Source organism: Sinohyriopsis cumingii, chromosome 14, assembly GCF_028554795.1.
Source record: "Sinohyriopsis cumingii isolate HCF-2022 chromosome 14, ASM2855479v2, whole genome shotgun sequence".
NCBI lineage: Eukaryota > Metazoa > Mollusca > Bivalvia > Unionida > Unionidae > Sinohyriopsis > Sinohyriopsis cumingii.
Genome location: NC_142974.1, coordinates 89,959,984 through 90,068,290, shown reverse-complemented (window position 1 = coordinate 90,068,290; position 108,307 = coordinate 89,959,984). Strand labels below are relative to the sequence as shown.

General features: G+C 36.3%; 2 protein-coding genes across 2 annotated transcripts; one reads left to right on the top strand and one right to left on the bottom strand.

The window, feature by feature from the left end:
* Positions 1 to 6,414: 6,414 nt before the first annotated feature.
* LOC149784347 (isocitrate dehydrogenase [NADP], mitochondrial-like) lies at positions 6,415 to 44,585 on the bottom strand. Its single transcript, XM_089932394.1, has 11 exons — positions 44,443 to 44,585; positions 34,613 to 34,707; positions 29,514 to 29,679; positions 28,286 to 28,446; positions 21,640 to 21,783; positions 20,884 to 21,020; positions 18,872 to 19,023; positions 14,692 to 14,804; positions 12,441 to 12,538; positions 10,223 to 10,315; positions 6,415 to 7,462 (listed from the first exon to the last, which is right to left on the bottom strand). Exons 1-11 carry the CDS (start codon positions 44,546 to 44,548, stop codon positions 7,387 to 7,389), a joined length of 1,341 nt encoding a protein of 446 aa, XP_089788520.1. The 5' UTR covers positions 44,549 to 44,585; the 3' UTR covers positions 6,415 to 7,386.
* Positions 44,586 to 44,850: 265 nt separating this feature from the next.
* LOC149784346 (NAD(P) transhydrogenase, mitochondrial-like) lies at positions 44,851 to 97,242 on the top strand. The gene is made up of 16 exons (XM_089932393.1): positions 44,851 to 44,937; positions 48,656 to 49,312; positions 51,275 to 51,462; positions 58,845 to 59,009; positions 64,928 to 65,132; positions 67,383 to 67,450; positions 69,167 to 69,392; positions 71,732 to 71,962; positions 72,305 to 72,484; positions 73,741 to 73,848; positions 75,438 to 75,683; positions 82,437 to 82,625; positions 84,909 to 85,060; positions 88,326 to 88,590; positions 90,831 to 91,042; positions 96,439 to 97,242. Exons 2-16 carry the CDS (start codon positions 48,691 to 48,693, stop codon positions 96,589 to 96,591), a joined length of 3,210 nt encoding a protein of 1,069 aa, XP_089788519.1. The 5' UTR covers positions 44,851 to 44,937; positions 48,656 to 48,690; the 3' UTR covers positions 96,592 to 97,242.
* Positions 97,243 to 108,307: the final 11,065 nt, after the last annotated feature.

Sequence of the window (108,307 nt, the reverse complement as noted above, 5' to 3'; positions counted from 1 at the left end):
ATGTTATAATACAAAATACCTAATCAGAAGAAAACGCTTGGCATATGCCGTCTGATGGTAGTTACTTTCTACCGATACTGAAACTCTCATATATTGAGCTTTGGAACATTCGTCTCTGTAATGCCATCTCTAGCTCTAAAATTAATGTTGGATAATGGTAAGATTATTTCTGCATATAAGATATTTTATGGTTGGTTGTTGTTGTTGTTGTGGGGTTTAACGCCATTTTTCAGCACACGATAGGCTATGTATGGCGGCCAGTATTAATGGTGGAGGAAGAACGCGGAAAACTCCCCGGGAGAACCACCGACCCACGAGAAGCTACTGGCAAGCTTTCTCACATATCACACTGGCCGAATCCTAGACTCGAAGTATTTCAAACATGAAAAATAGCTCACATTGATTGATTTCCATATGGTTGAGCAACACCTTTAAAAATATATTCATGTACCAATTTTGATGAGTGAAATTGCAATTTAATCCTACATACTAATAATGGAACATGAAAAATGAACAAACCAACAAACTGGCAAAATACGACATCCTCTCTTTTGGCAAGGGATTAACAAGCCTTGAACAAGTAGAGACATAATCTCTATCCAAGAGTTTTGTTCAGAGCACTTTTGTATTTCTAAGGGAAACAATAACTTGAATTCTATAATTTGAAGAAAAATAAAATTCAGCCCAAACTGGTCACAACATAATACAGCTTAACGTTTCAAATGTTTTAAGTCTAACTCACTATCCTTTATAAATAAAACATTAGCTATATGACTAAGACGCAAAACAGACTCCCACATGAGGGTCAAACGTTCATCCTTCTGGAAAAAATAGAAGTTTGTTACCAATTAGCACATAATAAAATATTACGTAGTCCAGGTATGACATTGACTCTACTTAATGTTTCTTACTCTGAGAGAGATAAAAAATGAAAAAAGTTGTTTACCAACAATGTCACTGATTTTGGAACATGGTCAGCAACTAGATGCAATGTTTCATTTCCCTTTGAGGGTAATGAAGCTATTATAGTTGTTTGCATCAATGAAAACAATAAAAATAAAAAGTCAATCAGGTCAAACAGAACTGAACTCAATTCTGAACAAGGTCAAGTCCAGTAAATAATGTTACATTACAATAACATGTAATGGAATAAAAAGAATTAAAACTAACAATTTAAATTTAAGACTGACGGAAGGAGAGATCACTCCGTATCAAGGAGTTGGTCTCTCCTTCATAATGAGTTGGGCAGGGCATTGAGATTGCCTGGGATGTGTCAGACTTGAATGTTTATCTGATATAGGGTAAAAGAATGATGGAATTACCATGCTAGAAAACAAAAGCCTATTGATTGGTTTCGTTCCTAAAGCCTTCCCCCACCCCGAGTTCAAAGATGTACGTCATTACCGAATTGTCCAACATCATCAAAACCGTCTTTCTTTGGATGTGTTCCACCCAGCTGTGGGAGACGTTGATAAGGGCCTTCAGTTTCAAGAGGTTTGATATATAGCGCAATCTCTTGCAGCATCCAATTGCTACTGACCCTAACAGAGTCCATTTGCATGTGTGCTCCCCAACCTGATGTGTCTGAATAGATTGTAATTTCCAGTTGTGATGTTTCTAAGGCTATTCTTGCTGCTAGCCACTCCGTCTTCTAACAGAAGAAGGGATTGTTTAAAATTGTAATACAGCGATAAGATGAACGAGATCAGAGACCACTGTGCCAGAAGAGTCGTCTGCTGTAGGCCCATGTAAAGGCAGCCGAGGTAATAACACGTCTTCTGCCATATCGAATACGTTGAGTAGTCGTAGAAACTCTGTCGCTAAAAAAAAGTCTTGTTTGACGCTTTCTCCTACGTCGTGTCATTTCCTAATGATTGTAAGCATGCTTGATTTTTCTTGGCCCTTGAACTGCCGTTGGACCAGTTTCTTGTCCAAAATAAACACGATACATGTATGTGAAGACGAGCACTTGGTGTAGGACCAACAGGTCTTGTGATTGTGTACGTGTTTTGACGTACTATACACCCGAAAATAAATGTTAGCTAGAATTAAGTAAATATTTCAATGGATTTACTAATTAGAGTTGTAAACGAAAGTTGAACCTGGTTAAATCCAGGATAACAATTTGTTTCCGTAAACAATGTTCCTCTAAAATACTTATCGGATAACATTAATACTGTATCACGGCTATAAGCCTACTACCTCTTGAATCCAGGCCTTCTAAAACGAAGAAAGCCTACTACCTCTTGAATCCAGGCCTTCTAAAACGAAGCCTACTACCTCTTGAATCCAGGCCTTCTAAAACGAAGAAAGCCTACTACCTCTTGAATCCAGGCCTTCTAAAACGAAGAAATTTGTACATTTTCTTCAATATTATATATACATTAAATAATAGCTCTTACCCATTACCTCCTCTTGGTGCCAACGGGTGTCGCTAGATTTGAAGGTTGCATGGTGGGGTAGCTGGGAAGGTGTTAGGTAACGTAATCGGGTAGGTATTCTTGGAGAAACATAATTTACTGGGAAAATGTGCTTTCTCCTTTGGATACATTCCCTGACGATACTAACATTAGAAGAATATGCAATAGGATGAAAGAATGTTATCATCCTACCTATACTTTGGGTATCCTTCTAGGGAAAAAGCTTAGGTTGACTGAAAACATTGTGACTCGCTGACCCAGCATGCTGAAGCTAAATATATCAGGAAAGATCTTTTGCAGGACAGTAGCTTCTTCGGGGTTCGTTTTAAACATTGGAATTTATCCCGAGTTTTGTAAACACCCAGGACAATACTCCATTTTTGAAACAGGGTAAGAGATTTTTGTCAATCCAAATCAAGCTTGACTATTAGGTCTGATAAACGTTTATCATGGCTGATATCTATCTCCTGCCATGATGTCTGAATATGTCAGAAATCATGCAGCGGTAGCATTTGGTTGCAATTGGAGCCAACTTATTCTCATTTGGAGCAAGACAACAAAAAAAAAAGGTGATGGATCGTGCACTAAAACGGATGATTTTATTGATTTGGCACCAGTGATTGAAAATATGCCACTTTTCCTCATAAACTTTCAGAGTGGAGCACCTTCATGCTTGCAAAATTCTTTCCACAATCAAAGGTCAAACTTCTTTCTTTCACAAGGATATAATGAGAACAATAAGTTGTGGTGAAGATGTTACATGGGCATATCTACTGCTAGATCTAGTAGATCGATGACCCATCTCAGAGGAGTTCGTAGAATCAAATACAGAAACTGCAAAACTAGCTTGTATAGGTTGTATGGTTTGGTGCCTCACTGTCGGACGAAGTAGATCATCACAACAGAGTTGTCCAGCACAACCAGGAGTTTTTCTGGAGAGTTGGTCGTTCCAGAACTTCCCTTTGTCGATGAGTGACTTTCTTTCCTGTTTTAGAATATCATTCTTCTCTTGGTTGGATGGTACATCTATTAGAAGGAAAGAGGAAGAGAGGTGGAAGATGGATAAATAAATTCTGATGCCCCTCTGAATTTACATGAATCACCCATTCGTTTTGAGGAAATAGGTTGCAACTGCAGGAGTCTGGCACCCACCCATAGGCTTTCCGCGGGTGTTAGTGTTTGTAGGTTAGGGTTGAGAGTCAGGAGGCTTGGAAACACGGATTCCTGCCACCTGAATTAGTTAGGTTGTTGCCTCTTGGCATTTGATAAGAATCTGAACTGAACCTATAATGCGCGCATATGTGTGTGTGATTTAGATTTTTTAAGTAGCTTTAGCAGTTGTTCAGTCATATCACTACGATGTATGCAGTGTGGCAGTTTTATAATCATGTCTAGCACTGGGGCATCATGCCGCAGATATTATCACCATGTCCCGCCCAATAACATTATCTTGACACCAGGCCGACCAGTCATAACACTAACCTCTTAATGCTGAGCGCCAAGCGAGGCAGCTGTTAGTACAATTTTTAAAAATCTTTGGTATGACTTGACCAAGGTTTGACCTCATGACCATGAACTTGTAACGTAAAAGATTCCTTTCATTTGCTTGTTATTACCACTCAGCTGTCTCAGGGCTGGTGTGGTCTTAAATCACTGTTTGGTGTCAGAGACAGGTTAAGGGGAAGATCCTGAACTGCCTGCTTCTGAACTTCATTTTGCCACCAAAGAGTAATGGCAAGTAAAACGGCATCATCCATAAAGCCTGGGGATGCTGTGGCTTGAACAAGGTGTAACAAATATGATTCACGTTGCATCAGGTCGAGCTTCGCAGAGGCAGTTAGTACACCCAAGGCCTTGAACTTAGTGGCATTAGAAGGTAGAGGACATTCTGAAGTCGACAACACCTAGTATCTCTTCAACGTCAGCCTTAAAGCTTAACTCAGTCCACTAATTGTTTTTGTCTGAGTAAAGCAGGAGGATCTTCGTTCTCCCTGTATGTAGCACCCTGTTCAAGTTCTGTCTCTATATCCAAATAAACCATCCCTGGTAGAATAGCGATTGCAATATCATCATCTCTATACAAGTCACAGTAACTTCCCAGTGGATAAGCTGTGATCATATGGTAAACCTGCTCTACTGACGAATCTGTCATACCACTAGTACAGACAGCTGGTTCACAAGAAGCATGGTTGACATAGCTGCCAGCCGTGCAGAGGGTGGTCTGGTCATTGCCAGCCGTGCAGAGGGTGGTCTGGTCATTGCCAGTACTGGCAGTACTGTCATAGTTGGTATGTGTAGTTGCAAGCCTGGTGAGATGGGCAGATCTATCTAGTTGTGGTGAATGGAAGCTGTATGTATATGGTTAGATGGATGGAGCTATCAGTAAGATTCCCAAACTGACTGCAAGATGGCTCTGGAGGGCAATACCATAGTACGGGATTGATCCAATGCATCCATTTAAAACCCCATGCACTCTGACTGACAGGCCTGAAGGGCATGCACTCACTTCTCTGCCTTTAATTGGGCTGATGCTCCTCCTCCTAGGTGTCAAAATTACTCGTGGAAGTAAAAGTGGGTCAGAAGGGCAAAATCTGCCCAAAATTTATTGTCAACTCATGAACCAGTGATCATAGCATAAATTGTGTCATTTAAATGCACACAGACTACTCCTTTAGCATAAATGTTTCACTTCAGAAAAAAAATACAGCATCTTGAAGTCAATCCTATGTATAATTAAACAGAAAAATTTAAAGACATGGCTGTCATTTAATCAGTTCATAAAAAGTTGACAAGACACTTGTGTTGACAAAGTGCCTTTCATCAACTTCATTGCATTTGACTTCATGGATGGAAATCAAAGGGTGATCTGCTCATGAGTATCTGTGCCGAGCAAACACACTGTAATATCATTTAAAGCACTGTTAATTAATCAAGACATACAGACCTGCCACCTTGAGTGGAATGAAAATCAGAGTGTCAAAGGTGAAGAAAAAATCAGGATTAGTGTTTGCAACCATATATTTACAAATTAAGCTTTACAAAGGAATTAATATATCCACTCTCTTATGCTATTTACTTAATGTGAAAAATATATGCTACAGTCATAACATGAAAATCTATAATTTTGCCATTTTCATCTTGTGTGCTGATACTTGTTAATTCAATTGACAAATACCAGCATACAAAATGAAAATGAAAATATGAATTATTTTCATGGTATGACTTGTGTATTCCTCTCAGAATTTCTGCATCACTTTTGCTTTTGCTGAATGAGGCACAGCCATCCTGAATCAAAATGTATCTATATTTTGTCATTTATAAAAACTGGAATTTGGGTCTAAGAAGTAAGAAAATCAGAAGTTTTGGGATTTAAAAAAAAATATGGGATGATCCCATGTAAATCAGGATAAGTGGTAGGTGTGGAGATGTTTGTTTACAGTGTTTTGACTGGGTGATAATTTGGTCACTTGGCCCAAAATAGTCATGCAGTAATAGAACTCGCACATGTGACAGTTATTGATGACCACTTGCTGTAAATGAATAAAAGGAGGTAAACTGAAGCATTTAGTGTTCCCAGAGGGCAGAAATGGACAGATAAAGTGTTATCAAGTCTGAATTTTAGCACGTGCCCAATTTGGAAAAGAGCACTTATTCTGGACAAGCAGTTAGTCCAACTTCTCAAATGTATTGTCTTGGATAATGGGCTATGGGATTTGATCAACTATGTTACTAGTGCAATAAGTCCACAAACTCTTGGGTCCTTGTCTGTGATATTGTGCAGAAATACGTTTCTTACTTTTACTATGTGACAGTGGCCATCAAACTTTTGATAGGTAAAATTCTTCCCTATCACGAGGATAAGCCATCCATAAAGTTTGGAAACTGTAGATGGTCAAGTTGAGTTATTATCTGTAAAATATACTGGTAACAGATGGATAACTGGATGAATATCATAACGTCCCTTATGGAGGGTGTATAAAAAAAGAACAAGCAGTTCAGTTTTATAATTTCTTTTTTGTTTAATGTGGGGGTTCAAACAGTTCTAATAACACACACACAGAATTAATAGCATGCAGTTCACAAACCACAGCAAGTCTCCTGTTTGATTTTCATCTGAACTAGCATTACATCAAATAAACAGTTCTAATAACAAACACACAGAACTACTAGCATGCAGTTCACAAACCACAGCAAGTCTCCTGTTTGATTTTCATATGAACTGGAATTAATGTGCATAGCACATGGATGCAATTTCCTTGCTGCCTCATGGAAAGTTGAATGTTGCTAATTAAGCTGGCCTGCAGACATATGTAAGATATTTACATCAAAATGTTTCATATTTTTGAAAATGGATGAACATACAAATGTGATATTTCTGCCAAAGAGATATAGCAATAATTTTGAATATTTTACCCAATGACCATCTTGTAGGTTGTTTCTGTATATATTAAAAAGCATATGTATGTAATTTAATTCAAAATAACCTCAACAAAATCACGTATCTGAAATTTTAAATTGATTTTGGTTTAAAGTAGTTTTGCAATTATATTACTGTCGCAGACCAAACAAGTCTCTGACCTACAAAATATTTGCCAGCTAGGATTGTATATTTGCCTCTGAAATTTTGTACAATTCAATAAAACTGACATGTGAACTTGTAAGGCACTAAAATGTTACACCTGACACCCTTTAAAATTTAAAGAGTCGTAGTGCTGAAAAATGTTGCATGTGCATAGCATGACCTAACTACTAACTGAAGATGCACAATCTTCCCAACAACATTTCCTAAGAGACAGACTAGACTAATTAATCATTTCCCTGTAATGAATTATAATACTGGTTCCCTGATTCTAAAGCTGCTTTCTGATTATTATTGTTAGTATTAAGTCTACAAAAATATTTGTTACAGTCAATAATTTAATGTGGCAGATGTAAGTCAGAAGGGGTTCCTATGGAGGAACCAACATCAAAGGCTACGCTCCAGCTGTTCACGTATAGCTTCCAAGAAGTCCAATGTGTATAAATACTGGTCAGATTTCACACTGAAAATACATGAAAAATCAGAAATTAAACGTTATACACAACACGCAAACTGAAATAAAGTGTACGTAGCAAGAGTTATGTGCACGTGTGTTTATTGATTACTTGCATTCCTTCATAAGCTAAAATATGCACATCTTCACATGCTAAATGCAGAGAAAAACTGAAAGATTGTGCTATGTTAACCATGTTTATGCCATGGTGACAACTATACTGATGGAAAATGTAGGTTGGAACCCAAATGTAGAAACTAACAAGTATAAAAGGTTAACATCTAGGGAGCTAACCTCTACTTAGTTGGATGTTTTTTGGGCTCAACTGAGGACAACAAAAACAATATCTGGACTTGTGCACCATTTCAATGTAATAAGATCAATTAATGTAATTTCCTTTCTGAGCAATGGCATTGAATCTCATTAGAAACAGCATGATCTGAATGACAAATCTATACACAATGATAAACATATTACTACTGGCATGCATGACAGAGATGTTAATATTACTTAACACCATGTCATTTATATCCTGGATAAACTATTCAGGCTATGTAATTCAAACAATAAAGCTGTGCAAGGTGTTAAATGCAACAAGAGAAACAACATTTATGGTTTTCAAATTTTTAAATAATAAATCTGATCTGCTACCAGTCCAGTGATTGTACTAGTATTTTTATGCTGACTAAATGCATACAATAAATGTATTGTATGGACCACTAGAATATGTAACATTTCAATAAATGTATTGTATGGACCACTAGAATATGTAACATTTCAATAAATGTATTGTATGGACCACTAGAATATGTAACATTTCAATAAATGTATTGTATGGACCACTAGAATATGTAACATTTCAATAAATGTATTCTATGGACCACTAGAATATGTAACATTTCAACAAATGTATTGTATGGACCACTAGAATATGTAACATTTCAATAAATGTATTGTATGCACCACTAGAATATGTAACATTTCAATAAATGTATTCTATGGACCACTAGAATATGTAACATTTCAATAAATGTATTGTATGCACCACTAGAATATGTCACATTTCAATAAATGTATTCTATGGACCACTAGAATATGTAACATTTCAATAAATGTATTGTATGGACCACTAGAATATGTAACATTTCAATAAATGTATTGTATACTCCACTAGAATATGTAACATTTCAACAAATGTATTGTATGGACCACTAGAATATGTAACATTTCAATAAATGTATTGTATACTCCACTAGAATATGTAACATTTCAATAAATGTATTCTATGGACCACTAGAATATGTAACATTTCAAAAAATGTATTCTATGGACCACTAGAATATGTAACAATACAATAAATGTATTGTATACTCCACTAGAATATGTAACATTTCAATAAATGTATTCTATGGACCACTAGAATATGTAACATTTCAATAAATGTATTCTATGGACCACTAGAATATGTAACATTTCAATAAATGTATTGTATACTCCACTAGAATATGTAACATTTCAATAAATGTATTCTATGGACCACTAGAATATGTAACATTTCAATAAATGTATTGTATGGACCACTAGAATATGTAACATTTCAATAAATGTATTGTATGGACCACTAGAATATGTAACATTTCAATAAATGTATTGTATGGACCACTAGAATATGTAACATTTCAATAAATGTATTGTATGGACCACTAGAATATGTAACATTTCAATAAATGTATTCTATGGACCACTAGAATATGTAACATTTCAATAAATGTATTGTATGGACCACTAGAATATGTAACATTTCAATAAATGTATTGTATGGACCACTAGAATATGTAACATTTCAATAAATGTATTGTATGGACCACTAGAATATGTAACATTTCAATAAATGTATTGTATGGACCACTAGAATATGTAACATTTCAGCTTTGTTCAATTGATTTGGCTTTTTTAACAATGATTCCCATGAACATGTATTGAAAGTTTTTTGTATTAACCTTCTTGTCCATGAATTACTGGAATACATTTGCAATAAGATTCCTGTATAAAACTGCATGTTCTGTGGAAATAATATATCTTCTGTAACTTAAGGAATCCACTGTTGTATTTAATTTTTAAATAGGCATTTGTCTATCCCATCAGTCCATTTCTCCTTCTCCTGTCTTGTATATACTCTCGTTAAGTATAGACAGTCTACAATCAAATTTTTTGAACTGTTTCATCTGAATAAATTTGATGTCAAAAATTAGTTTTCATGACTATTAAAGGTTGTTTGGGTTTCCTGCAACAAGTATCAATTCTTGTTCAAAGGGAATCATATAGCCAAGAAGCTACAGGAATCTCAACCACTTGGAAAGTTCATTCTTTCACTCCCTTTTACATTAGTATGGTGTTGGTTTTACTAACTATACTTGCCTATGAGGCGAACTGAACTGCAAACAAACAGACCCTGTTCTGCTTTGGTATAATGCACTGGCAGATCTGGGTCAGTGCATTTTTCAGCAGGACTCTTCTTATAATTGAGGATACAACCAAGACAATGAAATGCCAATTACTAAATACAGCTGAGACAACCATTATAAGTATCAGTATAAAATAATCAAGTCAATTTACTAAGGCAGAATAATGCAGCATGGTGTGCAAATTACTGATGCTACAGACAAGTTAAAGCTTAGATTACATGTTGTCATGGAAGCCCCCCCCACCACCACCACCACCACTGATGAATTTGTATGTAACAGTCTTGGCATGTCAAGTTCTACTTACTTTTTAAGCCCATAGATACATGCAGCCAGATCTTTGGTCATCTTGCCACTATCAACACAGTCCACACATGCCTTCTCAAGAGCCTGGCAGAACCTGCACATAAAGGTATTCACATTAAAAAGGAGTCTTCCATATGCTTTGTCACATATTAGCAATGCTAGTCTAGTCAAATCAATAATGGCTTTAATTCAAAAAGCAAAATTGGTCATGTTCTTTAAAATCAGTAACCTAACTGCTGTGAACATACATTTGTTCTGAAATAGTCAAGCTAAACTGAGAAGACTGCTAAAAAAGGATGATCTTGACCCATTGTTCAAAAAGGTATAAATTTGTAAACCAAATTACTGTTCAGAGGAAACTTGAGCTCAGCATAGAAACTATATGCTATTGAGTTTTGTGCAAAGATAAACATTACCGGACAAAGATCTCAGAAGATGCAAAAAAAATTCAAAATTCAATTTCTCCATAAGACAAGGTCATTATTATAATCCAAACATTTTCAGGTTTTAAAGTTATGCATGCTTTGCTTTTCATAATTGTCTAACATCATATAAAGAGTAGACACTTGGTGTGTTTTTGTCAATTTGACAAGTCATAAACTTTAACCTTTTCCTTGGTCTAAGAGAATCACACAAAGCTGCATAATTAGATGAAATAATTCTGATTAGGCTTCAACTTACTTCCACAATTCATTGCCAGCAAACTTTCCTAAATCATAGCACAAACGGGTATACAACACAGCATAATAAACATTCATACGAAAAAACAGAATGTGAACATGCAATACAAAAGAGTATGACTATGTAAACATAATGACTGGTTTGGTTGAGTTTTGTTTTGTGAGATTTTTACACTATTTTCTGCACATGACAGGCTATACATGGTGGTCAGTGTATATGGTGGAAAAAGAACCAAGGAAAACCCTGATCTATGGGCAAGCTTCCGCACATAACACAAACTGGTTCATCTGAGACTATAATCCACATGCACCAAGGTAGCTTTTGAGTGATCTGTAAAGGCATGCACCTTTGACAACTTGACCAAATGGAGACCCTAACAACACAGTATGAGCATACATACAATACTACAGAATGAGCATACATACAATGCCATAGTGTGAGCATAAATACAACACAACAGTATGAGAATGCATACAACACAACAGTATGAGAATGCATACAACACTACAGTATGAGAATGCATGCAACACTACAGTATGAGAATGCATGCAACACTACAGTATGAGCAAGCATACAACACAACAGTATGAGAATGCATGCAACACAACAATATGAGAATGCATGTAACACTACAGTATGAGCATGCATGCAACACTACAGTATGAGCAAGCATACAACACTACAGTGTGAGAATGCATGCAGCACTACAGTATGAGAATGCATGCAACACTACAATTGAGCATGTATACAACACAACAATATGAGAATGCATGCAACACTACAGTATGAGCATGCATGCAACACTACAGTATGAGCATGCATGCAACACTACAGTATGAGCAAGCATGCAACACAACAGTATGAGAATGCATGCAACACTACAGTATGAGCATGCATGCAACACTACAGTATGAGCAAGCATACAACACAACAGCATGAGAATGCATGCAACACTACAGTATGAGAATGCATGCAACACTACAGTATGAGCATGCATACAACACAACAGTATGAGAATGCATGCAACACTACAGTATGAGCATGCATACAACACTACAATTGAGCATGCATACAACACTACAATTGAGCATGTATACAACAGTACAGTAGGAGTATATAAACAACAGTGTGAGCATCAATACAACAGTACAGCATGAGCATATATACAATAGTATATATTCATACAATGTATACTTTAATATACATTAAAGTAAGGATACTGAGACTTATGGACACAATGTGGAGAATCCTGGGAGGTCAAATATAACCATGTTTCTGTGTATAGTACCTCCAGTTTTAAGCGGAAGAAGTGACGATACAGATTCAATTTAGTTTCATACAAAACCATTGGAAGGTATGTTAAAAAACCTGGTTACTTTTCTGTCACTGGAATGACTATCTAAATCATTGTGACATGGATACTAAGAAGATAAAATGGAAAGAACAAAAAATAACAAACAAAAATATAAACAATACCATGCATGTTATGTTTCACAAATATTAACAGTAGCATGCTACTGAAAATTACAAGTACAAACTTTATTAGTTCCTTGTTGCCATCCAGCTTGCCTCTGTGTTCCAGACCACGAGTCCAGGCATAGATACTGGCTATGGGGTTTGTGCTAGTGGGATTACCCTGGAGGGGAAGAGAAATGGCAATGACAAATGCACCATAAGAAAACCTGGTTGTACTTTTCAAGAGGTAAATAAACATAACACTATTTTGGGACATGCAGGTCTTGAAGAGGAAAAGCCATTTGAAATATGATATTCATGATGTACTTAAAATATTCCTTTTAGTAGGAAAAGATGCATCATGTAAATTATGAAATTTAAATCATTTGACAATAGTTGTGCTCATGAAGCTAACATTGATAAATTTAACCATAGGCATGTTTATTTAAACTAACTCCAGCCACTTCTTCAATCAAAAATGCACAAAGAAATTTCTGAAAACCTGAAGATCAATCCCTCAGTAATTACATTAAAATAATGATGGCTTGCTCAGAGTGCTTCAAAAAACTCTTACTGTCAAGAAACATTAATGAAACATTTGAACCCACAGCATGTGAACCAGTCAACCAACATCATTACAAATTTTAAAACATACAGACTTGTTGAAAACCATTTTCTTTATATTATAGAGAGATTATATTTAACCAAGGCATCAATATTTATCATAAAGAAGATACACATGTAAATCAAGGTGCTAAATTTCACAAGAAATATTCAATACTTCTTCAATATTTTGCTTCACTGTGAAAAGGGTGTGGGTGAAATCAATGCACACTAAAATTTATTTGTATAGGAAATCATGCTTTTAGAGATCAGAGAATACTGGGACCATACATGTGATGCAATGTGTGGGACGTTTTTACAAGATGGACTCTTCATTCAGGAATGAGTGACTGCAGGTCAGCTCTGGCTGCTTCAACTCCCCTTTCATTGTCCATAATACCAATGCATCTATTCAACTCCCCTTTCATTACCCTTAATACCAATGTAACTATTCACCCCCCCCTTCATTGCCCTTAATACCAATGTAACTATTCACCTCCCCTTTCTTTGCCCTTAATACCAATGTAACTATTCACCTCCCCTTTCATTATCCTTAATACCAATGTATCTATTCAACTCCCAATTCATTACCCTTAATACCAATGTAACTATCCACCTCCCTTTTCATTACCCTTAACACCAATGTAACTATTCACCTCCCCATTCATTGCCCTTAATACCGATATATCTATTCAACTCCCCTTTCATTACCCTTAACACCAATGTAACTATCCACCTCCCCTTTCATTACCCTTAATATCAATGTAACTATTCACCTCCCCTTTCAATGCCCTTAATACCAATGTATCTATTTTACTCCTCTTTCATTGCCCTTAATACCAATGTATCTATTCAACTCCCCTTTCATTGCCCTTAATACCAATGTATCTATTCAACTCCCCTTTCATTGCCCTTAATACCAATGTAACCATTCACCTCCCCTTTCATTGCACTTAATACCAATATAACTATACTATTCACGTCCCCTTTCATTGCCCTTAATACCAATGTAACTATCCACCTCCCCATTCATTGCCCTTAATACCAATGTAACTATTCAACTCCCCTTTCATTGCCCTTAATACCAACTTAACTAGGCAGCAAACAGCACCAAATACTTTTTCAAGATTTTAGAAGCCAATTATGTTTCTTTAAGATCTGGGAACTTTTGGGTTATCAAATTTAAAGTTTGTCAAGCTTTTAGTGTGGAATTGAAATCTGAAATGATGATTATATATATATATATATATATATATATATATATATATATATATATATATATATATGTTTTGACACAGTTCAATGATATGGTTTGAATGTAATTTCGATGGCAAAATGGTGTGTGGCAAACGAGCAGAACAAGTTGATTATTCATGAATCTTTGTGCTAGAGTCTGATGATTCACAAATATGCAAGTTAGAATTTTTTTAACCAAATCCACAAAAGTGTAATACAGATTTGGTGCATCCTACGTGACAGGGCTTTTTCTAAACTCCGTATCCAACAACAACCAAGCATGTTATCTCCTTTCATGATAAACATGTGCAGATAGTCATATGACAAACACCTGCTGTTTGATGGGAGATAATCCAATATACATGATACTGCAACTACAATAAACTTGTGCAAATTTTGTTGCACACAAGGAAATTAATGTTGCCAAGATTACTGTCAATGAGCAGCTTCTAATCAGTCAATCAGACACTATATAAATCTATGAACATTGCATACCTTTTGATGTTCTCGATAGTGTCGGGTGACAGTGCCATGTGCAGCCTCTGCCTCAATAGTCTTCCCATCAGGACAAACAAGTACACTGGTCATCAGACCCAGGGAACCATAGCCTGTAAAATGCAGTCTTTTATTAGTTATAGTCTTGGGTAGCTGTTTTCAATGACCCTCAAAACCAATGCACTGTATACAAATGCTGTTTTCAATGACCCTCAAAACCAATGCACTGTATACAAATGCTGTTTTCAATGACCCTCAAAATCAATGCACTGTATACAAATGCTGTTTTCAATGACCCTCAAAACCAATGCACTGTATACAAATGCTGTTTTCAATGACCCTCAAAACCAATACACTGTATACAAATGCTGTTTTCAATGACCCTCAAAACCAATGCACTGTATACAAATGCTGTTTTCAATGACCCTCAAAACCAATGCACTGTATACAAATGCTGTTTTCAATGACCCTCAAAATCAATGCACTGTATACAAATGCTTCACACTGAACTCTTACATGGTATGTGGTGTCTTACCTGGATTTGCTGTGAAATACCTTTACTGTAACTAATATGTACAAACTCAAACACAGAACATCAATATGGATGATGCTGACTTTGTTCCCCAAAATGTAATAGCGTCATCAATATGTGTACAAATCATAATTTTCCTTTAAAGTCCCTGATAGATCAACATAAATTCTGTGGAACGCTATATCTCTCCTGCCTCACTATATAATTACCTCTAAACCTTGAGAAGTTGCTAGAATGTGAAAACTGTGTGTGTGTGTGTGTGTGTGTGTATATATTTAGTCTCAAGCTGGACATAATTATTTAACCAATGTCAGTACAGTATAATATATATGTCATAGAGACTTCCTAAAAGTAATGCATCAAATTATAACGATTCATGATTTGAATATCAACATCAACCTATAAAATAAATTTTAAACTAAAAAATGTCACCAAAATTCACTGAAACATGTAACACTCATTTAACAAAAAGGGTAAAGTACTTATCAAAAGGCAACCACTCTATGAGTTTCAGGACTCCAAGATGAATAGTATGCATATAAAGTACTTGTCAAAAGGCAACCCCTCTATGAGTTTCAGGTCTCCAAGATGAATAGCATGCATACAAAGTACTTGTCAAAAGGCAACCCCTCTATGAGTTTCAGGACTCCAAGATGAATAGTATGCATATAAAGTACTTGTCAAAAGGCAACCATCTATGAGTTTCAGGTCTCCAAGATGAAAAATATGGATATAAATTACTTATCAAAAGGCAACCATCTATGAGTTTCAGGACTCCAAGATGAATAGTATGCATATAAAGTACTTGTCAAAAGGCAACCATCTTTGAGTTTCAGGACTCCAAGATGAATAGTATGCATATAAAGTACTTATCAAAGGCAACCCCTCTATGAGTTTCAGGACTCCAAGATGAATAGTATGCATATAAAGTACTTATCAAAAGGCAACCCCTCTATGAGTTTCAGGACTCAAGATGAATTGTATGCATATAAAGTAAGTCAAAAGCTCATGCGATCATGAGCTAAAATACAGCAGCTTATGCAAAGCTAGTAAAAGATGAAACATGCGTCACAGCCTTCTTGTTATCTCTTTGAAGCAGCTGGCTCAAAATTAAAGGCCAAGTCAAGGCTATAACATACAAAAAAATGTTACTGTTTTGTAATGGTAGGTGGTACTGCTGGAAAAGTAGAGAATACTTCAGCTGGCAGTCTGGAAATAATGAGAAGGCTGTGCTGACAATAAGTATTCTGTGTTGTATGGGTGTAGCACTGACCTACTGAGGAAATGGGTAGTGATATTAAGATGCATCCCATCAACATATTTTGATTTTCTTTTGTTATAAGGGTGCAATACTAAAAGAGATGCATATAATCTAGCATAAGCAGCACTTGAGACGGAGCTCAGGACTGATAGGTGTGAAATACAGGTCATGTTGACCTATTTCTGTGATGAGGCTGTAGTACTCATCAAGCTGCATTCTCTTGCCAAGTTTCATGAATCAAGGTACAACAGTATACTTACATGGTGCAAAATACAAAAGTTAAATGAAAAAATTTAATGCAAGCCATTAAATGTAAAATGTTGGACAGAGACCTTTTGCTGTAAGGGTGTGGTACTAGCAGAGATGTATGCAATCTAGTTTGATGATTCTAGTATAAAAAGAGCTGAGAAATAGCCTTAAAACACTAAATTTAATCATGACATATGGATGCCAGTGACCGACACTGCAAGGACAGTAATCAAAAATATCGATCTGTGCCAAGTTTTAAGAATCCAGGTGAATGGGAAGAAAACAAAAATGCATCAACTTTACTGAGAATATATAATAAATGTGGATGTACAAAGTTAGCTCTATAAGCATCTCCCACCCCCAGGGCAAGTCCTACAAATCCAATGAAATTGACTCCAAACTGCTGCCTAGGACATAGGAGTGAGGCTGTATGTGAGTACATTTTTTATGCATGGATGCTGATGCCAGTGAAAGTGCAATGTCCCTCCTCAACTTTGGTAGTGGTCTGAAAATCCAAAATATGCCTGCCATATTTCGCATATTTATGAGTATTTTTTGCTTAGTTTGTGCTAATGAGCTTTCTCTGGATGGATGGACTACCAAATCAACATGTCCCCTGTGAAAGCATAAAAATCGTACCAACCTACATTGTGATGACATCTCTGAAGAACAAACTGATGAGCCTGACAAATGGGCATAAATCACTTGAATGTGAATACTTCAAGATAATTTATCTTACAAGTACTGAGAAAATAATGTTATGGTTTACTCTTAAATTTCACTTGTCCCTCCATAAAATTAAGACTCTTATTTTGTATAGACTATAGAGACATATTAGAGGTATTAAAGTATGCTATGGTACTTTTTGTCTGTGGTATTACCATGGTACCATTTCAATGTACGTCAGTAGTTTCTGTCAGTAAGGAATAAACGGAAATGCCTGGGTAATTTTACTGTCAATTTATTGATACTAACAGGATGTTTTCTTTTCTGATGACAAAACATTTCACCTTTTCTTTTTTACAAAATGGATGGTATTTGTCACAAATTAATTTTGAATGTTACAAATATAATTATAATTAGGATCTTTTAATCATGTGTTTGACATCAAATATGCCAACACAGTGACCAAAGGACATGTGAAATATATATGGGCAAAATCCAAATTCTGAATTAGAAAAACAAAAAAAAAAAAGTAAACTTTAAGTTATTGAAGTTAAAGACTGCAAATAATCCTGAAATTTTCTGGAGACTGGATGTTTTGTGCTTGAATGATACATACTTTCTCAAATCAATTAAATAGTTTCTTATTTGTTGTGTGTGTTTTATGTTACTAGCTCTCTCTCTTAAATATGTTGACCAAGTGTGGTCAACACACTCAAAGTTTCCCCTGTCTGTTATATCAATAGTACACCATGCAAATTCAGCATATACACTTCCTGTTTTATCAACAAGCTCTCTAATGTGATCACAACATCATTCACAGGGTGTCAGCTATAACAAATGTTTAATCAGCCCACTTTAGTCACATTTTTTAGATTACAACTATTAAGATATACACAGGAAATTCATCTACTACAATGGACTGACAATTTAATTTGAGGTGGGTTTGTAGTAGCTGATTTTTATTTTGAGCTGAGATAATTTGATTTCTTTTATCTCAAGGTAATCATTTTTTGCCAATAATATGACAAATAAAAATATGGTTCTATTTTGCTATAAATCAAATAGATATTTTTTAAGCTATTGACAGATGGAAAGTAAAAAAAAAAGTACAGGCCTCTGTCCCAGAACATTAAATTGTAGATCCCTAATATGGTATACTATGGTATGTATCAGTGTATGTTCAGATATACTGCAGTATACTGAGGTACAAAATGTGTACCCAATTAAAATGCACATACGTACATACAAAGAAGAAACAGATGAATATGCCTGTTCCAAAGTCTTTTTTTTCTTCCAACTTTGTTGGGAATACAAAGGAGTAATCCAAATATCACTTTACCCTGACAGTTTAAATAGATGGCATGCTGCTGTTTAAAAATTACATTTGAATTTTGATATAAAAGCAGTCTTAGAAATCAATGCTACAAACCAATTTCAAGTAGTACAAGAAAGTAGTTTTTCATGATTCCTACCCTGAGCCACAATATCCGACTGTACATCACCGTCATAATTTTTGCAGGCCCACACAAATCCTCCACTGGACTTAAGTGACTGGGCAACCATGTCGTCAATCAGCCGATGCTCATACCAGATTTTGGCATCATCAAACTTCTTCTTGTAATCTCTAATAATTGAAATTGAAAATACAAATTAAGAGGAATCAATAACAGGGAAATGTTGCCTTGATATAGATTTCAAGGTATACAATGATGTTGAAAATGCCTTGATACAGATTTCCATGAATACAATGTTAAATGTAGCCTTGATATAGATTTCAAGGAATACAATGATGTTAAATGTTGCCTTAATACAGATTTCCATGAATACAATGATGTTAAATGTTGCCCTTAATACAGATTTCTAGGAATACAATAATGTTAAATGTAGCCTTGATATAGATTTCCATGAATACAATGATGTTAAATGTTGCCTTGCTATAGATTTAAAGGAATACAATAATGTGAAATGTTGCCTTGATACAGATTTCTAGGAATACAATAATGTTCAATGTTGCCTTAACACATTAACCCCTGGAGCTTTTTGCCATTTTTGCCTGAAAATCAAGTAGGAAACACATTTTGAAAGCTATTTCTGAATAGACTTGAAAACTCCAAATCCACGGTCATCTTTCAATAACATACTGCATAGTTGTGTTAGAAACATCATTTTTCATTGGCTATTTGACTCGCGCATGAGCAAAATGGTAAAAGTTGGACTTTTTTTTATTTTTTTGCTAAACAGAGCCATTATTTTTGTATGGAGACCACTCTTTATTCCAAATGCCCATCTTATCCTACTTTTTGCAAAGGCTCATCTGTCTGTTTGCAGTTCATACCGGTTTGCCTTAGATCTGAGACCAAAAAGTCTAAAATCCGGACACAAAATGGGATTCCGACCATGGACGAATTTTGCGTTAAAAAAAGTTGTGTCCAGAAAATGAGGTTTTTCTGTCTGTATTTTGTAGTGCAACTAGATATTCCAGATTATTTTGTATCATTGTAGAGCTACATCTGTCTACCTTTCTATAATACCACCCACTTTAGTGTATCATGCATGACCATGATGCTACAGAGCTCAGCAGTAGGCTACTACCTCCTGCCCTGTAAAGTCGTCGCTAGGGGTTAATGTGTTAATACAGATTTCTTGGAATACAATAATGTTAAATGTTACCTTGATACAGATTTCTTGGAATACAATAATGTTACATTGATGAAGATGATTACTAGTAACTGAAAACATTTTTTAAAACATTTTTTAATAACATAGTCTATGAAATGAAAAAAAAAAATTGTGTAAATTGTACAACATATACATAACAGAATTCTCAAGTCTTGAAAGACAATGTTGACAGCAATGAGAACAATGTTGATATCTGATGGCTGTTCAGCACAACATCTGGCAACAGTATGCCAAGGAATGCCTTTCCCAAGGACAAACCACTTGGTCTCATCTGGGCATTTAACACAACCCTATGAAAATGAGGTTGATGCCAATGCTAAACTCTTACCTTTGCTTTTGTCATTAAAATTAAAATCCTACACTGTTATATCCTGTCATCAGGGTTGCTTTTAAGAGACAATAACTTGGGATTATCCTGTCTTTAAAAATCAGAGACGGGGGATTTCCCCAGTGAGTCTCGAGCTGACCTATGACTTCGTATTAATTACATCATTTAATTATTGATTATTTTTAATGTAATCATCTATTTTCTTATGAAAAACTAACATAGAGAAGATAAAGTAAACCCCTGCTATCCCAATTATTATTTCATTTGCACTTGGAGAGACATCTTTACAATATAGAGTAACATACCACATGTGAGTCTTGGCTAATGTGGGTACTTGAGAAAGCTTGTCAGTAGCTTCTCGTGGATTGGTGGTTCTTCCTCCACTAGTTATACTGGCTGCCATGTATAGCCTATCTTGTGCTGAAAAATGGTGTTAAACCCTACAACAACAACTACCACATGTGAATTTTGACTTACGCTTCATAGATTTCATTGAATATGTCCTTGAATCTGCCATCATAGCGCTTCAAGATGGTATTTTTTGTGCTCATATACAATGGCCATTTCTTCATCAAAGCATACTGGAAACAGGCGTGTGCAAAACCACGGATTGACTGAAAGTATGAACAGAGAAAACTGAAGGTCACAAGTGCTAACTAGAGAGAAATGTTAAGCAGATCTTAAACTAAAAAGAAAATCCAAATGTAAAGAACCTAGGACATGTTTCTTGTTACCTAAAGCATTCATAGGAACATCAATATATTTATTAGTTTACTGGGGGGGACAAGTAGTCAGATTAATGGTGTATGATTGAAAAATGAGATTTTAAATCTATCTGGAAAAGACTCATTTCTTTTTAAACAATAAATGCCTGAAAGTTTAGTCACTGTATTTCCCTTTCTGTCTTTTAAATAACCTATCTGGACCACTAGTACAATACACATATCCAAGCAAAATGCATATCTGGACCACTAGTCCAATACACATATCAAAGCAAAATGCATATATGGACCACTTGTCCAATATACACATCAAGTTTACCAGATACACTAAAGAGTTTGAAAGCTGTGCATTGACAATGGAAATGTTTATGGGTAGACAGACATAAAAATTGCTGCTTTACATTGTAATAGATAATGGGTGTGTGTGTGTGATAAGAAAACAGACAGGGTGTTAAATTCCACTAATTACGAGGAGAATAACTTTATAATCCAAATGACACGTCAAATATACCTCATCCGTGTTGTACATGGCCATTCCACAACCACCACCCTTTTTAAAATTGAAGACCTCATATCTCTGCTCCTTGCCTGCCTCAGGAGTGTACACCAGCTCCAGCTTCCCATTCCCTTGGATAACTATATCTGTGGCTTTGTACTGAAATCACATTTTAATAAGAAAGTCTAAAAGCAGAACAGAGTTATCTGAACTTGAAACAAAAGAAGAGATCTGCACATTATAAACATAAGTGACTAGTCACATAAACTTAAAATATCAGTCATACTGACCTACTTTTGCACAAATAACATCAGGGCTGAGCAATTATTTTTTAAACCACTAGTCCAGGAAAAAGTGGTTTCAGAAAATTCACTAGTCCCACCTTTCTCTTCACTAGTCCGACCTCACTCTTCATTAGTCCCACCTTACTTTTCACTGGTCCCAAAATGGTAATCAATTGCTGAGATTTGATGAGACGTATGTACTTAATCCATATATAATAAAAAAAACGAAATAATATACAACCTAATTATTTCTTAAAAGAATTTAATTTTTAAAAACATTGGTTGTTATACATTTGGCCTCTTCAGGTTCATGTATATGTTTTAGCTCATGGATTTGAAAATATGTCCATGTATATGTCTGCCACCTTCTGAGTCATATATTCAAGACAGGGATAACAAGCACACTCAGTATCCATCTTACGTTTTATCCCTCCATTTTCAAACAAATTTGCCTTCTCCAAATTGCCGTTATTACCTTCCTTGCGAAAATAATTTAGCAAACTCATTTTATCCGCAGAGTAACTATCAGCTTGCTTGACAACTACTTCTAAAGTGATGATAAGATCAAATTTCTCTTTTAAATACGAACTGAAACAGCTCATTAATTAGCGTAATTGTTTCACTTCAAACACAATATCGCACGTGGAAGTTAATCATCTGTATAATCAATTATAAATTAAAGAATTATTACTGTCATTTAATCAATTCATAAAGGAAACCAACACTGATGTCGGTAAAGTACTTTCATTAATTTAATTACACTGACTCACTGGATTAAAATCATAGTGAGCCGCTGGTTATGATCTAGATTGAGTAAACTCATTGCAACAAAACCGCTTACAACACTGCTAATTGATCATACTGGCTATCTTTTGTTTGACATGTTTTAATTTGCCGATAATTTGGTCGCTTAGCCCAATATGCAGTCAAGCGGTAACAGGATGTAAATGTATACACGAAGAGGAGTAGAATCAAGTATTCAGTACGCCCGGAGGACATGATTGGCCAAATAAAGGTAGATATAGTGATTAAAGCACTAAAATACGGACTAGCCCCGACTTTTTTAAAAAGCACTTGTCCAGGACTAGCGACTTGGAAAATTTTACTTGCCCGACTTCAAAAATGACTAGTCCGGGACGTCAGGCTATGGGATTTGCTCAGCCCTGAACATTAAAAAAAATGAATATATATATGCCAAGTTTTCTAACAGCACTGGTCAGAGTGTTATAATAATTTTGGGGGTGTTCAACATCAGCACTCCAGCACTTTTATGTAGGCAAGATAAAAAACTTAAGGCAAACTTTGATCAATGACAACCATCATACTGGATTCATCAATTTTCAAAAACTAACGTCATCTACAGTGAAAATGCAGAAACCTTCTGTCGGAAGATTATATGTAAAACAGTACACACCACAATTTGTGTAATTTTTCATATCCTTTAATTTTTGTAAAGTCAATCAATATTGCTGAAATGGACATGTCAATCTGAAATTTTTATTAAAATATTCATTGTATTGTGTATATATGAAAATCTACTCTTCATGCACCTTGAAAGATGGTACTCCTTTGAGTTGGCCCCTTGTGATATGTAGTCATTTACTTAGTACATATACACTATCACATTATGCTTGCAACCTGACAACAGCCAACCACATAATGCTACTGGGGCCCCGAGTGGCCGAGTTGTCTAAAGCGCTCTCTGTTACGGATCACTGCCCTCTCACCTCTGTCTGTGTGGGTTCGAGTCTAGGATTCGGCCAATGTGGGTATGTGAGAAAGCTTGCCAGTAGCTTCTCGTGGGTCAGTGGTTCTTCCCGGTGTTTTCCCGGGTTCTTCCTCCACCATTAATACTGGCCGCCATGTATAGCCTATCATGGGCTGAAAAATGGCGTTAAACAACATATCAACATCAACATCAACATAATGCTACTCGAGAGTATTTTAAATTGTGTTCCCTTGACAGAAAATAGGCACAATGCAAACTTATGATAACCACCATTGATGTCTTACTGCTATGACCAGCACTAAAACATCGAGAAAAAATCGGAACTTTGTTCATTATTTGAAAATTTAAAGTTGTTCAGTAGCTTCAGTGGACAACAAATAAATTGACTAAGCTTTTCCTGTCCACAGTATTTCTCTAGCAATAATGTAAAAACAAGGGAGAGTTCTAAATGTAATGCTTGGTTTTGATAAATAAAGCCTTCATATCCAAGTCTTCTGGATGTATGTTGCCAAAATATGTATATTTAGAATTACTACAATGACTAGTCATTTTAAAATTTTATTTAGATTCGTGTTGCTATTTTTAATTACTTCAGTGTTAATACCAATTTATAAAATATTTAAAACTGATGATTAAACAGGCCTTCTGAATGTTAAGAGTGATGATTAAACAGGCCTTCTGAATGTTAAGAGTGATGATTAAACAGGCCTTCTGAATGTTAAGAGTGATGATTAAACAGGCCTTCTGAATGTTAAGACTGACGATTAAATAGGCCTTAAGAATGTTAAGAGCATTGTAGACCAAAAAAATCTGTCCAGCTTTCACAGAACATCTTTAACTTGAGTACATACTCATCTTGATCTGCAATTCAGCCATCATTTGTAAACTGTAACAAAGATACTGAAAAAGTGGATAGTCTTCAAAACAACTGTCCATGCATGTGTAGGTCATACAGTGGAGATAGCTAATTTGGAGTCGAGTTTACAGACTCAAATCGCGAAAGAATGTTTGGTGTAAGTGGGGACAGGTTGAAATAGATTTCATATGTTAGGTAGGAAACATTTTGAGAATATTTCTCAAATAGTTCTATCAAACTTTCTTCCATTTTCATTGGCAGTTGCTAATTATGGTTCTGCACTACAGTTTCATACATTGCACAGGGTTTGATTTGTACAGAAGAAGAATTTCCAATGATTTCATCTCTGGTTATCCTGGTTATTTAAAATGGATCCTTTTACATTTTAGGTATTGTTAAATAACTTTAAATTACCTTGAGTTTGGTGTATGACTGATGGGTGTAATTTGGGTTACTAAACACAGAGACTTATTTCAGATGTGAATCTTTGACCAGGCTGCTAGATGGGATTCAAATTTTTCCCTCTTTTTTACTTTCTGAACTTGAGAGGTAATTTGGAAAAAAAACTAGCCTACAACTTTTTAAAACTTTATTTTTTACATTTTATAAATCATTTTCAGAATTTAGCACTGTCTACTCTGGTAAAATTCAAAATTGTAATAATTGCTGAAGTGTATTCTGGACTAGTTCAAACTCCTCCCTTAAGTACAAGGGAGCTGAAATTTCAGTCAGATGTCAACAAATTTAAAGAACATCCAATTTACACTTAATTACCATAGCTGCCAACCTTCCAGGCTCACAATTAGTGAAAATAGGGATAAAAAGTCATGAATTTAGACACGAATTCGTGAAAAATACTATGACAATAACTCCATCCACTCTGACTACTCCAACCGTCAATACTACACTATATCAAGTTCACAAAATAAAAATAAAACACTACATATATGCAGAAATATTTATTTATCAAGACATGATACTGTGGCAGACTTGAACTTCTTCAACTGCTTGAACGTAAATTTGTCTTCTAAACAGTTCCGACTTCTTGCCTGCTGGTTGATCTTGGGGACTAAAATTGCTGACAAATTTTCTGCAGCTAAGGAGGCCCTAAAGTCTGTCTTATTTTTTCCTCACTAAAGAAAATACTCTTTCACTGTCACTGTTGCTGTGAGGAATGCACAGGAGCTGCAGCATTTTTGGTTCTTCCACAGGAAAATTTGGAAGCGATTTTCAAGTCCGGGAACATATGTCAGAACAAATGTTTAGCATGGTCTCCAGCTGATAAAGGTAGATTGTGTTCAACACAAGAAAACTCACAAATAATGCTTAAGCGCCAATGGTTTAAAATATTCCAGAGCTGAAATCTGCAAATTCTTAATTTTCCCAACTTCTACGTGTATTTTGCAACCGACATTCTTCCTCACATCGTCTCTGCAATGGCACACTGAGTGCAAAAAGCATGAATGAATATCAATGTTTAATGGCAGAATGCACGGCCAATATTCCAAATTAAACTTCACTTTTTGAGTAATGCATTTCTTTTTCCTTGGTGGTGAAGACATTTTCAAAATCTTACATGCGATGCTGAACAGTAACTCGAAACAGTGTTTTGATGCATGCGCGGAGCAAATTTCCAGTTAGGCCCCAGTTTCTCTCAAAAGCACTTGTAAAACTACTCTCATACATATAGATTAAAATAGGCTAAAATGCTTGCGACCGGGCCAACTCTGCTAATCGGCTGTAGATCTACTAATATCGTGACCAGTGGTACCGGACTGTTTCGGCAACTGCGAATATCAAGACTAGCGCTTAACAGGAAATTGGTTATTTTATTAAAGATTTAAAATAATTGAGGATCGGAAAATTTGTGAAATTTTGTCTTACGGCATGAATCCATGAATCGCTGAAAAAGTCGTGAAATTCACACCAAATTCGTGAGGGTTGGCAGCTATGAATTACATATTTTTCTGTCATCAAGGGGTGGCTGAAAATTAAGTTTTTCCCGTGACTGAGATCAATATTTGAATAATTGAAGAGTTTTTCTCAGTCAGGAACATATCTATTATCATTCCAGAATTTTCCCAAATTCGGGTCACCTGGCATCTCAGTAGTTTAGACGTAACAATGATAATAAACTTGTGCTACTGGACTGACAATGGATTATAGACCACTGTATATGCTCTTCTGGTCAGTACATCTGAATTCAATAATAACGTATAATTTCTACCCAGGCATGAGCAGGGTTTGGCTGACTTAATAGATTACTGACCAATCAGTCTCTATGAATGAACTTTTGGTCGAGTCATGCTGTGTTGAAAAAAAAAGTACTGAGCAAAAGTCGTTTCCAGTTTCCCAAAATCAATGGGCTTCCATTTTATGCAATATACGAGTCAACCACCAACTTTGGCGAAGGTACATGGTCAAGAACTGAAACTTTTGCAAAGAAACCAATTTTCTTTTATCAGTTATACTGACCTTGACCTGTGATCCCAACTATTAATGGCATCTTCCTTATCCTACATGCAAGCCATCTAAAGTTTGATCATGGTATAAAATGTAGAATTATTGTACATGTGCACACAAACAACACTTCTTTCCATCAGTGACTTTGACCTTTTCCCCCAAGTCAATAGTCTTTCTTACATCAGATGCAAATAATCCATAAAGGTTGGTCAATAAAAGCAATGTTATCGTGCACAAATTATTATCCTTTTTCTATCACAGCAGACCTTGACCATGTGACCCCAAAGTCAACAGGCTTATTCTGTACCCAAAATGCAAGCCATCCGACAAAGTTTGGTAGCTGCAGGATGGTGGAGAAATTACTGTGCAGAAATAAAATATGGAATAGATGCAGACCTGCCAACCCTGATGAGTCCGTCTCAGTATGGCAGTTGATTTTTCCCCAGTAAGATTGATCAGTTTTCAGTAAGGTGTAATAAAATATCATAAAGTGCTATTGCAAAGCTGGAAAACATAATCAGAAGTTTGATGCATCAACAATAAACATTATGTTCAACTGAAAAGTTTATTTAACCACTAGCAAACTCTAGCTCCAAGCTCTATGCAGCTCAATGGCTTGTTGCTATCTCTCAACTTGACAATTCTAGGAAATTCTTTCCATTTCACATGACGACGGCAACTGTATCTCCCGCCATGAGACATACTCATATTGGCATGTGATGTCCAATAAACGTAATTGTGTCCTTTCCAGCTTTTATTCACAAGAATCTGAATAGTCAATTTTATTCTTCTGTGTTGATTGTTAGAACTTTTCTTGAAGCTTATTTTCCCTTTTGTCTTAAACTTGCATCACTTTCTAGACACCATTTAAAAAAATTCTATAATCAACAGTTTGATCATGCAGATGCTTTGCATTAACAAATAGGTGCAGTTTAAAGCATCTGGGGTGCTGCTGTAAAGTTAGTCTGGTTCCCTGACTAATTTCACTAACTCTTAGATGAAACCCGGATCCAAATAAAACACATGAACCAATTATCCAGATTTGATGGCAAGAATCATTTTTCCGTAGTTTTTTATGCCGTAAGTCCATATTTTAAGGGTAATTTTCATAAGATTTACAGCAAAATCGTAAGAGTTGACAGGTCACCATAAAATAATATGCTTTGACCTGCATGTACAAAATGTAGCGATAATAGGAATTTGTTCACAGAAAGTATAGAAAGAAAAAAATACAGGTCATTAAAAAAGGGTAGGAAAAAGTAGACAAAGTCAGCCAGAGAAAGACAGCATTATTGTTTCCAAATTAAAATAAAGTGGGTAATGAGATACCTGATCACCATGAGCATGACGGCCTATGATGATTGCTTTTGTCCAGCCAGGTACAAGGCGTGGGATCTTCTGGCAGATTATGGGCTCTCGGAACACTGTGCCACCAAGGATGTTTCTGATTGTACCATTTGGACTGAGCCACATCTTCTTCAGCTTAAATTCTGCAAGAGATAGCCAAATTTTCAGTAAACTATATTTCTCCCAAATACTTATTCCTTTCACATTGTTAGGAAATAAACTTGCTACCCCCTGAATCCAGTCCTCCCAAAAGATGAAACTTGTCTTTACATCTGTATCATACTGATGAAGGGCAGTAGCTCCTGCCCATTACCTCCCTTTGACTGTGCCTGTCGGCCAACTGCTTCTGTAATGTCCTGCATCCAACTGTTACATTTAAAAACAAGGCTTGTTGCTATCAATATTTACAGGAACTGAAATCTTCAGAACTTTAAAGCAAATAGTCATGCTTACAGCCACAAAATTCTTGTCTAAGGCTGTTAAGCTTTCTGAAAGGTATCCAAGTGAGTCATGTACCTGAGAGATCAAAATTCGACTATAACTGGCTTTCTGAGATGAAATCCTTAGAATTTCTTGGATCATAAATCTTGCTGGGCAGATGGTCTGTAATTTTTTTAAGAGTGAAGAACATGAAAGGGAAGATTCTTGTCCTTCTCATCTAAGTCTATCAAAGCCTTGATCTTACAGCTCACATGTATTTTCAGAACCTCATGCATCACAGCGGAGGACTTAATCCCCTCAACTTTCACTCTGCAATAATGCTCTGCAACGGAGGAATAAGATACTTACAAATTACCACATTATCTGAAGTGTGCTAACAGTTTTCCAACAGGAAATTATATTGGGCTGCTCATCTCAGATACTGAAGTATGTTAATATTTTCACAAGCTTTTTGAGCATGACAAAACTTTTAATTTAAATATTCAAGGAAAATGATAGTATAGTGCAAACCACAAAATTAAGATGGAAAATTTGTTGAGGCAAATAAGCTTACCTGATTTTTATAACACTCTCACTGAATTGCTAACTATTTTTCTTTGTCCATATAAAATGTTGCATGTCCCCCAACTATGGAAGGTGGGCGACAGTGTGCCCAGATCTTTTAGTCCTCTTTACAAATCATGTATGCATCTATGTGTAACCAGATGTACTGACTGGAACTGGTATATCTAGCCAACAAGACAACACAAATATCAGATTCTTTCCCTACCTTGTACTCTCTCCTCATCTGGAGTAATAGTAGCACATTTAATTCCCACGTTATACTTCCTAATAGCTTCTGCAGCATCAATGGTAACCTGGTCATTGGTTGCATCTCTGTATGGCAGTCCCAGATCATAGTACTTGCAGTCCACATCCAGATAAGGGAAGATCAACTGAAACAGAATTTTTTTAGTGTGAAGCATACAGAATGTGTGACTATTTCATGATAGAAATTCCAATAACTACTGCCTTGCTGGGAGTGGTGACATTAGAACTGAATGCACTTACCTCTGCTATAGGGGAGTGGTGACATTAGAAACTGAATGCACTTACCTCTGCTATAGGGGAGTGGTGACATTAGAAACTGAATGCACTTACCTCTGCTATAGGGAAGTGGTGACATTAGAAACTGAATGAACTTACCTCTGCTATAGGGGAGTGGTGACATTAGAAACTGAATGCACTTATCTCTGCTATAGGGGAGTGGTGACATTAGAAACTGAATGCCCTTACCTCTGCTAGTCAGGACCTTGCTAAATGAAGTTGCTACATTGTGAGTGGTGTCAATAGAAAATATAGACCAGTGGGTGCATTTTTAAATTTTCCTCTGATAGGGCACAGTTCAATGAATTTGCCACATTGGGAGTGGTGTCATTAGAAACCAGTTACCAGAAACCAAGATATGCAGTGCATTATTTTGCACATTAGGGTCTTGCTCAATGAAGTTCCTTCATTTGAATTCGTGTCATAAGAAACCAAGGACATGTGTACATAACCTGCTCAACAAAGTTGCCAGAAGGCAGGGGTAAACTTAGTAATGAATTTTAGGGAGAAATGACTTCTCCTTTTGGACAGAATAGGGAGAAGTAAGAGCTGAAAAGAAATGTGTGTGTTTGTGTGTGTTCCAAGTATAAAAAAATCTGAGTTCTATCTATATTATAAACACATCTGGTGCATGTTTAAAAACTCATTCATATTCAGTGTATTTTGGCAATATGTCTTAAAAAGAGAACAACAAAAGCTATACATTGTAATGAATTTTAACTGAGTAACTAGATTACAGTATTGTAATTGCAAGTTAGTACAAATGCTTAATCAACTAAATTTAATCAAGAATTTATTTTTTTTACTTTCTAGTTCATTATAAAAAGGCATTTGAAAAGATTTCTAGACTAGTTTGAAACAACCCCAGTACCATATACATAAGAGTAAATGCACACATCTTTAATATCATATTGTTCGTCCTAATTTCTTTGTTGCCGATAAAATTTTACTGTAACTGTTCATTGACAACACAATGAAGAGATAAAGTCAGTATATGAATGAACTAAACCTTTTTTTTCCAACCGAATGTAGACCACCAACATGCAAGTGCATCTATTTTTAGAAAGAGGTTTTCTTAATGTAACCACTCACTTTATAGCTTTGTAGCACTATTACAATGAATAATAGGATTGCAATTGTAAGACTTCATAATTTGTCTACTTGGTGTAACATTATGCATTGGTTAAATATTATCTGCTTTGCTGTTTCTTTGTTTTTCTTCGTATTTTCACAAAAATGAGTAAACTCAGACTAAAACCTTATCTTTACAGCATCTCTTGAATTCCGCAACATAGCATTGTCCCGTATATTTATGACCTACAAAATTCCATTTTAAAGCTAAGTATTTAATAACATAATATTCAGACTGCTTTCTATCAACTGTATATTTTCCTGACTATATTTGCTAAATTGTTTGCAAAGAGACAATCTAATAAAACAGTACTTCCCAGAACAGTGATGTTCACTATTATTTCCCCATGACAGGTTCACTTATGGTTCCAAACTGATTTTTATCAAGAAAATAATGTACATGCAGCAGTTAAAAAATCCTTGTTACCAATTTTATTCTTAAAACTCAAAGTGCTATTTACATAAGTTTAAGTTTCAAAAGACAAGTTTGTATGTTTTTATCACCAAAGGAAATGGTTAATGGTCAATCAGCTATCAAAACACATGCCTGTGAACGTGCAAGAGTTTGTCTGCATAACTGATAAACACCAACTATTTGATGGCTTGAAGCCTACATTTCACCTTGAGCTATGTATTATAACCCAACACTGGAACTAACCTGAACAAGGCGAGGGAGCATCTAAATAAAAAGGACAGTCATTCAATGTTCCTTAAAAATAAATCACATGTCCAAGTTGTTTTTGCTTTCCTAACAGAAGAAGGTAAAGTTTAAATTTTTTAGGTGATGCAGTTGTCCACTTCACCTGAGAAGGGTTTTACAAAGTTGCAGGACTTACCAAGTGCTTAAGTAATGCAAAAAAACATTTAAATTTTGGAATATATGGTTTAGCTTAAAAGTATTAAGCATGGCTTTCCTTATCAGCTGGGAGATTTATGTCGCTAGTTTTACTTTACATCAGGCTACTTTAAAAAAACAACTATCCCCATTAGGAAGGTCTACCAAACCCCCCACCAACTTTTGCGAACTCATCCTACAACTTTAAATCTAATGGAAGGCCCTGATTATGATATGGAATTTTCTGTCCTGATCTTTCACTCATTTAACTCATTTACTGAATGCCAAATTGTGTATTTTATCTAGTGGTTCATCACAGAAATTGAGACCCTTCCGTGATTAATCCAACCTCTAAAAAAACATACTAGCAACCATCAGTGACTGCACTGCAATGAAAGATTACTAAATTGTCTGAATATTTTAACTGACAAAAATGTTGGTTTCACAATGGAAATTAACTGTCATCTTGAGAAGTTGTTAGCACCTTTTGTGAGTGCTAGAGCCACAATAGATACAGTATTTACCATATATACTGGGACACGATAAAATAATTATTTTTCTGTCCCAGAACTAAGGGTGAAACTTTTTTCACCCAGGTCATATGTCCCAAGACTTAAGAAACAAAATAAATTTGTATTTAATCTGTGCCCCGCCCACACTGCAATAAAATAGACAAGAAAGGCTCATTTGATAATAAAGGAAAGAAACTAACCTTGTATTACTATAATTTATTCCTTTTTTTTTCATCACGAGTATTAAAGAAAAAAATATATTCACAAATTCCATCTATGCACTAATGTAGTGTAGGCATCCATTCTGTAGCGTATATTGCTTGTCTCAGATAACACGAGACATTGTTCACTGACAATAATGAAGTGGGTGACTAAGCTGCCTAAAAACTGTAAACTTCACCTTCTTCTGTTAGGAAAGCGAAAACGACTTTGCCCTGTGATTTTTTTTAGAGGTACAGAGACTGGCCATGCTTTTTTAGATGCCCCCTCGCCTTAGCCAGGTTAGTCCTAGTATTGTGTTGTAGCGAAATGTATTCATCAAGCCATCAGTAACTAGGCCTAGTTTTGATATCAATTATGCTGACAAACTCTTACACATTCACAGGCATGTGTTTTGATAGCTGACTGACCATTAACCCTTTCCAGAGTAAGTTACCAACTATCACTGCCCAATTTCTGCATGTTATCCTTCAATGATAAAACATACAAACTTATGTTTCAAAGCATTAACAATAGCATGTAAATAGTAATTTGTGTTTTAACCCTTTACCTCATGCAAGCACCTTTGGATGCCTCTATGCCATTCTCATGGAATGCCTTTTGACAGCCCTACCTGATTTGCATGGAAGCCACTTTCAGGTAAAGCACTCTCTCTGATACAACATTCATTGGTGTGAATGACCATTGTGTCAGATCACATGGTCACTGTTTACGATCTGGCTGAGATCTCCATTTAAGGTAACTAGGTAGTATTCTCCACTCACCAAAATGGAGGCCACAGATTTCGTTCTGTACTTATCTGAGTTTTCACGGTAAGAATCACAACTATGAAAGTTTCAATAACTTAAGTAAAGGGCCTGATACTGATGTTAGCAGCAATTAGTTTTTATAAAGTATCAAATTCAAATGATTTAGTTATGCAGAGGCAAAGAACTTGTGAATTTTGAATATGAGAAATAGCAGCCAGGGTTGGTCATGTGACTTCACTGAATTGACGATGAACGAGTTCTCTCAAAATTTTAAAGCACATCAAAAAATTCTTCCTTGAAAAATAATTATACAGCTATAATGATCGCATTTTACTCTTAAATCTTTCTATACATAATATATGTGTACAAAAAATGTAAAATGGTTAAAATTAACATTAGCAGGCCTATGTGTAAGGAGTTGAATAAGTAAAAGGTGTTCTATTTATAGCACACTGTACTGGGTAACTTTGCTAAATGTATATCGAAGGGCTAAAAAGCCGAACACTCTATGAGGTAAGGGGCTGAGATCAGACTCAGTGGTCTGGCTATTTTATCTGCCTCTTGTACATTATTTCGTCATAAAATTAGTGTGAAACAGTAAGTGAACCATTAAAGGGGAAATAATGGCAGACATCGATATGTCTGGGAAATACCAGTTAATTTGACTGTTTGCTTTTGTAAATCATTGGGCAAATATATTCAGAAAAGCATACAATTCATAGAAAGCAGAGCCTAGGTATTATGTTAAGATTTAACTTTAAAACGCAATTATGTTGGTCAGAAATGTATGGGACAAAGTGATGTTGTGGAATTCATGAGAAGCGTTATATGGTCAAAGTTTTCTGATTTGACTCATATTTGTGAAAATACAGAAAAAAGAAGCATGTGTGTTTATATGCATGTGTGTGATTCGGATTTTTAATGTAGCTTTAACAATTTTTCAGTCATTTCGCTATGATGTCTGCAGTGTGGCAGTTTATAGTGATGTCTAGCACTTGGGCATCATGCTGTGGACATGTAGCATGATGTCCCATCCAGTCATATTACCCTGACACCATTTTACAAAACCTGTTGGTTTTCACCCTTTTCTGTTATTTAGTGTAAGACCAAAGAGTTGTAACAATAGATGTGCACTTCAGAAAGCCTGTATACTGATCTTTACTTTGCCATTAATCAGGAGGAACAAGGGAGTAAAGATTTGGGGAAAGTAAGACAAAATCTTGTGGGAAAATAAGCAATTATATACTTAAGTTATATATAACACCAGTATGATAATTTCAAATTTCAAAAACACTGGCTGGTCAGAAAAAATAGAATGGGGTCTATCCACACTAACCTTTTCTTTGATCTTTTCCCAGATGATTCTGGTCATTTCATCTCCATCCAGCTCAACAACTGGGTTTGCAACCTTCACTCGCTTCTTTGTGCTCACTAAAAGAAACCATAACATGTAAGAATGACAATTACTGTAATATATTCTTCAAATGAATGAAACATACATCATTGTGCACTTACATGTAGTCCAATTTAATAAAGGTTGTACAATTAATCACAAATTTAAGCTGAAAGGGCACAGATAATTATATAAAGTAAAAAAGCTGTTTCACATCTGTTTAATTAAATTTTGCCATCATTCAGTGATGGCACTAACAAATAATGTTCTACACATTTTCTCAGCAAATCAACACTTGTTTACTTTACCACAGACCTCCTGTATTCATTCAGACAAAGCAGGTGATGATGCATTCTGAAACCAACAGCTTAACAAACATACTTAAGATTCATGGTTTGGTCATCTGACAAGTTACATTTAAAGAGATGAAAAAGCACAATCACTTCAATATTTTCCGTAGTAGATAAACTTTTCTATATTATTTTCAATTAATGCATATGCAATTTATTTGGTACGGTATGCTCCATCAATCAATGGACTGAATACTGCAATTTATTTGGTACAGTATGCTCTGTCAATCCACGGACTGAATTCTGCAAACTGTACCAAATTGTCAATCAGCTTAGTTACTAATTTGTTACATTTTGACCAAAGTATCTTGTCAAGAAGCTTACATATTAAACATTCCATCACCAAAAAACAATGATCCAAATTTGTATTTATACAGGATTTAGCAGTTAGGTCAATAACTTCAAATTTCTTAAATTATCCCCACAACCAAAATGGCACTTAATCTTTGGGAACCTAAACTAACCTTAAAGTTACATGAACAAAGTTTGGACTAGTACAATTAAAAGCAATAATAATAGAACATTAATTGCATGAAAATACACATGTACACAGTACAAAAAAAAGGTTGGGGTCAGTCTGGATGTGCAGCTGTGGAGGGGGGGAGGGGAATTTTTTCCCCGCATGATGTCATCATTCATCATCATTGGCGACTCGGTCTCGAAAGACCATGCGAATAGCGCCCTTGGGGTGTTGCCTGTCTCTGTTGGCAACGTCTGCTGTGGCTGTGCAGGCCTATACGTGAGTGACAGTCCCTACTGCAGTTGGTGCAGACATACTGGGAAGTCTGCATTACTGTGGTTGCTGTTGCGTTCTTCTTTCTCTTACGTTTCTCTGCCATCAACTGGCCTCTCCTTGCATCAGCGACTGATATGCCATTGTTTACCATCAGTCTCCAGGTGCCTCGGTCCTCAGCCAGCTCTTCCCAGCCATCGGGTGAAATGTTGCATGCCTTCATGTCCCTCTTGCACACATCTTTGAAACGGAGTGAGGGGCGTCCGACTCTTCTCATGCCAGTGGCCAGCTGTCCATATAAGATGTCCTTTGGCAGCCTTCCATCCTCCATGCGTCGGACGTGACCCAGCCATCGAAGGCGGCGTTTAATTAGCAGGGAGTACATGCTGGGGGTTCTTGCACGCTGCAGGATCTCGCTGTGTGGAACACGGTCTTGCCAGCTGATTTTCAGGATGCGTTTTAGGCACCGTATATGGAAGGAGTTGAGCCGGCATTCTTGCCTCATGTAGGTACTCCACGTCTCACTTCCATATAGAAGGGTGCTGAGAACGCAGGCCTGGTAGACTTGGACCTTGGTGTGCTCTGTCAGCGCGTTGTTTTCCCAAACCCTCTTTGTTAATCGAGCCATGATGGTGTTTGCCTTTCCAAGCCTTCTGTCCAGCTCCATATCAATCGAGAGAGTGTTGCTGATGGTTGACCCTAGGTAGGTAAAGTTGTTGACTGCTTCCAGGGTGACACCGTTGATTTTGATTGAAGGGGCAATGGTGGTATCTTGCACGCTGACATTTGTTTTTTCCAAGCTGATTGTGAGACCAAAGTGCGTGCAGGCAACAGCAAAACGGTCTCCCAGTCTCTGGAGGGCTTCCTCGGTGTGGGCCACAAGAGCTGCGTCATCTGCAAAAAGCATCTCCCTGATGAGCACAGCTCTCACTTTGGTCTTTGAGCGCAGTCGTGCCAGGTTGAACAGGCTCCCATCAGACCTGGTGTGTAGATATATGCCATCCGTGGATGTGTCGAAGGCGTAGGACAGGAGCAGGGAGAAGAAGATCCCAAAAAGTGTTGGTGCCAGCACGCAGCCCTGCTTCACACCACTGTTAATTGGGAAGGAAGTTGAGGATGATCCATCATACATGACTGTTCCCTTCATATCTGCATGGAAAGAGATTATCATGCTGAGGAGTTTTGGGGGGCAACCGATCTTACTCAGAAGTTCAAAAAGGCCCTTCCTGCTGACCAAGTCAAAGACCTTGGTGAGGTCGATGAACATCATGTAGAGTGGTTGACCTTGCTCTCTGCTCTTCTCTTGGAGTTGTCGTAGGGAGAAGATCATGTCTGTCGTCGACCTGCCTGCTCTGAAGCCGCACTGTGATTCCGGGTACACACGGTCTGCCAGCAACTGCAGCCTGTTGAGTATGATGCGGGCGTACACTTTACCAACAATACTCAAGAGCGAGATCCCTCTGTAATTATTACAGTCACTGCGGTCGCCCTTGTTTTTGTAAAGGGTCACAATTGTGGCATCACGCATGTCTTGGGGGACTACTCCTTCCTCCCAGCAGCGGCAAAGTAGCTCGTGCAGTGGTTTAATCAATGCTGGTTTTCCACGTTTGATAGCTTCGGGTGGGATGCTGTCACTACCTGGTGCTTTGTCGTTTGGAAGGCAGTCGATTGCTTTGCTGAGCTCCTCTAAGGTTGGCACTTTGTCGAGCTCTTCCATGGTGGGCAGATTCTTTATGCTGCTGAGGGCTGCATCAGTGACTGACGTTTCTCGGGAGTATAGTTCTGAGTAGTGCTCCACCCATCTGGCCATCTGTTGCCCACAGTCTGTGATCTTCTCTCCCGTCAGGGATTTCAGGGGAGCGACCCCTTTCACTGTAGGGCCTAGAGCCTTCTTGATGCCACTGTACATGCCTTGGATGTGTCCGGACTCGGCACTTCGCTGGATCCCTTCACACAGTTGTTGCCAGTACTCGTTCGCACACTGTCTAGCAATGCGTTGGGTGTTACTTCGGGCACTTCTGAGAGCAGCAAGCGTCCGTTCATTAGGGCATTTTTTGTAAGCTATGAAGGCTTTTCGTTTCTCCTCGATTTGTGGTTCCATCCTTGATAGGTGTGCATTGAACCAGTCCTGGCTGGGTCGTTCCTTCTTGCCAAACGTTGACATAGCTGTACTGTAGATGGCACCCTTCATGGCGTTCCACTTGGCTGTAGCGTCATACTCAGGCAGGTCCTGGAGAGCCTTGTTCAGGGCAGACACATACTCCTCCACCTTGGCAGGGACTGACATCTGTGCAGTGTTTATGCGAGGACATCCTTTTGGTTTTGTGCGGTGTAGCACATGTGGCTGTAATCGCACTCTGCTGCTCACAAGGGCATGGTCGGAGTCACAGTCTGCACTGTGGTAGGTTCTGGTGGAGAGGACGCTGTTAAGGGCAGAGCGCCTGGTGATGACCAAGTCGAGTTGGTGCCAGTGATGAGATCTGGGGTGTTTCCATGACACTTTGTGTTGTGGCTTACACTTGAAGAAGGTGTTTGTGATGCACAGGCCATGGTAGGTGCATAGCTCCAGCAGTCTCTGGCCGTTTTCGTTGGTCTTTCCAGTGCCATGATATCCGAGGCAGGTAGGCCAGGACTCGTGGTCCGCACCTACTCTGGCATTAAAGTCGCCGAGGAGGAATAGTGGTTCATTTTTGGGGCATCCTTTGATCTGTTCGTCCAGCTGCCCATAGAACTGATCCTTCACGTCTTCTGATGACGTGAGGGTTGGGGCGTAGACACTGATGATGTTGACAGGACCTGAAGTAGTGGTGAGGCGGATGGACAAGAGATGCTCAGTGCCCCCTGTTGGAGGTTCAACCGAGGCCAGGAGATTGTTTTTGATGGCAAAGCCCACTCCGTGCTGACGGGGCTCCTCAGGTTCTCGACCCTTCCAGAAGAAGGTGTAGTTTTCCTCTCTGAGGGAGCCACTAGAGGCGAGCCTGGTTTCCTGGAGGGCAGCTATGCTGATATTTAGTCTGGTGAGTTCTCTATCGATGATGGCCGTCTTTCTGGTGTCGTCCACTTCTCTGAGGTCGTCGGAGATGCCTGTACACATGGTGCGCACATTCCAGCTTGCAAATCGAAGAGCTGGAGTCTTCTTTATTGGTTTCTTGTTTCTTTTGTCTGGTGTGGAATTACCGTCTGCTTGTCATGCTGAACAACACACTGAGCTCCAGACACCCACTGGAGCAGGCAGACGATGGCGGGTCAACACCTTATTGACCGGGGGCTGCCCGGCTTGAGGCGGGCGATAGTTGGCCAGTGGGACACGATGATCCCTCCCACCGTCAAAGCTGACCCGTGGCGCCCCTTCCCTACGCCAATCGGGTGGGACTTATAACCCGTAAACTGTCAGCTTCCGTGTTGTTTCCTCACTCAGTAGCGAGACTGGAGTGTCCTCTCCAGGGCGCAAGCCTGGGCGTGGAATATGGAGATCCTGGGCTGCCCAGACGTCAGGATCCCCCTCTCGTCCTTGCTGGTGGGGTCCAAAGGAATGCTGAGCATGACATTTGGCACCAGTTTGGATGCAGGAGCTGCCGGAAGGAGGTCGTAGTCGACCCCCAGCCGCCTTAGGGGCTCCACTCCTGATTTTCTGTCTGGGTTTACTCCCGTAGCCTTTCCTTCTCCCGAAGATATCCACAAGGCAGTGGAGCCATAATCCAATGGATGGGACTTGGTTGGTTTTGAATCAGAGTTTCCTTCTCCTAGATGAACTGCCTGACAAGGCTAACGAGCTTCATCTGCCCGGGTTTGGGGTCAGAGTTTCCCTTCTCTTAGACTGGTTGCCTGCCAAGGCTAATGAGCCCAGTCTGCCCACCCAGTTATACCGCATGATGTAGTAACTGTTAATTTCTCCTGGGCATCCCTCATATCATCAGCATCTTTTGCAATTCAATCAAAATTATGCAAACTTAGTTTTGAAATGGGTATGTGTGGCATATACAATTTTAAATATTGTACAATAAAAATAGCCTCTGGTTTTGGCTTGAAATTGATCTAAATGGAATTTCTTCTTGTTCTTGTTCCCACACCTCATGTACTGTATTATGAATAAGATGAATACATATCTACTTATAATGCCTTTGTATATTACAGGAAATGGCTATGCTATGTGTTTGGCAAAGCAATAAATTATATTTTTAACTGCACTGATCACCATTAATATGTAACATTTTTTTTTTCATGGCTTGAAACAGGTATCCATCATAGAACTTTGTTAATTCCCGTATATACTCACATATAACCTGAATATTTTAGGCAAATTTTAAAGGTTTAGAAGGGGGGGGGGTGGCTTATCCACGGGCCAGTGTCTAAACTTGACAGTGTTTAAGTGTTTTTGTTGGCTACTGTAAAGGCTGTAAATCTTGGGACATGTAAAAAATCATTTTGGTGACCTGATACTTATTTAAATGTGATTGATTTTGTTATTATTTTGCATTTGCATATTTTCTGATTTCTCCAACATGAAAGTAAATAAAGGTTAATACAGACTGAAATTCGCAGGCCCGTTTGAGTTTACCTGGGAGACCAGGTTGAACTCTAATGTACAGTACTTACACAGTGTAAAGCGTGCACAGTGTCACTTAAATCCATCCCAAACACAGATGCAGATTTTGCTTTAATCATTGTTTTGATCAAATTGCATTCTTAGAGATAACATTTCAGCAAGTCCTTAATAGCTGTTTCAATTAAGCTGAATCACCTGCACACGAGTTACCCATTTTCAATGATATAAGTGATCCTACAAAATGAGGTAACATTTATAAAAAGGTACGCACGTTTAATTGTACAAGGCACATAACCAGCATAACTTACATGCAAATGAAGAGTGGTAATAATAACGGCTAAAATTCTCATTATAGATCAACTAATATCATCATCAGTCTATGTTAGTTTTGTGTTTTGGCTGAACAACATCAAACTTTCCACACAATTTAAAGCTTGATAGTTGGTGGATTTGTCTTTCATTTTCGGACAGCATTACAGGTTAGTTAATCACTAAAACCCCATAATGAACTTGTATTAATAGGGAATTTTGACCGGCAACTGTACCAGTATATTGATGAGTAATTGCCTAAAATCAGGAACTTTTTTCCGTGTCATTTTTAAAGCCTTGTTTTCACTAAATATTGATCCATCTTCCAAGTCTAAGAAATTTGCAAAGAATGCACGGTTTCTCCCTGTGACATGCCTTATTTTCCCCTCATGATGTGCCCTTTTTTTCATATTCTGGTCAGCTGTTGCCATACTGCACAATAGGTTGTTGTTTTTGTAGGGTTAAACGCCATTTTTCAGCACAAGATAGGCTATATATGGCAGCCAATATTAATGGTGGAGGAAGAACCCAGGAAATGCCCGGAAAGAACCACCGACCCTCGAGAAGCTACTGGCAAGCATTCTCACATACCCAATCTGAGACTCGAACCCATGCAGACAGAGGTGAAATGGCAGTGATCCATAACGGAGAGCACTTTAGACCACTCGGCCACTCGGGGCACCTGCACAATACGTAAAGGTTAGTCTAAAATAAACAAGCAAGAAAGCCAGTGCAACTAATTAAAAGCAATCCGTATTGATGCAACTATTTTGTGAAAATGACTGGCCCTCCATCATGATTCAAAGAAACCATGTTCTACACTACTTTGTGTTACGTAAGCACTAACAGTTGATTGAGAAAAAAAGGATTACCAATTTTGTTGAACTAAAGTTACCTAAATAGGCAGCCTCCCGGTACCATACATGCGGCAACTATTTTCCCCTCATTGTATATCTGACCTTATTCCCTTATTGTCAACTCACAAGGCATTTAGTATTGTCTACTATAAAACATGTGTATTTTGAATAAAGTTTTTGAGGACATATATGCTGCATGGTATGTATTTTCATTCCTTCTTTTAATTTAAAGATGGTAATTAACGTTCATCTATATAGTATGAAAATGCCAGGTGCTCACTTGTGTAAGTTTCTTTGGTGGGAATGAAGCTACAGCATTCACAGTGATCATTCTTGGACTGAAATTAACTGCCAACAATTTTATTGTTGTGGTTTATTTTTTGTTCTGGCTTATTTTCTGACTTTTGTATTGTTAGTAAAAACGAAATCATAAATTTACGTGAATAATGTTGAAACTTTACATCCTACATAGCAAAGAAGCGAATTCTTTCTAGTAAAATAATTATTTCATCATGATAATATTCACAGTAGTCCTACACGTAAGACCTCGGCGCTGATATTTATGTTTTGGGCGTCAGGGTCATAGCACTAAAACATAAATAACATGTGATACATCTTACATGTAGGACTATATTTACAGGTGATACACCAGAACATGCCTTTAATGGACTGCATATATCTATTTATGTAGAACTTTTCTTTTTTAGGAGAAATTAAAATCGAAGACATGATGTAATAATCAAGAATTCTCTGCAAAAATCTGGAAATATTATGAAATCGATTGATAGCAGACCTGCCAACCTTGACAAGTCTGTCTCAGTAAGGCAGTTGATTTTTTTTCCGTAAGATTGACCAATTTTCAGTAAGGTGTAACAAAATATCAACAACTGCTATCTCTCAACTTGACATAATTCTTGGAAATTCTTTTTCCACTTCACATGACGACGGCAATCATATCTCCCGCCATGAGACATACTCAAATTGACATGTAATGTCCAATAAATGTAACTGTTTCCTGTCCAGCCATTTGTTTTACACACAAGCACCAGGCTGGTGACTTAAAAAAACTCACAAGCCCTGACTGAAATTCTAAAAGCCTTGACCCCAATTTCCACATGCACAAAAATTTCCCCTTTTTTTAATACTGTCACACAATATTGCAATATCTGTAATTTGAATATAAATTCAATAGCGTTCAAATGAGTTTGAAAGTAATAATAATAATAAGGACTTTGAATAGCACCTAATCTTTAGAAGCTCTAAGCACTTTACAACATTAGACAACAACTGTAACATAAAAAACAATGATAAAATTACAAAAAACAAACACCATGAAATTAGAAAACATAAAAAACATGCTGAAAATATTTAAGGTAGGAAACATTATTAGGTCTTTGTGTCTCAGTTCAGTGGGCAATTCATTCCACGTTACTGGGCCCTGGTATGCAAAAGAACATTGTCCATATGACTTCGATTTCAGATTATAGAGGTCCATGGCAAAAAGTCATCTTAGGTTGGAACCCTTTCGTATATAAATCTGCAATGTCACATCATGCTTATACCTGCTCTATTTTTTCCAAATAAAATGCATCTAATGATTTGAAGAGCAGAGCAAAAGGAACATAAAACATTTCTTTTTGGTTAAGTACAGAAGTGGAGTTGATCAAATGGAAATGTTGAAAATTTTATAGATTTATTAAGTTATTAACACATTAACCCCTAGTGGTGACTTTACGGGGGCAGGAGGTAGTAGCCTACCGCCGAGCTCTGTAGCGTCATGGTCATGCATGATACACTAAAGTGGATGGTATTATAGAAAGGTAGACAGATGTAGCTCTACAATGATACTAAATAATCTGGAATATCTAGTTGCACTACAAAATATAGATAGAAAAACCTCATTTTTTGGACACGACTTTTCTTAACACAAAATTCGCCCGTGGTCAGAATCCCATTTCGTGTCCAGATTTTAGACTTTTTGGTCTCAGATCTAAGGCAAACCGGTATGAACTGCAAACAAACAGAGGAGCCTTTGCAAAAAGTAGGATAAGATGGGCATTTGGAATAAAGAATGGTCTCCATACAAAAATAATGGCTCCATTTAGCAAAAAAAACCAAACAAGTCCAACTTGTACCCTTCTGCTCATGCACGAGTCAAATAGCCAACGAAAAACGATGTTTCTAACACAACTAGGCAGTATGTTACTGAAAGATGACTGGGGATTTGGTGTTTGCGAGTCTATTCAGAAAATGCTTTCAAGATGCGTTTCCTACTCGATTTTCTGGCAAAAATGGCAAAAACCTCCAGGGGCAAAAATGGCAAAAACCTCCAGGGGTTAATGTGTTAAGTTGAAGAAAAACAACAATACATAATGCCTAAACAACCATGGGGCGATATCTCAGAATTAGTATATATGATCCTTGGGGTGACTTCTCCAGGTGCAGCTGGGTGACTTCTCCAATCACCATGGGGCAACTTCTCCTGACTAATGGGATGAGTTCTCCCAGGGCGAGTTCTCCATAATTCCTAACCTGTAACAATATAACACACGGGAAGAAACGAGTCCTCACCCCTCAAGTAGTTCCAACCCTGCTAGTTTATCCTAAATCCATCTGCTAATTTACAAGTTAAGTCAGCTGCAATCAAAAATTGTTCAATTTTCAATCCCACGTCCCTTGATTCATGGACGGATACTCGTAATTTACTTTGTAACGAAACCATGTGCCCGAGGGTATCAAATTCAAAGAGTGGAATCACATTAGCCAAACCGATCACTCTGAGTGGAAATAGATATATTTTAAATTGAAAATACAAAATTTTTTAACAGAAATTTACAAGTTGCATGCAAATTTTGTCTTACTGCTTTTATTTAGACGTAGACGTGGGAACAATCCAGTTTGGAGGTCGCATCAAGGTGCGTTATTAAATACTTTAGCAGTTAGTATCAATGGAATAAATAAATCGTTTAACGACTTACAGTTACATCTCTGGTGTGTATTTACAGCCAATGGTGATGTAAAGTTTTGCAGAGAATTGCCAATCCGGCTAATATTTCTTGCAATCGAAGTCAAGGTGGTTGCCATTCTTTCTCGCACTTGTAAAGAGACCGGCACCGGAAATATGCATGGACATTTTGATGTTGGAGGGGTTGTATCTTTCACTCTATAAAAAATAACTTTGATATTATCAATATTATTATTCTATACTATTTTAATTGTGACCATGAATGTATTAAAATGTAGATTTTTATTCACTGATTACATAATTACAAGATGATTTTATGCTTTACATTTGATCATATCATTAGTGAACTTCCCTAACATTAAATAGGTGTAACCAAGTCGTCATGTGACGTAATTAAGTTTCTTCAATGATTGGTCAATTAAGCATATCCGTTCGAGTCGGCAGCCATTATTGCCGTGGAAGAGGTACCAGGTGTGGTAATTATATGACTGTGGCACATTTGATTGCTGTAAGTTGTGTATGCAAATGATTATTAGTTTGATGTTTACATGCAGATGCTGAAGTGTATTCGATCTGTTAATTGATTATCATTCTGTATAATTATGCATGCACTAAAACCATATGGTTCAGTTAGTAACATTATGACCTTCATCTATTCATAAAGTGACTTTGGCTGTTTTATTGGGGGGGGGGGGGGGTTACACATCATTTAGCTTGCAATATTGCTTTCGTTTAGCTGATTTGATAGTTTAAATATGTTTCTAAAAATACATATTCATCCTTTAACAATGCCAAAGACTTAAAGTCATTTGGAAGAATAAAAATAATGTCGTGAGGATAATACTTTTAACATTTAGAAGCAGAATATCAATGAGTGAAAATTTATATGTGTGTGTGTAAGGCAGGTTTAGCAAACTGGTCTCTTAGTGGGTAGTGTTGTAATTAGTAAGATATCGACCCTGATATTTATGTTTTGGGGTCAAGGTCTAAACTATGGCAATATGTTAAGATGTTGACTAACATCGTAATGAGAAGTCAGATTGTTAGGAATATCTCACCTGATGGCCTGGTTAGGTCGTCTGCCTCGGATGTGGGATGTTGTGGGTTCGATCCCCAGCTGAGTCATACCAATGACTAATAAAAATGGTACTGACAGCTGCTTCGCTTGGCGTTCAGTATTAAGAGGTTAGTGTTAGGACTGGTCGGCCTGGTGTCATGATAATGTGACTGAGTGGGACAACATGCTAAGTGTCTGCATTGATGCCTCAGTGTTAGACATCACTATAAACTGTCATGCTGCAGACATCATAGCAGTATCGTAGCAATATGATTGAAAAATTGTTAAAGCTACGTTTAAAATCCAAATCACACATACACCTGATATCCTACATTTACACTTTTCTGCAAATTAAAGTCATAATGTTTTAGTCAGACTTTACTTATCCTGCCTTTTTGCTGATAAATTCAAATTCTCACAAGCAAAAGGACCAGTTTTCTAGATCTGTTGGCATACATTTCAGTTCCCTGGAATGCAATGGAAGCCAGGAATGCCAAAATTGGATTAAGTTGAAGTATGTTTCTTGGACAGAGCCAGTTCAAAGTATTTTAATATTGAACAAAGTTCAAGAGTCTTATCTTCCTTTTAGCTGACTCAGTATTCCATACTATTATCACATTACAGCCAACTGAAATGTAGGCCAACGGAACTCAGGGTAAGCAGGGTTTCCATACTATCGGGAAATAGGGAAAAAGTTTGGAGACATGATAAAAAATTTCCTGACCGTGAAAAGTCCTTGAATTTTGCAAACATTGACGAAAGTCGGGGAAAACCCTGGGAATTTTCCTCCACAACATGACGACTGAAACAATTACATAATTAAATCATAACTGAACTGATTGTGAGTTTAATTTATCAGTTTCTAACCAGAATATTAGGAGGTTGCAGTATGGATCATTTGGGTGCTTGCCATGAATATATTTGTTCAGATTGCTTATGTGAAAAACACACCTGCTTGATATTCATTTGCACACAATATTTAAGTCCAGATTGCTCATGTGTAAAACACACATGAGAAAATTCATCTTAGAGCATGGGTCAAGTCAGAATCAAATTAGTCATGTGGGATGTTCAAACTTGGTTTCAAGCATAGGCAGATGTAATGGAAACTGTTTTCTAAGTTATACTTTAATCAAATTCTGATGTGAGCAAAATCTGCAAGTGAAAATTTGGCTACTTTTTTGCTAACAAAGCTGCACACATGAACCTGGTAAATCTACCCAATTTGAACACCTTTCTGATGACTTCAGTGACCTAAGTGGTTAGAGCATCCACCTTGGATGTGGGAGATTGTGTGTTTGAACCCCAGCCAAGTTATACCAGACTTGTAAAAATGTTACTAGCAGCTGTCTCACTTGGTACGTAGCATTAAAAGGTTAGTGTTATGACTGCTTGGCATGGTGCCAAGATAATGTGACTGGGTGGGACATGATGCTGCATGTTTGTGGCATGATGCCCCAGTGCTAGACATCATTATTAACTGCCACACTGCAGATATTGTAGCAATATGACTGAATTTTTTTTAAAGCTATGTTAAAAATCCAAAATAACATACACACATTTAAAGGTTCTTATGTGCAGCTTATGTGAAGCTGAAAATTAGTGAGATTTTTCAGTATGAGCATACCGGTGCAAAAAAATGACAAAAATCTAAAGAAATATTTTAAATAAATTTTGAAGTCCTATTTATTTTTTTCATTTAAATCAAGATATTAATCGATTCTTGCAAACAATTTATAATAGCAACTCCATAATTATTTTGCTATTCAGCTGGATTAAATTTTCAGTTGCACTGCTGAAATAATTGGAGTGATTATAAAACCAGTAAATAAAAACAGCTGAATTGCTGCAAAATAACTGACATTTCTTCTTACAAGACCCAATTTTCTGCAATATTTATATAAAAAAAAGCTTTAAAAACGTTTTCTAAAAACTGCTTTCACTATTAACTGGAAACTAGAGTCTCAAGGCAGAAAAGCCCCTAAATATTTAATCAGTTTTGTTTGCTAAGAGGCTGTAGTAAACTAAAACTTAAGGTAAAATCCACATATGTAAACAGCTAACAAATATCATATCTAGAACATTCTGTAAACAGATGCATGTTGGTGCTTATTTATAGCTATGGTTGTTTAAGAGAAATGTTTAATTAACATCAAGCCTCAACTGATGAACAGCACATTGCATATTTTCAGATTTTTAGTTGTATCACAGTAGTTACCCAATACCAAGTGACTTCAGCAAGCATTAATACACTTGTACAATGCTTTAGTTGTATCACACTGGTATCCCAAAACCAAGTGACTTCAGCATGCATCAATACATTTGTACTATACTTTAGTTGTACCACACTAGTATCCCAAAACTTAGTGACTTTTGCATCAATACACCACACTAGTATCCCCAAACCAGGTGACTTGTTCAGCATGCATCAATACACTTGTACAATACTTTAGTTACACCACACTAGTATCCCAATACCAAGTGACTTTAGCATGCATCAGTACACTTGTACAATACTTTAGTTGTATCACACTAGTATCCCAAAACCAGGTGACTTCTTCAGCATGCATCAATACACTTGTACAATACTTTAATTGTATCACACTAGTATCCCAAAACCAAGTGACTTCAGCATGCATCAATACACTTGTACAATACTTTTAAGATGTCTTAGGTTTAAAAATGCCTTTGATTCAATTTATAGGAACAAATTAGTCTGACAGGCTAGTGCTACTTGCATATGACCAGTCCCTTGATAAAATGAATCTGTCCCACGTTTGAGACCACCAGAATTATCAGGCCCTGAATAATGTCTGTAGATTATGTTTATCATATGATGTGGGTTTTTTTAAATGCAGATTTCTGAAGAATCCCTAATATTACAACTAGGTCCTCAATGGCAGGGGAAACGGTAGAGTATGATCCACATGTAATATAAATCTTTACATCAATGGGAACATACTCTTTGTAGTACAGTGACTGCCCAGTGATTGCAACTGTTCTGCTATCAAAATGTTTGTCAATTCAAGCAGAGTCTGTCAAAATAGGCAAAATTAATGCAGGGATATGAGAATGAATAGTGTGACCAACATTACATGACTAATGCCTTATAAACCATCTCCCCAGTGCATATTTGATTTTTTTATATTCACCTGTCTTGTTGCTTCAGGTTGAGGTGCAGCAGTCTGTCTACATTTTGTAGCCATGTTGCCACGGTTACAGCAGGTCTCAGCCCTAGCAGACCTGGGATGCAGTGTACAGAAGCTGTCGCTACGATGCAGTCGTGGTTTCAAGAATGTAGCACGCAGTTACTGTCCAAAAGTGGACCAGGCTACCTCTATCCCGGGGATACCATACAAGAAACTAACCATTGGTGTTCCTAAAGAAATTTTTCAGAATGAGAAGAGGGTTTCTATTGTCCCTGCCACAGTCCAGGCTTTGACAAAGAAAGGGTTCACAGTGAATGTGGAGGAGAATGCAGGAGTTGAGGCCAAGTTTCCAAACGATGCTTATGTCCAGGCTGGTGCCAAGATTAAATCATCTAAAGATGTATTTGAGTCAGACATTGTTCTGAAAGTCAGAGCACCATCAGAGTCAGAAGTTGGGCATTTTAGGGACAATGGAACCTTGATTAGCTTCCTTTATCCAGTTCAGAACAAACCACTTTTAGAGAAATTAAATGCTAAGAAAATGACTGTGTTTGCTATGGACATGATCCCTCGTATCAGTAGGGCACAGACCTTTGATGCGCTGAGTTCCATGGCCAATATTGCAGGTTACAAAGCAGTAATAGAGGCAGCCAATAATTTTGGTAGATTCTTCACAGGTAAGCAGCATTATCCTTGGAAGGTATGTCATACCATGTTTTCGGTATCTCTTTGTTGGGAGTCTGAAAAGAACATGAGATTGTTGTATTTACAGCTTTATGCTTTTAAATGTATTTATTCAAATGGGATATATATTAAGTTTTCCTTTAACCAGAAAATTGCATTTTGAATCAGTCTACAAGTTCTTAAAAGTGGAAATGCTAGATGAGAATATAAGTAGTTGTAAATGCTTTTAGTATCAAAATGTGCTCCGTCAAAAACTACCTGTCTGCAGAAGCCACTGACAAGCTTTCTTACATAACCACATTGGTTGAGCCTGGGGACTCGGACCAACACAGACAGAGGTATAATGCTGGTGATCTGTAGAGGCAGGCACCCGAGACCACTCATTCACCTGTTGCCCCCTCAAATGATAAGTAAAATTGGTTGTTTGTTCAGTACTGTCATTGAAATGGTTAGCAAGTTGGTATATGTGCTTAATACTGTCATATGATTAGTAGGCTTGATTGCATGCTTGGTACTCTTGTCAATCTATTGTGAATTTGATTGTTGCTTTGTACTATATTGGTCAGATGATTTGTGAACTTGGTTGTATGCATAGTATTTGTCCAGACCTACCAACTCTTACAATTTTGCCAGAAGTCTTACCAAAATTACCCTTAAAATATGGACTTTCTGCATACAAGCAAAAACTACGGAAAAATGATCATTGTGAAAAATCTGGATAATTGTTTCATCCGTGTTTGATTTGGATCCGGTTTTCATATTTGAATTAGTAAAATTAGTCAGGGCACCAGACTAACCTGACTGCAGCACCCCAGACGCTTTAAACTGCACCTATTTGTTCATGCAAAGCATCTGCATGATGAAACTTTTGTTTTAGAATTTTGTAAAAATGTTGTTCAGAAAACGATGCATGTTAGGACAAAATGGGAAAATAAGCCTCTAAAAAAAGTGTCAATAATCAACACAGAAGAATAAAAAGGATTATTCAGATTCTTTTGAATAAAAGCAAGAAAGGATACAATTTTTTATGTTTATTGGACATCACATGCCAATTTGAGTATGTTTTGTGGTGCGAGATACGATAGCCATTGTCATGTGAAGTGGAAAAAGAATTTCCAAGAATTACGTCATGTTGAGAGATAGCAATAAGCCATTGAGTTGCATGGGAACTAAAGTTTGTGCAGCTGAACTAGTGATAAATAAAGTCTATGCATCCTTTACAAACTTCAGTTGAACATAATGTTTATCAGTGCTGCATCAAACTTTTAATTACATTTTCCAACTTTACAGTAGTTATAGTTATATATATTTGTTACACCTTTCTGAAAAATGTTAGTCTTACGGAGAAAATTCAACTGCCTTACTGAGACAGACACAGGGTTGGAAGGTCTGCTTGTCAGTCAAATGATAGTTTGGTATATGTGTTTAATACTTTGTCAGTCAAAGGATTAATGGGTTTGGTCATGTGCTTATTACTCAGTCAATCCTCTTAATACTGAATTTGATTTTGTGCTTAGTACTCTATCAGTCCTATGAATACTGTGTTTGGCTGTGTGCTTACTACTTTATCAGTGATATGAAAATTGGATTTGGTTTTGTGCTTAGTACTCTGTCAGTCATGATTTTGGGGTTTGTTGTATATGTGGTATTCTTAAGTCAAATGATTGAGTTTTGGTGAATGTACTTTTTGTTGAGCCTGTCTTGAGGTTCGTTATAGCAGTCACTTTGGTGTGTGGTCTGTCCACACCCTAAATTAACCTGTGTTTTTTTTTTGTCTTAACTAATTAAAATGGGGGTTTCTGAAGTTTTGCTAGGACTTCTTTTGTATTGAGTTTACAAATAAAGGACCCAAGTATTAACTATGAATCTGGAAAAATCTGATTTTCATTACTTTGCATGCATGGAGCCATTTATCAATTCCTATACCTTACTGAGATGCAGCTCTTGTTATTTAGGTCAGATTACTGCTGCTGGAAAAGTGCCACCAGCAAAAGTTTTCATCATCGGTGGTGGTGTGGCAGGTCTTGCTGCAATTGGGACAGCAAAGAACATGGGTGCGATTGTGCGCAACTTTGATGTACGGCCTGCTGTAAAGGAGCAAGCAGAATCACTCGGAGCAGAATTTTTAGAAGTCACTGTGAAGGTACAGAAGTCACATATTCAGGACCAATATTATTTGAACTGGCCAAAAAGGTTACCATATTTTCCAGCCTCTAAGGTTGTGCAGAGTACAAGTTTTAAATTATTCATCCTTTCTCCATATGCAAGTTGATTTGGAGTATAGGACATGACCAGATTAATAACTTGGCTTTGTATTTTACTCTGGTACCGTCCAGTTTCAAGAATATTAATGGTATCACTATGAAATTCCATATTACTGGCAATCGTGAAATTGCATCACCAATGCTAACTTGCTTGTGATTTTACTCCTGTACAAGGTGTTGCTATATTATCAACTGACACAGCTGAATAAACAGCTCATGCTTGTTTTAATTGATATCCATTGCAACAAGAGCCACATGGTTATGCATGCTTTGTACATGTTAATTAAAGGTCTAAAGCTTTACCCTGATGATTCCATTTGAAACCATTCTTGAGTGCAAGATTCAACAGATGAGATAAACTCAGTGAGGCTGACAATTTTTATTGTACTTTAACATATCTGTGAAATGTATCAAATTTACACAAATGAACAGTTTTATAATACATATTATTTAACAGCTCAACTGTTCTGCTTGGAATGTCAAATGTTAACAGCACTTTGTCATGTCTATCACATTAGTCATTTCCACATTGTAAGTTTTAATCTTGTTTTCTATGTACTTATGGAAATTGTTAAATTCTTCCAGAAAGTCTACTGGTAGTTTGTGTGCCATTGTAGTGTGTTGTCGTATACTAAGTCCCCTTTTTTGCATGAACCTATAACACCATGACACACTTCCACTGAAACTTTCAATTCCTAATTCATTTGCGATTTCTTTGCTTTGAGTCTGAAATCAACAGAGTCATTCCACGAGACGTGGCACATTGTGTCATATTCTTGTAATTCATCCTCAATATTAATCCATCTTGCTTTGCAGCCACGATTTTCTTTTTCTTTTCTTTTTTTGTTTATTTTTTTTGTAGTGCATAATGCAACCTTAGCTTTATGCCAATTCTGGACACATTTATCACTTACACCATATTTCCTGTGAACAGCCATATTCTCCCCTATCTCTTCCACGGATTTGACAACTTACAGCTTAAAAGCCTCTGTGTAGGACCTGCGTCATTGAATGGGAGGCATTGTGAGATAAGTTGTATGATTTGTACCAGGATATTTATATGAATGATTAAGACTGAAAAGATTGATCAAAACATACCTAATTCATTAAAATGTGCCAGTACTATAGCAATGAAAACAATGCCCATGGCTAAATTCATTATTTACATCCTGAGAAGGGAGTGGGCATCATTTCCTGTGATTCTTAATCCACTTGATATTAAAAACTGGTATTCAAATTGATGCGGATTAATGATAAAGAACAATGGGGTACTGGCAATACAGTAACTAGTATCGGTAACCAAAGCCAATATCAGGGTTTAAACAATTGCAGCAGCTGACTTTGATTGTTTTTAGAAACCAAAGACGAATTTATCAACTACCAGTATAATCATAGAGAGATGCTGCAACAACCACTGGTTAAGAATGAATATAGGTGATGTGTTGACATTACAGTTTGCTTTAAACTGAAATGTGAATCTAAAACTGGATCATTGATGATCTATAAGTACAGTAGTCCATCCATATATCTGATTTTAGTTTAGTTTAAACCATATTTATTTGAGAAAGTTTGTCAGATACAATTATGAAGATATGGTTTGGGTGATTCAGTAGAAAGCATAATCTATGGTATTTTATAAATAATCATAGAATGCTAGAGTTAATATGGATTACTTCCCTTTGTATGATCAATTAGATCACTGAAAAAGCTATACTGGTAATCATTCATGTGTGTGTGTAACAGTATACTGGAAAATCTAATATCAATGGACCAGTTGCTAGAATTTGATCATGAAGAATAAGGTATGGTTAAAAACAATGAATAAAACAAGATTATTTCATATCTATTTTAGGAACAAACAATATGCATTGAATTAGTATAGTACACTATAGAGTATTCCATAAGTGTGCAATGTGGCTCGGTGAATTTTTTCCAATAATTGTTTTGTTTTATTTCATGCTTGAGAAATAAGAAAATACATGCAGAATGCAAACTAAATAATGACAAAACTTATAAAAATAAATGCAGTCATATTAGTTTGCAACAATTTATTGACATAGTAATTTAACAAGAATTTATACTTCTATGTGACCTGTTTTTGATTATGCCGATTATAGAGCAATTTTAATAGCATACTGGTTACCGTAATCCATATATAAGTTGATGCAATTTCAATGATGTAATCCATATATAGGCAAAGACCTGACTTTCAGGTAAAAATGTATTGACCTACATGCAGGAAAATACAGTAATTGAGCTTGTGATATGGTCTTTCATGCATCATGTGTACTCCATTTACAGTTGCAGCATACAACTTCATTTCAGAAACTTCTTGACCAATTTGTACATGATTTCACATGGGTGGATGGGGAGGGGAGGGTAGCATTAAGGACATTCAGATTTGTTTACTGGATTCCAATCCATCATCAAATATGGCCATCTTCAGTAAAAATAGGCTAACCATCTCAAAAACTGCTCTGCAGAATTTTGACCATTTTTGACACATAGCAGCTTTGCATGAAGGTCAAATTTGTCAAAACGATTCTTATGTCATCAGATATGGCCATCATAATTACACATTTAGAAACCTTTAAATGTCTTCTCAAAACCTTGATAAGTATAAATCATTGTGATGACTTGTAGAAATAATATTTATCTGATATCAGATATGGCCACTGTAACAAAAGGTCTTTAAACCATGTCCTCTCAATTGGTGCTCTTCACAGTTTAACTAAATTTGACAGAAAACATCCTGGCATAGATGGCTTTCAGTTTAATACAGACAATGCAGAGCTTCAACCAGACATTGGCCACTCTTCCTCAAAATATGAAAATCTTGAAAGATTTCTGAAAACCCACTCTGACAGCAGAATTTGTTCAAATTTAAGGCCTTTACGGTTTATGCTGATCTGCCGTGAAATATTGGCACTGTTACTTAAAATTTTAAATTACGTTGCAGAATCTGGAAAACATTACATATTTTCAGATTTATACATACAGTGTGACCCCACTATAACACGGTAGTTGGGAGCCATAAAACCCGACCGCGTTATATACCGAACAGTGTTATATGCAACCAAGTCAGTTAACTTTTAAGTTTTTATAAATAATGCAAGTCTTTTAAAATATAGGCACAATTACTAATATAGGAAAAAGAACTCTCCGTGATTATTGTAAAAAAACTACTGTATTGAATCTGGCTAAAATTCGCCAGAATGATCCACATCATAAATGGTTTTACATTTTATGCACATGCTGTCTATTACCATAAAAATATGGCTGCAATTAGTAAAAACAGAAGACCTTTTAGTGCATGAAGCAACCATTAGGGACATGCTCTTCACAGACGATGGTGCTCTAGCCACTTGCACAGAAGCTGAGCAACAGCACCTGATGGACCACTTTGCTAAAGCATACGATGAGTTTGGGTTGACCATCAGCCTAAAGAAAACAAACGTGATGGCTCATGATGCTGACTCCTGAAGCATCATCATCAACAACTAAGAACTTGAGGTAGTCAGTCAGTTCACGTACCTCAGCTCTACCATCACCAACAACCTCTCCAGGTTGTCACAGAGTGTGGAACAACAGGATGCTGACCCTGAACACTAAGATCTCCGTGTACCGTGCCTGCATTCTAAGCACTTTCCTGTACGCCAGGGAAACTGGGACTCTTTACGCCTCATAAGAGAAAAGACTGGGCGCCTTTCATATGTGATGCTTCTGATGCATACTCAGAATCACCTGGAGTGATCAAGTAACAACGAGATGCTTGAACATGCCAAGATTTCCAGCATTGTAACACTCCTCCACCAACGTTCATCACATGGCTGCACCTTCTTAATTCGAAACTTGCCTCTGGCAAAAGGTTGATCGGAAATACCACATCTCCACTTCAAAGATGTCTGCAAGCATGACATGAAAGCCCTTGACATCAATGTCAGCACATGGGAAGAGCTTGCTCTAGACAGATCCAGCTGGCGCCATACTCTGATAACTTGTCTGAAAGCCGGTGTGGACAAGCTATGCTTGCACACCGATGAAAATGTTGGGATCCTTAGCCACAGCAGATGCACAACCACCAACCAGGGCATCTCTTATGGGCGCACTTCCATCGTTTTAAAGCAGAATTCCACTTTTCTCCTGACTTGAATCCAATTTTTCTTAATGTAGTCTATTTTTTTTAATATCTCCAATCCGGTTTGTTATAAACGGTCTGTTCGGTCCCATTCCACAACGACCCTTGTAACGTATTCATTCCATATATTAGATGGCCTAGAACTCTCATAAAGAGTATTCTGATTGGTCAAAAGTTTAAATTCATCCAATGAATCTTCATGTAATGGAAGCTGATGACAATAAAAAGAAGCATGTTTGCAAAAAATGGCATCCCGAGTATTTTGAGAGAGACTATGATACAAGTAGTTCACATAAAGGTTTTTTAAAAAGACATGGAAATGGGAATGGTTGGAGCGAAAAGTTGACGTCGGTTTATAAGAAAACTGAAGGCTAGAGGACTGGCATTTTGTGACCTCTGCTCTACATTAATTGCGGTTGGAAGAGTTAGGAACGGCACCTACAAAAAAAGCTGCATGTGGAAAAATTGAAGCTCAGAAGGCATGTAGAAAAAGTGCAGTTAATTACTATAAGAAGTAAGCTTTCTTGCATGAGAGAACAGATGTAGCTCTCTGTCAGAATACGTGCACTGCATGTCACCAATACAAGCACCAGATTGGAAGGAAAAGAAATGATTGCACATTGAGCCCTAAAAGGAAGGCTAAACAAATCTTTGCCAAAGCCACACAAAGAGCTCGACTGGAATATCAACAGGATGTGTCCATTGGAGAAAAAGACCAGTGAATTTATGGGATTAGTTGTATATAGTTGGGTGTTTATTTTACAGATTTGTTATGAAAAGAGAGAAGTATAATCTATTTGCTGCAAGAATTGAGTGATTTTTATGACCTAATTATGATGTGAACACTGACATGCACATGAAATTACTTAAGCACAATTATTATTGGAAAACAAATTCATGTGACAATAAATATTGTGAAATTATTCACGTCAAGTTGAAACTTTTTGGTAAGTTTGTTAGTTTTTCAAATGATTTTTTTTGTTATATATTATGATCATAAGTTGCACCAGGAGCAGTTTTTTATGATTGTAAAATGCACTTTTGGCCAGGTCCTTTTGTTCCACTGGACCTCCAGATCGGGGGCGCTGCCCCTAGAGACCCTGATGGTGGAGGACCCCCAAACCCCACTTTCAAATTTTCAGCCGTTTTTGTGGAATACCAAAATCATGTTTGAAACCATGGGCATATAATTGTCAGTGCTATTTTTCCAGATGATATCCACATAGCTATTGGCTTATAGTTCTCTAGTAACATTGTTATATAAAAATGATTTGTTTTTAATATGACACAGGGATTTTTCTATCATCATCTCTTTTGTCTCATAAGCTTTTAGTATAATTTAAAGAGAAAGGGTGGGGATGATTTATTTTGTGTCCAGTTTCTTTCTTTCTTTCTTTTTCGAGTGCATAATATTTTGTGTTTCAAATTTGACGATTTTATGATGATTGTCTGTGTCCCGTCTTTTTTGCACATGACATTTCTCCCTGGTCAGTATTGATGTCAAGGACATCCAGTGTATAGTTTAATGTTTTCCTCACACATTCTGACTGCTCTGGTGGCCTAGTGGTTAGAGTGTCCACCTCGGATGCGGGAGGTCGTGGGGTCGATCACCGGCAGAGTCATACCAAAGACTTACAAAAATGGTACTAACAGCTGCTTTACTTGGCGCTCAGCATTAAGAGGTTAGTTTTTAGGACTGGTTGGCTAGATGTCAGGATAATGTGACTGGGTGGGACATCATGCTACATGTCGGTGGCATGATTCCCCAGTGCAGACATCATAGCGATGTGACTGAAAAATTGTTAATCCTAGGTTTTAAAAAATTCAAATCACACTCATTCCATTTTCCATGATCTTTGGTCATGTTAAGACCATGAAATTTTAGACTGATTTTTTTTTTTTTTTTAAGGGTCTGAAACTTCCTTTTCATGTCTGAAATTCTCTTTTCATGTTTTTTAGTCCTCCCTAAAATGCATGCATTTTATTGAGCAGGCTGAAAATTCAGTGACCACACTTGTGTAGTTATGGTTCAGTGATTTTATTTCTTGCAGTGTTTTATTGAGAACAGCTATATCTTCTTTGCTGCAATCCAGACATCATTATTACAGTCCCTGTCAGTAGCAAAAGTTATATTTCCATAAGTATTAGCATAAGTTCCTCTAGTTTTACTTGGTTTAGATGTGCGCTTTGTTTTTGGATAGTGTTTCTTGACATTTATTTCAATAACCATCATTATGAGAAGAGCAAACACAAATAAAAAAGTGCAAATGTATTAGTTGAAACAAAATCAGCACAAACACTTACATCAAAATATCAGTAGAAACTAGATCAATATAGTAATAAAACAAGGTAGACAAATCAATATACACATTTTAACTAAGGGGACATAACTGATTGCATCTCCTATAAGTTATCTCCCAAACAAAGCCTGATGTGCAGCCTACCTTCTAGCAGCTGTTTGCAGGCTGAACCCAGGCTGCCAGAATGAGAGCTACTCTGGTAATGCTGTCTGCATTTTCAATATCAAAGTGTCAGTTGTCAAAATAAGCCTGATCCTTTGTCTTGAATCTAATCATTAATGTCGATGTCATTTGCAAAGTCACCACTTTCAGATCCTTTAGAACTTTTGTTGGAATCATCTGAATACATGAATGTTACCATTTTCTGTCATGTTCATAACTGTGCTTGTTTTCAGTGGAAATTCCAACCTATAAGCTGTAAAACTACTAATGGAACACTTTCATACTTTTACATCACGACTACTGTAATTGGCTAAATATTGTTAAAAAGACCAGATGTTTGCAATTTCATCCAATGCAAAGCTTTCATATGAGAGGTTTATATGCATCTGGGTGGCAGAGAGTATTGAAATACAAAAACCTTATTAAGCCAAAACCCCACAAAACCAAACCTTTTAGTGGGTTCCATGGGATTTCAGTCCTCCAAGGTTACTCAGTTTCATCCTACACCAGCTTGGTCAATCCAATGTGCATGTATTGTATTTCATGACACATTCATACAGTGGTCAATATCAAATTTGCTACATCGTCTAGTTCATGTTGTAGTTTTTGTATATTAACCAACTTGACAGTTATCACTCCTTTGTTACATGTATTCTTTCAGGAATCTGGTGCTGCAGCAGGAGGGTATGCCAAGAGTATGGACCAGATGTCACAGGAATTCCAGAATGCTGTTAAGGAACTGTATGCCAAACAGTGCAAAGAATGTGACATTGTCATCACTACAGCACTTGTACCTGGCAAGAGGGCACCAATTCTCATCACAAAGGTGATAATTTAGAATGTTAAAAAATCTGTGGTTTCTCAGAAACCTTCAGGGAGAACAGGGTAGAGTGAAAGACCTTCAGGAAAACATGGTAAAATCAACATCATAAATTATAGCAGTAGTGTGTTGTGGTGTTACAGTCCTACCCATTTATGTTGACATCCTCGGGCCCGAGGAAATATTATCAACATAGGCAGATGTCGAGATAAGTGTTGAGGGGGTCTGAAAAAAAAGATACAAGTTAAATTTGTCAGTAAGGGGTGACCTGTCATCAGTGAGTAGCATTTACACTTTGAGAAAACAAATAATGGAAATTTTGAGTACATGAACACAAAACCAGTGTGAAATACACTTGTATGTTGACAAATTACATTTTGGTCACCTTTGTTTAATAAAATCCACAATAAAATATTGCATCTGTCACATCCTGATTTGAAAAACATTCGCTACGATATTCAATGTCAGCATGTATTTACATGCTTCAAGTACATGTACTCAAATTGGCCTAGATTTTGGTCAGTCTGTTCCCATCTTATTGAGGCTACCATGGGGATGGGGCCATTCACAGGGAAATGAAAACCTGTCAACAAGTTGCTTTAAACAATACATGTATTTAGTTACAGAAGTCAGTGTGAAAAGTACATAAAAGTGAACAAGAGATATGTGGCTGATATGATTAATGAAGGCATAATATTGTATACATTGACACATGCTAATTATTGTTTTTCTAGGGTTTAATGCCATTTTTCAGCACAAGATAGGCTATATGTGGTGGCCAGTATTAATGGTGGAGGAAGAGCCCTGGAAAACCCAGGGAAGAACCACCGACCCACGAGAAGCTACTGGCAGGCTTTCCCACATACCCACACTAGCCGAGCCTTGGACTCGAACCCACGCAGACAGAGGTGAGATGGCAGTGATCCAGAACGGAGAGTGCTTTAGACCACTCGGCCACTCGGGGCCCCCGACACATGCTTAATAAAGTTAAAAAAGAAACTTTTACAGCACAGTAAACTTGTTTTAATCACCAATCACTTTGGAATATGCAAGAATCGATCAGATTTCATTGCTTTTATTTAAGTCGCCGTGTGAGGCCAACTTTATAGGACCAAACAAATGCCTGTTTTTTTTTATCCGACTGCAACGTTAAAGCCTGGCAGCAAGATCGACTAATTGTTGAATAAAGTACAGGTCGGAACTGGCCGCTTGCTGACATAAATGATTAGGCGGGAAAATTAAAGCCTGGCGGCAAGATCAGCTAATTGTTGAACAAAGTATGGGTCGGAACTGGCATCTTGTCAACGTAAATGATTAGAAAACAAAGGATTTGTTCAATCTGGGAACAAGGGTTTCTGTCAACATGTACATGTGCTATTTATACAATTTTGGTAGTAATAGTAGACCAAGGGACCATGCTTTTTTTGTCAAAATAGGCAGCTTGTTGACATAAGTGATGTCAGTATAAGTGGGTTGGACTATAATAGTAATGATAATAATGCCTAAAAGAAAAGTTAACAAACTGACCATGTCAACACATTTTTCCAAGTGTTAAGTGTTTAGGCTCGAATAAACAGTAACAAAAGAAAGAGTGAAAACAACAAGCTTTGAAAAAATTAACAAATTATACATTTCCCTGGAAAAACTGTGTAAAAGTATAAAAAAATAACTAACGGTTTTAAGAATCAAATCCAAGAATAATCCACAAATTAAATTTTAGAAGTTCTAATAATGAAATGTTCTAATGAATTCAAATTCAAGCCCCAACGAAGAATCTAAGATGGAAGGTGTTGAGATATACTGTATCCTTTATGGTGTTGTAAGGTCTACAGTTCTGTGTTATTCACAAACAGTAATCCGGTGTTTGAATTTCCCAATAAAATTTAATGAAATGTCTTTGTCCAAGAATTCTGTATGAGCATTTAGATATTTCCAGGAAAATGAATTAATCCTTTTGAATCCAAATAATTTGAATAAAAATTATAACTTCAACTGACACAGTATAAAGTAAAAGCTCTGACAGAAATATCTCTAAAAAAAGTGATTATACATTAACTCGCAATGCAAAACAAATTCCTGGATGAGGGTCAACTTTCCACAACCTTTGAGAAGTAGTTACGTATAAAAGCACTTAGCCCCAGTATGACTTTGACAAGAACTGATCATTTTACTCTAAGAATAAGATAAAAATAAAAAGTTGGTTATTTCTCTTGCTGATTTCTGAACTAAGGTCAGGAACTAAGTCATCTTTAGGTGTTTACAAATGAACAGTCAAGGTCAAACTTTTCATTATTTTAACAAAATTAAAAATATAAAGTTTTAATCCTTACAAACAATTAAATTAGATCAAATATACCTAACACCAAGCATAAAAAATTAGATTAATAAAAAAGAACATTATGGATTTTCAAACTGTTTATTGTGATTGGGCCAGTTTTCATTGAAAAGAAAAGTAGCTGATAAAAGTTAACAAACTGACCCTATTTTTTGTCTGTCAACACTTAACATTTTTTGGACCAGAAAATAATTAGATTTATGAAGTGGTTTGGACCACAAAACATGAATCTATAATGCTAATTTTGGACCCTGTGCATTAATTGCATTTTCCTTAAAATATACAGCAAATGTTTTTGAAAGCAATTTTTGAGGAAATTATATAAAGAGTGAATATCTGTTGTATGGCATTGTGTTCTTGAGTCATAATTACAAGGTTTCTCTTTAAGCTGTTGTATGGCATGGTGTTCTTGAGTCATGATGACAAGGTTTCTCTTTAAGCTGTTGTATGGCATGGTGTTCTTGAATCATACAAGGTTTCTCATTAAGCTGTTGTACGGCATTGTGTTCTTGAGTCATAATTACAAGGTTTCTCTTTAAGCTATTGCATGGCATGGTGTTCTTGAGTCATGATGACAAGGTTTCTCTTTAAGCTGTTGTATAGCATGGTGTTCTTGAGTCATGATGACAAGGTTTCTCTTTAAACTGTTGTACGGCATTGTGTTCTTGAGTCATAATTACAAGGTTTCTCATTAAGCTGTTGTATGGCATGGTGTTCTTGAGTCATGATGACAATATTTCTCTTTAAGCTATTGCATGGCATTGTGTTTTTGAGTCGTAATTACAAGGTTTCTCTTTAAGCTGTTGTATGGCATGGTGTTCTTGAGTCATAATGACAAGATTTCTCTTTAAGCTGTTGTATGGCATTGTGTTCTTGAGCCATAATGACAAGGTTTCTCTTTAAGCTGTTGTATGGCATGGTGTTCTTGAGTCATAATGACAAGGTTTCTCTTTAAGGAATAAAAACAGTCTGTAACCATAGTTCAATTTAGGTAAATTGAAATGAATAAAGCGGTTAATAGACAGACTTATAAGGAATGTTTGCACATCAATTCGCATGATATTCCTTTATCTAAAAAAAATGCCTTCCTCATGAAGTAAAAATGCAATTCACATAGACTGAGTGGTCAATGAAGAAAGGTGCCATTGTTCAGTTAGAAAATACTTGGCCACTGTCAGGAAGACAGGTCACCATTACATGACACTCATATAGATTTGCCCAGTGGAGAGGTGGGGGAATAAAATTACCATTGTGAACAGGTTATAACAGTCGTATTAACTTTCCATTTGACAAACATTCAGCTGGTCAATAGACAAGACACACTCGTTAGTTTCACATTCAGTGACAAACAGGCCTTAGTTATGGGCCAGCAAGGGCATTAACAAGCATTCAGTCCTCCTCACAAAGTGAATTTCAGACGTTGATTACATGTAGCAGATAACTAGTAGCTTAGGGATGGCTATGTCAGAGCACCTGCATATCAGCCCATGTGAAAAACAGTGGTATTCTCCTGCAGAAAATGAATTAATTATCATATTTGGTGAAATGTCATCTGTTATTGATACCTCCATATTTCCAATTCAACCTTGTAATTTGTTCATTGTCAGTGTTTTTCCATTATAAGCAACAGTGTCACTAGAGAAAAAAAGCTGTCATGTTGTTTAAATTGATAATTGCTGTTGACAACTTTCATGGCAAAATGAACCTGTTGTAGTGTTTCATTGTAACAGTGACTCGTGATTATTTGGGTAGAAGTAATAAGTAAGTGGCTATTGAAAAACAAATGGCTCAGTTCTATTTTGTTTCTAAATATATCAGACTATTGCAGTATATTATTGCTAAATAAAAAAAATAGTTACCTGATCTTCCGTTGAAGACCATGAATTGTTGCTACATTTCAGTACAATATTTACATTGATCAGTGTTATTGAGATGCTTTAATCTGCTGCCAACATTCATGGAAACAAATACTATTAGTAATTGTTCACTGTGTTTTGGGTATATCATGTTTGTGGAAATGAGCAGCTTGTAACTTTTATCCAAAGATGTTAAACAGGCCTGTTTTGATTCATTCATAAGTAACAAGCAAACTGTCTCCTTTCCCATTTCAGGTAAAAATGAAAATAACCTTCCAGGTGCAGTGAGTTAAATGATGTTTAAAATGAATCAAATGTAAGGTTTTGTCTTCTGCCAGATTTCCAGTTGTAGGCTTGGTATCAACATGGAGTGTTGTCAAAGTGTTCACTGCATTATTATGCCCCTCCCAAACCTGCCATTCTTATGATTTTGCCATAAGACTTGAGGAAATGACACTTAAAGTAAGGACTTAAAGAATTACAACACAAATTACAGAAATAAAATTGTGTGAGGTACAATCCGGATACTGGCTTGTCTGTGTTTGATTTGGATATGGGGTTTTAGATTAGGTGGAATTAATCAGGCTACCATACTAATTTTATGGGAGTACCTCTGATGCTTTGACACTTCAGACTGTATTTTGTGAGGCAAAATATTTGAATGGTTCAAGCAATTTTTTTAATGGCATCCAACAAGTAATATGTCAAAATGGGATCAAAAAAGCTCTGAAAATGTGTTAATAGTACAGCAGAGTAAAAGGGAATATTCAGATTCTTGAGGAGCTAAGCATGAAGGGCGACAGTTATGTTAGTGGATATTGTGTTGATTTGAGTCTGTCACATGGCTGGAAATATGACTGCCGTTGCCATGGTCCACATGAATTTATTTTTTAAGGATTACAAGAGGAATCAAGAGCCATTAGGCTCCATAGTGTTTGGAACTGCTGCTTGTGAAACTGTACTACAAGATATTAAGGTTGCAGTAAACTTTACAGACTTTTTAGTTGAATATTTTTACCATTGCTGTCTTGAATTACATGTTTAGATTTTGAAATGCATGTTTTTCAGCTTGACAATAGCAGTACATGGTATTTTGTTGCATCTTACTGAAATTTGGTCCAACTTATAGAAAAATTTAAATTGCCTTTCTGAGAAGGTGGGTTGACAGGTCTGCCCTCCTGCAGCATGCCTGAGGGAAACTAGGTCAAATTGACCTACTTTCTTGCATGAATGACTTTGTTGTTTTTAGCTAATTCCAAGCATCAGACAACAGTGCACAAACAAGCTTTGTTGTCTCTGTTAATTTTTATTGCATTACATTTTAAGCATCTGAATATTATTCATTGTTATCAGAGAATTTTTGTAGTATTGATTATGAGACTTTGTTATGGTCATCTTCATTGTAAAAAAGGTATGTTTCCTATGTTTTAATTATTTTTAAACAGTCATTTGCAGATTCATTATATAAAGAGGTCTTGTTTGTTATTGAAAATAAGACAACTGATTTAAATAAGACATTCGTAATTTAAATTTAAACATGTTCTGAATTGATTTAATTCTTCATCATATTCCTCATCTGGTTCTTTTTCCCATCCCCAAAAATTTTGTATATATTGTCATATTACAATATCATTAATATTTTAAGTTTCTTTGAGAAAGGGTTACAGGAAAGTTTAACATGCAATCTTCTATTTACAAAAATATTTCAGAAATGTGATCTATCCCTGTTTCAGGAAATGGTAGATATGATGAGGCCTGGATCAGTCATTGTAGACCTTGCTGCAGAAGCAGGTGGTAATGTGGAGACTACAAAGCCTGGAGAGTTGTACAGGTACAAGGATATCACTCATGTTGGCTACACCGACCTACCCAGCCGACTACCCACACAGTCCAGTACCCTGTATTCCAACAATATCTCCAAATTCTTATTGTCAATTGGTATGATTTATATATACTCTATTTTCTAGATGTTCCTAATTAATTGAACCTCAATGTATTGTTGAAATTAATAATACGGTGGAAAATTTTCAAATCTTAGATGCCCATGCTCAGAGATTTTAATTCCCAACCAATGTACGGCATTCAGCTTGGATATATCTATGTGTATTCAATTATTTGTTCAATCTTGTAAGGGAAAAGTATAAAAACTATTCTTATCATCATAGAAAAAGTAGTTGTATGGAAAGGATGTGTCAATAACGTAATCATAATAAATTGATCTAATTATTATAATTATTTCGATGGAAATTTAAATTATGTAGTTTCCTGTTTGTGACTGTTGGAGCGCTTGGGTAACGAGCACAAAAAAAGGAACCTTAAACAAAAAAAACGTGCAAACTAATTTCTTTGAATAGTTTTTGCCATGTTCTTTTGTGGTGGTATACCACTTTGTAGCTTGTTACTGTGGTCGAGTGAATAAAGTGTGATACCACATCATTTTTTCATTTAATTCGTTATCAGATTAATTAGGATCAGTTACCAAACTTCGTTGTTAATGACGGGACCATAATTTGTGCTGTTAAGTGAAATGCACAAAATCGGATGGATTCTTGTTATAGAAACTCACCTTTCCGAGGCTGAAATTGAATTCATCTTCTCATGCTAATATTTTATGACTGTTTACAATGGCCACTGCTTTGATTTTACAGAACATCTGCTAAGTCAAGTCTTTATTAGGGAATGGCATAAACAAACACTGACTATTGATAACTGAAACCTATTTGCCCATCGGACTATTAACATTATGAAAGTTTCTAGACCGACAGGAAATCTGCTAGCCTCGGGCTAATGGACTACCGCTGATTTCGAGCCCTATATAGTAAAAAATGAAATATCAAAATTTGTGATTTAAGATCCATGTCTGTTTTCCAAAGAAAAATAAATAATTTGCAGATTTGATGGATTAACTTTATTTTTAAATTTCACAATGTATCAATGTTGCCCGTGTGTACTATTTTGCACTGCTTTAAAGTATTAATGACAGCAGATGAACAAGATTTTGAATTCTCTTGTGTATATCTGGTTGAATAACAGAGAACAAGTGTGGGTGTGTGTGATTTAGATTTTTAACATAGCTTTAACAATTTTCCAATCATATCGCTACGATGCAGTGTAGCAGTTTATAGTGATGACTCGGCCAGGATTTCGACCTCCCACATCCAGAGCGGACGCTCTAACCACTTGGCCACAAAGCAAAAGCTATGCAGTGATGTGAATAAGTAATCAAAGAACAAGACCACTTAAGCAGTATTTATTTCATAAATAAGGCTTGTAACAGTGTAGATACAATGCAGTGAATTCAGTATTTCATAAGGTATGAATGTGATGTGTATGGATCTTTAATGCCATAATCCTTTCCTAAGATCAACCTGAAAAAATAAAAAATAAAAATGTCTACCTTAAAGCTTCCTGGGGAAAAGAAACCATTAAAAATTATATATATATATATATATATATATATATATATATATATATATATATATAGTAAAATATTTGGTAATAGTGGGGATGGACTTGATTGCATCCTTTTTTAACCTTTGGGTGTTAACCTTTCTCTTTCTTATTATTAAAACATAAATGTCTTTACAGGATTCATTTATCTATGTTGGTTTTTGTTTTGTTTTATTCTTGCCCCATCTTCACCCCTTCAAGCCATTTTTTGCTGCTTCAGTGGTCTAGTGGTTACAGCTTCCACCTCAGATGCAGGAGGTTGCATATTAAAAGCCTGGAGAAGTCATACCAAAGACTTATAAAAAAAGAATGGTACTAATAGCTACCTAACTAGGAATTCAGTATTAAGAGGTCAGTATTAGAGCTGGTTGGCCTGGTGTCAGGATAATGTGACTGGGTGGGACATCATGCATGTTGGCGGCATGATGTCTCAGTGCTGGAAATAACTCTAAACTGCAATACTGTAGACATCATTGTGATGTGACTTAAGCATTGTCAAAGCTATGTAAAAAAAAAAAAATCACACACACCAGCCATTTTATGATGAGACTGTTGAAAGTTACTCATTCATAGAGGGGATACAACAATTTCAAATCTGCTTGTATATCAAAGTAGTTTATTTTGCTCAAACATCAGATGTGTGTGAACATTATTGGGCTGTGTGATGATGGTACATTCCCACCATAAACTGCTCTTTTTCTTCAAATTAATTTTCTTCACTTCATATATTTCTTTCAGGAAATAAAGATCATTTTCATATAAATCTAGATGATGAGGTTGTCAGAGGATCCATTGTTTGCCAGAATGTAAGTAGTCATGTGCTTTCTATTTTTATAATCTCTTATTTTTAACTTGATCTTCTGTTACACTCTTAGGAACAATAAGTATTTGATTATGTAATTTGTGTTTAAAAGAAATATGTAAAGTAAAAAATACAAATGATTTTAGCCATGCTATGGACCTGAAATGGTTAACTTCATCAGTGAAACAGAAGTGAAATAAAACAACTTTAATCTTGGTTGCTGGTTCTTTCTGCATGATAATTTGGAATTCTTTACAATGACAGGCAGTTGTGCTCCCAGTAAGTGTGAACTTTGACCTGAGTGCATATCCTGCCAGTGTCCACTGTCAGTGGAATGCATTCTTGTTGAGTGTGTCAGCTTCCACCATTTTTTATGTGGATTCAGTGAAGAACCTAATTCACTTCATACAACATATTTTGGCCATATATTTTTAGGATTTGATTTTTTTCTTCCATTTCTTACAGGGCACAGTGTACATGTCCATGGACAAGTAACCTTGCAAAAGTTGCTCGTCTGTAAGAACAAATTTCTTAAAAGTTGAAACTTAAGAACAGACATGAAATTTTGGTTGTGCATTTGTAAACATAATTTAGTCACAAATGTATTTTTTTGAAAACTTACGAACAAGTTACCACATAGGAACATGATATCATTCAGTGGTTTTTCCGATTTATGTTTAGATCATGGAAACTTGAAATATGTTTTTCAATGAAATAACCTCTTAACACAGTTCTAGATCCAGGAATACATTATTACTTAGATATGAATTTGGCAGTAATGATTACTTACCTAATCACAATGCATTTTACTCCATATGGAATATCTGAATGATCTCACTGGTCATATCCTTTGTTGTTTAGTGCATTTTTTAGCACAAAATGTTGTACATATTTGTAATTGAAAAGTGTAAAAAGTGTATTTCATTTTCTAGTTCCCCCTTTATAATCCTGAATGCCTCCTATAGGTCAACCAGATGACTATTTTCATTTGCTTATTTTGAATTCTTAGATGTAAAGGAGATTATTTTTTAACTTGGAGCACTGCATTTAGATCTGAATTTTGGATCTGCAGTGTTGGAATGTGTTTTACAAGCACGTGAAGTTGGTGTTGTGGTTATATTTTTTTCTATTTTGCTAAAACACTAAAAAATGATACAAGATACAAAGTCAACAGTTTTCTCCCTTCAACTCACAGGAAACAGGATTTCATAACTTTATCAGAAAATGAGGTTGAGTATTTTTTGACTGTACAAGATGACATTAGGTAGTGATATTTATAGCATAGTGTGAATAAGTGGACTTAGGTTTCTACACATTTAATACAATTTACCTTTGATCTTGTACTCGATAACTTAAATTTAGGATCGATGGGTACCTAGCGGAAGTTTTTTAATATTTTAACAATTTAAGTTTTGTTCAGAATGAATGAAAATGGAAGGAAATAATGTTGGGCATTGATAAATACAAAAAACTATGTTAACAAAGTAGAAACAGAACTCAGATGGAAGGAATTGTGAATGCATTTCAAATGCAGATGCCCATTTCAGGCTCTGTGAGTGAAATTTGTCATGTGATAGACATTAGGTTTCTTTCAGTTTTCAATACAATCAGTAGTTGTGGAAATATATACTCTCTGCTTTTACAATCTGCTACTTGTAGCTATGAACAGAGTTAAAATGGTTGTTAAAAATAGGTTTATGCCAGTGCTTTGTATATTTAGGGAGGAATCCTTCCCCCAGCTCCACCACCAAAGCTTGATGCTGTGGCCCCTCCCAAACCAGCCAAAGTTGCCAAGGAAGAGAAACCAAAGGACCTGTTTATGCCTACATTTAAGGACTCCTTGATGTACACAGCAGGCCTAACAGGTGCCTTGGGTTTAGGGATGGTCTCACCAAACCAGGATTTCACCTCCATGGTCACCGTTTTTGGCCTGGCAGGGATTGTGGGTATGTTCTATAAATTATTTTTACATAAAATTTGGATAAACACTTGTGTGCAAATCATTGCTCTTTAAAAAAAAAAGTGCCAGAATTCCATGATCTAAATTCCAGTATTCAGCTCACCTGGTACTCTTTTGGTATGACCTTTGCCCATCATCAGTCCATTGTCAAGTCTCTTGTTATCACATTGGAGTCTTCATTTCTGATCCATTTTGGAATGTGGACTTGTATCATCAAAATCTTGGAGAACATCGATAATGAGCAAGATTCACACGTAATGATGAGGTGATGATGCAGCTTTAAATGTGATTTCACTAATTTGTAAGTGGTATCAATTTTTCATGATTTCATTGTTGCTTTGAACCACGAATTTAACAACCCATTGAAAAGTTAAACACATGTGATGAAGAAGCCCCCAATCTATTTTCTTATTGAATCATTCTTAGAGATCAACATAGCTTTTTGATAAATCAACTTATTACTATACTTCTTTAATAAACCCAGTAAAAACGGAATTACAAAGCATTTTGAAACACTAATGAAACATTTACATGCACTAATTACAGCAGATTACTGAATCTCCCTATTCCTGGATTTTTGAACAAAACTACTAAATGCACATACTGTTAATCAAATCTGGTGGTTGACAACTTTTTTTCAGGTTTAAACATATCCCCCCCACCAAAATTATTGAATTAAACAAGTCCAGTGTTCTCAAAGCAACAGATAATTTTGGTCCTCTCTTCACATATTTTTGTGTGAACTGCAGTTATCCATTCAGCATGATTTTTTTAAAGGTCCATAAATACAGTACACTTAGGTTTACCAGTGTTGTTTTCCTTTTTCCATGTTGGTTCTCCTGGATCTGTTTAACTTAACATATTTTAATTCTCTGTTGTAAAACATTGTGACTGAAGTTGGTTTTATATGAGGCTGTGAATCCATTGTCTTTCAGTTTAGTTATCACCTTTGCACTTCGATTGGGTCTGAACGCATTAAATACTGATGATGCCTGCCAATTGCATTCAGCAAGGGACAACAGATCATGTGGAATAATGTCCTCCAAATCAGCACTTTTAATCCACACCAAAGCTGTCATAAAGTACTGATGGTTAAGGAAGTGATCATACTTTAATAGCTGTCACCTCCTTTTTCATGTTCAGTGTACATGATTGGTCCTGACGTGTCTGATACGTGCTGCTATTAAAATGTATGTACCTTGTATTCTGAGTTCTTTTCTTCTTCTGAGTTACTCTGCTTTTCTTTACGGAGAGAAGCTGTTAAAACAGAACTTATTACCCACTGTACACATCTCTAACTGCACTGATTTCATTAATATGCATAAATCTTGTATAAAATAAACACAGTTGATTTATTGACAGAAGCCTATTTAATAATTTGATCAAAATCTTCTCAGAAAGTAAGCGTTGACAATCTCATCCTACCAGTCAGTATGTATTGCTTTTGCTCATAATTCTACCAAGATTAAAAACTATTTTACCAAATTTATTCTGAATAACATCACAAATGCAATCTCTACAGTGGTACAATTTTCTTATGCACATTTAATTTATAGTGTGCAACTGACCTTTATCCATAATTGAGGGTAGGAGTTTGGGCCTACCTGATCAATGGCTATTTTTATCAACAATGTATTACATAGCTAATTCTTGAATATGATTTTGGATTATTTATTGAGCTTATTATTTGGAAGTAAACATGTTTTCCTGAATCTGAATTCAGGACACTGGTCAGCAAAATAATACACCTTATGGATCAAAATGAATAGTTCATCATTTAAAATGGAAAAAAGTAAGAAGTAACACTCTTAAGCTGAATAAATTGTTGGCTATAAAGTTTGTTTGTAAAACCGATGTATTATAAAACTTTGAGACACTGATATACGGTTGTGTGATAAGTGGATGAAGAACCATTTGATTAAATGCATTGATGTTAAGTACAATGTACAATTGCAGGCTAGCATAACCTATGTGCAGTGTTAACATAATTACTTTAGCCAGTTAAATAGTTATTTGCAAATTTGCTTTCTGTTCTTGTATTGAATTTAATCTAGTTAGAACCTATATCTTGTTATAAGAAAAACAAGAAAAGTTTGCTGATGTTTTTGCAGAGAATTATTATAGAAAGTTTGATGGCATTTGGTGAATTGGCATGTAATGGTTGCTAATTGCCATATTCAAGTGTCTGAAATGTTCTGTTTGATATACAATGAAAAATCTTTACATGAGACAGATATACCAGAGTTGTAGTGTAGTGAAGTAATTTGCATACTATGACTTTACAGCCAATGAAAATAAAGAAACAAAATGCTTACTACATTTCAGGTTACCACACTGTTTGGGGAGTGACTCCAGCCTTGCACTCCCCTCTTATGTCTGTGACAAATGCCATCTCGGGGATCACCGCTGTTGGTGGGATGCTGTTGATGAGTAATGGGTATTATCCTACCAACACACTGGAAACCCTAGCAGCAGTTGCAGCCTTCATTTCCTCCATTAATATTGGGGGTGGGTTCCTTGTCACACAGAGAATGCTTGACATGTTCAAAAGACCAAGTAAGTAAATGGTCACGAAGTATGACAAATACTGTGTTCTTTAGTGCATTTTAAGTATAACATTAACAAAGTATTGAATATGATGGGTTAATTCTTGTACTTTACATTTGTTACTAAAAAAGTATTGTGTTGAGTTTAAGTTGAATAGTCTTTGATAGCAAGACATTCTGTACAATTAACTGCTTTCCAAACCATTTCTACAAATCTCTCTTATTTAAGAGAAGTTCATAAGAAAATTTTGATATACAACATTTACTGCTAATTTTCCATATCATTTTTGTTGAGATTGCCCAGGTGGAAATTCAATATAGGACTCATCTAAATTTGTATATTTATTTTCAGCGGACCCTAAGGAGTACAACAAGTTGTATGCCATCCCTGCTGCAACCTTTCTGGCAAGTTATGGATATGTGACAGCCACAGGGGGCTACCCTGATGTCAACCAGATGGCGTACCTGGCAGCCTCATTATGCTGTGTTGGTGCTCTGACCGGCCTTGCATCTCAAAAGACCTGCAGATTGGGTATACGGCTGTATTTCATTCTGCTCACTGATTGCAAAATTCAAAGTTTATGTATTCCGAGATTTAAAAATTTTTTTTTGTTTTTACTCTCCTTGGCAAGAAATCTTTCGACCTAAATTATTCATGGTTCCCACAGTCCTAAAAATTGCAGACAAACTTGGTGAAAATTCATAACTTTCCAAACCTAAATAAGTTGTGAAGATTGAACAAAATTATGTGATGTCATGGCAAAGTAATGTTTCTTGATAATTTGGTAGAGGTCAACTCATAAGTGTACAAGATGTTTGTAAAATGATAGCAATGAAATTCTGCACCATGATGATTGTTTCCTAATAATTATCTTCCAAATCATATTGGTATATTATTTTGGAGACTGAAAGGAAGTAAATTTTACCAAAGGACCTACATTGCAAGCCCATCATAAGGAATTTTTTTGGCATTGATGTGGAAAGCGACCTGTACAACTTGTTAAGAGTTAAAGAAAGGTCATGAAAAATTGAAAATGCTTCCAATGTGACATCTTGAAAATTTTTTTATTGCTACTCCTCAACAGGGAGTCATATTGACAGGAGGTTTTTTTTACCAGAAAACTTAATGTGATGTCTAGATGGTACTAAATGAAAATGGTGCTTCTCTGACATTCACCATTGGAGCCATCTTGAAACTCCTTGTATCCCTTCTCCTAAATATAAAGTCATATTGACATGGTTTTCATGAGAAGACTAAATATGGTCCTGAATGAATGCAGTGCCTATCAGACTGTAGCATTCCCTAATCCTAGTGGTATGGGTTTGATTCAGCTCAGGCCAGTTTGGGTGAGTTACCTGATTGTGTCCTTTGGAAAGACACTTAGCTCTCTTTTCCTTGATGTGTTATAACCAGTAATGTAAGTTCCATTGAAAACACCTAGCCATTGCAATATTTTTTTTTATGTTAGATCAAATTTCTGAACACTATTGCTGGTATCTGTTTAATAAATCTATTTAAGAATTCTTAGGCCGTTACTTTTTGAACTCCATTTTTTTTACCAGAAGGATGCAGGTTCCAATCCTGTCATTGGATCATCCTAAGTTGTCTGCAATGGTGTGTCCATTGGAATGGCACTTTATTCCAGTTACCTCTGCATTAAATAACCTTAAGGGGTTATTGTGCCACTAAAACAACTCCAAATCTTTCAATTTACGTGCCACTTAAACATCAAACCAAACCAAATCTTTTAATTTACATACTAATTTGCTGTTGATTTTGATTTTCAGGCAATGCCTTGGGTATGATTGGTGTAACAACTGGTATAGCTGCCACCATTGGTCTCCTGAAGCCAACTCCTGAAGCCCTTACCCAGATGTTTGCCTGCCTGGGATCAGGTACTAACTTCTTTACACATCCACAACAGCACATACTGCATTAAACTAAGTAAAATGTACATAATCTGGACCCAACAACATTATTCCACAAAGGTATGTACCATGCTGCTTTGCATGTTGTTGAACTTTGCTTTGATTTGAATTTTTGATCATCTGAGCCATTATCATGTCTGCTGAGGATTCTCATCTTTATGCTGATTATGTTGCTTAGATAGAACTAGTCAGGAATATTTGTTCCTCCTTTTAACAGACTATGCTGCATAGCAAGGTATTCTATTTTGATATCATTCCAATTCAAACAGAGGTGTTGTTTTATTATATCAAGGAATTTTAAAGGGAGTGTTTTGTAAAATTGGAGTGACAGTATTTGAGAACTTCAATTCAACTAATTATATTGATAGGAAATGTTTATTTGCACCAATTTTAAATATCCCAGATCTAGTCATCAGTAATAAATTTATTAGCTTGCCTCTACAAACATAGGAGAGCTATTTAATTGCCATGGGGAGATGGCTAAGTGGACTAACTTGGTACATGTACATACATTGGTTGTTGCTATTCTTGGAACAAAAGAAATACTGGAATTGTAAATATTGATGAAGGGGTGAATGTTGACAAGTACTGCACCCTCATCATAAAGGTAAGTGCTAGTGGCCCCTATTTTAATGGCATTGATTAAATATGTTGTAAGTTTATTTATCATCAAGCTAGATCAACAGAATCATTGTATGCATCTCACACACACCTTTAGAACAAAAGGTCACTGTCATTTACATTTTACCAGCTTAGGTTAAGTATTTGCAACTAGCCCATGACCAGTAGTTTTTTTCAGCACACTGTCCAAACATGTATACAGTTGTATTAAATGAGTGAACCGCATTTTATATATATGAAGCCTTAGCTGTTGTGGCTAATCATGGCATTTGTAATTGTAGGTGCATAAAAATACAAACAAATTTTGATTTATTACATGGTCAGCTCAATCCAGGGTTCCCACGCTATCAGGAAAAATGAGAAAAAAATTCCCGACCGTGAAAAGTCCTAGATAATTGCAAGTATTGAACAAAGTCAGCGAAACCCATGAATTTTCCTCCACAGCTTGATGTCCAAAGCAAATACGCAATAACTGATTATGAGTTAAATTTCTCGAGTTCTAATGAGAATATTAGGAGGTTGTAGTATGGATCATTTGGGTGCTTGCCATAAATATATTTGTTGAGACAATCGAAATGGTGAGTGGATTAGATTCATCGGAGGTGTCAACTTTATAGGATCACTTGTGGCCTTTGGAAAACTGCAAGGTACAGTCCCATTATAAGGTACTAAATGACAGTTTGATATCCGTGTATTTTTTTATATGGAAGGTATGAAAACCAGTCTAGAATCACAAGAGGCCAACATGGTGGCCTTAAAGCATAGTCGCTTTGCGGATAAGCTAGCAATCTTAAATGTTAAATCGAACAGTTGTGATTCTTGTTTAATACACTTAAGTTTAATCATGCTTGCATCATCATTTTATTATTTTAGTATGGGATTGAACAATTGCTTATTAAATGTTTGACTTGGCATTGTTCAATTTCTGGTTGCAGGTGGTTTGATCGGCACTGTAATGGCTAAGCGAATGGAGGTGACAGACTTACCCCAGATGGTGGCCCTTTTCCACAGCCTTGTTGGAGCTGCTGCAGTACTGACATGCTTTGCCAACTTCCTGCTTGAGCAGCCACATTTTGCCACTGACCCTGCTGCCAATGTCATCAAGACTTTCATCTTCCTTGGGACATACATTGGAGGTGTCACCTTTACAGGATCACTTGTGGCCTTTGGAAAACTGCAAGGTACAGTCCCATTATAAGGTACTAACAACCTTGTTTTAAGGTGAAAAGAGACACAAAGAAAATGTCAGTGATTTTCATATCTGCTTATAAATGAGCCAAACATGTGAGTTGTCCATGGACAGCTTTTGACATCTGCTAAAAAATTTAATATATCTGCTTGTCTGTCTTGCCTGCCAGTATTTGTGCATTACTTATTACCTTCCCAGTTGTATCATCATAGCTGTTGCTATGGGAAATGAAAAGGAAATATGGGCTACAGTTCATTGTCATGATTTTGCTGGCAAAGTCTTTTTCCAGAAAGATGCAGCACACTAAGAGTCACTGAAGTGCTTGAAAATGCTCATTTCTGTTGCATAATGAGGAAGGTCAAGTAGGCATATTTGATTTGGTGATGGATTTTTGACAAATACAGTAATTTTTATCCATTTTAGAGCAGAATTCTGCATTTCTCCTGACTTAAATCTGATTTTCCTCAATATGTTCCATTTTTTTCTATCATCTGCAGTCTGGTTTTTAAATAACAGTCCAGCCCCATTGCACAATAATTTAACTATACAAAGACAATCCTTATAATACTGTTCATATTGTATACTATTTAACAACAATAAAGAGCATTCTCCTTGGTCAGAAGTTTCTACTCATCCAACAAATCTGTTTGTAATAGAAACTGGTGGACATAAGCATGGTTGCCAAACATGGCATTTTGAATTATCATTAGAGAGACAGAGTTTGGATATAGGTTTGAAAAAGGTGTGTGTGTATGTATGTATACATACACACATACATACATACACACACACACACACACACACACACACAAAGTCGATGGGAATGAAGTTGGTCAATTTCTAAGAATACTGAAGGCCAGAGGAGTGGCATTTTGCAATCTTTGCCAGAAAGATTTGAACTCCTATTGCCAACTCTACAGTAGCATCAGATGTGTTAAAGGAGGAGTTGGACCTGTATGATTTGACAGTTATAAGATTCTAAACTGATTCCCATGGATGGATAACATACAGATCACTAGTGGGGAAATGATAATATTGTTGCCAGATACCCTTTGTCTATCAAAGATGGTCGTGTCTTTACTGAGTTTTTTTCATGGTCCACAAGTAGTCATCTTTGAATGTCATAAATGATATTATCAATTCTATAAATCAGGAAGAATAAACCCACAACTGAGTCCAGGAAAAATATATGGTCTGAAGGCATCAGGAATAATGTGATATGGTATTTTAAGAAAGATTTCTTACAAGAGAGGCAGATGCAGCCCTGTGTCGGAATATGCCGACTGCATATAGTGAATACAAGGACCTTAAAGGGGGGGGGGGGCTTCAGTTGAGAATGAAAAGAAAAAACTGAAAACCGAGCCCACAAAATCCAATGGTTACAAAAAGGAAAGCAAAAATCTTTGTTCAGGCTACCAACCAGTTTGTGAAAACTTTAGTTGGAGAGTGGGGGTGAGTGTCTGCTGACAAGAGGATCAGCCATAACAGAAATAGCCTTATGCATACTTTGTGTAATTCTTGATGACTGAGGAGCTGCAATAGTTCATAAGTAGTTTGCATACGAGACTTGTAACAATGGCTGCACTTTACTCCAGTTGCCTTGGCCTAAAGAGATGGTCATATGGACATGAGGGTTTCACTAAACATTGACCTCTCTGGTGGTCTATTGGTTAGAGCATCTTCCTGTGATGTGGGAGGCCGTGGGTTTGAACCTTTCTTCGTGCTTAGCATTGAGAGGTTAGTGTTATGATTGGTCAGCCAGGTGTCACATGATGTTGCAAGCCTGTGGCATGATGCCCTAGTACTAGACATCACTATAAACTAGCACACTGCAGACATTGTAGTGATATGACTGCAAAATTGTTAAAGCTATCTTAAAAATCCTAACCACACACTCATCCTTGTTGGTGTCTTGTTGGTCCTATATAAATATGGTGTCACTGTTACATGCAATATGGCTACCACAGCAACTAATTTGAAAATCTTATTTCTCGAGAATAGCAGAGATGATCATTAGACCAACAAGGGGTTTCCACTGAAAGATTTCTTGTGATGACTAGTTGGTCCTAAAATGAAAATAGTGATGATATGATGTCTGGTATTGCCACCAAGGCAGCTATTTTGAAAATCATTTTTGCTACTCCTCCTGAAGCGATGATCGTATCAGCTGTTATCCCGAAAATCTTGTTATCAATACTCCTACATATTGTTTTCACTGAAATACTTAGTTTCTAGTTGGTTCTAAATGAAAATTGTGATGATATGATGTACAATATGACTACCATGGTCACCACGTTAAATATTGTTATTGCTACCCTTAATGAATGGATGATCATAATCACATGGCATTTGCACTAAAAGACCATGATGTCTGGTTGGTCATAATGAAAATGGTACCTGTCTGATATCCAGTATGACTATCATGGTGCCAATCTGACATCCGGTATGGCCATCATGGTGCCAATCTACATCTGGTATGGCCTCTTGGTGCCAATCTGACATCTGGTATGGCCATCATGGTGCCAATCTGACATCTGGTATGGCCATCATGGTGCCAATCTGACATCCGGTATGGCCATCATGGTGCCAATATGACATCCAGTATTGCCATCATGGTGCCAATCTGACATCTGGTATGGCCATCATGATGGCAATCTGACATCTGGTATGGCCATCATGGTAGCAGTCTGACATCTGGTATGGCTATCATGGTGCCAATCTGACATCTGGTATGGCCATCATGGTGCTAATCTGACATCCGGTATGGCCACTAAAGGCACCATCATCAAAACCTTATCATAACCCAACATGAACAGAAAGTCATATTGATGTGGGGATTTCATCAGAAGACTTCTTATGATATAATTCAAGTGGGAACGAAAGTTGTTGTTGTTGTAGGGTTTAACGCCATTTTTCAGCACAAGATAGGCTATACATGGCGGCCAGTATTAATGGTGGAGGAAGAACCTGGGAAAACCCCGGTAAGAACCACCAACCCATGAGAAGATACTGGCAAGCTTTCTCACATACCCCACATTAGCCGTATCAGAGACTTGAACCCACGCAGACAGAGGTGAGATGGCAGTAATCCGTAACGGAGAGCACTTTAGATCACTTGGCCACTCGGGACACCCGGAAAGAAAGTAACAAGATACCATATATAAGAAGTTATCCATGAATGCAGGAATTTTTCATGGTTTCATTATTTCTTTGTACATTTTGTTGCAGTTTCAAGTAATGTCTTATGCACTACAGTTCATTTTAAATAATTTCATTGCTTGGGTTAACTTTTTTTGTTTAGCTCATAAGCCAATACGGTTATAGCACCCTGTATGCATACTGTGATACCAAGATTTATGAAATTTCATAAGGGGATGTATCTTGATGAAAACTACACCCATATATTACAAAATAGGTCACTGTAACTAATATTTCAAGTTTCACATTCCAGAATCATCAAACAAAGTGATTGTATGCATACCTGTTGGTACCACACCCTTCCAAGAAAAGATTGTGAGCTACGTTTGACAGTTACTGGCCTGCATATATGCATCTTGTTCACGTTGATGTTTTATTGTTGTATAGTACTGCTACACCTGGAATCATAAAACTTGATGAGATGATACATATTTATGAGTACAACACCCTTGTCTTAAAATTAGGTGACAGTAATTCATATTTCACTGATTTCAAATCAGTTTTTGATGTTTTCATTGTTAAAGCTTTTATCATTCAACTTAGTGGTTGTCTTCTTGCACTACAGCCATTCCAGAAATGACACGTGACCTATATTTCAAATTTTCTGGCTCGGGTTAATATTGTGCATATTTAGATAACTACTACATACATTTTGGGCATTCTCTTTACATACTATCCTGTAATTAGTAACCAATGCTTCCTTCTTTTAGTAGTTGGTCATTCTGGACTCAGTTTTTGGTTTATTTTTATGTCTGATGGTCATTTCTCAGGCATTGTTCATACTAGAACATGAAATTAATAATATGTATCTCTATTACTACCCTTACAACAAATGCTAGTTGTGACCTATATACTTCATCTTTTAGTGGCAGTGTTTTGACCAAAAGAGATCATGTAACCTGTATTTTGTTCTACAGTGACTTTGTTCCTAGTTTTTGTTAAAAGTTAATTTATTGGGTGCTGTTTATGTTCTATCATTAAACTTGTTAATTAGATACATATCTGTAACTAAGATCTAAGACGATGACTGACCTACATTGTATGGGCTAAGTATTTTTGTTTATGTCCATGCTAGACAGATATACATCCTAGTCTACTCACTCTGACCAGTGAACTTGAAATAAATGTTTATTCAGTAGTGAACTTTCCATATTAATAACTGTACATTTTGTAATATTACCAGGTATTGTACACGTGAATGAGTCTAAGAAATTAGGTGCATGGACTCTGTGTGTGTGTGTGCGCTTTGGATTTTTAAGATAGCTTTAACAATTTTTCAGTCATATCGCTACGATGTCTGCAGAGTGACAGTTTATATTGATGTCTAGCACTGGGGCATCATGCCGTAGACATGTAGCATGATGTCCCACCCAGTCACAGGCTGACCAGTCCTAACACTATTCTCTTAATGCTGAACGCCAAGCGAGGCAGCTGTTAGTACCATTTTTGTAAGTCTTTGGTACGATTCGGCCAGGGATCGAACCCACAGCCTCTCACATCCGAGATGGATGCTCTAACCACGAGGTTACTGGAGTGGTCAGGTGCATGGACTAAGTAAAGTGTGGCTTTTAATGGTGTACTATGATACTATCTTGTCTAGTAAAAAATTAAGAACTGCAAATAATACATTTTTGTTAAAATATTGTTTTTATCATCTTATTACAGTACCTTACTTGGATATGATGAAAAAGTTTTTTAAATTTTTTTTGTCTTTCATTCCCTGTCATGGTACATGGGTAAATGGGTGGGCAGGATGGTAGGTTGGTGGTGTCACAGTGTCATGACATATACTGGTTTTACAGTGCAATTACAAGTTCTGATTGAAAATTAACATCATACCAAGTTCTCATGTGGAGATTAAAGATTGGAAATAAGATTTTGGTCAGGAATCTTTTTTTGTTAATATCCATGGTAATATTTAAACAAATTCCACTCCGATCACTTCATAGCTGAATATTATGAGCTCATATTTCTCTTTCTCCATCTACCACAATTGCCTCCATCCTCTGTCATGTCCCCACACAATCATCAAGTAGGATCCTTTAATTATTTATTTTCTTGTTTTTAAATTTATTTATTTATTTATTATTATTATTAGTATTATTATTTAATAAAAGCAGATCTGGTACAAAGCATATTTTGAATATCGCATCATGTTCTTATCCATCACCATTCATGCCAACCTTACTGAAAAAATCAGGAGAATACTGATTTCTTGTCCTATCTCCTGAATCCCCGATTTTTCAACTCTTCGAGAAAGAAAAACATTCTTATTCTGTTATACAAAAACATTTTCCGTTTCCCTGTTTCAGTATCAGGTTTTTCTGTGTTTGGTATGTTTCTTAGTACTTAACTATATCCAGCTTGATTTCCGGTTTTCATTTGCCAATACAAAGAGATTGACTCACAGTATGGTTCTCTTTATCCAACTCCAAATCACAGCAACATAATGGATAAGTTTCTCAGTAAGAAGCAAAAAACAGGAGAAAAGGAAGTAACTGATGAATTTTCACCAGCCAAGAAAAAGAAATGGGATCAAAAATATACTGATTGGGAGAAGCAGTTTGCTTTCATTCATCCATCAATTTGCAGGGCCTATCATGCATTCTGCCAATGTTGCTCACAGCATATCTCAATACATTGTGGTGGTCTACATGACATTAATAAACACAGTGCAAGCTTACAGGTGTGTCAAAACAATCTGTATTATTGTTTATGGACCTGGATTTTTTTTCCAGCCAAATGGAAGGAATCAACACTGATGATCTGCATAGAGTTTCAGCTTTCTCCTAGTTCAATTTAGATGCAGAATTGAATGTGGGAAGAGCAGGTCATCATTGGGTTGCTCCCAGGATAAAAAAGGATGAATCTGGCCATCTGTTGTTTCCAACCTTTGGAAGAGTACTATCAATACTTTCAATATGCACATCAACAGCAATACTGAGAATGCATTCTCAATGGTCAGGAAAAAAAACAATTAGCCAAAGAGCCAGCCTGTCAGCATCATCCCTAGAAGCTATTCTTGTCGGCAAATTGGCACGCAAGGACAAATAAATAATGAACTTTTGCAGAACTGCAAGTCTGCAACATACAATGGACTGAAATAACAAAAGTAGACAGCTTTATCATGATATATATATATACATCTTACTCCTGTACCTCCTGATTTTTTACCCTGCCTCCTGATTTTTAATGCTGATTTTCCTGATTTTGATTTTTTTTCAATGTTGGCAGGTCTGCATGAATTATGTCCTAAGATGTGGCATTTGTGTCAAAAAGTACTTTTGGGGGTTAGAATTTTTTTATATCCAATTTACGGTCTTTAATCACATAATTCCACTCCTGTCTCCAGGCATTCCAGCTTTTGGGTCATGTCCCTGGTTAGGGCCTCTAGGGTCATTACCTGATCTATAGACAACTTTTCTCGGGCATGTCATGTTTCTTGAAGCAAAATTCTTATTGGGAGAGCTTCTCAATTTAAAAAAAAAATGCTTTTTCTGATTAATAAAATATTGTAATACTTCATGCTCAAACTTTTTATGTGCAGGTCTGTTGAAGTCAGAGCCCCTGCTTTTGCCAGGTCGTCATGCCATGAACTTGGGTATGCTGCTGGGTAATGTGGGTGCCATGGGATACTTTATGATGACTAACACACCAACTATTGGAATGGCCATGCTAGGCACGACTACTGCTCTCTCCAGCATCATGGGAGTCACTCTCACAGCAGCTATTGGAGGTAAGATTTCCCTTGCCAAGTGTAATTCCAACCCAAGGCATGAAAGATTATGTACCTGTTCCTTTGATCATCTTTCCTCTGTCTACTTAAAGGAATTCCAGCACTGCTTTTAGCAACAACTTTTACTCGGTACAAGATTTCAAATAAATAAGAGTTTTGGGAGCTGCATTATTAAAAAAATTGTGTAGTGGAAAATATTGCTTTTCTGTACCTTGTTTATACAGGATGGATTTTTGTGAACCAAATACTCAATGTGCTGTTTCTTTCACATTAAATTTAATACACTCTGCAGTGAAATGTTACTTTAAATTGGCATCACTTGCCACTGACATTAAATGATGCCATTATATGGGAGTCATGAAATGCTTACAAGATTCTGTGTGGTAACTTAAATATAAACCAACCATTATCTGCTTTGCTTTAACTGTTACAGAAATCATAACATAAAAGCTGGAAAAAGTTCCAGAAACCACAAAGTTATTAAATTAAACTTGATTTAATAATGATAAGTGTTAGTAGCCTAATAAGGAATGCAATTGTCACTTTTAAATTGCATACCAAAGGCCCAACAGAAATATAGCGTGTCATGTAAAACTTGGTAATTGTAACAGTGTTGAAGATTTCCTGGACTTGACAGTTCAATGTGAGGGTTTCTGTTTAAACTTATTTGTTAATCTTCCTTACTTGAAACCCCCAATTTTGTTGTTATAAACTTCTGTTGCATAGTTGGTGAATTATTGCATTTAAAAGCAAGACACAAATGTTGGCATGGCTGTTATCAGCTACTAATACGTATGATGCAGTGTGTTGGCAGAGCTATTACCAGCCACTGATACTTATGATGCAGTATGTTGGCAGAGCTATTACCAGCCACTGATACATATGATTCAGTGTGTTGGCAGGGCTATTACCAGCCACTGATAAATATGATGCAGTGTGTTGGTAGAGCTATTACCAGCCACTGGTACGATGCAATGTGTTGGAAGAGCTATTACCAGCCACTGATACGTATGATGCAATATGTTGGCAGAGTTATTACCAGCCACTGATACGTATGATTCATTGTGTTGGCAGGGCTATTGCCAGCCACTGATACGTATGATTCATTGTGTTGGCAGGGCTATTACCAGCCACTGATACTTATGATGCAGTGTGTTGGCAGGGCTATTACCAGCTACTGATACGTATGATCCACTGTGTTGGCAGGGCTATTACCAGCCATTGATATGTATGATGCAGTGTGTTGGCAGGGCTATTACCAGCCACTGATATGTATGATGCAGTATGTTGGCAGGGCTATTACCAGCCACTGATATATATGATGCAGTATTTTGGCAGGGCTATTACCAGCCACTGATACATATGATGCAGTATTTTGGCAGGGCTATTGCCAGCCACTGATACATATGATGCAGTGTGTGTTACAAGGGTTATTACCAGCCACTGATGCATATGATGCAGTGTGTTGGCAGGGCTATTACCAGCCACTGATATGTATGATGCACTGTGTTGGCAGGGCTATTGCCAGCCACTGATATGTATGATTCATTGTGTTAGCAGGGCTATTGCCAGCCACTGATATGTATGATGCAGTGTGTTAGCAGGGCTATTGCCAGCCGCTGATATTTATGATGCAGTGTGTTAGCAGGGCTATTACCAGCCACTGATATGTGTGATGCAGTGTGTTAGCAGGGCTATTACCAGCCACTGATACATGTGATGGAATGTGTTGGCAGGGCTATTACCAGCCACTGATATGTATGATGCAGTGACTAAAACAATTCTCAAGCAGTTACAGTAATCCAGTAGATATTCAGTGAATTGATGCAACCATTACTATACCTACAGTCAATATGATTATTGTTAGATTAAAAAGAAAAATTAATTTTGAACAGTAGTTGGGAAGAAGTGCAAAAATGCTGTGACGTTCATTGCAGTAGAGTGATCTGGGGTTTTTTTTGGGTGTTGGTGGTGGTAGCATTTTCTAAAATTTATATTTCATAAATCACAATAGAAAATAAACATGGTCTGTATTTTGATGAAAATTATAGATAATAACTGGAATGACATCACAAATGAGAAACTGAGCCTAGATCAACGGAGGTAATGCAATCAATTTTATAGTTTTTGGTATCAGATAGTACTGAGAATTTGGTGTGGTTACATTTTACTGTAGAAACAGATTTTTAATTTACACATATTCTATGAAGAAGCATAGAATTTATTTCGGTGTAGAGGTTCTACATATATTTGACTTTGAATTTCTCTTGCTTTAATTTTCAGGCGCTGACATGCCAGTGGTGATTACTGTTCTGAACAGTTACTCTGGTTGGGCCCTATGTGCGGAAGGGTTTATGCTGAACAACAATTTGATGACCATTGTGGGTGCCTTGATTGGATCCTCTGGAGCCATCCTTTCCTACATTATGTGCAAGGTATGCACATACATTATTCTTACATCTTTCAGAATTTTTAGATTTGAAGACGTTTCATACAAGAAATGAATCCTGTTTATCTCAGTGACAGGACAGATTGGGTGATTTTAGCTCTGCTTGGTCATAGTCAGGAAGAGCTTATTGAATTGCCTGTTGTCAATCATCCATCTTTTATTAGTACATGTTTGTTAATAGCTGCCACTCCTGATCAACTTGGAGGGTTGCCATAATACTTAACACACACATTCATCCCAAGGACTAGTTGGTGCCAAATGATAATGCTGCTTGTTGGACATTTAATGTGATCATCTTGATGATAATCTTATCACCACTCTTTTGACTGAATCATCATATGAATGTGGGGTTTTCACTTGAAGACTTGTGATGTCTAGTTGGCAATAAATAAATATCTTGACAATCTGACATCCAAAGGTCAAATTAACATAGGGTTTAATCAGAGGTCATCTAATGGAGTGTGGTTTGTCCTATTGGAAAATTGTGCTGATATTTTATTAACCATGGTTTCCACAGTGGCTAATTTGAAAATCTTGACTCAGCAGAATAATTGAACACAAAAGAACACACAGCTATTAACATGAGCATGTTTGAGAAAAGAACACACAACTATTAAAATGAGCATACTTGAAGGAAAAAAAAACTATTAACTTCAGCATACTTGAAGAAAGAAAACTATTACCATGAGCATACTTGAAGAAAGAAAACTATTAACATGAGCTTACTTGAAAACAGAACACACAACTGTTAACATGAGCATGCTTGAAAAAAGAACACAACTGTTAACATGAGCATGCTTGAAAAAAGAACAAAGCTATCAACATGAGCATGCTTGAAAAAGAACACACAACTATTAACATGAGCATACTTGAAAAAGAACTATTAACATGAGCATACTTGAAAAAAGAACACAAAACTATCAACATGAGCATACTTGAAAATAGAACACAAAACTATTAACATGAGCTTACTTGAAAATAGAACACGAAACTATTAACATGAGCATACTTGAAAAAAGAACTATTAACATGAGCATACTTGAAAAAAAGAACACAAAACTATTAACATGCACATACTTGAAAAAAGGATTATTAACATGAGCCAACTTGAAAAAATAACACAACTGTTAACATGAGCATGCTTGAAAAAGAACTCACAACTATTAACATGAGCATGCTTGAAAAAGAACTATTAACATGAGCTTGCTTGAAAAAGAACACACAGCTATTAAAATGAGCATACTTGAAAAAAGAAACAACTATTGACATGAGCAATCTTGAAAAAAGAACAACTATTAACATGAGCATACTTGAAAAAATAACACAAAACTATCAACATGAGCATGCTTGAAAAAGAACTATTAACATGAGCATACTTGAAAATAGAACACACAACTATTAACATGAGCATACTTGAAAAATGATTATTAACATGAGCATACTTGAAAAATGATTATTAACATGAGCATACTTGAAAAAAGAAACACAACTATTAATATGAGTAATCATGAATAAAGAACAACTTTTAACATGAGCATACTTGAAAAAAGAAACACAACTATTAATATGAGTAATCATGAATAAAGAACAACTTTTAACATGAGCATACTTGAAAAAAGAACACAAAACTATCAACATCAGCATGCTTGAAAATAGGATTATTAACATGAGCATACTTGAAAAAAGAACACAAAACTATTAACAAGAGCATACTTGAAAAAGAACAACTATTAACATGAGCATAGTTGAAGAAAAAAAAAACTATTAACGTGCATACTTGAAAAAAGGAATATTAACATGAGCATACTTGAAAAAAGAACTATTAACATGTGTATACTTGAAAAAGAACAACTACTAACATGAGCATACTTGAAAAAAGAACTATTAACATGAGCATGCTTGAAAAAGAACACTCAACTATTAATATGAGCATGCTTGAAAAGAACACAAAACTATCAACATGAGCATACTTATAAAAAGAACACACAACTATTAACATAAGCATACTTGAGAAAAGGATTATTATCATGAGTATACTTGAAAATTGAACACAAAACTATTAACATGAGCATGCTTGAGAAAGAATTTCGTCAGGGTCACACTGGGTAGACGTGATCTTTATCAAGTACGTAGTTTCTATAACCTTCGAGAAGATGATCACTTGACCCCTTGTTTACTTTTTACAAGACCATGTAACCTTCGTTTTGGAGAATTATTCTCAGTAGAAGTTGCAGCTGGGTTTTTTCTTACACTAGAAGTTGCGTGTTGTGCTGTTTGGAGTTATTTCATATTACTTGGATTCAAAAAGATTAATTTTTTTTCTCTGGAAAATACATGTACTCATGTAACATTGTGGAACAAGGACAGTTTTTTATATAAAAAGTTTCAGCTATCAGAAACAGGAATGATCATTCTTGTTTCTACAAGGAACTGTAGAATTCAACAATTCAGATTTCTCCATACACCATCGTCTTCCATCTTGGATTCTTCATCGGGATTCGAGTTTGAAATCAGTAGAACATTTTGTTATTAGGACTTCAAAATTTTATTCGTGGATTATTCTTGGTTTATTTTTAGATTTGATTCTATAAAACCGTAAGTTCATATTTTTATTTTTACACAATTTTTCCAGGGAAATAAAATGTATTTTTTCAGAGCTTGTTGTTTTCACACTTTCTTGTGTTACTGTTTATTCGAGCCTGAACACGTAACATAAGAAAATATTTTGGCACACTTTGATCTGAACTTTTTTTCCCATAGTATAATTACATTGGATGTTGTATGTATTGACAAGACCATGAAGGAGTTTCTTTTCACCCGTTATCATTAAGACAAGTCATGGACCTGAATGCCTGTCTTCTAACTTTGTATTCCTAAACAAGCTGTACTTTGTTCCTACTGGGTGTTTATTTTTTTGGGGGGGGGGGGTGCGCATAATGTAGATTGTGAGAATGAGAATAAAGCATGGGATGATAAGCAAGTGGCTGAAATTTTATAATCAGTCAGATTTAAAGTTATTTTTAGTATTTCTTTGATTTTGGTTATGATAAGAATCATTGTGAAGTATTGCTGGAGTTGTTCAATTATTTGAGCCTAACACCTATACAGTATTGACTGGTGGCAAGATGTTGGTATCACTCTTCAGAGAAGTCAAATATCAGGCGCACACATGATAGCTGGATGCACAGGTGAGCTGAAACCACATTCCATTGATCCTTATCATAATTTCTTCTTTTTTTCTTCTTATGCAGGCCATGAACAGGTCACTTCCCAATGTAATTATGGGTGGGTATGGCACATTGTCAACTGCTGGTGGTAAACCAATGGAGATCAAGGGTACTCACACAGAGATTGACATCCCAGGAACAGTTGACCTGATTGCCTCTGCCAAGAACATCATCATCACCCCAGGCTATGGTCTTTGTGTAGCCAAAGCTCAATACCCAATTGCTGAGATGGTGTCGCTACTCAAGAAGAAAGGAATCAATGCCAGATTTGGCATCCATCCAGTGGCTGGTAAGGCCATAACATATGGCTTCATAGTCTAGTGAATTACAGTAAAACTTTTGCCTCTTGCCGTGTAGCATTTGATCATCTTCAGCTGCAATTTACTGAAGATTCCTAGGTCTCTAAATTGAGGAAGTTTGGAAGTTTTAATCATTTATCTGTAGGTGCCATTTTGTTGTGAGATGTTTTGAAAGTTAGGGCCATATCAGGCTTAGAATTTAAGATAAATTACTTTGAAGTCAGAAGGACTAGTATATTGAGAAAATTTACTAGTCTGCTGAATCATTATTGGCCTTTCCCACAAAATAATGTCAGCCTTGTATCTAGACTAACTTTTATTTATTAAATATTGCATTCATAAATCAGAAGTACAAGCCTTGCTTTTGAAAACCACCAAGGTTACTTGAAAATATTCACTACATGTTCACAAGGAAAGCAATAACTGATTCTCCAGATGTAACTTGTGCACAGAAAAAAGGATGACTTCATAAACATTCTTTCAGCTTCATTATCCAATTGAAAACAAGCATTAATGAAAATACAAAGACCTCATTCACACTGGTCATTATGTATCGTAACTCCAGAGACAGACAATTTAGGCAGTACCCATTATACTACAGTGAAAGGAGGGTGAAAAGATATCTCATTACAGCAGTATAGGCAGTGTGCTGGTTTTCACAGCAAATATGAACATTGGAAAATATATATCTCCTTGATCCTAATTCTTAAAAGACAATGGTTGATCAGAATATGGATATTGATGACCATTGCACACAATGGCAGTTTGACAAGTCTGGTCTTTTAGTCCAAGTGTCCTTGGACCTTTCCTACTAGATATACTGATATTTTAATTGGGGTGTGGGGCCTAAGCCCATTTTCTGTCAGAAAGTTGGTATTTGCCTCAACCATGCAGCAACGGCATTAGCCGCTTGTGCCAGGCCTGGTAAACATCAAGCACATGAAATTGATAGCAAGATGATTTATCTTCTCAGAATAAATCTGGCTTATTTCCAGGTTGTTGATGATGGTTTGCCAGATAATTAAAACAATTGAAAATATGTATTTTTTTATGTTTTTTTTATATAAAAGAACATTACATGACATTCCTTTATTATTGGATTGGGATTTTTGTTGGATGATGTGACATTTGGATTCCTGATGCCATGGATATGTAAATATGTGAGATTTGCATAGTCATGGGACTAGCAATGCAAATTTTGAGAACCTGGTCCAATTTTGTTTACACATCAGTTTTCTCTTTATATTCACTGAATTAAAACAAATATTAAACCTGCAATTTCTTAAAGATAAATCGTCTTCCATCGATTTTATACAGGTAGGGCTACGGTAATTTAAGTTTGCAATGCCTGGTAGTAAATGGCTACCCTATGCTGACACCATATGGTTTCAACAAACTCCAACTTTCAAAAGGCAGTGCGCTCTGACTTCACACCCAAATATAAATTGTCAAACTTTTCAAATTGTGTAGGAAAGGTCAGGAAGCTTGGATCAACAGTCTTTGACATTAACTTAAGCTAATAAAACTGACTCACCCAGTAATGATTTATACGACCTTACTCTGAGATACAATTTGTAAAATTCTCATTTGTTCAAACCTTTATGGGAGTAAATGAATCTCTATGATTCACTTGATTTGCTCCAAGAGAACTTGTTGAACAACACCACCATGGTAATCAACCGAGACTGATTCAGTTTTTGGATTGGATTCCATACCTTTCAGACATCAGTGTGACAAACTAACCACTGAACTACTGTGACTTCAGCCTCCATTAGTTTCCTCTTGTGAAATGTGGAGGACACATTAAGCCTATTTTTTGTTCTAGAAACCATGGGGGAGGGCTGAAAAATTGTTTTGCAGATATCAAAACTCATTGTTTTGTTATAAATGAAATTATCAGGTGAAACTAAATTTTGTAAAGTTAATTTGTAAATATGCCCCGTAATGAGAGGGATGGTTTTTGCCACCATTAAGGTATGATTTATTTGTTGCTTCATTTCATAGTTTAATCCGTGAAAATTGGCACCCCATGAATTATTGTTCATTTAATCTTGATTGATTTCTCATGATCCTAAAATTCATTAAATCTGGTTATGTTGGCAACTGCTTATAATGGTTGCTGTTGATTAGAGTGTTCTGTACTTTATAATATAACAAATTACATAGATAAAAAAGAACAAAACAAGAAAATAAATGGATTTTATGCTGTAATTGTTTATCTTTTATCCAGGTCGAATGCCTGGACAGTTGAATGTTTTGCTTGCGGAAGCTGGTGTACCATATGACGTTGTTCTGGAAATGGATGAGATTAATCATGATTTCCCACAGACTGATCTTGTACTTGTCATCGGAGCAAATGACACTGTTAACTCTGCTGCTGAAGAGGATCCTAACTCTATCATTGCAGGCATGCCTGTCCTACGTGTATGGACTTCTAAACAGGTAATTATTGATTAGATAATGTTTGAACATGACATAAAAATGGTGTGTTTTAAAATGTGAAATTTTCTTGAAGTTAAGAAATATTGTTTCCTCTACTAATGCAAAATGCACCCAACTGCTAAATAAATATTGGTTTCAACACATTAAGTTTGTTCAAGATGGCATACGTTGAGCAAAGTTAGAGGTTATTGAAATTTCTTTGTTATTAATCTCCCAAGTCAACCAAACCATACTAGAGACTGACTACACAGAGAAGTGTTAAACACAGGGTGGGAATATAATGTGCCTTTCACCATATTCTTGTCTTATTGGCATATGTTTCTTAAACCCCTTGATAGATCCTCAACATATATACTTGGTATTTATCATTATGAAGGTAAGACAAATCATTGTAGGACAGACATTCTTGCCTCTAGGGTCATGAGCACAGTAATGTTATTGAAAAGGGTGGATACTGTTAGAAACAATTTCAACTCAATTACTGAAGTTCACTATTTTGGGCTGTACTGGTCATATACCAGAATAACTTGTAGGATTACCTGTTTAAGCACAAGTTTGTTATGACTAGTCGTCCTAAAGTACTTGGAGGATTGCCATGAAACTACATACCATTCACCACAAGGTTTATTTTTATATAGCTTTAAAATCAACATTTATCATGGGCATTTACATGTGTGATCATAGTTCACATTTAATCTATTACCATATGATTAGCAAAGGGAAGTAAGGTAACGTGTGTGTGCATGATTGAGATTTGTAATGTAACTTTAACAATTTGATGTTGTTGTGGGGTTTAACTCCATTTTTCAGCACACAATAGGCTATGCATGGCAGCCAGTATTAATGGTGGAGGAAGAACCCGGGAAGAACCACCGATCCATGAGAAGCTACTGACAAGCTTTCTCACATACCCACATTGGCCTTAACAGTTTGAGTCACATTGCTATGATGTATGCAGTGTGGCAGTTTATAGTGATGTCTAGCACTGGAACATCCTACTGCAGACATTGGTTTCATGTCCCACTAACATTAACCTGACACCAGGCTGACCAGTCCTAACACTTAATCTCATAATGCTGAGTGAGGCAGCTGCTAGTTTTGGGTATTACTCAGCCAGGGTTTGAACCTGTAACCTCTTGCATCTAATGCTTTAACCACTTAGGCTATTGGAGTGTCATAAGGTAACATAAATTTAACTATGACCACATTGAATAATTGAAACTATTTAGAACCAGAAGTCCAAAATTAGGTTGCTTATGACATAAATAATAAAAAAAGAATATTACTGACATTCAAAGGAGAACAGATGACCAGATTTCTAACTGTGACACTTTTAGCATTATATGAAGGTTTTAATAACCATGACAACAATAAAGCAACCAAGAAGAAAAACCCTTTCATGGACATTACAGTGATACCCAAAGGAACCTGTACAGTGACTATGGAATGAATTCCAAAGGAGCCTATACATTGACCATAAAATTACTGCAGAGGAACCTTTTCAGTGACTTTGGAATGAACTCCAAAGGAACCTGTACAGTGAATATGAAATGAACTCCAAAGGAACCTGTATAGTGACTATGGAATGAACTCCAAAGGAACCTGTATAGTGACTATGGAATGAACTCCAAAGGAATATTGCAAATGGGCATAGCCAGGAATTTGGTTGTTACTCTGTGAATGTCACTGTCAAACACAGTTAAAAGAATTGCTACACTTTTCATCACCACTGTCACTGAGAAAGGGTTTTCCTTGCATAGTAAAGTTACTTGATTGTCATACAGTGGACCCAGTGCATTGTTAACAATGTTTGTTACCTTAGTTTTTTTGCAGCGAAATTTCTGAGCAATTTGCTTGTCAGGAAACATAACCTTACACATCTCACTAAAATGATCAGCAACCAAAAATGGTAAATTATGCTCTGCTGCGAAGTTTGCAAACAGAACCTCTGCTTTAGTGACACTGTCTACTGATGTTGGTGCAAACATTTGCATTACTTAGGCAGATTATGTGACAGTTTCTCATTTGTAATGTGCCACATACTTTTCAAGTGCCTTGAAAGATCATTTTTTCTCCCACAAGAAATGTTCAAATGTGTGTTGCAAGCTATGCAAAGCTTTCTCCGTTTTCACTACACGTCACACATTTAAATTCGCCTATCCAAGCACTGTTGAACTTGCAAACATATTTTTTTTTTTTTTTGTGAAGGCATATTTTCCATCGAATCTCTTAGCAGACATTTCAACATGGCACCATAATTTTTTAAATAACCCCAAAAGTAGTTGTAGGAATATACAATTTTTTTGTGTTTTCTGTTTTTCCTCCAGTGGAGCACACTATGTACTGTACAACAGCAAAGGCTGATGATAGTACAACAGCAAAGGCTGATGATATTTTGATTGTGACGTGTCTCGTTCCACTGCCGTATTGCTCCATGTGAACAAAAGTAGTTCAGAATATAATTCTCAATGGGGACGAATTACATTCTAGGTTTATTTCTCGAATTGACGAAAAAGGCAGAGAACATTCTGATGGTAATAATTTGATTGATGGATTACAGTAGTCGTGAACAGTGTATTGTTTTAGCTGGAAATACCTATGCTTGGCCGTTTTTTTATTTTAGGGAGATATTGTTGGCATATCAGTAGATCAAAAGGTGGGGTTGAAAATCAAATAACTCTCGGAAAATTGGGGAGACTTGGCATGTATGGTGACACGTACATAAATCTGGTTTATATAGGTCTGTGGCTTACAAATCTACCTTTCACATGCAAGTAAACTTTTAACTTTTTGCCACATTCTTTTGGTATATCTTGATTCAGAACAATTTACATTTTGCCTGCAGATTATTAGACTAAAAACAATCAGAAGTTTGTAGTGCTCATACGAGGTTTTGCATTTTGGTTAATTACAGCAGAGTTGAAAAGTTTTGCCTGAACATCATGATCACTGGTCGCATATAATAGCTGATTGCTCACATCATTGTGTTTGTATAGTAGAATTGATCCAAACATTATTTTAGTTGTCAATGACAGTTGGTCGCTGGTAGCAGAGGTCATTTAAATCAAGCTTCACAGTGTATCCTTATCATATTGTTACATGGGATGAATAATTATGAAGTTGATACGATTCATTTATTGACATGCCCCTTTGACCTTGGGGTATGGCCATATTGATTAAAAGGTTTCCATTTGTTTATATTTCTTAAACCTGTTCATGGATTTATTTCATACTTGGGATGACTCATGATGTTGACACTTAATTCTGTGAAACATGCTTCTCCTATTTTGATCTTGGGTGTCAAAGGTCAAATGTTTTAGCATTGTTTTCAGTCACATGTTAACATTATTTGCTGTATTAAACTGAAACTTGAGCATAATATTCCTAAAGTTATATGCTGATATGATGAAATCCCTATTGTGACAGTCTCACCTGCTTAAGGGAACTTGTTGCATTATACGCAGTAATGTTCAAGTTTTATACGAAGGTTAGATACTAGAGTTTACAAGCATCTTGATGCAGGTGAAACATTGGATTCTGTGGTTCACTTCTATGAAGTAGAGGTAAGCTATTGTACAGCCCCTGACATCAGCATCATCACAAATAAAAGCGTATACATCTGTACACCCTCACATAATGTCAGTCATTCTTTCTTCCTAAGTCCATGGCATCAGTTTGGAGTGGGTTTCAAAGCACATAACTCGAGGGGATGAGGATAAATATATATATGTACATTAGTTGTACATTCTTGGTGAAGTTTTTGCATTCAGCTCAATGTTTTTTGCACATTGTATAAATGCAGTTATACTTGGAATCATGAACTTTGGTAGGTGGTATGCATTGAGATGAGTATTGCGCCTCCTTACAAATGTTTGTCACTGTGACCTATATAATGAGCTTCACTATTTTATTACATTTTGTATTTAGGTTTATTTCTAGATGTCTGTTAATAATAAAATTATCAAACTATAAGAAAGTATATATCGTTATTATTATCACACCCTTGCCACAAAGAAAGGTCACTGTGACTTACATTTCACATTTTTACAGACTTGGTTTACATTTATACATTTAACACATGACCAGCCAAATGTGTTGCACCATATATATATATATATATATATATATATATATATATATATATATATGGGTGAATGTCATTTAGTTCATTACTACATTATCTGCTGTATAATACTGCAATATCTTGTATAGATGCTTCTTGATGAGTATTACATCTCATCTTAAAAGTAGGTCACTGACCTACATTTCACATTTCATTGACTTTGGTTAAGTTTTAAATTTTTACAGTTCAGCTTATTTTGTCAAACTGGATGATTTTATACATCTCTCTTTGTACTACATCCATACAAAAAATATCAGTGTCCTTTATTTCACATTTTATTTCTTATATGTTAATTCATGACCACATTGTTTTTTATATGCTCTTTGCAAATGCTGTTCTGTTTAAAATCTTGAAACTTGGAGATGCATCTTCTTAAGCACAACTTCCTTATCTCATTAGTGGATCAGTATCTAGCATATTTTAATCTTCGCTGACATGGATTTAACTTTGATAATTTCTCAGGCACTGTTCATGCTAGAATCCAGAATTGATGAAATGTATCTTTATTACAACCACACTTGTTCAACAAAAGAGACTCGTTGTGATTATTATTCCAACTTTAACCATCTTTGATCAGGTATTTGCATTTAATTCATGACCACAATTGTTTGGTATGTTATATGCATACTATCCTGAAAGTTTGTGACTTATTTTCTTGGGTCATTAACTTCATAATTGGATGCATTTAACTTCCATCTCGGCCAAGTCATACCAAAGACTTATAAAAGTGGTACTAACAGCTGCCTTGTTAGGCATTCAGCATAGGAGGTTAGTGTTATGACTGATGTCAGGATAACATCACTGGGTGGGACATCATGCTGCATATCTGCAGCATTATGCCCCAGTGCAAGACATCATTAAAACTTCCACAATGCAGACATCATAGCGATATGACTGAATTTTTTTTAAAGCTATGTTACAAAATCCAAATCACACACACACATACTACTATTTCCTTAAAAGCAAAGGATACTCTCACCTGCAACCAGTCAAGAACTGGGGCATGATTTTATTTTCTGTATGATCATGCTTACAGTGGAAATGGAAAACTAATGAAAGTAGAGGTAAGCTATGTAATTATTGACTATACTCTAAAAGTGGACATGAGCTATGTAATCATTGATTACATGCTGGTTTATCTCAACTGTTTTAGCAAGATAGCAGCTTCAAAGTGTTGAATCTGCTATTTAAAATCCTACCTATCCACCATAGAATACGAGTCAGAATCTCAGTAAATTACAGTGGAAGTTTAATGAATGTGGTTATATTTCAGGTGATTGTGATGAAAAGAACACTTGGTGTTGGATATGCAGCTGTGGATAATCCCATCTTCTTCAAGGAAAACACGTCCATGTTGCTGGGAGATGCTAAGAAGACTTGTGATGCCCTTTTGGCTAAGATTAAAGAGCATTATGGAGACCAATAATGATGGCCGCTTTAGTTTTAATTTATTTTTTAGAATTGGAACAGCTAATCATGACTGTGTTTGATTTTACAGAGTGGTCTTCAGGACGTCATTTACTGGTATTTGATCACAGAAGAAACATTTATGAGAGCAAACTAAAATGTCAAGTTTAATCTTGCATGATTTATATTTTTATCAAGACTGTTTTGTAAGATAATGGATTAAGCAGAAGAATCCTAGTTAAACTACAGATGCTGTCGGGTTTTGGATTTTCAGTAAATAGTACATGTGATAAAGCATCTGATTTGCCTGTGACTGGTCACATCATATATTATTGCTTCAGGATGCAAATTATGTCTCCCACATTTGGAAATTCATATTGTATAATAATTTCATTATTTGTATCTTTTGAAAAATATGTTTTTTAGCTAATTTTATAATTTTAAAAAATGTGTAATCCTATCCCATATGCAGTTTCTTTTTTTGATTAATATTCTTCCTGCAAAGCTAACTTTGGATATAAAAGATATTTACCTTTGCAATGCTAGGATAGGTGTTTGAATGAATATTGTAACACATTCGTCTATGGAGGCATCTTTTGTTGACATTTATAAAGGAAGGCATAAATCTGTAGTTGTTCTCAGGACAGATCAATAAATGTGTGTTTATAAAGACAGTGTTTATTCATTCTTATTTTAAACTTTTGGAATGAAGCTAATGCTTACATGATGCTGCAACACACTTTAACATTAAACAGTACTCTAATTAATGGAACAAGATTCTCAGCATCAAATTGTGAAGCTATAGCTGACCTGCCAACCTCTATGGTTTAGCTGTAAGTCTTACAGATATGACCTTTAAGATACGGACTTGTGGAATACAAGCAAAAATTAAGGAAAATGATTGTTGTAGTGAATCTGGATATTGGCTTTATTTGGATCAGTATAAATTTGGTGGTATTGGTCAGGGAACCAGACCGTCTATGCAGGAAGTACCTCAAATGCTTTAAATTGGGGGTGGGGGTACCAGACAGATGCCCCCACACTTGACAAAAAAAAATGAAAAAGGTTTTATGTGTGATTGTATCTCCCATAGGTGTGTTGTTTTTTTTATTATAAAAAGAATTTGGATCAAAATTTACTTAAATTTTAATTTTTGATGGGGTATATCTTATTACTAGTGTTTTCTTTGGGGTTGTTCATCCGAGCCAGGTTTCATTCACTTAGCTTGAAATCCATCCCTCTAAGTTTTTAGTTACCTTTGCTAGAGGTCCCCTATGTCCTGTTTGCTATGTGTATTTTGCTATATTGTGTGTATGCTATAGATATGTGTAAGGACAGCCTCTATATCAACTATCAGTTCCCCTTTGGTTTGCCTAATTATTCCGCTTTATTTCACTGGTTTGATTTGATTTAACATTTTTGTATCAATTTAGAATTTTTTCAAGTGAACGTTGTGCTCAGTCGTTATTCAAAAGAAAACCTAGTGTTTTATGTGAGTGGTCATATTGTTTTGTTCCTCGCATTGAGCTAGTATTATCTTGTCAGAGTGAGGGTCCACATTTCCTTTATTTCATTGTTTCTCCTGACTCAGGTTAGGCCTACTCTTTTTATTATTTATCATAATTAACAAATAAAGATCCAAAAGGGTTCAAAATTGGTTAGTCCTCAAGTTATAAGCCTAAGGGTAACCTTATATTAGTCCCCGTGATTGTGTTTGCGAGTCGATTTGCTTCATGTGGCTTTTTCTGATGCTCTTTTGCAAGCCTGTTCACTTCGCATAGTGCCTTGTGACATAGCCCTGCGAAGTCTGTGCGTCATACTTTATCCTCATCAAGGTCTCCAGTATCCCTCCTACTTAAAGAAATTATTTATTTTTTTCTCCCCCATTAAAATTGAGGAGTATTTGAAATTATTGTGTTAGTTTGCCTATCTAAATAGTTGTTACCATTTTTGATTGCACATGTGTTGGTTAGGAGAAATTTAAACTTTTATTTTGTAAAAGTTTAAAGATTTAAAGTAGAATGTCTCTAGACCAATGTTGAGGGGTGAGGTGAGGGCTCCCGCCCGCACACTGGCAGTGGCACACCCAGTATTGTTGTGATCCATCCGGTCAGTGTTAAGGATATTATATTCTTTATTTTAAGGAGCCAGAGTGAAATATTTTTATATATCATTGAGAAAAATATTTCAAATTATAAGTTTTGAGTCGAAGGATGAGCTGAGGGCTCCTGTCCGTGCTTGGCGGTGGCGCACCCATAAAGGGTGGTAAACTGAAGCCCCCCTCCATCCCTTTCCTGATTTTATCTATTAATATATTTTTGGAAAAAATAATTCAAGTCAATTTACTCACTCACTACCTCTCTAGATGAAACAGAACTTGATGTGAAGGCTGCAGCCTGCACTTTGCGGTGGCACACCCATAAGGGGTGATAAACCAAAGGAAAAAAAACCCATCCCTCTCCCCATTTTATCTAATTATATTTTTGAGGTTATTTTATTATTTTTATTACTTGACCACAGGAAAACATTGTGGTCATTACATAATCAATTATTTTTAAAACTATTTTCATAGTTTACATCTAAAAATAAAATATTGTTTCTATGATACTTATATTTTTGGCAAATTTCCATAATTAACATTAATCTGTTGCTCTTAGTTTTATCACATTGGGTCATCGCATGGAGTTTTGTATAGTTTGCTCCCTTGCATAAAGGACATTAGGAATTATTCTGATGTGATGTCTTACCGCTTTGCCTCTAAGCCAGGTGATGTGTAAATATTTAAATATCAGACCCCCAGTTATCTTTCTCTACTCTGCATCTTATTTCTTTAGTTGTGTCCTCTCTAATCCAATCAAAAGTGTTTATAGTTTCTGTTTGCCAAATTTCCACTGTCTCTTTATTTCAATAGAATTTCTTTAATAAATCTAAAATGTCTTGGGCTTCTAACTTTTTTTCTTCAAGTTATTATTTCTATAAATTTCTGGTTTGTTCCTCATACTAAAGCCAAACCAAAAAATATATAGTGCTTCCCAGGCTGTTTTTGGTTCAAAATGTATTTTTAAAAATCTGTTAATTATATTTGATAGTTTTAGCAGTAGGGAGCTGGGTATTCCCAGTCCCCCTCTACTATTGCTCTGTAGAGAGTTTCTTTTACTCTGTAGTGTGTCTTGTGGTTCCATATATAGCATATTATTCCTTTATCGAGCATATTTAAGATTTTATTTTCCACATCTGTGGATCTAACTGAATAGTTGATAGTTGAATAAAGATGTTTTGGCCACTTGGGCCCACTCCATTATGCAGAGTGGTGTTAGCACCCAGATTTTGGCATTTTCTTGGATGCCGATAGTTTTCTAATTTGCTTTTTTTACCAAAGAAAATTCCCAGAGCTTTCACTTTATCTCTTGGGAATTGTGGAGGCAGACCAGAGTGATTTCTGCACCAGTTTCCTATTTTTAATATTTCGGTTTTATCATGGTTTATTTTAGATCCTGATGCTTTGCCGAAATTTTCAAATTCTTCTGTAGATATTGGTAAGATTTATCATCTCTTGTGAAGTTTGTGCAGTCTTCAGCATTTTGGATCATTTTGAATTTGTCTCCGAGATGTGGAATTTGAATACCTTGTATTTGTGGGTTGTTTCTGATCTTCTGGCTTAGTATTTCAGTTGCTATCACATATTATAGCATTGACAGTAGGCAGCTTTGCCTCACTGATCATTGTATATCAAATTCTTTTCTGCATTTTCTGTTTACCTGTACAAAGTTATTCCAGTTTACAGGATTTGTATCCATTTTCGGAAATTGCTTTAGTAATTTTTTAATATAGTTGTCATCTAATCAATCAGAAGCTTTTTCTTGATCGAAAGGTACCATGGCACCTTTTGATCCAGTTTCGTTTATATTGTCAAGAATTTTTATGTTTAAAATTATGCTTTGTATATCTTTTCCTTTGATTAACATTATTTTTCCCAACCCAGGTTTTACTCTATTTGTTAATATTCTGCTTAGTATTTTATAATCAGTATTAAGGAGTGAGATGGGTCGCCAGTTCATTATATCATCTCTGTCACTGTTTCCCTTTATAGATAATTGTTATAACCCCCTCCCGCATAGATTGTGACATCTGTTTCATCCTCACTTAAGTAATTATCAGTTGTGTCGTGATCTATACTTTGTGACGTGTATAAATCCTTGTAATTAGAAAAAGTATTATTCAAAATGGTTTTTTTTCTTTCTTGTATGCGTCACATTATTAACCTTAATTTTATCTAAAAATTTATCCCCACCCTTTCTTAGTTCTTCTCTTTTTTATAAGTTATAAGCTTTCCTATATATATCCGTAAATTTCCCTGCCTGGATTATTTTCCTCTGAAATTACCCTTCAATTTCTTTTATCTTTTTTACAATTTGTTTTCTGTCTTTTTCTTCTGATGTTCGTCAGGTTGTTTTTAATTGTTTCTTATCCTTTTTTAATTTTTTCGCTCTTGTGTTAGAATATTGAACTGCTCTTCTCTTTATTATACCTTTTAGATTATCCCATTCTTTTATTATGTTAATATTCCCCTCTTATTTAAAAGCTGCAATTTCTTTTTGTATTGTATTTACAAATTCTATATCATTTAGAATTTTGATGTTAACTTTCCATTGCCATGGACCCCATTTACATCTATTTTTTATTTTTAGTTCAATAAAAACTAATTTATAGTCGGACAATTTCAAATCGGTTATTGCGTTTTTATATACTATTGAGTACAGATTTGTTCCATAAAATCGGTCTATTCTGCTTGCCTGGCCCTCTTTATATTCAGATATATATTTTTGTCTAATTAGATTTAATTGTATATATCCTTATGGTCGTGTTTATTAAATAGATTAATCAGTTCCTTTTTAAAAAGGTTATCATTGTTAGTTAAGTCTGTTATCCTATCTATTTCATTCCCGGCACAGTTAAAATCTCCTCCTAATATTAAATTTCCCACGAAGTTTTGTAAATAGGTTTTCAGTGAAATTCTGTTTTCTATTTGCGGGAAAATACATATTTAAAGTGTGCCATTGTTATAACTTGACATGCAGTAGTCATCCTTTAAAGTATTCCCCCACATCTAATTGCTCCCAACTTAGCCCCTGTTTATTTTTAATGATTGTCACCACCCCACCATGTAGTCATTACAAATAACTCTTGAATCTTCTATTATATATTTAAGTTCTGGTGTGAAACTATTGTGAGTTTCTTGTATCAGAATAACATCAAAGTTCAATTCTTTGGTTAATTTTTCTATTTTTTTCCTGATTTATCCCATTGCTATTGATGGTCGCAATTCGGAAGTTTATTCCCTCCATTTATGCTACACTTTACCAGGTGCCGCATCACTTGAAATTTGATACTATTCAGAATGTATATTTAATTTTTTATAATTAGGTTATTGTTGTGATTTAGAAGGGCTCTGGACTTTTTCCAGAGCCTCTTCTGATCTCTGAATTTCTTCTTCCATAATTTCTTCCATTTCTGAATCTGGTTCATAGTCGCTTTCTAGATTAGTTGTATTTTCCATTTCCGAGACCATGTCCGTTTCCATTTCATTGTCTGTTGTCATGTCATCCTGAGTCTGTATTGTTATCATTGTCCTTGTCATTGTTTGTTGCATCTATTGTCTGGTCTTTTTGTTTCTTCTCCTAGTTAGGATTGTGGCACTGACGGGTGGAATGACCTTCTGTTGTATTTTGTTTGTTATGATCTCAATCTCACTCACCTCTTCCAAAGAAGAGCTTTGGGAGGAGTTGGTTAGTTACCTTTTTTTATGGTGCCGATGTTAATGTGAGAGATTTGATCCCTATCAATTCAACTGGCCTTTCTTCATTTTGGTTCTGTTTCTGGTGTCTCTTTCCCCTCCTCTACATGAAGTAGGAAGTAGGGATTTTTGTCAAGTAGATCCCCCTCTTTATCAAAGGACACCATTTTGCAGGTTTTCCTGGGAGTTTCAAAGTTCTCCCATTCAAGGTCTTTGGCTTCTTGGGCCCCTTTTAGATTGCTTGCCTGTGCCTGGGCACTGTTTGCGTCTGTGGTGTCAATGTTAGATGGTACTTTAATATGATAAGTTGTATCCTTAATTGGTATTTTGTCCATAATTGCCTCACTTTGGACTTCTTGATCAGCCTTAGCCTCATTTTGAGCAGCTTGATCATTTGTAACCACATTTGGAACCTCAATATTCAATGAAGGTTGAGCTGAGTTCTTTCTGTGGGGGTCCCTGTACTAGAGCCGCAGCTGCGGCATTAGCGCCAGGAATAAAAGGTTCTTTGCACTCTTTAGGTTTGTGCCCTGTTTTTTTGCATCATGGACATGCTCTTTCAAGTTCACAGCCACGGTACCATGACTTTAACAAGAATCCTAGGACATAAAAGAATGTTGGTATCTTAATTATATCCTCTTTCGTTATGGATATTATTCGTATACCCATTTTAACGGTTTGATATCCCCAGACAGAGGCCATTTTGTGTCCTTTTACCTGGACTTTGAACTTCTTTTCAGGTTTCTCTATTAGTATTTCGTTTTCTAACTCCAGAGGGAGCCCTGATATGAAAATATCCTTTGTCTCTGGCTCTACCTCTCTCTTAATTGGTGGTGCATTGGTCACAGAGGCTATCAAACATTTAACCGCTATCTCTTTGCATTGTAGCATGGGGGTGTCAAGCTCTTTAGGATATATTACATACCTATATTTTCCCCCATTTTGGATTCCATGAATTGTTTCAATTTGGACTCCCTTTAGTTTCACTGCAGTCAGTATATCAGACTGTCTTGGGCACTCACTGGCATCACTGAAATCCAGAAGTTGACATTGCTTTGGATGTTCTGCAATTAAATAATCCTGTTCTACCCCCTTGCAAAGCTTTGCTCCTTAAACATGGTTTTGGTGGTTATGATTTTCTCCATTCTACTTTATGTGATTAGATCTCTTTAATTGCCTAGTTGAGTACGAATAGAGGTCCCTGATAATTTGAATGTGAATGTAACTCACAAGGTCTCACACCACTAGCTACAAAGAGCAAAAATTGAAAGTAGAGAATCTAATTTTATGTCAGAATTAATTGCAGGGAAAATTATATCTAGCAACTAGCAAAATCTATAAAAATACAAAATACAAAAATTGCAAATGGGAAAATTTGAAATAGGAAGCCTGATTGCTTCGTCAAAATTAATTGCAAGGACATGTATCCTGCAACTAGCAACTCGCAAGATCTTAAAAAATGCAAAAGAAAAGGTTTGAAAATTTAACAATTGAAAAAAAGCACAAATGAATAGCACAATAATTCAAACACAATGAAAAAAGGACTGTGTGCACATATACTTTACAACTCTGGTTAAAGCGTGCTCTTACGTGCAGTCTTAGCTGCCAATTGTTTTCTCGGAGCCTTTCCTCCGGTGGACTTTCTTGTGGTTTGCTTTGTATGTGCCATTGCCAATAATAAAGTAAAGACATTACTTCTCAAGATGGAGTATCAGAATGCTTTAAATTGCACAAATTTTCCATGCAAAACATACACATGATCCAGCTGTTGCTTAAATTTTAGAAAAATTGTGTGCAACAAGCAATAACTCTTCATGATGAAAGGGAATAAAAGCCTCTTAAAAAAGAAGGAAGAGCAGCAAATAGTTTTATTGGACATTGGTGATTTAAATATGTCTAGTGGCAAGGAAGATGTTTGCAATCATTTGAAATAAAATAAAAAGAATTACATCAAGTTGAGTGTGTGTGTGATTTGGATTTTTAATTAGAGAAGCTAACACAATGTTGAATAGGTGCACCCACACGGGGAACAATTACATGTCCACACAGAACTGAAATATGCCTAACTACACTGGATAGACATCTGCATCTACACATATAACAAATGCATGTCCATACAGAACTGGACTATGTCTAGCTACATGTAATAGACATCTGCATCTACACATATAACAAAGGCATGTCCACACAGAACTGGACTATGTCTAGCTACATGTAATAGACATCTGCATCTACACATATAACAGGCATGTCCACACAGAACTGAATGATACCTCTTTACTTGTCCATTTCACTGTTGTGTAGTACTACAGCTAGATTGTCCGGGTTTACACAAGAAACATCATGTTGCCCAGATAACCAAGCTAGTAAGCCACCTAGGAATAAACTATTTCGATTAACCTGGTGCAAACTCATTCGTAATGATCCCTACACTAATTCCTAACATTAATATAATTACCATATATTCTTTGTTGGGACACCATAAATTATTAAAGTCATTTTTTTGTGCACTGTAAGTCCTTGGACAAATCTTTTAAAGTTGTAAATTCTAGGACACCTTTTAAATTATTCGAAAATTATACGTAAAATGCACTAAAACTTAAATTTTATTTAAGAAAAATATTAAATTATGTACTTGAGATATATCACAGTCCACTGCAACATCTTCTGATCAACCCAAGCTTTCTTCTGCACACGTACAATCCATGCTTTCGGTACATGAATATGTTTAGCTTCCTCATGCCATGAAAAATTATCATTAGAGACAACATACAGGTAAAGCCTGTTATAATGCGATTCTTGTAAAAAGAAAGCATTACGGAACAGCTTTCTGGGAGAGAGACGGGACAGTATGAAGACAGAAGTCCGAAGGAAAAAGAAGGACGAGGTCAGAATAAAAGGACCAGGAAGTCCATGAAGGGGCAAAGTATGAAGCTTAGGAAGTTGATGAACTAGGCAGACGATACACGGTCAATGGAGGAAGGTGATGCAAATCAATCGTGGACATTGCGCTCTTTTCCCCTCTCGTTATGATGATGAAATAAATCCAAATTGGACATTCCTGTTAAATTCTATTGATATAATCTAACTTGAATTGGAATTGCCGTTATTAATTGTTCTGATTAAATTTGTTATTTTCTTGTCAAGGGGGACTCGTATTGCTTCATTTCATCCCCGTATTCTCGCTCAGTTCTCTGTTGACATTCTATTCTTCTTTCACTCCCGCTGGGCTATACTATCGAGGGAGGTCATCCTCTAAATAAAGCCAGCCAAATTCAAGTAACCACCCCTCTTACTGAGAGGGTGACATTACAAAGTGGAGTCTATCGTCAGGGATTATTTTGAATGGTGTGAGTGACAGAGGCTGAGTATGATATTGGGTAGAAATTAGAGTACCGTAACAGTGATAAATTTGGTTATTGTTTAAGCAAGGAATTACGAGAGTGAATCGAGTCAATATCTATGCATTTTGTAGTTAGTGCATGCCATTGTTTGATATTTCTTTAATGTATGTTATGACATTGTAAGAAATTAGATTCCGTACCTGAACTGCTTTGATAGCGTGGTCGTTGTCTGAATTAAAGTAATTCAGAAAGAGATATTAGTTCCTTTTGCGAGAAGAGGTAATTAAGGAAGTCACAAGGGAGCAATTGCACATTGTTGGTGCAAGCAAGCTGATTTAGAGAGAAATTCAGAATTTGTTACTGCCGAACGCTGTTAGACTGCATTAAAGTAATTAAGTAAGTCGGTAGGTTAAGACTTTATTGGATTTGAATACTGGTAAGTATTCTTACGGAAGCTGTTTCTTGTTAGGCAGTAAGAGTTAGTAAATACTTAAGTAAATTGGTTGGTGATACAGTCGAGTATACTAGAATGGCGACTGATAGGCAGTTGGTCAAGGAGTTTAAGTCTATTGGTAAAGACGAATTAGGTATTGAAGGGACCCAATTAGCGGAATTTGTAGAGCGGAGTCTCAGAGAATACAGAGAACAGCAGGCGGCAGAAAAGGAAAGAATCAGGCAGGCAGAGGAAATAGCCAGGGAGAGAGAACTTGCGTTAGCCATGGAGAGACTAAGGATCGAAGCGGAACCTAGGAGAGGTGAAGGACTGAATGAACATTCAGGACCCACAAGCAAAGAATCAGAGGATAGACGCATCGTCTTGATAACAATGCCGATGTTTAAGGACAGAGACGAAATCATAGATAAATTTTTTTAAACTCCGTTTGAAAAGTTACCTTTAATCCATCATATGCCTAAAGACCAGTGAGCTATAAGTATCCTTGCATTTTTGCAAGGAGCTGCCAAGGATGTCTATCATAATATGGCACTGACTGAAGTAGACGATTACGAAGCTCTCAAGAAAGCGCTGTTGAGGCACTACGAGTTGTTGGCTGCTAGTTTTCGCAAGTTTTTCAGAGAGTCGTCTAAGCGAACAACAGAGACACGCGTAATTTCATACTCGCATACGCGTGCTTTACGATGAATGGATTAAAATGACAGGCACTGCGTTCACTTATGAAGGTATACGGGAGGAGATCTTGAAAGAACATGTCCTCAGTACGTATCGGAAAGACTAGGTCGTATTCTTAGCGGAGCGTGATTTCGCTACCTTAGAAAATATCAGTGTGATGCCTGAGCGATATGAGAGTGCACACTCTCGTCCAACCACCGAGGGTGGCAGGGATTGACCCATCGTCACTGACTTTAGAAGAGCTAACGGTTTGGCCCCTCATAGGCGAAATGGTCAAAAAGGTTTGAACCTAGGGGCTGATAATCTCAGCCGTGATCAGTTCCGTGGCACAGGAAAGACCCAATGGGTAGATAATAATAATAATAATAATAATAATAATAATGAGGATTTGTATAGCGCCTAATCTTTAGAAGCTCAACATTAGACAACACATATAAGATGAAAAACATATATAATTATATGATTACAAAACAAACACCGTGAAATTAGAAAACATCAAAAACATGCTGAGAATATTTAAGGCAGGAAACATTATTAGGTCTTTAAGTTTGTTCTTGCAGTCAAAATAAGTGAGTTTTGAGAGCACTCTTGAATTCGATCACTGTGTCTTTGTGTCTAAGTTCAGTGGGCAATTCATTCCACGTTGCTGGGCCTTAGTATGCAATAGAATGCTCTCCATATGACTTTGTTTTCATAGTGGGAATAATGAGTATACGATTGTCAGAAGAGGAGCGTAAGTATCTTGCTGGTGTGTACACATGGGTGAGGTCGGATAGGTATGTTGGACTAGAGTCCAACAGTGAAACGTAGCACAGAGAACAAATTTTGTGTTTGATTCTGGATCGAATGGATAGCCAGTGTAGGGTACAGAGCAGCGGGGAGGTGTGCTCTGATCGTGGTACTCTAAGTATGATCCGAACAGCTGTGTTTTGAACTTTTTGAAGTTTCTGGAGTAGATATTGAGATGACCCAGACAGAATTGAGTTACAATAGTCCAGTCTTGAAAGTACTAATGAACACAGAAGTGTTTTAGTGGCATCAACTGAAAGATTTCTGAGAATGGAGCTGATAAGGATACCCTTACTAAGAAAGCTGGAGTGGTATGCTACGGCTGCAACAAACCTAGCCATTTTCTCAAAACTTGCAGGAAATGTCGTCCCACGATAAATGCAGTGACATCAGGCACTGGTAGAAGGTGTATGCCAGTAAAATGGTCTAATGCATCAACAGCTACGGTAAATGGAGAGAAGGCTACCGTGTTGTATGACACCTCATTTAGTTATCTAGCCTTGGTGGATAGCAAATTTGTCAAATCTGCAGATTAGACAGGTGAGACAGTGGAAGTCCAATTTGCTAATAGGACTAAAGATTCTCTTCCGGTTGTCTACATCGACCTTGATTCGCCGTATGTAAAAGGACGAATTCAAGCAGCGTGCTTGTCTGGATTGTCGCACGACGTAATTCTAGG

Coding starts and splice junctions, on each gene's coding strand:
- LOC149784346 (XM_089932393.1), top strand. CDS start 48,691: ATGTTGCCACGGTTACAGCAGGTCTCAGCCCTAGCAGACCTGGGATGC. Junction 75,684..82,436: donor GGCCTTTGGAAAACTGCAAG/GTACAGTCCCAT, acceptor TTTTATGTGCAG/GTCTGTTGAAGTCAGAGCCC. Junction 85,061..88,325: donor TTTCCTACATTATGTGCAAG/GTATGCACATAC, acceptor CTTCTTATGCAG/GCCATGAACAGGTCACTTCC.
- LOC149784347 (XM_089932394.1), bottom strand. CDS start 44,548: ATGGCAACCACCTTGACTTCGATTGCAAGAAATATTAGCCGGATTGGC. Junction 28,447..29,513: donor AGATGAGGAGAGAGTACAAG/GTAGGGAAAGAA, acceptor TATCTCTTGCAG/AATTTAAGCTGAAGAAGATG. Junction 7,463..10,222: donor TGTATCTATGGGCTTAAAAA/GTAAGTAGAACT, acceptor ATGTATTTTCAG/TGTGAAATCTGACCAGTATT.